A 144,179-nucleotide genomic window follows, 5' to 3' on the forward strand; every position below is an offset into this window, starting at 1 on the left:
TATGGAATTTACTGATATACCCCTAGGTGCAAAATTACCATTATACCCCTAGGGTTATTTTTGACTGAAAAGCATGATGATTTAATTCTGTATGATGTATGCCATGATTGTATATCTGCTACATGGGGACATGGGTTATATTATGGAGGAAGCGTCCTGGTGGCTATGCCACAATTATCTGATCTGGTGGCTCTGCCACATATATCTGTTCTAGTGGCTCTGCCACAATTATCTGTTCTGGTGACTCTGTCACATTATTCGCTCAGCACCATCTTTGCATATTTCGTGGCGTGTAGCGGTTGGGTGGGTCGAGTAGTCTCCCACATGGTGAAAGGTGGGTATGGGGTGCATGTGGTTGGATATGGGTTGGGTTTTGCATAAACATGTGATATACATTACGTTACATTATGGGCCTATGGGCTCTATTCTGACTTCTGTTCTCGGCTAAGGCCAACTTATTCTGTTCTCTGTGGTTTGAACCGATATCGGCTATGGTTGGGTTAATTTACACACTGAGTTTCCTCAAACTCACCCCTTTATTTTCATCCACGCAGGTAATCCCCAACCATAGTGGGCTTGGAGTTGTGAGGGATTCGGAGTGGCCACACATTCTGCAAGTTGATTTTCTTCTAGTGAACTGGACATCCTTTTTTATTTACGTTTAAGGTTTTGGGTTCTTAAATTGTAATAAGGTCGCTTAATTATTTTTATGGTTTTAATATGTTTTATTAAGATAGGTATTACTTATATTTAACTGTTGAAATTGAATAGCCTTTAGGGCGCATTTTCAAAAACAGTAATTGATTTCAAAATAACACGACAACAAGTAAAGCTTCCGCAATGAAAATATTTTCCAAAATTAATCACTTTTCCTAAAAAGGACTTAATCAAATTGGTTTCCTAGAAATATGCATGACGTTAAGGTTTGGCAATGGCGGTGTGCATGTCTAGGATTGGATCTGAAGGGAGCTTGGTACTTAAGCAGTCCGATGAACTTACCTCCTCTTTTTCGGTTTCCTACCTGGTGCACAGCTTCCATTCACTTTAACCTGCATTGAAATTATCTTTTAAAACACTAAGTAAGTTTTTCTAGAACAACAACCTAAAATGTTTTGAACGCTTCGATGTGGCATGTCGGACCTGGCCATAACGTCTAGGACGGGTTTAGGGTGTTACATTTAGTGGTATCAGAGCCTGGGTTGCAATAACTCGGCTATGGAATGGGTTTATGTGACAGCCCAAAATTGACCCTAGTCGGAATGTGGTTTCGGGACCACAAAACCGAGGCATAAAAATAATTAAAAATTTATTTTGATGCCTATAATATGTGTGTGCTCATGTATGACATTTTATGATGATTGATTTAGTGTTATAAAGGTGAATTCCACAAGAAAGGACTTAGTAGTGAACTTTGAAAGTACGATAGGGAAATGTGTGATGACTAATTAAAGCATGCATGCAAAATAATGGACTTGCATGTCAAATTCCCCTTTTTACAAGTGATGGCCGGCCATGACAAAGAGATATGGGCTAAACATGTCATGAAACATGATTTGTTGGGCATTAGGGAGAAATAATAAACAAATAAGCATGGGTAAGAAAAGAATGAAAAAAAAAATGTGTGTGAGAGAGTAACATTCCCCCATTGCCGTGCAACCAAGAAGAGAAAACAAAAAAATTTGTTCATCCTTGTTCTCTCCTTTTTGGCCAAATTTGCTTCATTTCCTTTGTTTAGAAGAGATCTAGAAGGATATTTGGCTAAACTTGCATCAAGATTGAGGTATGTATGAGGTTGTGTCATGAGATTCATGCATGTTTTAGTTGCCAACTTGATGTTCATGTTAGCCATGGTTCAAATCCTTGTTATGCCATGGAAGTGGTATTTGGTCAAGGTTGGTATTGTGATAAAGCCATTGCATGTTAAGTGTGAAGCTTGATGATGATGCATGCAATGATGGATTGTCTACTCTTCAAATTTCTTTGTAGCCATCTTGAGGAAGACTTTGAGTTTTCTTTTTGTTTAACCATGATTGAAGATAAAAGGGGCATGATTATGATGTATTCGGCCATGATGCATTTATGAGCATGGTTCATGCTTCTTGCATGTTAGTTAAAATTTGTGTTTTAGATGGCTATGGACACCTTGAAATTCGGCCATGCTCATATATGTATATATATGTTTGCACATGATGTTTTGGCTATGAAGTAAGTGATGAATATGTTTGTTTAAAAAAAAGAAGATGTTGAAGAATGCTTGTGAAATTGCAAGCACATTCGCCTAGCACACATATGAGTGCTTGATGCTATGTTATAAGTTTTGAGCTACAACATGCAAAGCATTAACTAGTAAAATGCATGCTGTTTTTGTGTGGTATTAAGTGCATAATTGGCCTCAACATGGACATGTATATTCGGCCTTAGGTAGCCTATTGAAGGCCTTAGCTTTTCCTTGATGCTAGAATGAATTGTATTGAATTGCTTGATGTAGTATAAAATGTGCATGACCATTGTGTATTCAAGCTAAAGGGTGGCCATATGACCATTTAAACTCCTTGTCATATTCGCCATAAGCTAGCACAATGAGGTTTTAATAAATTGAATTTGTTTGAATTAGCTCAAGAGCTTAGAGGGCCACAATTGGACAAGGGAAGGAAAAAGTGATCGAATAGCCGTAAAAGCCATTCGACAACATCCGAGGTAAGTCCTCAAGAAGTGACCCTACTTGAATTATGTGAAATGAAATATGGATGTGTATTGATTATTGATTTATGTGTGTATGAGTATTTGAATGATACCGGGCTAAGTCCCAAGGCGATTATGCTAGTGATTATAATGGTGTTTGAGCCTTAGTAATGTGAAAATGAAATATGTATGTCCAATGATTAGTGATGTATGTGTGCATGAGAAATTGAATGATACCGGGCTAAGCCCGAAGACAATTATGCTGGAAATTATATCCGGGTTAAGACCGAAGGCAATTGTGCTAGTGGCTACATCCGGGCTAAGACCGAAGGCATTCGATGCGAGTCATTCTATCGGGCTAAGACCAAGGCATTCGTGCACGTGGTTATATCCGGTTGTATTCCGAAGAAGCTTGGGCTGGAGGTGAGTGTTGGTTGCTGTAATAAATTCAATTAGTACGCTCGAAAAGCCCAAAGAGTAAGGTACGTTTATATGTGCATTGGAAAGTCGACATGTTTGAGCAACATTCGCTCAATCGACTAACGAATTTCAGCTATTGAATTGGTTGATACTTTGTGAAAGTATATAATGATGAAGTGTGAAGTAAGAATGATTATGTGAATGTGTATTAATGAAATGATGCATTTGGTTATGTGAATGTATGGCATTAATTAAAGCTGATTTTATTCCTTGAGACTTACTAAGCATAAAAATGCTTACCCCGTTGCTTTGGCTCTCTATTTTATAGATTGTGCTCGATAGCAATCGGATTCGGGATCATTAAAGTCGAAGTCATCCACACTATCAAGCCTCCATTTTGGTATAAATTTTTGGTTGAACTTTGAAATGGCATGTATAGGACTACCCCTTGTTGGTTTAAATATGTTGTGATGTATATGTGTACGGCCATGCGAAAATGGCTCGTAAAAGTGAAGTACCAACTTAGACTATTTGCGGTTTGTATATATATATATGGTGTCATGATGTGACTATGGATTGGAAATGGGAATGTTGGTCACATGATCAGCCATTGGTATGGTTAAAATGATCATATGTGAACCTATGTATGGCAAGACTAGTTGGTTCATGGAGACTACAAAATAGGTAAGACCTACCTTAAAAACAGATGCTGCCAGCTGCAGTGACGTGAATGTGAAAAATCACCAAAATTTGTAGGAATGGTATTAAATAGTGAATAAGCTATTTAAATGAACCTTGATGAGTCTATTTTCATATGGAAGAAACGAAATGGTCATAGGAGTTACATGTTATGAGATATTAAAGCTATTGTGAGACAGGGCCAGAACGGTTTCTGGGTCCCCTGTCGCAAATTTAAAAATTTACTATAAATTATCCAGAAAGAATTAGGAGTTATTCCTTATATTTACAGATTCCATTTTGAGTCTAGTTTCATTAGAAACAAACGGCACCAGTATTAAAGCCCTGTACAGAGAGATATTCAAGTTGTAACGCGCGATGGTCAGAGCTGTCGATCCCTGTAACATGGGTCACTTTAACTAATAAACTGTACCAATTTGCCTGACCAAAAATTCTAGAAATAAATCCATGGATGGATATATGAGTCTAAATTCAGGAAAAATTTACGAAACTAGTTTCCGAGTTTTGAAACTCGAGATATGATTTTTAAGGCAATGGTGACGCAGTTTTCCAGCCTGACTGGAAATGTCAAATTGGTGGGCAAAACATGTGAACTTGGCTTGTTAACCCTCGTGTCCGACACGGCGATGGTCTCGGGTTCGGGTGTTACAATTTTATTGGTATCGAGCCACGATTTAGTCGATTCTAGGACTACCGTGATGTGTTTGGGGTCTAGCTATACATGCCATTAAATGATGAATCGATAGTGTGGTGATTTCGACAATTTGACTTTGTGTTTGTTTATAGCAATGGATCCCGATCCCGGCCGAGCAATAGGCGATGATGTGGAGAGTGTGGCGCCTACTCCGCGCAAGGGACAGCGCCGCGGACTCTCAACCTATGGCCAGCAATCCGAATGATGAGGCTAGGCAAGCCTTTTATAGTGTGATGAGCGAATGGTTTAATCAATACATTCGAACTAACACTACTGTTCCACAACCTCCATTCCCGACAAATGCAACCCCGACCTACAATACCTCCGGTGATCGACCAAATAAGGTCAAGTAATCCCCGATCGATAGGATTCGAAAACATGGGGTCACTGAATTTAAGGCTACGGATGATGATGATGCGAAGCGAGCTGAATTTTGGTTGGATAACACTATCCGGTGCTCGATGAGCTATCCTGTACACCGATGAGTGCTTAAAGTGTACCATCTCCTTGCTACGTGATTACGCCTACTATTGGTGGAGTACTCGACTTACGTGGTACCTAGAGAGCAAGTGACTTGGGAATTCTTTCAAACCGAGTTCAAAAAAGTATATCATCGAGATTCATCGACCAAAAGCGAAGGAATTCCTTGATCTTAAGCAAGGTTCTATGTCGCCACCGACTATGAGCGAAAATTTGTGAGGCTTAGCCGACTCTGCGAGAATGCATTTCGTCCGAGGCTATTATGTGTAAACGCCGAGGATGGGCTGAATGATGATATAAGGATGTTCGTTGGCATTCTCGAGATACGAGAGTTCGTAGTACTTGTTGAGCGAGCTTGTAAAGCCGAAGAGCTTAGAAAAGAGAAACAAAAGTTGATGTGGGAACCGAGAGAATTCGAAGAGGTCCTCGGAAAGTCTCTTCAACAGCATCGAAGAGATTTCGAGATGATGTGAGCGGTCTAGAGGCGTTTGGGCTTTTCTAGACGAGGACGCGATCGACCCCTGCGACCCACGAGTCACTTCGATCGCTTGATGGTGGAAATGATCACGAGAGAGGCGAGTGTCCACATTGTGGCAAATGGCATTCGGGAGCTGTTGGTTTCGTGATCGCTCCTGCTATAAGTGTGGATTGGCCGACCACTTTATGAAGGATTGCCCGAGGTTGCTTGAACAAAATGTAAGTCAGAGTGGAAACTCGGGTGCTACCATTGCTCGAGGTAGGCCACCTAGAAATGTGGGCAATGTTAGTGGCGGTCAGAGAGGATCTAGAGATGCTACCATCAGATCCGAGGCTCGGGCTCCTGCTCGGACTTATGCCATACGCACACACGAGGATGCTGCCTCTCCAGATGTCATTACCGGTACTTTCACTCTTTTCAATACTAATGTGATTGCTTTGATTGACCCTAGTTCTACTCATTCTTATATATGTGAAACCTTAGCATCCAGTAAGACTTTGCCTATTGAGTCTACTGAGTTTGTAATTCGGGTGTCGAACCCCTTGGGTCATTACGTGCTTGTCAACAAAGTGTGCAAGAAAAGTCCCCTAGTGTTCCGAGGTTCTTGTTTTCCGGCGGACTTGATGCTTTTGCCGTTCGATGAATTCGACGTTATTCTTGGTTTGGATTGGTTGACCATGCACGATGCGGTTGTAAATTGCAAAAGCAAGACTATCGATTTGAGGTGCGCGAATAATGAGATAATTCGGGTTGAGTCTACGGACTTAAAGGGGTTGCCAGCTGTAATATCAGCAATGTTGGCCCGAAAATATGTAAGAAAAGGGTGCGGCGTACCTTTGCGACGTGCTTTCGATGACAAGGAATCGGAAAAGAAACCCGAATCTATGCCCGTGGTTTGTGAATACCGGATGTTTTCCTGAAGAATTGGGTTTACCACTGTTCGGAAATAGAGTTTGGCATCGAATTGGTACTGGTACCACTCCAATTTCGATAGCTCCGTATCGTATGGCACCAACGGAATTAAAGGAGTTGAAAGCTCAGTTGCAAGAATTGGTGGATAGAGGTTTTACTCGTCCGAGTTTTTCGCCTTGGGGTGCGCCAGTGTTGTTTGTGAAAAAGAAGGATGGAACCATGCGGCTGTGCATCGACTATCATCAGCTTAATAAAGCGACGATAAAGAACAAATATCCGTTGCCACGTATCGATGACTTGTTCGATCAACTGAAGGGAGCTTCAGTGTTCTCGAAAATAGATTTGAGATCGGGCTATTATCAATTGCGAATCCGAGATTGGACGTACCCAAGACCGCCTTGAGCGAGATATGGTCACTATGAGTTCCTAGTGATGCCGTTTGGGCTCACTAATGCCCTGCGGTATTTATGGATTTAATGAATCGGATCTTGGACCATATTTGGATCGATTAAGTAGTCGTGTTCATTGATGACATCTTGGTCTATTCAAGAAATGAGACCGAACATGCTTTGAACACTGCGGTTAGTCTTTGCAAATTTTACGGGATAAGCAATTATATGCTAAGTACAATGCAAGTGTGAGTTACGGTTAAGAGAGGTTAGCTTCTTGGGTCATGTGGTATCAGACGGGTATTCGAGTCGACCGAATAAAATTTCAGCCATACTTAATTGGAAACCTCGAGAAATATTCTTGAGGTTCGGAGCTTTTGGGGCTTGCGGTTATTACCGACGATTTGTAAAGGTTTCTCAACGATAGCCACGCCGATGACGGCTACTCCAAAAGGATGTTAAGTTCGAATGGACGGAGAAATGTCAGAAAAGTTTCGATCAACTGAAAACTTATTTGACTGAAGCCCCAATTCTAGTGCAACCCGAGTCCGGCAAAGAGTTTGTCATCTATAGCGACGCCTCCCTCCTTGGGTTAGGTTGCGTATTGATGCAAGAAGGTCGAGTTGTGGCCTATGCGTCGAGGCAATTAAAGCCACATGAGAAAAATTATCCGACCCATGATCTCGAATTGGCCGCCATCGTGTTCGCCTTAAAGATTTGGCGACATTACTTATTTGGTGAAAGGTGCCATGTGTACTCGGATCACAAAAGCCTCAAATATTTGATGACCCAAAGAGACTTAAATCTGCGACAAAGACGTTGGCTCGAACTGTTAAAGGATTATGAGCTGGTCATTGACTATCACCCGGGAAAGGCGAATGTGGTTGCGGATACCTTGAGTCGTAAATCATTATTCGCTTTACGAGCGATGAACGTGCACTTGTCTGTTCGATCCGATAGTGTGTTAGTAGCTGAATTGAAAGCCAAACCACTGTTGATACATCAAATTCGAGAAGCTCAGAAAGTCGACGACGAGTTGGCTGCAAAACGGGTTGAGTGTGTGCCGAACAAGGACTCGGAATTTCAAATCGATGATGACGATTGTTTGAGGTTCAAAAGTCGTCTGTGTGTTCCAAAGAATTGAACTCATTTCAATAATTTGAATGAAGCCCATTGTAGCCGAATGGCAATCCACCGGGAGTACGAAGATGTACAATGATTTGAAACGCGTCGGTTTTGGTGGCATGGTATGAAACGAGACATCTCCGACTTTGTTTCGAGATGTTTAATATGTCAACAAGTGAAAGCGGAACATCAAGTGCCTTCAGGATTACTTCAGCCAATCACGATACCCGAGTGGAAATGGGATCGAGTCACAATGGACTTTGTATCCGGATTGCCATTGTCAGCAAGTAAGAAGGATACGGTTTGGGTCGTGGTAGATCAATTGACTAAGTCCGCTCACTTTGTCCCGTGACGCACGGATTTTTCAATGGACAAATTAGCGAATTGTACGTTTCTCAGTTGTGAGATTACACGGGTACCTATTTCCATCGTGTCGGATAGAGATCCGAGATTTACCTCGCGATTTTGGAAAAAGTTGCAAGAAGCTTTGGGTACCAAGTTGCATTTCGAGACCGCTTTCACCCCCAAACCGATGGTCAATCCGGCGGATAATTCAGATACTTGAGGATATATTAAGATGTTGCATCCTCGAGTTTAGTGGTTCATGGGAACGGTATTTGCCGTTGATTGAATTCGCTTATAACAACAGCTTTCAATCAAGTATTAAGATGGCACCCTATGAGGCTTTGTACGGTCGTAAATGCCGTACACCATTGTTTTGGTGAGCTTGGTGAAAGCAAGATTTTCGGGTGGATTTGATTAGAGATGCTGAGCAGAAAGTGAAAGTAATCCGTGAAAGTCTGAAGATAGCCTCCGATCGTTAGAAGTCGTACGCGGATCCAAGCGTAAGGATATCGAGTATCGGTGGGTGATAAAGTGTTTCTCAAGGTATCGCCTTGGAAAAAGATACTCGATTCGGCCGTAAGGGCAAGTCGAGCCCGAGGCTCATTGGGCCATATGAGATATCCGAGCGAGTCGGTCCAGTGGCATATCGTTTGATTTTGCCCCCTGAACTCAAAAAGGTTCACGATGTCTTTCATGTTTCGATGCTTCGACGCTATAGATCCGATCCATCGCACGTGATTAGTCCGTCAGAAATTGAAATTCAAGCTAATATGAGTCATGAGGAAGAACCGATTCGTATCCTATCACTAGAAGTGAAAGAGTTGCGAAACAAGCGGGTTCCGCTAGTGAAAGTGTTATGGCTCAAGCACGGGATAGAAGAAGCTACTTGGGAGACCGAGAACTCTATGAAAGAGCGATATCCAAACCTATTTACCGGTAAGATTTTCGGGGACGAAAATTTCTTAAGTGGGGGAGAGTTGTGACAGCCCAAAATTGACCCTAGTCGGAATGTGGTTTCGGGACCACAAAACCGAGGCATAAAAATAATTAAAAATTTATTTTGATGCCTATAATATGTGTGTGCTCATGTATGACATTTTATGATGATTGATTTAGTGTTATAAAGGTGAATTCCACAAGAAAGGACTTAGTAGTGAACTTTGAAAGTACGATAGGGAAATGTGTGATGACTAATTAAAGCATGCATGCAAAATAATGGACTTGCATGTCAAATTCCCCTTTTTACAAGTGATGGCCGGCCATGACAAAGAGATATGGGCTAAACATGTCATGAAACATGATTTGTTGGGCATTAGGGAGAAATAACAAACAAATAAGCATGGGTAAGAAAAGAATGAAAAAAAAATGTGTGTGAGAGTAGCATTCCCCATTGCCGTGCAACCAAGAAGAGAAAACAAAAAATTTGTTCATCCTTGTTCTCTCCTTTTTGGCCAAAAATACTAAGAGGAAGAAGAGATTTTTGCTTCATTTCCTTTGTTTAGAAGAGATCTAGAAGGATATTTGGCTAAACTTGCATCAAGATTGAGGTATGTATGAGGTTGTGTCATGAGATTCATGCATGTTTTAGTTGCCAACTTGATGTTCATGTTAGCCATGGTTCAAATCCTTGTTATGCCATGGAAGTGGTATTTGGTCAAGGTTGGTATTGTGATAAAGCCATTGCATGTTAAGTGTGAAGCTTGATGTTGATGCATGTAATGATGGATTGTCTACTCTTGAAATTTCTTTGTAGCCATCTTGAGGAAGACTTTGAGTTTTCTTTTTGTTTAACCATGATTGAAGATAAAAGGGGCATGATTATGATGTATTCGGCCATGATGCATTCATGAGCATGGTTCATGCTTCTTGCATGTTAGTTAAAATTTGTGTTTTAGATGGCTATGGACACCTTGAAATTCGGCCATGCTCATATATGTATATATATGTTTGCACATGATGTTTTGGCTATGAAGTAAGTGATGAATATGTTTGTTTAAAAAAAAGAAGATGTTGAAGAATGCTTGTGAAATTGCAAGCACATTCGGCCTAGCACACATATGAGTGCTTGATGCTATGTTATAAGTTTTGAGCTACAACATGCAAAGCATTAACTAGTAAAATGCATGCTGTTTTTGTGTGGTATTAAGTGCATAATTGGCCTCAACATGGACATGTATATTCGGCCTTAGGTAGCCTATTGAAGGCCTTAGCTTTTCCTTGATGCCCGAATGAATTGTATTGAATTGCTTGATGTAGTATAAAATGTGCATGACCATTGTGTATTCAAGCTAAAGGGTGGCCATATGACCATTTAAACTCCTTGTCATATTCGGCCATAAGCTAGCACAATGAGGTTTTAATAAATTGAATTTGTTTGAATTAGCTCAAGAGCTTAGAGGGCCACAATTGGACAAGGGGAAGGAAAAAGTGATCGAATAGCCGTAAAAGCCGTTCGAAAACATCCGAGGTAAGTCCTCAAGAAGTGACCCTACTTGAATTATGTGAAATGAAATATGGATGTGTATTGATTATTGATTTATGTGTGTATGAGTATTTGAATGATACCCGGGCTAAGTCCCGAAGGCGATTATGCTAGTGATTATAATGGTGTTTGAGCCTTAGTAACGAAAATGAAATATGTATGTCCAATGATTATTGATGTATGTGTGCATGAGAAATTGAATGATACCCGGGCTAAGCCCCAAGACAATTATGCTGGAAATTATATCCGGTTAAGACCAAGGCAATTGTGCTAGTGGCTACATCGGGCTAAGACACGAAGGCATTCGTGCGAGTCATTCTATCCGGGCTAAGACCAAGGCATTCGTGCACGTGGTTATATCCGGTTGTATTCAAGAAGCTTGGGCTGGAGGTGAGTGTTGGTTGCTGTAATAAATTCAATTAAATGCGCTCGAAAAGCCCAAAGAGTAAGGTACGTTTATATGTGCATTGGAAAGTCGACATGTTTGAGCAACATTCGCTCAATCGACTAACAATTTCAGCTATTGAATTGGTTGATACTTTGTGAAAGTATATAATGATGAAGTGTGAAGTAAGAATGACTATGTGAATGTGTATTAATGAAATGATGCATTTGGTTATGTGAATGTATGGCTTTAATTAAAGCTGATTTTATTCCTTGAGACTTACTAAGCATAAAAATGCTTACCCCGTTGCTTTGGCTCTCTATTTTATAGATTGTGCTCGATAGCAATCGGATTCGGGATCATTAAAGTCGAAGTCATCCACACTATCAAGCCTCCATTTTGGTATAAATTTTTGGTTGAACTTTGAAATGGCATGTATAGAACTACCCCTTGTTGGTTTAAATATGTTGTGATGTATATGTGTACGGCCATGCGAAAATGGCTCGTAAAAGTGAAGTACCAACTTAGACTATTTGCGGTTTGTATATATATATATGGTGTCATGATGTGACTATGGATTGGAAATGGGAATGTTGGTCACATGATCAGCCATTGGTATGGTTAAAATGATCATATGTGAACCTATGTATGGCAAGACTAGTTGGTTCATGGAGACTACAAAATAGGTAAGACCTACCTTAAAAACAGATGCTGCCAGCTGCAGTGACGTGAATGTGAAAAATCACCAAAATTTGTAGGAATGGTATTAAATAGTGAATAAGCTATTTAAATGAACCTTGATGAGTCTATTTTCATATGGAAGAAACGAAATGGTCATAGGAGTTACATGTTATGAGATATTAAAGCTATTGTGAGACAGGGCCAGAACGGTTTCTGGGTCCCCTGTCGCAACTTTAAAAATTTACTATAAATTATCCAGAAAGAATTAGGAGTTATGCCTTATATTTACAGATTCCATTTTGAGTCTAGTTTCATTAGAAACAAACGGCACCAGTATTAAAGCCCTGTACAGAGAGATATTCAAGTTGTAACGCGCGAAGGTCAGAGCAGTCGATCACTGTAACATGGGTGATTTTAACTAATAAACTGTACCAATTGGCCCGACCAAAAATTCTATAAATAAATCCATGGATGGATATATGAGTCTAAATTCAGGGAAAATTTACGAAACCTGTTTCCGAGTTTTGAAACTCGAGATATGCTTTTTAAGGCGACGGTGACGCAGTTTTCCAGCCTGACTGGAAATGTCAAATTGGTGGGCAAAACATGTGAACTTGGCTTGTTAACCCCTCGTGTCCGACACCGGCGATGGTCTCGGGTCCGGGGTGTTATAGTTTACAAAACAAAGATTTTCAAAAATAAAAATTTTATTATAAAAAAAAACTCGATTTGCAAAATTTAGATCCTTCAAAGGTGGCATTCCGAATCTCCGGCCCAGGCCTGTAAGTATTACTCTGAACTTCTCTAAATATTTTCCTAAATTATCTGTCTGTACTGAAATCCTACTAGGATTGGATGATACTGAAACCATAGAAAAATTGATAAGAGACTGAAATTGTAGTTGGACTTCGATTTTGCAAAAATAAACTTTGAATTATTGTCTGAGTCATAAAATATCTGTAATAAACACTGAAATATTGAATTAATGCATAAAAATTCGTAATCAGATAATACGATATGAGTACAAGAGCCGCTCGTGGAAGAGGCCGTGGACAGGGCCGAGGAAGTGCTCGAGGGAGATCTTCGTCTCCGGGACATATGCCGACAGCGGATGCACCAGTACCTCCGGCAACAGAGGTGGAGTCTCATGACCGCGGTGTTGAGGATGATGCCCTGTCACAGGCAATGCTTCGGGTTATGGAAAGGGTTGCCAGGGAAAGTACGGGCAGTGGAATTAGGGGATCTATTTCTGAACGACTTCGGGCTAATGGAGCGGAGATCTTTAGGGGTGTGTCTGGTGTAGCCCCGAATGTGGCAGAATATTGGTTGGAGGCTACAGAACGGATTATAGACGACTAGGACTACTCTTTGGAGCAGAAGCTGAAGGGAGCCGTATCGTTGTTACGGGATGAGGCTTATCAGTGGTGGCTCACTGTGAGAGAAGGGACCCCAGCTGATAGGGTAACTTGGGAACTGTTTCAGACGACTTTTAAAGGGAAGTACGTTGGGGCGAGTTATGTGGACGCCCGCAGAAAGGAATTCTTGAATCTGGTGCAAGGAGGTAAAATAGTTTCTGAGTACGAGACCGAGTTTCTAAGGCTGAGCCAGTATGCCATGGGCATAGTCGCTACGAAATATGAGCGAAGTGTGCGCTTCGAGGATGGTCTGAGGGATGACCTTAGGGTGTTGATTGCTCTGCAGAGGGAGCGGGACTTTACGGTCTTGGTGGAGAAGGCAAAGATAGCTGAGGAGGTAAAGCGTTCTGAAAAGTAGAATCGGGAGAAGGATTGAAACCGTTCTCGGAGGGATTCAGGACCCTCGGGTGGTGCTAATAGAAATGTTAAGAGAACAAGAGTGGAGGAACCAGTTTGAGCAGTACCGATGAATGTGATTAGACCACCAATCTGTGGAGACTGTGGTAAGGTACATTTGAGCAAGTGTAGGAAACATTCTGGTGCTTGGTTCCGATGCAAATCCATGGAGCATAGAGTTAAGGGCTGTCCTTAGGAAGCTGATCAGGCTCAGGTTGCTATACAGAGGGTTGCTCAACCCATGAGAGGTGGACCACAACCACCGAGAGGATGTGGACAAGGTAGGGGTGGAAATGGAAATGGTCAAGGTCGAGGGGCACCTGGCAGAGGTACCGGCAATGCTGAAGCTCGACAACCAGCGTTGGTGTATGCAGCTCGTCGTCGAGAGGAGGGCGATGCACCTGATGTTATAACTGGTACGTTCTTTGTTTCTAGCATGCCGTATACTGCTTTGGTGGATATTGGATCTACTCATTCCTATATTGTATGTGCCATATTTGGGTCGTTGGTTGTGTACTCTGAGAAGATTGTGAGTGGGGTATCTGTGCTAAGTCCTTTGGGTCACTCGGTTAGGGTAGACAAACTGTATAGGGATGTACCATTAGAAACTCAATGTAGGATTTTCCTTGGAGATCTGATGGAGTTACCGTTCAGAGAGTTTGATCTTATTCTGGGAATGGACTGGCTTGTTAAGCATAAGGCGACTTTAGATTGTGCTGCTAAATGAATGGTGTTAAGGACCACGGAGGATAAGGAGGTTATGGTGATAGGTGAGTGAAGGGATTATTTGTCCAATGTGGTGTCGGCATTAAGATCCAAAAGTGGATTCGGAAAGGTTGTGAGGCCGATTTGGCATTTGTAAGTCAGTCGAAAGAGGAGGGACTAACGGTGGATAAGGTCAGGACCGTAAAAGAGTTCCAAGATGTTTTTCCGGAGGAGCTTCCAGGACTGCCTCTGAACTGAGAAGTTGAGTTTGGAATTGACTTGTTGCCTAGAACGGCACCCGTGTCCATCGCACCGTATAGGATGGCACCGAAGGAGTTAGTGGAGTTAAAGGCACAAATTTAGGAGTTGTTGGATAGGGGCTTCATTAGGCCAAGTGTGTCTCTATGGAGAGCACCGGTGCTATTCATGAAAAAGAAGGATGGTACGATGCGAATGTGCATCGATTATCGCCAGTTGAACAAACTAATGATTAAGAATAAGTATCCACTGCCAAGGATTGACGATCTGTTCGACCAGCTTAGAGGAGCTTCTGTATTTTCCAAGATCGACCTTCGATCTGGATATCATCAGTTAAGGGTCAAGGAGGCAGATATCCATAAGATGACATTCAAAACTCAATATGATCATTACGAGTTTCTAGTTATGCCATTTGGACTGACAAACGCTCCAGCAGCATTTATAGACCTGATGAATCATGTGTTCCAACCATTTTTGGATCAGTTCGTGGTCATCTTTATTGACGATATCCTGGTATATTTTGAAATGGAAGCGAAGCATGATGAGCATCTCCGTATAGTGCTGCAAGTGTTAAGGGAGAAGGAACTTTATGCGAAGTTCAGCAAGTGTGAATTTTGGTTGAAGGAAGTAACCTTCTTAGGACATGTGGTCTCTGCTGAGGGGATTAAGGAGGACCCTCGGAAGATTGACGCGATTTTGGAGTGGAAGCCGCCTAGGTCAGTGTCAAAAATACGGAGTTTTCTAGGATTGGCATGATACTATAGAAGGTTTGTGGAAGGTTTTTTCTGTGATGGCAGCACCTCTGACAAAACTCATAAGGAAAGGAGTACCGTTTGTATGGACTGAGAAGCAGCAGGAAGCTTTTGAGAAGTTGAAGAAAGTTCAATCAAGTACTGTGTTAATTCAAATGAGTGCAGGAAGGATTTTATGTGTCTGTGACACATCACATGTAGTTTTGGGCTGCGTGTTAATGCAAGAGGGTAAGGTGGTTGCATATGCATCACGACATCTTAAGCCTCACGAGGGGAACTATCCTACTTATGATTTGGAGTTGGTGGCAGTGATATTTGCACTTAAGATTTGGAGACATTACTTGTATGGAAAGAGGTGTATTATATACACAGACCACAAGAGTCTTAAGTATTTGTTGACTTAGAAGGAGCTGAACCTTAGGCAAGGGAGATGGATTGAGTTGCTTAAGGATTATGACTGTTTGATCGAGTATCACCCAGGCAAGGCTAATGTGGTAGCCGATGCTTTAAGTGGTAGAACTGCATCTGATCTGAGAGCAAAGTTTGCTTGTCTGAGTTTGTATGATGATGGAAGTCTGTTGGCGGAGTTGCAAGTAAGGCCAACCTGGGTGGATCAGATTAAGGAAAAACAGTTGAACAATGAGTCTTTGGTCGCTCGTTTTCAACAAGTTAAGGAAGGGGAAACTTCTGAGTTTAGGTTAAATGGCGAAGGAGTTCTTTGTTTCCGAGAAAGAATTTGTGTTCCGAAGGACTCTGACTTGAGGCAGACAATATTGAAGGAAGCTCATGGGGGACTTTGTGCCATTCATCCTGGATGGAATAAGTTGTATCACGACTTGCAAGAATTGTACTGGTGGCTTGGACTTAAATGAGAAGTAACGGAGTTTGTAGGGAAATGTCTGACATGCCAGCAAGTGAAAGCTGAGCATCAATTACCTTCTGGACTGTTACAGCCAGTGAAGATACCACTTTGGAAGTGGAAGAGGGTAGCCATGGACTTTGTGAGTGGGCTGCCCTTGTCACCATCGAAGAAAGACTCGGTGTGGGTGATTGTGGATAGATTGACCAAATCACCTGTACATACTGACTTCTCACTTCAAAGGTTAGCCAAGTTGTATGTGGCGGAGATTGTACGACTTCATGGAATCCCAGTTTCGATTATCTCTGACCAAGATCCCAGATTCACATCTCGATTTTGGAAAAAGTTGCATGAGGCGTTGGGGACGTGATTGAACTTTAGTACGGCTTTCCATCCCCAAACTGATGGTCAGTCGGAAAGGGTTATTCAGATTCTGGAGGACATGTTGAGGGGATGTGTGATTGAATTTCGAGGTAGTTGGGAGGATTACTTGTTGTTGGCAGAATTTGCGTACAATAATAGTTACCAGGCGAGTATTCGAATGGCATCGTATGAAGCACTGTATGGACGAAGGTGTCGTACCCCTAGTTGTTGGACTGAACTAGGAGAGCGACAAGTTCTTGGACTAAAGTTGGTAGCTGATATTGAGGATAAGGTCAGAATAATTAGGAACTGGTTAAAAGAAGCATTTGATAGGCAAAAGTCGTATGCAGATTTGAAGCGTAAGGAGATTGAGTACTCAGTAGGTGATATGGTCTTCTTAAAGGTTTCTCCTTGGAAGAAGATATTACGGTTTGGTAAGAAGGGCAAGTTGAGTACGCGGTTCATTGGGTCTTATCGGGTTTTGAAGCGAGTAGGCCCAGTAGCTTATCAATTGGAATTGCCTCCAGAGTTAGACAGGATTCACGATGTATTTCACATTTCCATGTTAAGGCGTTATCGTTCTGACCCTGCTCATGTCGTGCCAGTTGCAGAAATTGATGTTCAGACTGATTTGACCTTTGAGGAGGAGCCTATGCAGATATTGGCTCGAGACGTTAAGGTTCTCACAAGGACATCTGTCCCATTAGTGAAAGTGCTTTGGCGTAATCATGGCAGAGAGGAAGGTACGTGGGAGCCAGAAGAGGCGATGCAACAGCAATACCCTCATCTGTTTGGATCAGGTAAATTTTGAGGACGAAATTTCTTTAAGGAAGGTAGAGTTGTAACGCCCCAATTTTCGGGAATTCTGTGTATGTTGGAAAATTTCAAATTTCTGTGTTTTTTCTGTTTGGCGTGGGTTTAATTATGTTAGTGGGGCTCTAGAATACCCAAGTTTAAGTTAAAACTCGATAACTTTAGTTAATTTTAGTTCCATAGGAAAAAGGGGTTCTGGTTAGTTGGGCTTTTAAGTATTCATTGGGTAAAATAAAACACAAAGAAGCAGGTGGCAAAGTGGCATGTAACGCCACTGGGAAGGCTATTAAAGTGGCGTGTGGATGCTAGGGAGAGCTGAGGTTTAAGTCACAATGACAGCATATTAAGGGAATTATTTTTTTATGTTTAGAAAGGGTAAGCAATGGAACTCAAGTAAAAGACTGTCAGGAGGAGTTTGAGTTGCTCAGGTGATTGAGTAAGGAGGGGATAAGGGAGAAGATTTAGGAGCTGATAAGGGGAAAAAATCAAGGAATTTGAGTATGAAGTATGAGTTGGCCGTATAGGGGACTCTGCAAGTGCACATTTGGCTAGGGCACCTTATGTTCGGAATTTCGGCATTTGGTCTAGGGCTGCCGAATTCTTTTGTATTTCAGGACTAGGTTATTTAGTTTGTTCTGCCGAAAATTAGGTTTCTTTTCTCTTCCCTTTTATTTTTGCTAAAAATCGAAGACTTCACCTGTGCTGACTTCACAACCACAAAATCGAATTCTCTGCTCATCTTTTCTTTTTCTTTTAGCCGAACCTAGAAACCCCTCACTGTGCCGTTTTCTCCAAAAGCCGAATCTTGTGGTAGCCGAACTTCTCTTCTCTTACTTACTTATAAAAGCCGAAATCTATAAACTTGTGGTGGAGGAAGCCGAAACTTGGGTTGTTGGAATCTGTTTCTTCTCACGAGTACGGTAGATCGAGGTTAGGATCATTGATAGGCGCACTCTCTTAAGCCGAACAATGATAGGTAAGTTGTTGAAATAATTTACGTTAGTCATACATGTTTTAAGAAAAATCCGAAACCCTTAAGGGGGGCTAACGTTTGCACTAAGGGCATTATGTCTCTTTCTTTTTTTTGAATGTGTAAGCATTAGCGTGAACAAGGGAGCGTACAGCGAAGGACTTGAAGACTATTCAGTTGGATCCTTGGATCTAATCCATATTTCGGCAAGAAGGTAAGAGCAATAGGGTTTTAGGCATGGTTGGCCGAATATGGTAAGAGGTTAATACATAGTAGTTTTTGATAGTTAGATTAACGTGTTAGTAACCCAATTGTAGGCAGTTCGTGTGTGGATCTCGTCAGCATATCGTCGCAAACGGGTGTGTAACTGACACCCTCTTACAGACTAGATCGGCAAAAGTCGAAAAGCTGAAATGCCAAAAAGCCGGTATTTTGAGAACATGCGAGTGTGCGAATGCTCATGAGATTAATAGTTTGATGTATATAGTAGATTAAAGTGATAAGACTGTAGAGTGCACGACTCTGTGCATTTCAAAGTTTTTAAGCTTAATGGGCCAAAATCGGGATAGTGGGCCAATGGGCCCAATTCGGTAAGAAAACGCGGTAAGTGTTTCTTGTAACACCCCGTACCCGAGTCCGTTACCGGAGTCGAACACAAGGTGCACACAGACTTAATTATTTTCACAGTCCATTTAAAAAATTTTCTAGACTAGCTGGTTACTGCATCACTGTCGCCTTAAAAATCATATCTTGAGTTTCAAAACTCGAAAATCAGTTTCGTAATTTTTCCCTGAAACTAGATTCATATGTCCATCTACAGATTTGTTTCTAGAATTTTTGGTCAAGCCAATTAGTACAGTTTATTAGTTAAAGTCTCCCCTAATCCAGGGTTCGACTACACTGCCCTTCACGCATTACGAATTGGATATCTCCCTGTACAGGGCTTCAATACTGATACCGTTTGTTTCTATAGAAACTAGACTCAAGGAGGAATCTATACATATATGGCATGACTTCTAATTATCTCTGGTTAATTTAAAATGAATTTCCAAAGTCGGAATAGGGAATCCAGAAACCGTTCTGGCCCTGTTTCACGAAAACCTAAATATCTTTTAACATACAACTCATATGACCGTTTCGTTTCTTCCATATGAAAGTAGATTCATCAAGGTTCATTTAAATAATTTATTCACTGTTTAATACCATTCCTACTATTTTTAGTGATTTTTCACATCCACATCACTGCAGCTGTCAACCTCTGTCTTTAAGGTAGATTTTACCAACTTCATAATTTCCTTGATTCAACTAGCCCTTTTAACATACATGGCACAAAAGATGATCACGATTAACCATTCCAAGGGCTAATCGATTCCAAACATTTCCTCATCTCTTAATGAACAACATACAAAATGATTATGATACCATGCTAAAGTGTATATAAGCCATTTTCGCATGGCTATCCAAATTTATACAAAATCAAAGGGTCTATGACCAACAAACGAAAGAGTAGTCCTATACATGCCATTTCAAAGTTCAACCAAAATTGTACCAAAAGGGGGCTTTGATAGTGTGGGAGACTTCAACTTCCAAAATCCCGAGTCCGATGGTGACGAGCCAAAATCTATAAAACAGAGAACAAAGAAACGGAGTAAGCAATTTATGCTTAGTAAGTTTTGAGCAAGGATTCAAAGACAACAAAAGCATAGCATTCATATAGCTAAACGGATAATTTTATATGCACACATTCTCAATATCATACCTACTTCACATTACCAACCCTTATGTCCATACACAAAAGATCAACTTAGCTAAAGGCGGTAGCTCGTTTATCAAGCGGCGAATACTTATTTGTAAGGGCTCATCTAATTCAAAGCACATACTGAAACATACCTCATTGCTGGAATTTTGCAAGCGTATTAACTGAAATTTTTACAGCAAGATTGCTCATTCCCGAATCATGTACCTTCGAAAGTTAACCGGATATAGCGACTCGCTCGATTGTCTTCGGGACATAGCCCGGTTATAGTGATTCGCACAATTGCCTTCGGGAATTAGCCCGGATTTAGTAACTCGCACGAATGCCTTCGGGACTTTACTCGGTTTTGGTAACTCACACAAATGCCTTCGGGACTTAACCCGGTTTTGGTAACTCGCACAAATGCCTTCGGGAATTGACCCGGATTTAGTCACTTAGCACAAAAGCCTTCGGGACTTAGCCCGGACACCATTCGAATAAACACGCACATTTAACACTAAATCATGACACATTCGTATTTCATTTTCATTAGCAAAACTCAAATACAATACACTTATCACTCTTGCACATTTCGGTTCAATATCCACACACAAAGAGCATGATTTAGATTTACTTAAGACATGATCTAATCAAATCATAATTTAAGCTCTATTACTCAAGAACTTACCTCGGATGTTGTCGAATGATTCCGATGGCTATTCGACTACTTTTTCCTTCCCTTTATCGGATTTAGCTCCCCTTTGCTCTTGAGCTTAATTTAACAAATAAATTGATTTAATCATTTGAGCATCGAAAGAGGAATTCAAGGTACGTAGCCCACATATTTTCATTAGACATTAAAGTCACATATGTACGGAAATCATGAATCAAACTCAACACATTAGTTAGTACTCTCCTTAGCCGAATTTTCTAAGCCAAGAATAGGCATCAATATGCTTGCCTCTAACCGAATGCATGCACACCAATCCCCTCATGTGGCGAATATGCATGTCCATGTTGAGGCCAATTATACACTTAATACCACACATAAACGGCATACATTTTACTAACTAACGCATTCCATATTGTAACTCAATACGCATCAATCACTTACTTCATAACCGAAACATCATCATATGAAAATATATACCTTGAGATAGTATATATGTCATACCAATACATCATGTGCAAACATATATATATATATATGCTAGAGCCGAATCTCAAAGTGGATTATAACTAAACATGAACATAAATCCAAAACACAAATCTTACCTACCATGCAATAAGCATAAATTATACTTATGGATGTACCATGGCCGAATACATCACAACACCATACCATTTCAATTTTGGTCATGGTTAAACGAAGAACTTAATGTCTCACTCAAAAATGCTAAAAAGAAAGTCCAAGAGCCATCAATCCACCATCACATGTATCATTAGCAAGCTTCATACTTAACGTGCAATGGCATTAACACAAAATCCACCTTGGCCGAATACCATCCCCATGACATAGCAAGGATTTGAACCATGGGCTAATAAGAACATCAAGTTAGCAACCAAAAACATGCATGAATCTCATGGCGCAACATCAAACATACCTTAATCTTGATACAAGTATGGCCAAACCTCTTCCTAATCCTCTTCCAAACCAAACATGAAGAAAGAATTCCCTCCTCCTTCCTTAGAATTTTCGGCCAAGAGAGAATGAAAAGGATGAACAAATTTTTTTCTTTTCTTTTCTTCAACTCACGGCAATGGGGGGAATCACACACCTTCTTTCCTTTTTTTTTTTTTCATTTCTTTATTACCCATAACCATTAATTTATTTTTTCCTCCCATGATGCACCAACATAACATGTCTATGACATGTTTTGCCTATAATCCTTGTCATGGCGGCCACTAGCTATTAGGGGGGGAAATTTGACATGCAAGTCCTTCCCTTTGATTACATGCACTATTAGGTCCTTATAGATTAGCCTATCACATTTCAAAAGTGTCACACGAGTCCTAATAACTGAATTCACATGCAATCGACTAAATCAAGCTTGAAATTTTCACACATTCATAAATACATATTTTAGACAATAAATATTATGTTCAAACATTTGGTGACTCGGTTTAGCGGTCCGAAACCACTTCCCGACTAGGGTCAATTTTGGTGTCACAACTCTCCCCACTTAAGAAATTTTCGTCCCGAAAATCTTACCGGTAAATAGGTTTGGGTAACGCTCTTTCATAGAGTTCTCGGGTTCCCAAGTAGCTTCTTCCATCCCGTGTTTGAGCCATAACACTTTTACTAACAGAACCCTTTTGTTTCGCAACTCCTTCACTTCACGAGCTAGGATACAAATCGGTTCTTCTTCATAACTCATATCGGCTTGAATTTCGACCTCTGATGGACTAATTATGTGCGATGGATCAGATCTATAACGTCGAAGCATCGAAACATGAAAGACGCCGTGAATCCTTTTACAAACTGTCGGTAGTAACCGGCAAGTCCAAAAAAGCTCCGAACCTCAGTAATATTTCTCGGAGGCTTCCAGTTAAGTATGGCTGAAATTTTGCTCGGGTCGACTCGAATACCCGATGCAGATACCACATGACCCAAGAAGCTAACCTCTCTTAACCAGAACTCACACTTGCTGAATTTAGCATATAACTGCTTATCCCGTAAAATTTGCAACACTAATCTCAGGTGTTCAGCATGTTCGGTCTCATCTCTTGAATAGACCAAGATGTCATCAATGAACACAATTACGAACCGATCCAAATACTGTCTGAAGATCCGATTCATCAAATCCATAAATACCGCAGGGGCATTAGTGAGCCCGAACGGCATCACTAAGAACTTGTAGTGACCGTACCTCGTTTTGAAAGCAGTTTTGGGTACATCCGAATCTCGAATCCGCAACTGATAATAACCCGATCTCAAATCTATCTTTGAAAACATTGAGGCTCCCTTTAGTTGATCAAACAAATCATCAATACGCGGTAATGGATATTTATTCTTTATCGTCACTTTATTCAGCTGACGATAGTCAATGCACAACCTCATGGTTCCGTCCTTCTTTTTCACAAACAATACTGGTGCACCCCAAGGTGAGAAACTTGGTCGAGCGAAACCTCTATCCGTCAATTCTTGCAATTGAGCTTTCAACTCTTTTAACTCGGTTGGTGCCATACGATACAGAGCTATCGAAATCGGCGTAGTCCCGTGTACAAGCTCAATACCAAACTCTATCTCCGAACAGTGGCAAACCCGGTAATTCTTGGGAAAAACATCGGTATTCACAAACCACCCAAGCAGATTCGGTTTTATTTCTAACTCCTTATCATCAAGTACATACGCAAGGTATGCTTCGCACCCTTTCTTACATATTTCGGGCCAACATTGATGATATTACGGTGGCAACCCTTTAAGTCCGTAGACTCAACTCGGATCATCTCGTTATTTGCGCACCTCAAATCAATAGTCTTGCTTTTGCAATTCACAACCGCATCATGCACGGTCAACCAATCCAACCCAAGAATAACATCAAATTCATCGAACGGAAAAAGCATCAAGTCCACGGAAAGCGAGGAACCTCAATTACTATGGGACATTTCTTACACACTTTGTCGACCAAAGACGTAACGACCCAAGGGATTTGACACCAATTACGAACTCAAGAGACTCAATAGGTAAAGTCTTATTGGATGCTAAGGTTTCGCATATATAAGAGTGAGTAGAACCAGGGTCAATTAAAGCAATCACATTAGTATCAAAAAGAGTGAAAGTACCGGTAATAACATCTGGCGAGGAAGCATCCTCGCGTGCTCGTATAGCCTAAGCCCTAGCAGGAGCGCGAGTCTCGGATCTGGTCGTAGCATCTCTAGATCCTCTCTGACCACCACTAGTATTGCCCGTATTTCCAGATGGTCTACCTCGAGCAGTGGTAGCACCCGGTTTCCCACTCTGATTTATATTCTGTTCAGGCAACCTCGGGCAATCTTTAATAAAGTGGTCGACTGATCCGCACTTGTAACAGGAGCGGTCACAGAACCTACAGCTTCCAGAATGCCATTTGCCACAATACTGGCATTCCGTTCTATCTCGACGATCATTTCCAACACTGGCGATCGAAGTGACTCGTGTGCTCACAGGGGGTCGATCGCGATCTCCTCTAAAAAGGCCCGAAGTGCCTCTAGACCGGCCCACATCATCACGAAATTTCTTCGATGCCTGTTGAAGAGACTTTCCCGAGGATCTCTTACGAAACTCTCCAGTTCCCACATCAACTTTTTGTTTTTCTTTTCTAAGCTCTTCGGCTTTACAAGCTCGCTCGACAAGTACTACGAATTTTCGTATTTCAAGAATGCCAACGAACATTTTTATATCTTCATTCAGCCCATCCTCGAAGCGTTTACACATGATAGCCTCGGACGAAACACATTCCCGAGCGTATCTACTAAGTCTAACAAATTTTCGCTCGTAATCAGTAACTGACATAGAACCTTGCTTAAGCTCAAGAAATTCCTTCCGTTTTTGATCAACAAATCTCTGACTGATATACTTTTTCCGAAACTCAGTTTGGAAAAACTCCCAAGTTACTTGCTCTCGGGGCACAACAGAAGTCAGAGTACACCAATAGTAGGCAGAATCACGTAGCAAAGAGATAGTACACTTTAGGCATTCATCGGGTGTACAAGATAGCTCATCGAGTACCCGGATAGTGTTGTCCAACCAAAATTCAGCTTGCTCGGCATCGTTGCTATCCGTAGCTTTAAATTCAGTAGCCCCATGTTTTCGGATTCTGTCAACTGGGGGCTTATTTGACCTTATTTGGTCAGTTACCGGAGGTATTGTAGGTGCGGGGATGGTATTTGTCGGGAATGGAGGTTGTGGAACAGCCGTATTGGTTCGAATGTATTGGTTGAACCAATCATTCATCACGCTATAAAAAGCTTGCCTAGCCTCATCATTCGGATTACTAGCATTAGGTTGAGAGTCCGTCGGTGTTGTCCCTTGTGCGGGAGCAGGCGCCACACTCTCCACATCATCAGCTATCGCTCGGTTGGGATCGGGATCCATTACTATAAATAAACACAAATTCAAATGTCAGAAATCACCACACTATCAGTTAATCACATAAAATGGCATGTATAGCTAGACCCAAACGCATTACGGTAGTCCTAGAATCGACTAAACCGTAGCTCTGACACCAATAAAATTGTAACACCCCGTACCCGAGTCCATTACCGGAGTCGAACACAAGGTGCACACAGACTTAACTTAATTATTTTCACAGTCCATTTAAAAAATTTTCCAGACTAGCTGGTTACTGCATCACTGTCGCCTTAAAAATCATATCTTGAGTTTCAAAACTCGAAAATCAGTTTTGTAATTTTTCCCTGAAACTAGATTCATATTTCCATCTACAGATTGTTTTCTAGAATTTTTGGTCGAGCCAATTAGTACAGTTTATTTGTTAAATTCTCCCCTAATCCAGGGTTCGACTACACTGACCTTCACGCATTACGAATTGGATATCTCCCTGTACAGAGCTTCAATACTGATGCTGTTTGTTTCTATAGAAACTAGACTCAAGGAGGAATCTATACATATAAGGCATGACTCCTAATTATCTCTGGTTAATTTACAATGAATTTCCAAAGTCGGAACAGGGAATCCAGAAACCGTTCTGGCTCTGTTTCACGAAAACCTAAATATCTCTTAACATACAACTCATATGATAGTTTCGTTTCTTCCATGTGAAAGTAGATTCATCAAGGTTCATTTACATAATTTATTCACTATTTAATACCATTACTACTATTTTTAGTGATTTTTCACATCCACATCACTGCAGCTGTCAACCTCTATCTTTAAGGTAGATTTTACCAACTTCATAATTTCCTTGATTCAACTAGCCCTTTTAACATACATGGCACAAAAGATGATCACGATTAACCATTCCAAGGGCTAATCGATTCCAAACATTTCCTCATCTCTTAATGAACAACACACAAAATGATTATGATACCATGCCAAAGTGTATATAAGCCATTTTCGCATGGCTATCCAAATTTATACAAAATCAAAGGGTCTATGACCAACAAACGAAAGAGTAGTCTTATACATGCCATTTCAAAGTTCAACCGAAATTGTACCAAAAGGGGGACTTTGATAGTGTGGGAGACTTCGACTTCCAAAAATCCCGAGTCCGATAGCTGACGAGCCAAAATCTATAAAACAGAGAACAAAGAAACGGAGTAAGCAATTTATGCTTAGTAAGTTTTGAGCAAGGGATTCCAGCACAACAAAAGCATAGCATTCATATAGCTATACGGATAATTTCATATGCACACATTCTCAATATCATACCTACTTCACATTACCAACCCTTATGTCCATACACAAAAGATCAACTTAGCCAAAGGCCAGTAGCTCGTTTATCAACTGAGCGAATACTTATTTGTAAGGGCTCATCTAATTCAAAGCACATACGAAACATACCTCATTGCTGGAATTTTGCAAGCGTATTAACTGAAATTTTTACTGCAAGATTGCTCATTCCCGAATCATGTACCTTCGAAATTTAACCGGATATAGCGACTCGCTCGATTGTCTTCGGGACATAGCCCGGTTATAGTGATTCGCACAATTGCCTTCGGGAATTAGCCCGGATTTAGTAACTCGCACGAATGCCTTCGGGACTTTACCCGGTTTTGGTAACTCACACAAATGCCTTCGGGACTTAACCCGGTTTTGGTAACTCGCACAAATGCCTTCGGGAATTGACCCGGATTTAGTCACTTAGCACAAAAGCCTTCGGGACTTAGCCCGGACATCATTCGAATAAACACGCACATTTAACACTAAATCATGACACATTCAGTATTTCATTTTCATTAGCAAAACTCAAATACAATACACTTATCACTCTTGCACATTTCGGTTCAATATCCACACACAAAGAGCATGATTTCGATTTACTTGAGACATGATCTAATCAAATCATAATTTAAGCTCTATTACTCAAGAACTTACCTCGGATGTTGTCGAATGATTCCGATGGCTATTCGACTACTTTTTCCTTCCCTTTATCGGATTTAGCTCCCTTTGCTCTTGAGCTTAATTTAACAAATAAATTGATTTAATCATTTGAGCATCGAAGAGGAATTCAAGGCGTAGCCCACATATTTTCATTAGACATTAAAGTCACATATGTACGGAAATCATGAATCAAACTCAACACATTAGTTAGTACTCTCCTTAGCCGAATTTTCTAAGCCAAGAATAGGCATCAATATGCTTGCCTCTAACCGAATGCATGCACACCAATCCCCCTCATGTGGCCGAATATGCATGTCCATGTTGAGGCCAATTATACACTTAATACCACACATAAACGGCATACATTTTACTAACTAACGCATTCCATATTGTAACTCAATACGCATCAATCACTTACTTCATAACCGAAACATCATCATATGAAAATATATACCTTGAGATAGTATATATGTCATACCAATACATCATGTGCAAACATATATATATATATATATGCTAGAGCCGAATCTCAAAGTGGATTATAACTAAACATGAACATAAATCCAAAACACAAATCTTACCTACCATGCAATAAGCATAAATTATACTTATGGATGTACCATGGCCGAATACATCACAACACCAGACCATTTCAATTTTGGTCATGGTTAAATGAAGAACTTAATGTCTCACTCAAAAATGCTAAAAAGAAAGTCCAAGAGCCATCAATCCACCATCACATGTATCATTAGCAAGCTTCATACTTAACATGCAATGGCATTAACACAAAATCCACCTTGGCCGAATACCATCCCCATGACATAGCAAGGATTTGAACCATGGGCTAATAAGAACATCAAGTTAGCAACCAAAAACATGCATGAATCTCATGGCACAACATCAAACATACCTTAATCTTGATACAAGTATGGCCAAACCTCTTCCTAATCCTCTTCCAAACCAAACATGAAGCAAGAATTCCCTCCTCCTTCCTTAGAATTTTCGGCCAAGAGAGAATGAAAAGGATGAACAAATTTTTTTCTTTTCTTTTCTTCAACTCACGGCAATAGGGGGAATCACACACCTTCTTTCTTTTTTTTTTTTTTCATTTCTTTATTACCCATAACCATTAATTTATTTTTTCCTTCCATGATGCACCAACATAATATGTCTATGACATGTTTTGCCCATAATCCCTTGTCATGGCCAGCCACTAGCTATTAGGGGGGGAAATTTGACATGCAAGTCCTCCCCTTTGATTACATGCACTATTAGGTCCTTATAGATTAGCCTATCACATTTCAAAAGTGTCACACAAGTCCTAATAACTGAATTCACATGCAATCGACTAAATCGAAGCTTGAAATTTTCACACATTCATAAATACATATTCTAGACAATAAATATTACGTTCAAACATTTCGGTGACTCGGTTTAGCGGTCCCGAAACCACTTCCCGACTAGGGTCAATTTTGGGCTGTCACATTTCTGGTCGTAAGTAAAGGGCTATGTTATGCATGGAAACTTTAAGAATAGTGAAATTACTTGAATACCCTTATGTATAGAAATTACTGATATACCCCTAGGTGCAAAATTACCATTATACCCCTAGGGTTACTTTTGATAGAAAAGCATGATGATTTAATTCTGTATGATGTATGCCATGATTGTATATCTGCTGCATGGGGACATGGGTTATATTATGAAGGAAGCGTCCTGGTGGCTATGCCACAATTATCTGATCTGGTGGCTCTGCCACATATATCTGTTCTGGTGGCTCTGCCACAATTATCTGTTCTGGTGACTCTGTCACATTATCTGTTCTGGCAGCCATACTGCATATTTCTGTGGCGTGTAGCAGTTGGGTGGGTCGAGTAGTCTCCCCACATGGTGAAAAGTGGGTATGGGGGTGCATGTGGTTGGATATGGGTTGGGTTTTGCATAAACATGTGATATCTGTTCTGTTCTGTTATGGGCCTATGGGCTCTATTCTAACTTCTGTTCTCGGCTAAAGCCAACTTATTTTGTTCTCTGTGGTTTGAACCGATATAGGCTATGGTTGGGTTAATTTACACACTGAGTTTCCCCGAACTCACCCCTTTATTTTCATCCACGCAGGTAATCCCCAACCATAGTGGGCTTGGAGCTGTGACGGATTCGGAGTGGCCACACGTTCTGCAAGTTGATTTTCTTTTGGTGAACTGGACATCCTTTTTATTTACGTTTAAGGTTTTGGGTTCTTAAATTGTAATAAGGCCGCATAATTATTTTTATGGTTTTCATATGTTTTATTAAGATAGGTATTACTTATATTTAACTGTTGAAATTGAATAGCTTTTAGGGCGCGTTTTCAAAAACTGTAATTGATTTCAAAATAACACGACAACAAGTAAAGCTTCCGCAATGAAAATATTTTCCAAAATTAATCACTTTTCCTAAAAAGGACTTAATCAAATTGGTTTCCTGGAAATATGCATGACGTTAAGGTGTGGCAATGGCGGTGTGCATGTCTAGGATTGGATTCGATAGGAGCTTGGTACTTAAGCAGTCCGATGGACTCACCTCCTCTTTTCCGGTTTCCTACCTGGTGCACAGCTTCCATTCACTTTAACCTGCATTGAAATTATCTTTTAAAACACTAAGTAAGTTTTTCTAGAACAACAACCTGAAATGTTTTGAACGCTTCGATGTGGCACATCAGATCCGGCCATAACGTCAAGGCCGGGTTTGGGGTGTTACATTTTGAGTACAAATATCAACCAAAAATACACTTATTTTACATGCTTATGAACATTCGCATATCAAATAAAAAATAAGTCATATTATACAACTTATTAATTATCCATATAAGAGTCTTTATCAAATATCAACAAATGGTCAAATATAATTTTCATTATTACCAAGTTATGCGTATTGCACTATAGCAACATTAACATTTTTTATCACAAATAACAAATCAAAGAACATATAAATCGCATGCTAATTTTTCATACAAAAATACATATGCTCAACCAATCAATTACCCATATATATATTCGATCATCAAATTTAACCTCAATAGATCATAATATTATCAAAATGAAATCTCAAGAAAGTATATCATTTTGTAGTTGATTAACATTATTAAATAGATACATTATACTTTCTCAAATCACCAACTCATCATTCATAAAATAGTCCTATTTTTCTATCACAGACCGTACCAAAAAGACCAATTACACAAGCAATAATATATTCATAGTATAACTTACAAAAACTTGCCACAACCAAAACCACATCCATCACTACATTAACATCACACAAACCGATTCATAAGTATCCACAAATACAATTACCACTTCTTATTGCCGAATCATTTAACTAAACATCACAAACATATTTACCAAGAACATACTTACCAAAATATGCTTATCCTATGTCAAATTACTAAATCATCAATTAATCTAATAATCAAGCCAAACCACATAGCCAATTACCAACTCACATAGCAAAACCTTAACAAAGCATATTAATCAAGTTCACAAATATTTATCTATGTATAAACCATAACCGAATAATCAAAACCACAACCAAACATAATCATAATTTGATCAAGACATAAAATCCAAACTTAACAAATTAATAAGCCATTTTCGCATGGCTCATATTTACAAAACCCAAAATCAAGTATAAATGTAAGCTAGCTTATACATGCCATAGGTTTAAGTTCAACTTTATAAAAATACCGAAACAGTCGATAGTGTGATAAACTTCACTAACGATCCCCGAGCTCGTAACTAGTCTCCAAAATCTATAAAATAGAGACAAACATAAATACACACAGTAAGCTATCATATTTTAGTAAGTCAAAAGCAAATAAATATCTCAATGACAATATCAATTCAATTTAACTAAATCAATTTATGCTTTCATAGTCACATTTAATTTCAAATATACAATTTCATATATAACATATACTTCGATATATAATTTTTAAATTTGCTGAATATACATGTATCTATTATCAACGTAATATTAAATTTCTAAACCATAGTACCATTATATAACCGAATATACACACTCATAAGCATAGAGTATGAATCAAACTTTAATGTCTCATACTTATACATATCATGTGGCCAAATATACTTCACAAATACACATATATATTTACATTAGCATAATGTATAATTTGCATCACATTTCAAATAACCAACTTACCTTATTTTCAAATAAGTAATCAACTATTTCATACCTGATCACTTAGCCCGTTTTACACATTCGATCACTACTTATCATTGGTCGTTGAACTATTCGGAATTGAATAGGATACTCAGATAATCACACATATCGTACAATGTCAACATCCCAAACGTTGTCTTACATGTAATCACATATCGATGCCACTATCCCAGACAGGGTCTTACTTGCACACATAAATCAGAATCACATATCGATGCCAATGTATTAAACGTGGTCTTACTCGCACACATATATCAGAATCACATATCGATGATAATGTATTAAACGTGGTCTTACTCGCACATATATTGATGCCATTGTCTTATTCGCACATCACGTATTGGAATCCTATGTCATGACATATATATCCTATCTATTCCTAAGGCTCATAGGGGGCTTTCAGATGTCGTAACTCAATCGAATCGAACTCGTAACCATTGCTCTCAAACATATATCATTTCAGCACATTCTAAAAACAATTATAAGAATTCAATTCAGTATTTTTAATATACATATATTTAAATTTACAACATCTATTTGCCTATAAACTTATCTCGGACAACAGTAATCGAAACGAAACGACTATTCGACAACTTTGGTTTTCCCCCGATCCAAATATGATTTTTTTTAGTTCTTGATCTAAAAATATTCAGACTAAACTCATTCAAACATAATTCTCTTCAATTTAGTCCAAAAACACATAAATGGGAAAATTACCATTTTACCCCTGACATTTTACACTTTTTACAATTTAGTCCAAATTGCACAAAACACAAAACATGCAAAATTTTCACACACCATGCTTAGGTCGAATCTTCCTTATGCTCATATAAGTCCAAACATTTCATTTATTTCACATTTTAGTCCTTCAATTTATTATTTTTACAATTTAGTCCTAATTACTCAAAATTATCAAAAATTTAAATAGAAAACATATTAATCCAAAACATATCTTTCATAATTCATCAACTAACATCACAAAGATCAATTATTCATCAATGGCATAACTCAAAATATTCATCAAAATAAGAAATTCAAGCATACTACAATGATCTCAAAAACATAAAAATTATAAAAAAACTGAGCTAGTTATGTAACACCCTAAACCTGGCCTAGACTTTATGGCCAAATCTGGCATGTCACATCTAAGTGTTTTTCGAAAACTGATCTTTTTTGTAAAAATCCATTACTGAATCTAAATCATTTTATTATTATTTAACAAATGTTCTCATCAAAACATTTACCAATTTGTTTGCCTTTGGTATATTACCTCAATTTAAATCGCAGAAGCATTTTGAAAACTTTCTTGTTGAAAGCTCGTGTTCTTTAGAAAATCGTGACTATTTTAAAAACTCGTGATTTCTTAGACTAGCAGTTTAATATAAGAAATCAAAATCCCAATTAAAACATAAAACCCACAACTAGCCTTATTACATAAATTAAAACCTAAAACAAAATCTAATAGCAAATAAAAGAAATAGAAGTAGTAGTGTGGCCATCTCTGAGTCCCTCGTAGGACCGATCCGCCTAAGGATTACCTGAACAGTTAAAACAAATGGGTGAGTTTACCAAAAACTAAGTATGTAATCCCAATAACAAACAAACAGTGAATAACACAGTCTGGGCCTAAGCCCTATTCAATATCAGTATAGTCTGGGGCTAAGCCCTATTCAGTATCAGTACAGTCTGGGCCCTAGCCCTATATAGTAGCAGTGGGGCCTAAGCCCAATGCAGTAACAATACAGTACAGTGTAATGCAATTATGCATCCTACCCAAATCCAACCAGCACACCACCCGTACCAACCAACACACCATGTGGGGATATAAATCGACCCACCCAGCCAGCACACCAATATCGCAGCAAAGCTGTCAGTAATAATAATGCATCATAGCTACCAGAAACAGTAAATGTGGCAAAGCCACCAATATCAATAATTGTGGCATAGCCACCAGTAATAGTGAACGTGACATAGTCACCAGTACAGAACTTCCTCCATATCAAAATCCCAACCCCATGCAGTATGTCATGTCATAAATATTATGTGTATGCAAAGTCATACTCAGTACAATTATATATCTAAATCATAAGCAGATTAGTTATACAGAACAAAAGAGCATAATTGACATTTTACCACACAGGGGTATCATGGTCATTTTTCCCTACAGGGGCATTACGGTCATTTTACCCTACAGGGGCATTACAGTCATTTTACCCTACAGGGGCATTACAGTCATTTTACTCTACAGGGGCATTACGGTCATTTTACTCTACAAAGGCATGACGGTCATTTAGCGACCTCTTCGAAGGTCTACAGTTGCCTCAAATTTAAATATGGCTATGTGTACACCATAGCTCGGTTCATTAATAGTAACTTACCACAGATTTTATCCGTGTGGGCGCACACGACCCATTACGACCCATCGAGACCCAAAATAACCTAAGTCATGTGCACGACATGACAAGTGCAACTACTTCCCACTAAGTAGTGAAATTTACCCACAGATGCCCACAGGCCCATTGGGCCTATTCAGCCGATTTTGTGGCTCAAATGGCCCACCATGGCCTAAGCCCACGAATTCGTTCATGGAGGCCTTACTCGTCGTAAGCCCACATTCCGTGAGCTAGATTTACCACACGCACGATCGCACACTCGTGTGGCGTCATATGCCATATTTCTGGCTTTTCGGCATTTTGCCGATCTATAGTCTTAGCAGAGTAAACAACACACACATTTTCGGCTTTTTAACCGGTTATCAAAACAAGGCATACAGTTACACACCTACTTACGAAAACGTGCAAAGGATCCGCGAGTACTCCAACCTACATTCATCCCAAACATTCAATCAATCATTCACTTATTAGGGTTCATAGGCTCTTAATCCCCAAATTAATAATACTATCTACCTCAATTGAACAAAACACGGCCTGCTCTACTAAATCGCAGTAGACTAAAATCGATCCCACTTTACTTGCCGATAATCTGCAATATCAAAGGATCTTACTAGGGGAGATCACGACAGAAATCTCACAGAGATATAGGGGCATTTGGCCTATGCTCAAATAATAAGAAAGGTAATGCTCTTACCTCAATAGAAAAATGGAAGAAAGGGGTTTGATGACTTGAGTACTTCTGCACTTCACCACTCCTTAGGAATACCTAAAACCCCACGATCACATCTTGTCGAGAACTTTTGTAGAATTGGAAAAGAGAGGGAGAGATGGGACAAGGAATGTTCGGCCAACTCAAAACAAGAATGAATCAAAATATTGAGAGGAAAGGAGAATAGAAAATGGAGAAAAAGATGGGGAGAAAAGAGACTAAAATCGGTCAAGAAAATGAAAGGTAAGAAAGGTGAAAGAAGGAGAGCAGTCGACAGAGGTTAAGAGAGGTATTCGGCAATACTCATGACTTTACCCAAATGGTCAACTCGAGAGTGCCAGCAACCAAAATGCAAACCAAAACAAGAGACTACTTTCGACACTTCAGTTCATAACAAAATCGACAGAAAAGGAAGGATTCCCCTAAAACAAAAGTGACCAAAACTGAACAAAAGAGAGTGAAAAAACTAGCTTAGCCGAATTTCCACACTTGTAATGCCCATTTCGACACATTTCCCTCAAGTCATCAAACTCCTAACTATTTTCCACAAAACCCTCCCCAATATTCTCTTTGAATCTCTCCCCTTATCACTCCACAAATCACTCCAACCACTCCTCCATGACCATTTCAAGTTAGAGTCCCAAACCTACTCCAATACTTGCCGTCTATGTAGCAAAATAAATATCCATCATAATACTATGGCGACACTCGAACCCCTGACCACATGCACACTCCTAACGCCTCCTTGCCACTTGACCACATGCTTATTTGTGTCACCTTTTAACCTTAATTAATTAAAAGGCTTACTACTAACATTTAGGGTTTTATTCACTTAAAACTAAAAATTTTGCTAAAGCCCATGTTTGAACCCAAGACTTATCGAACACTTTTCAAGACCCTTAACCACTGAAGTAGGCCTTCATTTATGTCACTTCTTGCACAACAATTATTCACATGCCGACTTCCAAACACTCCCCAAGCCCAAATCTTATTTCTTCTAGGCCCAAAATTCTAGGTGTTATAATTCTACCCCCTTAAAGAAATGTCGTCCTCGAAATTTCCAACCATCAGAAGAGTCACACATCCTAGCCTACCACACTACACTCTAGATACGCACTCTGATCCTAATAACGCTAACACACTTTTCCTTGAACTTGGAACCTCTTACACACACCCAACACATACCCATTGGAGTAGATAAACATCACACGTATACAATTTCTATGTCCAAATCATCACACTTAAACAAAACATATCTGAATTAAAAGTGATTTGCAAATTCCGAGCCTAATGTTCTTTAGACCCACATATGAGACATGGTCCTGACTTCCGCCAACATTCGCCTGGATGACGTCTTCTGTAATGCTCACAAGTCAAAAAGTTTGGACGCGTTTTAACATGCTTCACAGAACGAGGCTCCAGCCCCAAAGAACAACTATCTCTCTTCTTCTTGTAGTCCACACACCTAGCCTGGAGTGTTTCACCAATCTCCTTAACTTCCTCCAGTACTTCCCTTACTAACTGAGTTAGTGCCTCAGTACCATGCTCTGGGTTATCGCTACTCGAAGTTGGCAGACTTATCCTAACTTTCGTCTCCTAAACCATCTCATGTTCCAGTGAAGCTGGTGCCTCCCTAGCAAGCATGTGACCTGATCCTGAAGACTCAGCCCCAGCGCTTCCACAGCCACTATTGCGGCCTCGTGTAGCCCTTCCGTGAGTAGCTCTAGTGCTTATTTCGATAACGAATTATCTGCTTAAAAGTCTTATGTATCAGTTTCTAATATCAGTAATTGCTAATGAATCTATTATGAACGACAGTAATTAGGGTTTGTTTTTGTAAAACAAGATCTTACTATAGTTTTTCGTCTTCTATAGTCTCAGTCTACTCTAACTAAAGAATTTTAGTATAGTCTACTACCTATAGTACTCCCTCAGTAATACCTTTTAGTTCAAACAATCTACAGTAAAAGAAAAACTTATAGATTTGGCGTCGAAGACTCGGTTTGCCACACTAGTAAACCTTCCAAAAATATTTCAAAAATTGTGTTCCAAAAATTCCTAATATCTTCAAAACCCATTCCACAGCTGAGTTTTGTAACCTGGCTCTAATACCACTAAATGTAACACCCCAAACTGGTCTAGACGTTATGGCTGAATTTGGCGTGTCGCATCAAAGTGTTTTTCAAAAATTGATATTTTCAGTAAAAATCTGTTACTGAATCTAAATCCTTTTATTATTATTTAAAAAAAGTTCTCGTAAAAATGTTTACCAATTTGATTACCTTTGGTATATTACCTCAATTTAAACCGCGAAAGCATTTTGAAAACTTTGTTGTTGAAACCTCACGTTATTTAAAAAATCGTGACTATTTTCAAAACTCATGTTTTCCTAGACTAGTAGTTTAATATAAGAAATCAAAATCCCAATTAAAACTTAAAACCCACAACCAGCCTTATTACATAAATTAAAACCCAAAACGAAATCTAATAGCAAATAAAAAAAACAGAAGCAGTAGTGTGGCCATCTTCGAGTTCCTCACAGCACCAATCCACCTAAGGATTACCTGAACAGTTAAAACAAATGGGTGAGTGTACCAAAAACTCAGTGTGTAATCCCAATAACAAACAAACAGTGAATAACACAGTCTGGGCCTAAGCCCTATTCAGTATTAGTACAATCTGGGCCTAAGCTCTATTCAGTATCAGTACAGTTTGGACCTAAGCCCTATTCAGTATCAGTACAGTTTGGGCCCTAGCCCTATACAGTAGCAGTGTGGGCCTAAGCCCAATGCAGTAACAATATAGTACAGTGTAATGCAATTATGCATCCCACCCAAATCTAACCAGCACACCACCCGTACCAACCGACACACCATGTGGGGATATAAATCGACCCACCTAGCCAGCACACTAATATCGCAACAAAGCTACCAATAATAATAATGCAGCATAGCTGCCAGAAACAATAAAAGTGGCAAAGCCACCAGTATCAATAACTGTGACATAGCCAACAGTAGCAGTGAATGTGACATAGTCACCAGTACAAAACTTCCTCCATATCAAAATCCCAACCCCATGGAGTATGTCATGTCATAAATATTATGTGTATGCAAAGTCAGGCTCAGTACAGTTATATATGTAAATCATAAGCACATCAGTCATATGGAACATAAGGGCATAATTGACATTTTACCATATAGGGGTATCACGGCCATTTTACCCTACAGGGACATTACGGTCATTTTACCCTACAAGGGCATTACGGTCATTTTACCTGCCAGGGGCATTATGGTCATTTTACCCTACTGGTGCATTACAATCATTTTACTCTACATGGGCATTACAGTCATTTTACCCTACAGGGGCATTATAGTGATTTTACTCTAAAGGGGCATTACGTCTATTTTGCTCTACAGGGGCATTACGATCATTTAATGATCTCTCCGAAGATCTACAATCGCCTCGAACGACGTAGACAACCTAAATGATCATATCAGTGCAAGTGGGCCTAAGTCCCAATACTCGGCCCAAGTGGGCCCACATGCTCGTGTCGCCCATTTAGACCAAATTTAGATATGGCTATGTGTACACCATAGCCCGGTTCATTAATAGTCACTCACCGTAGATTTTATCTGTGTGGGCCCCCGATCCCATTGGGCCCACATGGCCCATTTTAGCCCATAGAGGCCCAAAACATCCTAAGTTATGTGCGCGACATGACAAGTCCAACTACTTCTTGCTTAGCAGAAAAATTTACCCACACAGGCTTACGGGCCCATTGGGCCTGTTCAGCCCATTTTGTGGCTCAAGTGGCCCACCATGGCCTAAGCCCACGAATTCGTTCATGGTGCTCTTACTCGTCGTACGCCCATATTCCGTGAGTTCGGTTCACCACACGCGCGATCGCACACTCGTGTGGTGTCATATGCCATATTTTTGGCTTTTCGGCATTTTACCGAGCTACAGTCATAGCAGAGTAAACAACACACACATTTTTGGATTTTCAGCCGATTATCAAAACAAGGTATACGGTTACACACCTGCTTACGAAAATGTGCGAAGGATCTGCGAGTTCTCCAACCTACGTTCATCCCAAACATTCAATCAATCATTCACTTATTAGGGTTCATAGGCTTTTAATCCCCAAATCAATAATGCTATCTACTTCAATTAAACAAAGTATAGCCTAATCTACTAAATCGTAGTAGACTAAAACCGATCCCACTCTACTTGCTGATAATTTGTTATATCAAAAGATCTTACTAGGTGAGATTTCCTAGGATCACGACATAAATCTCACAAAGATATAGGGGTATTCGGTCTATGCTCAAATAATAAGAAAGGTAATGCTCTTACCTCAATAGAATAATGGAAGAAAGGGGTTTGACGACTTGAGTACTTCTGCACTTCACCACTCCTCAGGAATACCTAAAACCCCACGATCACGTCTTGTCGAGAACTCTTGTAGAACTGGAAAAGAGAGGGGGAGATGGGACAAGGAATGTTCAGCCAACTCAAAACAAGAAAAAATCAAAATATCGAGAAGAAAGAAGAATAGAAAATGGAGAAAAAGATAGGGAGAAAAGAGACTAAAATCGGTCAAGAAAATGAAAGGTAAGAAAGGTGAAAGAAGAAGAGTAGAGGTTAAGAGAGGTATTCGGCAATACACATGACTTTACCCAAATGGTCAACTCGACAATGCCAGCAACCAAAATGGAAACCAGAATAAGGAATACTTTTGGCACTTCAGTTCATAACAAAATCGGCAGAAAAGGAAGGATTCTCTCCCCAAAAAAAAGTGACCAAATCTGAACAAAAGAGAGTATGAAAACTAGCTTAGCCAAATTTCCACACCCGTAATGCCCATTTCGGTACATTTCCCTCAACTCATCAAACTCCTAACTTTTCTCCACAAAACCCTCCCAATATTCTCCTTGAATCTCTCCCCTTATCACTCTACAAATCACTCCAACCACTCCTCCATGACCATTTCAAGTTAGAGTCCCAAACCTACTCCAATACTAGCCGTCCATGTAACAAAATAAATATCCATCATAATACTATGGCGACACTTGAACCCCTGGCAACATGCAGACACCTAACACCTCCTTGCCAATTGACCACATGCTTATTTGTGTCACCTTTTAACCTTAATTAATTAAAAGGCTTACTGCTAACATTTAGGGTTTTATTCATTTAAAACCAAAAATTTTGCTAAGGCCCATGTTTGAACCCAAGACTTCTCGAACACTTTTCAAGACCCTTAACTACTGAAGCAGGCCTTCATTTATGTCACTTCTTGCACAACAATTATTCACATGCCGACTTCCAAACACTCCCCAAGCCCAAGGCCCATTTCTTCTAGGCCTAAAATCTGGGCGTTACAATTCTACCCTCTTAAAGAAATTTCATCCTCGAAATTTCCAACCATCAGAAGAGTCACACATCCTAGCCTACCATACTATGCTCTAGCTGCACTCTCTGATCCTAATAACACTAACACACTTTATCATGAACTTGGAACCTCTTACACACACCCAACACCTACCCACTAGAGCAGATAGACATCACACGTATACAATTTCTATGTCTAAATCATCACACTTAAACAAAACTTACCTGACTTAAAAGTGATTTGGCAATCCCGAGCCTAATGTTCTTTAGACCCACATTTGAGACATGCTCCTAACTTCCTCCAGCATTCGCCTGGATGATGTCTTCTGCAATGCTCACAAGTCAGAAAGTTCAGACGCGTTTTAACATGCTTCATAGAATGAAGCTATAGCCCAAGAGAATAATGATCTCTATTCTTCTTGCAGTCCATACACCTAGCCCGGAGTGTTTCACCAATCTCCTTAACTTCCTCCAGCACTTCCCTTACTAACTGGGTTAGCGCCTCAGTACCAAGCTCTGGGTTATCACTTCTTGCACAACAATTATTCACATGCTGACTTCCAATGTAACGCCCCGATTTTTATGCCTAGAAGAAATGGGCCTTGGGCTTGGGGAGCATTTGGAAGTTGGCACATGAGTAATTGTTGTGCAAGAAGTGACATAAATGAAGGCTTGCTTCAGTGGTTAAGGGTCTTAAGAAGTATTGGAGAAGTCCTGGGTTCAAACCTGGGCATTAGAAATTTTTTTTGTTTTAAGTGAATAAAACCTTGAATGTTAGGTGGTAATCCTTTTAAATAATTAAGGTTAAAAGGTGACGCAAAGAAACAGGTGGTCAAGTGGCAAGGAGTTGTTAGGAGTGTGCATGTGGTTAGGGGTTCGAGTGTCGCCATAGTATTATGTTGGATATTTATTTTGCTACATGGACGGCTAGTATTGGAATTGGTTTGGGACTCTAAGTTGAAATGGTTATAAAGGAGTTGTTGGAGTGATTTGTGGAGTGGTAAGGGGAGAGATTCAAGGAGAAGATTGGGGAAGGTTTTGTGGAGAAAAGTTAAGAGTTTGATGAGTTAAGGAAAGTATGCTGAAATGGGCATTAGGGGTGTGGAAATTTGGCTAAGCTAGTTTTCCACTATCTTTTGTTTAGTTTTGGTCAGTTTTGTTTTGGGGAAATCTTTCTTTTTCTGCCATTTTTGTTATGAACTAAAGTGCTGAAAGTAGTCTCTTATTTTGGTTTCCATTTTGGTTGCTGGCAGTGTTGAATTGACCATTTGGATAAAGTTATGTGTATTGTCGAATACCTCTCTTAACCTCTATCGACTGCTCTCCTTCTTTCACCTTTCTTACCTTTCATTTTCTTGACTTATTTTAGTCTCTTTTCTCCCCATCTTTTTCTCCATTTTCTGTTCTCTGTTCCTCTCGATATTTTGATTTCTTTCTGATTGAATATCCTTTGTCTCTTGCTTGCCAACCTTGTTTATCTTGTTTTGATTGGGTTGAACATTCCTTGTCCTATCTCTCCCTCTCTATTCTGGTTCTACAAGATTTCTCGACAAGAATTAATCATGGGGTTTTAGGTATTCCTGAGGAGTGGTGAAGAGCAAAAGTACTCAAGTTGTAACACCCCGTACCCAAGTCCGTTACCGGAGTCGAACACAAGGTGCACACAGACTTAACTTAATTATTTTCACAGTCCATAAAAAAAAATTTCCAGACAAGCTGGTTACTGCGTCACTGTCGCCTTAAAAATCATATCTTGAGTTTAAAAGCTCAAAAATCAGTTTAGTAATTTTTCCCTGAAACTAGACTCATATTTCCATCTACATATATTTTTCTAGAATTTTTGGTCTGGCCAATTAGTACAGTTTATTAGTTAAAGTCTCCCCTAATCCAGGGTTCCACTACACTGACCTTCACGCATTACGAATTCGATATCTCCCTGTACAGGGCTTCAATACTGATGCCGTTTGTTTCTATAGAAAATATACTCAAGGAGGAATCTATAAATATATGGTATGACTCCTAATTATCTCTGGTTAATTTACAATGAATTTTCAAAGTCGGAACAGGGAATCCAGAAACCGTTCTGGCCCTGTTTCACGAAAACCTAAATATCTCTTAACATACAACTCATATGACCGTTTCGTTTCTTTCATATGAAAGTAGATTCATCAAGGTTCATTTACATAATTTTTTCACTATTTAATTCCATTCCTGCTATTTTTAGTGATTTTTCATATACACACCACTGCTGCTGTCAGCATCTGTTTTCAAGGTAAACTTTACCTATTTCGTGGTTTCCATGGACCAACTAGAGTTTTGTCATACATAAACACAAATGGTCTAATGCCATACTTCACTTCTACGAGCCATTTTCGCATGGCCGTACACACATACATCACAAAAAATACTTGAAAAACAACAAAGGGTAGTCCTATACATGCCATATCCGAGTTCAACTAAAAGAGTACCAAAAGGGCTTTGATAGTGTGGATGACTTGACTTGATGATCCCGAATCCGATAGCTAACGAACAAAATCTAGAAAACAAAGAGCCAAAGCAAGCGGGTAAGCATTTTAATGCTTAGTAAGTTTCAAGTAATGAAATCAGCTTTGACTAAAGTATTACATTCACATAGCTAAATGAATCACTTTATTAATACACATTCTCATAATCATACTTACTTCACACTTAATCAACATATACACACAGGTATCAACCTATCTAAGAGCCAAAAGTTCGTTAGTCGATTGAGCGAATACTATTTCAAACGAATCGACTTTTCCGATGCACATGCAAACATACCTTATCGTTTGGGTTTTTGAGCGTATTAATTGAATTTATTACAGACAAAACGCCCACCTTCAAACCAAGTTTCTTGAATTTAACCGGATACAACCACAAGCACAATTGCCTTGGTCTTAACCCGGTATAGCAACTTCGCACAAATGCCTTGGTCTTAGCCGGATATAACAACTTCGCATAAATGCCTTGGTCTTAACCGGATATAATCACTAGCATAAATGCCTTGGGCTTAGCGGGTATCATTCAAATGCTCATGCACACATATATCAATAATCACGACACATCCATATTTCATTTTCGTTACTAAGGCTCAAACACAAAACATTTATCAACCTTTCCAATTTGGCTCAATAGCCACACACAAAAGCATGATTTCAATTGACTTTACAACGTAGTCCCTACGCACATTCGGCTATCCGCCATAATATGACAAATCATTTCAATATAATTCAAGTAGGGTCATTACTCAAGACTTACCTCGGATGTGGTCGAGCGATTTCGACTGACTATTCGATCACTTTTCCTTCCCTTATCCAACTGTGGTCCTCTAAGTTCTTGAGCTAATTCACACAAATTTAACTTATTAAAATCTCATTATGCTAGCTTATGGCCGAATATGACAAGGAGTTTAAATGGTCATATGGCCACCCTTTAGCTCAAATACACAATGGTCATGCACATTTTAATTACATCAAGCAATTCAACACAATTCATTCAAGCATCAAAGAGAAGCTCAAGGTACTTAGCCCATATATACATTAGACATTAGAGTCACATGTATGCGAAATCACGAATCGAATTCAACATACTAGCTAATATTTCCCTTAGCGAATTTTCTAAGTCAAGCTAAAGCCATCAATAGGCTACCTAAGGCCGAACATACACATCAACATATGTACTCATTCATGTGGCCGAACATACATGTCTATGTTGAGGCCTATTGCAACACTTGATACATTCTATAAGTATGGTCACTTGTATCAACTAAACACCATTTTGTTTCAAGTTCAAAACTAGGCTAATACACACATATACACTAGTAAATCAAACACTAACATTTGTACTTCACCTTACTACCATTTCTCATCCAAATAACATGAACAACGACCATAGTTTTCTTTTACTTCCTACCATGGCCGAATGCCTTACAACACCATACCATTTCAATTTTGGTCATGGTTGAACAAGGAACATAATGCCTCACTCAAAAATGCTAAAAAGAAGATTTAAGAGTCATCAATCCACCATCCCATGCATCATTACAAGCTTTACTTTTAGCATGCAAATGAAATCCACAACTCCACCTTAGCCAGAACATTATCACCATGACATAGTAAAGATTTGAACCATGAGCTAGTTAGAACTCAAGCTAATTACTAAGACATGCTTGAATCTCATGGCACAACATCAAACTTACCTTAATAGTGACCTAAGGTAGCAATGCTTCACTCCCTTCTTCCCTTTTCCTTCAATTTTGAGCCAAAGATGTTCAAAGATGAACACTTTTTTTTGTTTTCTTTCTTACCTTCACGGCAATGGGAGGGAGTAGCCTTCACACACATTTTTTCATTTTTTATTACCCATACACCTTATTTTATTTATTCCAACATAAAACACTTACACAACATGTTTCATGACATGTTTTGCCCATCCCCTTTGTCATGGCGCCACTAGTTCTTAAATGGGGAAATTGACATGCAAGTCCACCCTTTGATTACATGCAATAATAGGTCCTCATAGATTAACCTATCACATTTCAAACGTGTCACACCTAAGTCCTATTGACTAAATTCACATGCAATCGACTAAATCAAGCTTGAGATTTTCACACATTCATAATTTCATATTCTAGACAATAAATATTACATTCAAACATTTCGGTGACTTCGGTTTAGCGGTCCCGAAACCACTTCCGACTAGGGTCAATTTTGGCTGTCACAACTCTCCCCACTTAAGAAATTTTCATCCCCGAAAATCTTACCGGTAAATAGGTTTGGGTAACGCTCTTTCATAGAGTTCTCGGGTTCCCAAGTTGCTTCTTCCATCCCGTGTTTGAGCCATAACACTTTTACTAACGGAACCCTTTTGTTTCGTAACTCCTTCACTTCACGAGCTAGGATACGAATCGGTTCTTCTTCATAACTCATATCAGCTTGAATTTCGACCTCTGATGGACTAATTATGTGCGATGAATCAGATCTATAGCATCGAAGCATAGAAACATGAAAGACGTCGTGAATCTTCTCAAGTTCAGGAGGCAAAATCAATTGATACGCAACTGGACCGACTCGTTCGGATATTTCATATGGCCCGATGAACCTCGGACTCAATTTGCCCTTACGCCCAAATCTGAGTATCTTTTTCCAAGGCGAAACTTTAAGAAACACTTTATCTCCCACCTGATACTCAATGTCTTTTCGTTTCAAATCCGCGTACGATTTCTGACGATCTGCGGCTGTCTTTAGACTTTCACGGATTACTTTTACTTTCTGTTCAGCATCTTTAATTAAGTCCACTCCAAAAATTTTACTTTCACCGAGTTCGGTCCAAAACAATGGCGTACGGCATTTTTGACCGTACAAAGCCTCGTAAGGTGCCATCTTAATACTTGACTGAAAACTATTGTTGTAAGCGAATTCAATCAAAGGTAAATATCGTTCCCATGAACCATTAAACTCAAGGATGCAACATCTCAACATATCCTCAAGTATCTGAATTACCCACTCAGATTGACCATCGGTTTGTGGATGAAAAGCGGTGCTAAAATGTAGCTTGGTACCCAAAGCTTCTTGCAATTTCTTCCAAAATCGCGAGGTGAATCTCGGATCTCTATCCGACACAACAGAAATCGGTACCTCGTGTAATCTCACAATCTGAGAAACGTACAATTCAGCTAGTTTATCTAATGAAAAATCCGTACGCACGGGGATAAAGTGAGCCGACTTAGTCAGTCTATCAACAACAACCCAAATCGCATCCTTCTTACTTGCGGACAATGGCAATCCGGACACAAAGTCCATTGTGACTCGATCCCATTTCCACTCGGGTATCTTGATCGGCTGAAGTAATCCTAAAGGCACTTGATGTTCCGCTTTCACTTGTTGACATATTAAACATCTCGAAACAAAGTCGAAGATGTCTCGTTTCATACCATGCCACCAAAACCGACGTTTCAAATCGTTGTACATCTTCGTACTCCCCGGGTGAATTGACATTCGGCTACAATGGGCTTCGTTCAGAATCATCGAAATGAGTTCCGAATTCCTTGGAACACACAAATGACTTCTGAACCTCAAACAATCATCATCATCAATTTGAAACTCCGATTCCTTGTTCGGAACACACTCAGCCCGTTTTGCAACCAATTCATCATCGACTTTTTGAGCTTCACGAATTTGATGAATCAATAATGGTTTGGCTTTTAATTCAGCTACTAACACATTATCGGGTAGAACAGACAAGTGTACATTCATCGCTCGCAAAGCGAATTGTGATTTTCGGCTTAAGGCATCCGCAACCACATTAGCCTTTCCCGGGTGATAATCAATGACCAGCTCATAATCTTTCAACAATTCAAGCCAATGCCTTTGTCGTAGATTCAAGTCTCTTTGAGTCATCAAATATTTGAGACTTTTGTGATCCGAAAATACATGGCACTTCTCACCAAATAAATAATGTCGCCATATTTTCAAGGCGAATACGATGGCAGCTAATTCGAGATCATGGGTCGGATAATTTTTCTCATGTAGCTTTAATTGTCTCGACGCATAGACCACGACTCGACCTTCTTGCATCAATACGCAACCTAACCCAAGTAGGGAGGTGTCACTATAGATGACAAACTCTTTGCCTGATTCGGGCTGCACTAAAATTGCGACTTAGTCAAATAAGTTTTAGTTGATCAAAACTTTTCGACATTTTCCGTCCATTCGAACTTAACATCTTTTTGAAGTAGCCGTCATGGGTGTGGCTATCATCGAGAAACTTTTTACAAACCGTCGGTAGTAACCGGCAAGCCCCAAAAAGCTCCGAACCGTCATGGGTCGACTCGAATACCCGATGCAGATACCACATGACCCAAGAAGCTAACCTCTCTTAACCAGAACTCACACTTGCTGAACTTAGCATATAACTGCTTATCCCGTAGTATTTGCAACACTAATCTTAGGTGTTCAGCATGTTCGGTCTCATCTCTTGAATAGACCAAGATGTCATCAATGAACACAACTACGAACCGATCCAAATATTGTCTAAAGATCTGATTCATCAAATCCATAAATACCACAGGGGCATTAGTGAGCCCGAACGACATTACTAAGAACTCGTAGTGACCGTACCTCGTTCTGAAAGCAGTTTTGGGTACATCCGAATCTCGAATCCGTAACTGATAATAACCCGATCTCAAATCTATCTTTGAAAACACCGAGGCTCCTTTAGTTGATCAAACAAATCATCAATACGCTGTAACGGATATTTATTCTTTATCGTCACTTTATTCGGTGACGATAGTCAATGCACAACCTTATGGTTCCGTCCTTCTTTTCACAAACAATCTTGGTGCACCCCAAGGTGAGAAACTTGGTCGGCGAAACCTCTATCCGTCAATTCATGCAACTGAGCTTTCAACTCTTTTAACTCGGTTGGTGCCATACGACACTGAGCTATCGAAATCGGCATAGTCCCAGGTACAAGCTCAATACCAAACTCTATCTCCCGAATAGGTGGCAAAACCGGTAATTCTTCGGGAAAAACATTCGGGTATTCACAAACCACCGGCACCGATTCGGGTTTTATTTCTAACTCCTTATCATCAAGTACATATGCAAGGTATGCTTCGCACCCCTTTCTTACATATTTCTGGGCCAACATTGATGATATTACAGCTGGCAACCCCTTTAAGTCCGTAGACTCAACTCGGATCATCTCGTTATTTGCGCACCTCAAATCCAAAGTCTTGCTTTTGCAATTCACAACCGCATCATGCACGGTCAACCAATCCAACCCAAGAATAACATCAAATTCATCGAACGGCAAAAGCATCAAGTCTGCCGGAAAACAGAACCTCGAATTACTAGGGGCATTTTTACACTTTGTCAACAAGCACGTAACGACCCAAGGGATTTGACACCGAATTACGAACTCAATAGACTCAATAGGTAAAGTCTTCTTTGGATGCTAAGGTTTCGCATATATAAGAATGAGTAGAACCAGGGTTAATCAAAGCAATCACATTAGTATCAAAGAGAGTGAAAGTACCGGTAATAACATCTGGCGAGGAAGCATCCTCACTTGCGCGTATAGCATAAGCCCTAGCAGGAGCGCGAGCCTCAGATCTGGTCGTAGCATCTTTAGATCCTCTCTGACCACCACTAGCATTGCCCGTATTTCCAGATGGTCTACCTCGAGCAGTGGTAACACTCGGTTTCCCACTCTGATTTATATTCTATTCAGGCAACCTCGGGCAATCTTTAATGAAGTGGTCGACTGATCCGCACTTGTAACAGGAGCGATCACGGAACCTACAACTTCCAGAATGCCATTTGCCACAATGTTGACACTCCATTACGTCTCGACGTTCATTCCCAACTTTGGCATCGAGGTGCCTCGTAGCCAGCACAGGGGTCGATCACGATCTCGTCTAAAAGGCCCAAGTGCCTCTAGATCGCCCACATCATCACGAAATTTCTTCGATGCTGTTGAAGAGACTTTCTCGAGGATCTTTACTGAAACTCTCCGGTTCCCACATCAACTTTTTGTTTTTCTTTTCTAAGCTCCTCGGCTTTACAAGCTCGCTCGACAAGTACTACGAACTCTCGTATTTCAAGAATGCCAACGAACATTTTATATCTTCATTCAGCCCATCCTCAAGCGTTTACACATGATAGCCTCGGACGAAACACATTCCGGCGTATCTACTAAGTCTAACAAATTTTCGCTCGTAATCGATGGCGACATAGAACCTTGCTTAAGCTCAAGAAATTCCTTCCGTTTTTTATCAACAAATCTCTGACTGATATACTTTTTCCGAAACTCAGTTTGGAAAAACTCCCAAGTTACTTGCTCTCGGGGCACAACAAAAGTTAGAGTACTCCACCAATAGTAGGCAGAATCGCGTAGCAAGGAGATAGTACACTTTAGGCATTCATCGGGTGTACAAGATAGGTCATCGAGTACCCGGATAGTGTTGTCCAACCAAAATTTAGCTTGCTCGGCATCGTCGCTATCCGTAGCTTTAAATTCAGTAGCCCCATGTTTTCGAATTCTATCAACTGGGGGCTTATTTGACCTTATTTGGTCAGTTACTAGAGGTATTGTAGGTGCGGGGGTGGTATTTGTCGGGAATGGAGGTTGTGGAACAGCCATATTAGTTCGAATGTATTGGTTGAACCAATCATTCATCACGCTATAAAAAGCTTGCCTAGCCTCATTATTCGGATTGCTAGCAATAGGTTGAGAGCCCCTTGCATTTGTCCCTTGTCTTGATAGCAGCGCCACACTCTCCACATCATCAGCTATCACTCGGTTGGGATCGGGATCCATTACTATAAATAAACACAAATTCAAATGTCAGAAATCACCACACTATCAATTAATCACATAATGGCATGTATAGTTAGACCCAAACATATTACGGTAGTCCTAGGATCGACTAAACCGTGGCTCTGATACCAATAAAATTGTAACACCCCGTACCCGGGTCCGTTACCGGAGTCCAACACAAGGTGCACACAGACTTAACTTAATTATTTTCACAGTCCATAAAAAAAAATTTCCAGACAAGCTGGTTACTGCGTCACTGTCGCCTTAAAAATCATATCTTGAGTTTCAAAGCTCAAAAATCAGTTTAGTAATTTTTCCCTGAAACTAGACTCATATGTCCATCTACATATATTTTTCTAGAATTTTTGGTCTGGCCAATTAGTACAATTTATTAGTTAAAATCTCCCCTAATCCAGGCTTCGACTACACTGACCTTCACGCATTACGAATTAGATATCTCCCTGTACAGGGCTTCAATACTGATGCCGTTTGTTTGTATAGATACTAGACTCAAGGAGGAATCTATACATATATGGCATGACTCCTAATTATATCTGGTTAATTTAAAATGAATTTCCAAAGTCGGAACAGGGAATCCAGAAACCGTTCTGGCCCTGTTTCACGAAAACCTAAATATCTCTTAACATACAACTCATATGACCATTTCGTTTCTTCCATATGAAAGTAGATTCATCAAGGTTCATTTACATAATTTTTTCACTATTTAATTCCATTCCTGATATTTTTAGTGATTTTTCACATCCACACTACTGCTGCTATCAGCATCTGTTTTCAAGGTAAACTTTACCTATTTCATGGTTTCCATGGACCAACTAGAGTTTTGTCATACATAAACACAAATGGTCTAATGCCATACTTCACTTCTATGAGCCATTTTCTCATGGCCGTACACATATACATCACAAAAAATACTTGAAAAACAACAAAGGGTAGTCCTATACATGCCATATCCAGAGTTCAACCAAAAGAGTAGCAAAAAGGCTTTGATAGTATGGATGACTTCGACTTCGATGATCCCGAATCCGATAGCTAACGAACAAAATCTAGAAAACAAAGAGCCAAAGCAAACGGGGTAAGCATTTTAATGCTTAGTAAGTTTCAAGTAATGAAATCAACTTTGACTAAAGTATTACATTCACATAGCTAAATGAATCACTTTATTAATAGACATTCTCATAATCATACTTACTTCACACTTCATCAACATATACACACACAGGGTATCAACCTATCTAAGAGCCAAAAGTTCGTTAGTCGATTGAACGAATACTATTTCAAACGAATCGACTTTTCCGATGCACATGCAAACATACCTTATCGTTTGGGTTTTTTGAGCGTATTAATTGAATTTATTACAGCACAAAACGCCCACCTTCAAACCAAGTTTCTTCGGAATTTAACCGGATACAACCACAAGCACAATTGCCTTCGGGTCTTAACCCGGGTGTAGCAACTCACACAAATGCCTTTGGGTCTTAGCCCGGATATAACAACTCGCACAAATGCCTTCGGGTCTTAGCCCGGATATAATCACTAGCATAAATGCCTTCGGGTCTTAGCCCGGATATAATCACTAGCTTATGGCCGAATATGACAAGGAGTTTAAATGGTCATATGGCCACCCTTTAGCTCAAATACACAATGGTCATGCACATTTTTAATTACATCAAGCAATTCAACACAATTCATTCAAGCATCAAAGAGAAGCTCAAGGTACTTAGCCCATATATACATTAGACATTAGAGTCACATGTGTACGAAATCACGAATCGAATTCAACATACTAGCTAATATTTCCCCTTAGCCGAATTTTCTAAGTCAAGCTAAAGCCATCAATAGGCTACCTAAGGCCGAACATACACATCAACATATGTACTCATTCATGTGGCCGAACATACATGTCTATGTTGAGGCCGATTGCAACACTTGATACATTCTACAAGTATGGTCACTTGTATCGACTAAACACCATTTTGTTTCAAGTTCAAAACTAGGCTAATACACACATATACACTAGTAAATCAAACACTAACATTTGTACTTCACCTTACTACCATTTCTCATCCATATAACATGAACAACGACCATAGTTTTCTTTTACTTCCTACCATGGCCGAATGCCTTACAACACCATACCATTTCAATTTTGGTCATGGTTGAACAAGGAACATAATGCCTCACTCAAAAATGCTAAAAAGAAGATTTAAGAGTCATCAATCCACCATCCCATGCATCATTACAAGCTTTACTTTTAGCATGCAAATGACATCCACAACTCCACCTTAGCCGAACATTATCACCATGACATAGTAAAGATTTGAACCATGAGCTAGTTAGAACTCAAGCTAATTACTAAGACATGCTTGAATCTCATGGCACAACATCAAACTTACCTTAATAGTGACCTAGGGTAGCAGAATGCTTCACTCCCTTCTTCCCTTTTCCTTCAATTTTTCAGCCAAAGATGTTCAAAGATGAACACTTTTTTTTGTTTTCTTTCTTACCTTCACGGCAATGGGGAGGGAGAAGCCTTCACACACATTTTTTCATTTTTTATTACCCATACACCTTATTTTATTTATTCCAACATAAAACACTTACACAACATGTTTCATGACATGTTTTGCCCATCCCCTTGTCATGGCCGCCACTAGTTCTTAAATGGGGAAATTGACATGCAAGTCCACCCCTTTGATTACATGCAATAATAGGTCCTCATAGATTAACCTATCACATTTCAAACGTGTCACACCTAAGTCCTATTGACTAAATTCACATGCAATCGACTAAATCGAAGCTTGAGATTTTCACACATTCATAATTACATATTCTAGACAATAAATATTACATTCAAACATTTCGGTGACTCGGTTTAGCGGTCCCGAAACCACTTCCCGACTAGGGTCAATTTTGGGCTGTCACACAAGTCGTCAAACCCTTTCTTCCATTATTCTATTAAGGTAAGAGCATTACCTTTCTTATTATTTGAGCATGGGCTGAATGCCCTATATCTCTGTGAGATTTATGTCTTGATCTTAGGCAATCTCACCTAATAAGATCTTTTGTTAATGCAGATTATCGGCAAGTAAAGTAGGATCGGTTTTAGTCTACTACGATTTAGTATAACAGGCTTGGCTTGTTCAATTGAGGTAGATAGTTTTTCTGATTTTGGGATTAAGAGCCTGTGCACTCTAATAAGTGAATGATTGATTGAATGTTTTGGATGGCTGTTGGTTGATCGCACTTGGGTTAAGCTACTTCTCACTAAAAAGGTGTGTACCCATACTAATAGACCGTAGAACGGCGAAATGTCGAAATGCCAAAAAGCTAAAAATTTGAAACTTCGGCATTCGAGGCCTCACGAGCGTGTGAACACTCGTTTGGTGTACCGGGCCCAAAAAGTGTGGGTGATAGGCTATAGAGGCCACCAGGAGCATTCTCGTGGACTTGGGCCTCGATGGTCTCAATGGTCGTGGGCCCGCATGTGTAAATCTAACTGTAGGTGGGAAATAGTTGGGCTTGTCATGTCGTGTACATGGAATAGGCCGTTCTGGGCCACGTAGGGCCAGAATGGGCCGTGTGGGCACAATGGGCTCGTGGGCCCCATACAGATTTAATCTGCGATAAGTGATAAATATTGAACTGTGCTATGTGGGTCATATAGCTGTAACTGGATTTGGGCTAAATGGGCCACATGAGCGTGTGAGCCCACTTGGGTCGAGTAATGGGCCTTGGGCCCATTTACACCGTTATGATCGTTTAAGTTATCTGTGTCACTCGAAGTGACTGTAGACCTTCGGAGAGGTCGTTATCTAAGCTGGAACCCCAAAATGGGTAAAATGACTGTTATGCCCTCAAAGGGAAAAAATGACTAAAATGCCCCTACATGTTATATGATTGTTAATGTATGCCATTTACGATGTGTTTGCATTCATGTGATATTATGCTGTATAGGGGATGGGATCATTGATTTGGAGGATGTATATGGTTTGTTGGGGTCGCATGGTCGCTTGACGACTGTTGATCCACCGATAGCTTAAAGCCATTATGTGATTGGTAGCTCTGCTGCGAAATTGGTTAGTGCCACAACCGGTGCTACATCAAGAGTGTAGGGATGGGTGGGTCAATTAAATCCCCACAAGAGTGTAGGGGGCAGGGCTGGTTGGGTATTTGTGCATGCTTTATGATCGATGAGGGTTGTACACGCTGAGTTTTTTTAAACTCACCCCCTCTTTTAAATTATTCAGGTAATCCACAGTAGGCGGTTCGACGTATGGGAGGACTCGGAGGTGGCCACACTAAAAACAGCTTCAAATTTTCATATTACCTTTACATTACTTAAATTACTTTCTCTTTGGGTTTTTGATGTAATGTGACCTTTTCTCTAATTTTTTAGCTTTTAATTTGGAGGTTTTAACTATTATGATTTATTTTTATTAAAGGTAGAGCATAATTTTCCAAAATTATATTTGTTTTTAAAACATCAAGTTTTCGCAACATTGTTGAAATGCTTCCGCAACAAACATGTTTTTCTTCAAAGTAAGGCTGGCTTAAAATGGTTAACAAATAATAAGTTGACTTTAACAAAGCGGCTTTTATCTTTCAAGCGAGATTTATTAATAAGGTTAAGTTTTTCGAAAAAGCATTTAACGTGACACACCAGATTCGACCATAACGTCTAGGCCAGGTTTGGGGTGTTGCATCAAACGCTCCCCAAGCCCAAGGCCTATTTCTTTTAGGCCCAAAATTCGGGGCGTTAAAAGTTACATACCTTAATTATGCTACCAAATGGCCGAAACTTTCAAAGAATTTTTCATTTTTTGTTTTAGTATTCGATCATGCAAAATAAAAGATGGATGCATAATGTTTTTATTATATGCTTTATTATATCATATATATTATTTAACATTTTACATTTTTAACCTTTATTAATTAATAACTAAAACTTATAATGGTTGTCCACAACTGTCCATGCTATAATTAATTGGTCTAATCGCAACATAAATACCTCAAATTATAAAGACAACCACAATTCATCCATTACAAGTTAAACCATCAAATTTTTATTTTATGCGATTAAGCCCTTTTATTAAATCGGGCACTTAAACGATAAAATTAAAACATGAAAATTTCACGGATATTAATTCACACATAATAAACATAAAAAATAATTTTTAAAAATTTTTTTGACTAGGATTTGTAGTCTCGAAACCACCGTTTCAAATAAGGTCTAAATCGGGCTATTACAGTTAGGGGTGTTACATGCAAATCCCCAAAAATGGCGCCAAAAACTTGTCACTTGTGAATATGATATGCAAATTGTGCAAGTACACACATTGAAAAAGTAATAAAGTGATGAGTGAGATTGTCTCCACAAGGATTAGAATGGTATAATTTTGTCGAGTTATTATAATGAGTATGATTAATGTTATGACAAAAATAATGATAAGAATACAATGATAATTTGAAGGAATAATGACATGTGCAATATGTGTAATTGATAAATAATGGAAAATGCTATGAGAAGACAATAGTAAGAATGCAATGGCAAATTTGAGAATAATTGCATGACTAATATGCAAATGTGGAAGTAAAAAACTAAAAATGATACGGCGAAGATACTACGGCAAATAAAAAAGGGTCTATAATGTTTATATGGAAGGTTGAGATTACTAAGAATCTAACCTTACTGATAGTAATGCCTTGGCAAAGCCATACTCAATCAACTACTCAAAAGTGTTATAAAATGGTCAGCTTCTTTCAAGAACAAGACCTCAAGTTGCCTTGCCTTAAGTGATATATGTCTATAGGCCTTTTGCACGGTACCTTACACTATTTTGTTTTCTTTCCATATGAACATTGCTCTATGTTTAGAGGCTGCTACAAGTATTTCGTCACACTTGCTCATATCATAGAATTTGAATCTCATTAACCTAGCCTTGTCAAAATTAGATTAATTTAATGAACATGTTGTACATCCATCTATGTCTAAAGTTTGCAAACATGCAATTTTGTAAAAAATCATTGAATGAAATAGTGATTTAAAGCAGATTTATGCTTTAGTCTTTAAAGAAAATAAGAGTTTCATCAAGTAATCCAAATCCTATGAGATTTATCACATGGGTTGATAATTAAAATTCAAATCTAATGTATCATTCAACATTGTTTTCATAAAATTAATTCATGAATAGTAATCAAGAAATAACAGAAGAACTTCGAGAAGATAGCTTTTGCTTATTCAGACCACACTCGAGTGATGCAGTGTCCTGTGGTGGCTGGCAGGGATTGTTATCGTCTTCTTTTTCCCGTCTCTACTCTACTGCTACCCTTTATTTTTTTGCCTAAGAATCTTCCTTTTTTTTCTCTTTTGTTGTCCTCCCTTCTTTAGGGTGTCCTCTTTTGACTTTTATAATCATTTCCCCTAGGGTAAATTAGACAACCCATGATTTTTTCCCTATTTTTAGGTAGATATATCTGGTACAAGTTTAACTAGGCCTAATACTGGTACACTTTGAGTGCTAACTTGACCACTTCCTTGCATTACCACGACATTCGTGTTCACAAATTGTCTGACCCTTTACCCCAGCAAACTTTCATTCCTTTACTTCTTGGTCCTCATCCTGCAAATGCCAGTCCACCACCATACACAACCCATCCACAAGCAATTTAAAAAATAAGTAACATTTAAGTATAGTCCAAGCTCCTAATGTATTGATAAATTAGAAAAATACTAATGGAATGTCCTAAAATGGAACTAAATGTACCTAAGTATAGGAAATTAGTTAGATCTAAATGCATAAAATATAACTCTTTTCAAGATTTATTACTAGGAGGGATGACGCCAGGGCTATGCCAAAGAAGTGGCAAGGCAGGCTATTATGCATACAGAATGAGTTGGTAGCATAAATCTAGTCGTAGCATTATTTAAGTTTTACACATTAAGACAATGTAATTAAGTTATGAGGTTTGCCTAAAAGTCTTTGTAGTAGAAAGTCTTGTACGATAATAGGAATTGTCCAATGTATATATTTAATTGAATTTTGGTTGGGAGATTATTTTAATTAAGTTGTAATATTTATGAAAACCAGGTATGGGTATTTAAGCATAAGATTGTATTTGTGTTGTAACACCTGAGATCTGGATCTAGTGAATCAGATCAGGTTTAAGGGCATTACATTCGTATTCCCTGAGACTATAGTACCCTAGAATGCGCTGTGGAGTTGGCTAGGTTTTGGAGAGTACTGGCTCATCATGTCGTCGTCTAAGCTGTAGAAGATACGATGAGCCCGCCCTGCTCAATTGCCAAGGGAGGTTATGAATCAAGAATGAAAAATAGGCTTCAATTCAAAGGTGTCAAGGACCTCTTCAAAATTCTTATATGAAGGCGATACATTTCATGCAAAAATTGCTAATTTTTATTTTTTTTAGTTCTTATTTTGTTCTTATTTTTTTTATTGCATATTTTGTTTGTGTATGTTGTTTGTTTCTTGTTTAGTTATCTCTATCATAGTTTCACTATATTTGGAGCTTTAATGGTGCTTGAGGAAGCTTTCAACTTTTTTCTTGCTCTTTTATTGGATAAGGGGAGTCTCCTTAAACTATATCTTTAGTTGGGACATATGGGAACAATGTGTAATTTAAGTGCAGGGAGAATACATAGTCTTATGTTTTTTTTTTGTTGTATTTGTTTGTTTCATGTTTTTGCTAAAATTTTATATTTTGAAAAAAAAATATTTATCCTCTAGTTTTTTATTGATATTGCCTGGTTCTTGGATTATGTTGGCATTGTGATTATTGGTTGTTGATTTTAGATTGTGTATGGTTGACATTTGAGCATGTAAATTTTAATTAATATTAGATAACTTAGTTTTCTAAATGTAGATTAGTTGTTCAATAAGTTAAATTGTATAATAGACTAGATGTAATTATTTTTCATGTGAATATGTATTATTTGTGTCAAATGATATATAGATTGTATAGATACTTGTGGATAGATAATGCTTGAATTAATTGTTATTAAATTTTAAGCATGAAAGAAATTGTGTTGTAAAATGTTTAGAGATAATTTAAGGCATTGTTTGTTTAGTTTAGAGCCTAAAAAGACTTACCTTTAAGCATCCATAGTTCCCTATGTTTGAGTTTATTTCAATCTGTCTTGATGAAACTGAAGTGAGCCTAAACATAGTTAAAAACTCAACCCTAATTTTCCATGATCTTAAATTGCACTATGAAATAAATGTTGGGCATTATGGAATAGGTAGAGATAGTTTGGTGGTTTCAAATTGTTATTGACCGAAGAGGAAATTGTTTGATATTGTGTATATGGAATCTTGCTAAATGTAGTAAAAAAAATGTTAAGTTAAAAAAAGCATATTAGAAAAGTCTGGTTCAAAGATTTTTTTGCACGGCAAAAAATAAACATTTCAAAAACTGAGCTGGTTTGTGATATTCATAGCAACATATCATTTACTGAAATTGCATTTATGTTTTTGGCTATAAGAATATTTTCCATTCCTGGCTATCAACCGAATGACCTTCTCTGCTATTCTCAAATCACAAACTACTTCAAATGTGGGCTCGAACAATTCAAATCAAACATAAGACCAAAAATTGTTTTCTTAACTTTCAATGTGAAAGCAAAATCTCTTCTCAATAGAAATCAACAGAATTGCTATTCCATAAAATAGATTTACTACTGAGAGAATAAACTATCATTATTTTCCAGCAAAGTAACTATATCTTTAAGTTTTGTATTTAGCCCTACGAGTGCCATCTTTTTATAGGGGAAAAAGTAAAACACTACTTGAATTGTAAAAGTCTATTTTAAATAGAAAAATGAAGTCCTAGTTCGATTAGAAGTATAGGGGTCGACAACCCAAGTTAATAATACAAGGGTTTTTCATCCCACTTTTTAACATGAGGGGCTTTTGGGCCTTTCTCATATCGGGTCTATAACGCCTCCGTACCCGAAACCGTCGCCGGAGTCGAGCACGAGGTGTTAACGGACTTAATTCATTAATTAAACAACTCAAACAATTTATTTTAGAATTTCCAGACAAGCTGGCTAACTGCGTCACAGTCACTAAAAAATCCATATCTCGAGGTACGAAACTTGAAATCCAATTCCGTAAATTTTCCCTAAAACTAAACTCATATATCTACTTACTAATTTTTTTTTGGAATTTTTGGTTGGGCCAATTAGTACAGTTTATTAGTTAAAGTTTCCCCTATTTCAGGGTTTGGCTACTTTGACCCTTGCGTATTACGAATTAGATATCTCCCTATATAGAGTTTCAATGACTATTCCATTTGTTACAACTCCTAATTGTTTTTTTTACAATTTATGGTGAATTTTTAAAGTCAGAACAAGGGATTCAGAGATCGCTCTGACCCTGTTCCACCAAAACTTAAATATCTCATAAAATATAACTTATTTATTTGTTTCATTTATTCCATATTAAAATAGACTCATCAAGCTTCTATTCCATAACTTATTCATCATTTAATTCCATTTCTACTATTTTTAGTGATTTTTCAAATTCATGTAACTGTTGCTGTCTGATTCTATTTTGTGGCCAATTTTACCTTTCCAAGGATTTTCATGGTTTAGTTAAGACATAAAGCATACATGTTATCATATATAAACTTGATTAGCCATTCCAATAGCTAATCATTCTCAAACATTTTCATTCTATCCATGGGCCATATCATAAGATTATACACACAAAATGATCGGACTACATGCCATATTTCCAAAAATTTCAAGTCATTATACCACGATTGTCCAGTGATAGTGTGAGCGTGCCTCCGACCGTCCCGATCTCCAAATTGACTTGTCAAAACTACAAAGAATGAAAAGGAGGGAGTAAGCATAGATGCTTAGTAAGTCCACATGCAAATAACAAATAACTTAACAAAGCAATTATACCAACCAACATTAGCATAATATCACCAAAACATAAATTACATTTCTATACATCATTCATCGTCTTACCATATTATTGTTGTCGTATCAAGTCTCAACCCGAGGGTTAAGTACATACCTGTCCAAAGTGCCCATTCCACAACACTTACCAATACGTCACTTGCATCTTGAGTATTCTTCCATTTCACTAGAATTTTACCCATTGAACACATCGGAATATAACTCGAATACATGGAAAGTTTGCACATAAGTGCCACATATGTAGCCAAGCTACCATGTAACCCACCCATAAGCGAACTCGGACTCAACTCAACGAGCTCGGCCGTTCGCATCCATAAGCGAACTCAGACTCAACTCAATGAGTTCGGATGCCTAGTTACATTTCACAAACTCAGACTCAACTCAACGAGTTCGGACGTTCGCATCCATAAGTGAACTCGGACTCAACTCAATGAATTCGGATGCCTAGTTACATTTCACGAACTCGGACTCAACTCAACGAGTTTAGACGTTTGCATCCATAAGTGAACTTGGACTCAACTCAACGAGCTCGTATGCCCAAATATTCTAGTCTATTCCTAAGGTTCAACGGGACTTTCCTTGTTCGTACTCCTTTACCATTCTCCTTGGAATACCAATGACGATACTTCGGTAGTCTTTCACATTTTTCACATAATTCATAAAATTTTTGCATGTTGTCCAACAATGACCACAAAGCATAGAATTGCATGATAACAATCATAATATTGTGTAAATAGCATTAAATGATTTAAAATAACGGTTATATTACAATATATACATATGAACTTACCTCAATACAAAATGAGAATAGTCGAGCCTATTCCTCATAAACTTTATTTTCCCCCCGATCCCGACTCGAATCTCTTTTCTCTTAATCTATAATACCAAATTAATTTATTTAATACACACATTCATCAAAACAGCCCCTAGTACGAACTTTGGCAAAATTACCATTTTGCCCCTAAACTTTCACATATTTACACTTTTGACCCAAGGCTCGTAAATTAAACCTCATCCTATTTTCTTATTTTTATGACATGCTGATCATTTTTCCCTTCTATAGCAACATCAAATTCACACTCTAACATGTACTTATGAATATTTGGTATTTTTACCGATAATGTCATTTTACTCGTTTTTACGAAAAATCACTTAGCAAAAGTTGTTTAACACAATCTCAAACTTCATATTCTACCGTAAAAAAACAAAATTCATACATATCATCCATGGGTAAAATTTTAAATATAAACCCTAGCTCAAAATATTGGTAGAAATAGGTAAACCGAGCTACGATGATTTCAAAATTGTAAATAACATTAAAAACGGGCATAGAAATCACTTACAATCAAGGCTTAAAAGTGTTGAAACCCTAGCTATGGTGGAGAGCAAAATTTGGCAGCAACTTATGGAGAAGATGATCATTTTTGTGTTATTTTTCCCATTTTATTTCATTTAATATCCAAATAACCAAAATGCCCTTCCTTACTAAACTTTCAAAAATTCCATCCATGTCCAATTTTTGTCCATAAACTTAGAAATTGGTCAAATTTCTATTTAAGACCTTCTAATTAATGTTTCAAAGCAATTTCATACTAGAAACTTCTAGAATGCAAGTTTTGCAACTTATTCAATTTAGTCCCTAATTCAAATTAAGCACTTTATGCATAAAATTTCTTCACGAAATTTTCACGCAATCATGCAATCAAATCATAGAGCTCAAAATAATCATAAAATAATTATTTCTATCTCGAATTTTGTGGTCCCAAAACCACTATTCCGATTAGGCCCTAATTCGGGTTATCATAAGGTCCAATTGCAAGTACTGCTTGAACTCTTAGCCCAATACTTTTTAATTCAATCTAACCTGATATTTTTTTCTATGTCCCAAAATAAACATCTCAATTAAATAATTTTCTCAATCCAATTCTAATTCTATTAAAATCGTGATGGCTTTACCAAAAAAGAATCTATGAGAAATTATATTTAAAATTGCTACATTCAATGGGTTCATTATGACCAAATGATTTATTTCTATTTTCGAATTTTATTTAATTCGAATACTGTAATTCATTGCTAGGTCATTTTCGTTTTCATTTTGGATAAAACCATACTATTTTCCAAATGTCTCCCAGTTCTCCATTTTCACCATTTCTTTTCACTTCTGTTCATTTGATTTAGCATGCAATTCATTTCTGGTCTCAACTAGCTATTTGACGGATCGATTGGACATTTAGATTAGGGCTTCAATGATTTATAATTAAATTTAATCTTTTTTCTATTAACTATAAACTCATCCAGCCAGGAAGTCATTCCACTATAGTATCGTGACACGTTAACAACATACCAGTACGAAAGCAACTTGATCAGTGCTCGTTCAATGTCCTTGTCATAAGTGTGTTACCCTCATAGGATATCTTTAATATCTTTTGGATAAATTCCATCTCCCAATATGATTGTTGTTTATCTCATGGTAACCATTATATCTTCCTTCATGAAAAGTCAATAACCATGAAATAATTATCAAGTTATTCATCTCAAAGAGGAACGACCCATGGCCGCATTTACTTTTCATTAACCATATAATGCCAATGAGAGGATATCATTTACCCATGCCTCGAGCTATGAATTTTGCTATTGTGAATGATGCTACATACTGCAAGTGTTGCATACCCAATGCACCATGTCACACCCCAAGTCTTAGAATTCGCATTTTGATTGGATGATGCGGTGGTGTTGTAATGCCCCGTACCCGAGACCGTCGCCGTAGTCGAACACGAGGTGTTAACAGACTTAATTCATTACTTAAACAGCTCAAACAATTTATTTTTAAAATTTTTAGTCAAGCTAGCAATCTGCGTCACAGTCGCTTAAAAATTCATATCTCGAGTTCCAAAACTCAAAATCCAATTCTATAAATTTTACCTAAAACTAGACTCATATATCTATTTACCAATTTTTTTCTAGAATTTTTGGTCTCGCAAATTAGTACAGTTTATTAGTTAAAGTCTCCCCTATTTCAGGGTTCGACTGCTCTGACATCTGTGTATTACGAATCCGATATCTCCTTGTACAGAGTTTCAATGACTATGCCGTTTGTTTCTAATAAAACTAGACTCAATAAGGAATCTGTATATATAAATCATGACTTATAATTATCTTTGAACAATTTATGGTGAATTTCCAAAGTCAGAACAGGGGATCCAGAAATCGCTCTGGACCTATTTCACAAAAATTTAAACATCTCATAAAATATAACTCATATACCTGTTTTGTTTCATCCATATGAAAATAGACTCATAATTCTTAAACTCAATATTTTATTCATCATCTAATTGTATCTCTATTATTGTTAATGATTTTTCAAACTCACATCACTGTTGCTGTCTGAATCTATTTTATGGTAAATTTTACCTATTTCATGGTTTCCATGGATTAGCTAGCAATTTAGTATACATAACACCAAATATGATCATGATTAGCCATTCCAATGGCTAATCATTACCAAGCATTTCCATACAACTCAATAACCATATCATAAGACCATATATACAAAATGATTATAATGCTATACATGCCATACTCAAAATATACAAGCCATTATGCCAAGATGGCATATGGATAGTGTGAGTGTGCCTCAGACCGCTTCCGATTTACGAAAGTGGCTTGTCAACACTACAAGGAATGAAAAGGAGGAGTAAGCATAAATGCTTAGTAAGCTCACATGCAAATAGCAAGTAACACAACTATATGCGCAAACATAAAACATCATTTGCATAATCACCAAGAGACATTCATATCACATTTTCATTTATCATCTTACCATATTGTTGTTATATCGAGTTTTCAACCCGAGGGTTAAGTACATACTGTTCAAAGTATTCATTTCACAACACTTACCAATACGTCCCTTTCATCTCGAGTATTCCTCCATTTGAGTAGAATTTTACCCGTTGAACACATCGGAATATAATTCGGATACATGGAAAGTTTGCACATAAGTGCCACATATGTAGCCAAGCTACCATGTAACCCGCCCATAAGTGAACTCGGACTCAACTCAACGAGCTCGGATGCCTAGTTACATCTCTCGAACTCGGACTCAACTCAACGAGTTCGGACATTTGCATCCATAAGTGAACTCGGACTCAACTCAACGAGTTCAGATGCCCAAACATCCTTGTGACATGTCACTTGTATCCTAATCTATTCCTAAGGTTCAAACGGGCGTTTTCCTCGATCAGACATCTTTGCCATCTTCCACGGAATATCAAAATTGATACTTCGGTGATAGTTCATACTCATCAAGTAATTCACATAATTACATATTATTCAACAATAACCACAAAGCATAATATTTCATGATAATAATCAGCATCATATCATATAAACAACATTAAATTGCTTAAAATGACAATTATGTTACTACATTTACACATGAACTTACCTTGTATGCGAAAATGGCTACTTTTACCATTTCGTCCACAACTTGGTATTTTCCCTATTTTAGCCCGAATTTTAGTTTTCCTTGCTCTATCATTTAAAATATAGTCTAATTAGGACTCACATTATACAAATTGACCCAAAATCATACTTTGGCAAAATTACAGTTTTGCCCCTAAACTTTTGCATATTTACACTTTTTCCCCAAAGCTCGTAAGTTAAACTTCAGCCTATTTTCTTATGTTTTATGACATGTTGATCATTTTTCCCTTCTATGGTAACATCGAATTCTCACTCTAACATGTACTTATGACTATTAGGTATTTCTACCGATTAAGCCCTTTCGCTAGTTTCCGCTTAAAACTGAGTAGTACAAGTTGTCTAACATAATTTAAAACCTTATATTCTATCATAAAACACCAAAATACACAAATTTCACCTATGGGTATTTTTCCAAATATGAACCCTAGGTTGAATTATTGCTAGCATAAGCTTAATCGAGCTACCAGGACTCCAAAAACGTAAAAATCATTAAAAACGAGGCTAGAACAGACTTACAATCGAGCTTGGAAGCTTGAAAAACCCTAACCATGGTTTCTCCTTGCTATATTCGGCCATGGGGTTGAATATGAGCAAAATTGGCTTTTAATTTTGTATTTTAATTCATTTTACCCCTAAATGACCAAAATGCCCTTACTACTAAACTTTCCAAAAATTCCATCCAAGTCCAATTTTTGTCCATAGACTTAGAAATTTGTAAATTTTCTATTTAAGACCTCCTAATTAATATTTCAAAACAATTTCATACTAGAAGCTTCTAGAATGCAAGTTTTACAAATTATTCGATTTAGTCCCTAATTTCAATTTAAGCAATTTATGCATAAAATTTCTTCACGAAATTTTCACACAATCATGAAATCATATCATAGACCTCAAAATAATCATAAAATAATTATTTCTATCTCAAATTTTGTGGTCACGAAACCACTATTCCGACTAGGCCCAAAATCAGGATATTACAAGTGTACTCTTGAAATTTAGTCTGTCTAATAAGCAAGATCAGACTGGGTTTTGAGTGAAATCATTTCATGAATTATTTCGCTATAATTCACCCTCTAGCGGAATTTCTCTTCTCTAGTATTGGTTAACTCCTACGTTGGCAAGTTCTCCCGTGCGTGAACATGCTAGTGGTGGGTTATTTTATAGTTGAGTAAATTGTTCAATATTTTAATCTGGGGTAGTTGGAACACGTATTGGTTATGTGTCAAGATCTTAGTATAGAACGTGTCATTTAGCATGACACCTATAGAGCCTCGTTAATGGTATTTGATTAGTGGAACCACGTGTGATTAGTGGAATAGTGTATGCATGATAAGTGATTAGGTAACCCATTATAGTAGGATTGTAAGCTGATATCTATATAAATAGGATGAAAATAAATAAGATAAAAGCTTAAAGGAGAATGAATTTACATTTTGTTTCTCTACTCATCCCTTATTCTTTCAAAAAGAAAGCTAATGTGTTCTTATTGTGTAAATAAGGTACTAGGCTTCAGCTTGATAAGTAATTGAATTTCTCAAGCCAACTACTGGTAAATTCTTGATTCATTCTTTAGTTTAATACTAAGGAATTATAGGGTTGTAGGAACCGTTTTATCTAGGTTTCTACTAGAGTTCAAAGGGAAGGAAACTTCTTTTGGCTTACCATTTACATGTTTTCAATTCTTGTATTTACATTAAAACTTTAGTTGTTTATTTTTTACTTAAAGAGTGTTTAATCTTATTTAGCTAAAGAAATAGGAGAGAGCCCGAGTGAAAAGGGAAAAGAACTTGTAGATTAGGAAAAGGTTTTCTAGTAATCTCTGGTAAGTTATTTACAATCAGTTGTGCATATTGTTTTTAATAAACTAAAATGATAAAGAAAATATATGCTTGAATGTTTGTGAAAGGATACTCTTCCTTAGTGCACAAGCTCCGTATCTGGATTGATAGAAGGGGATATGGTGGAAACTGTTGAGATATAATGGGTGATATATATGGATATTATGATATGAAATGCAAATCGAGATTGGTGGATGCCCTAACCTTGCGAGGGAACACGTAAGTTTTTGAATTAACAAAGAGGATTTGTGAAGGTTCAATTGGATATGAAATACTGGTTCAATGGAGAATTACTATGAATATGAAATTGTGACTCTTCAAACTGATATGTGGATTAGAAGCTAACGCAAGGAAAGGGGTCCATAAATTGCCCAGGCAAAGTATGCAAGTGTAACTCAAATTTTTATCTTTCTCGGGTAACTCAGGACAATCCCGAATAAAATGATGTTGCGAGCCACATCTGAAACAAGCTTTGTTATTCATCCAGCAGCCTCCAAAATGTCGTTTTCTACACTGTTGACACTTAGGTTTGTTGATTCTGACACTACCAACACTCAATACTGAGGTGGCTTGAGTTTTGGGATTCGCGTATTGCTTTCCACGATCTCTATTAAAATACCCCACTAAAGCATTCAAATGATTATGCGAATCACGTGATTTCTTTGATGAGGAGTGATAGGGTTTACTCATCAATCTCTTTCTCGAATCTCTAGCCTCAAAATCAGCTTTTCTCTTTTCTATGCCATGTTCCTCAGCTTTTCAAGCTCTGTCGACCAAAACAACAAATTCTTTCAATTCCAGAATCTCGACTATAAGTCTAATGTCTTCGTTCAACCTGTCTTTGAATCCCTTACACATAATTGCTTCAGTAGAGACACGTTCTCGAGCATATTTTTTGAGTCTCACAAATTCTCTTTCGTACTCGGTCACAAACATACAACCCTGTTTCAACTCCAGAAATTCTTAGCACTTTTCATCGATAAACCACTGACTTATGTATTTCTTTCTAAACTCGGCCTGAAAGAATTCCCACGTGACTCTTTCTCTCAAACCACGGATATCAAAGTGTTCTGCCACTGAAATGCAGTATCTCTCAGAATTGATACAACGCATTTAACACATTTAGCTGACGTGTAAGATAACTCATCAAATACTCAGATCGTATTCTCAAGCCAAAACTCAGCTCTCTCAAGATCATCATCAATTGTAGCTCTAAACTGTTCAGCCCCATACTTTCAAATTTTATCAATAAGTGGCTTACTCAATTGTAAAGGTTCCAAACCTTGAGGAGCTACGAGAACCGGTTAAGGAATAGATGGGGGTAGAGGTTGTTGAGCAGCCAAATTCATTCGAACAAACTCAGTAAACCATTTGTTCATTATTTGGTAGAAGGCTTCCTTGGCCTCTCCTCTATAACTCCCAGATACAGGTCTAGATTCAGACTACGCTACTCCATGAATAGAACCTGGCGTATTACTTTCAACATCATCAACTACTGCTCGATTAAGATCCACAGCTATATGAAAACACGATTTAAAACTATCAGGAGATATCACACTATCACAGGTTATATATGGCATGTATAGCTAGACTTACACACGCTACGTTAGTCCTAGAATCAACTAAACCTTAGCTCTGATACCAATAAATGTAACACCCCTAACCCGTATCCATCGTTGAAATAGGGTTATGGAGCATTACCAGACTTATTTCATAAACAATTATACATTTCACATACATTTTTCATTCCCAAATAAATTTATTCACAATCAATCATACAGCCCCTAATACGAGCCTACAAGGTCCAAATCATGCATTAAAGGTGTTTCGAGAGTAAACCAATAACTTAGGAAATTTTTAGAAAACACAGAAAATTTTTAAAAATACAGGAGACAAACACTCGTGTGTCTCACACGGCCAAAGACACGTTTGTGCCATAGGCCGTGTGGACATTCGAAATGGAATCATATGGCCGTGTCCCAGCCCGTGTTCAACCCCATATAACTATCTGACTTGGGTCATACATCCAACTGCACGCCCGTGTTACTAGCCCATGTATCCTTCAAAATGGCCTCACACGCCCGTGTGCTAGGCCATGTGCTAGGTCGTGCCAAAACTATAGGGTATACTAACTTATGTCACACTAGCAAGTCACACGCCTATATGCTGAGCCGTGTGGAGCATACTGACTTGGTTTCTAATTATGTACCAATGGACACACGGCCGTGTCACCAAACCATGTGTCACAACGGCTGAGACACACGCCTGTGTCTCTGCCCGTGTGTACAAAAATAGGCTATTTACCAAGCCATCTTTCTCACCCAAACTTGCATCAACCTAAACATTTTAAATGAAAAATAACATAGGATCAATAGGCATTCAAACCAATCTCATTCAAGCCTAAAATCATGCTATACCAATATCAACAACTATAATGCTCATAAGATCATGTTTTCCAAATTCAAAACATACCAATTTCGCATTCACAAATCACCTAAATTGTCACTCTCAAACATGCATTATTTTGCCTAAAACTACAACCATACCATATCTTACAATTCAACTATTTGGTTCTCAAAATACCAATCCACAACAAGCATTCACATGGCAAGTAACAACCACATAACAAAAGGCCATTTGCACATATATCTATACATAACCAAATATACCAAAATAAGCCAAATCACATGGCTAAATCCATTATCAACATATAGATCATATTAACTACAACTCCTATACATGCCATATAACACAAATACATAAGTTCAAAAATACCAAAACGATAACTGGATAGTGTGACGAAAGTATTAGTGGTGAGTGTTTAGAATCACTACTCGTAGACACGAGTCATGTGTCATTTGGGAATTTAGTAGTAGCCTAAACCCCTACTCTAATTTTTTAGTGTAAGTTTCCTTGTATCTATTTTTGTTTTGTGTTTTTTTGCTTATATGATTATGAAGCTGTGCACAGGATTATTTATGGCATGACTTGCTTGTAACATTGATAACTAACTACTATAATTGACATAAAACCTATACGAATACTAAAATAGAATACACTTCTTTTAAAATGAACACTTGTTGTATATGACATGAGACGATGGTGTGGCACCTCGTATTCGGGCTTGGTGTCTTGGCTGGGTATAGGGTGTTACATTTGGTGGTTTCACAACCCTAGGTTTAGTAACACTTGAACCTAGGTGATTGTTGTGTGTTGTAGGGTTGTGAAACCCAAGTGATTAAATTATTTCGGTTATTTATATTGCATGAGATAACTTTTATTTGTTATGCATATGGGGTATGAATGGGAACACATTGCCTTAAATCCTAAATTTAATTGCATGAACGTGACTTGGATCATTCCCTACCACTCACACAATTTATTTGTTTGTTATGTGCTAGATTATTAGAATATGCCTTCTAAACGTGTTGATGTAACAACTAGTGCTCAAAAGGATGGTACAACCTTTGCACCTCCTGTGTCATCGCGTAGAGCGAACATACCTGATGAGGGTGTAGGCCCTCTAATGGAAGCTATGATAGGACTGTTTCAGTGGAATGCTGGTGCTAATTCTACTCTTGCACCTACCAATCCTGCATCTGTTAATCAAGGGTTGCCGCTAGAAAGTCTTCAGCCGTTGGGTGGTAAACAATTTTCTGGTGTGAAAGGTAATGATCCAACCGTAGTTGAGTACTGGTTGGAAGGAGTTGAAAGGATTCTTGAGTGGATGTCCTGTTCTGATGAGGAAGAGCTGGGCTGTGATGTGTCCTTACTCGATAACGAGGCTTATCACAGGTGGAATACAGTTATAAGAGGTATTGTTATTGATAGATTGACTTGGAGTTACTTTCTCGAGGTTTTTAAGAGGAAGTTTATAGGAGTGTGGTATATCGAGGCTTGTAAGCATAAGTTTTTAAATCTGGTTCAGAGTGATCTGTTAGTAGCTAATTATGAGGCTAAGTTTATACGACTTAGTTAGTATGCTATTGATATGATATTTTCTGAGAGGGACCATTGTAAAAGGTTTCGATTTGGGCTTAATTGTGAGATTTAAGTTTATTTGGTAGCTCATAATGTGGAGATGTTTGATGAGTTGGATGAGAGAGCTAAGGAAATTGAGGAGACCTTAGCTGAGCCGCCTCATTCAATGGTTACTGATTCTAGTAAGAGAACTTTTGATGGTGCATCGGGTAGATTGCCTAAGGGAGGACGTGGTAGTCATAGTTCTGGTAGGGTGCAAGACGTGGGTCTGGACCGAGTTAGTCCAAGCAGTAGAGTAGCATTGTGGTTAGTGCTAGCGAGTAGAAGGTTCGATGTTTGGAAGGACTCTGGGTGGCCAGCTAGCAAGACAACATGAACTTGCGTTTTTTTTTTCAAAAGCATACGAGATTCTATTTTATTAGGTATTTTTCAGTCCAGATTGTAATAAGGCTTCCTTTTTATTATTATTGGGTTATTATTTTTAAGCGATGTAATTATGAGAGGTTAAACATGGTTTCTTAAATTATAGTATGTTATTCTACGTTTCCGCAACTAAATTTTTAAATGATAAGTTTTTTTAAATCAAACGTTTTAAATAAAGCTTTCGCAAATGAAAAGAGAGTTTTCATAAGTTAACTAAGGTTTCATATCTTGAAGAAGGGTTTTCAATGAAAACAAGGTTTTTGCTAAAACACTTCAATGTGGCGTGCCAGATTCAGTCATAACATCTGGGTCGATTTTAGGGTGTTACATTTAGTGGTATCAGAGCCCAGGTTGCAAAACACGGGCTGTGAAGTATGCCTTATTATTTGGTTTTAATATATATATAATTTTTTTACAATGTCTTGGAAAAAGGAAAGTCTTGCTGAGTGGCACACCGAGTCTCCGACGTCAAACCAAATAAGTTTTTTGGATATTAAGCCTGTTTAAATTGTTATACAGCAGATAGTTAGAGGGCTACTTTAGTTGATTTTGTTAGAATAGAACTGAAGCCAGTAGGATCTTGAAACTATAGAGGATTTTCAAAAACAATCTTCTCTTTAAATATTTCCATAAAACATTGGTTTAATTATTAAATTAACAAAAACTTCATAAAAATTTCTAATCCAGATAATACTTGAATCAACGATGAGTGCTAGAAGAGGTCCAAGAGGCCGTGGCCGAGGGTGCTGAAGAAATAGGGTTGAATCGTTGGCATCGGGCCATATGCCCGATGTGAGAGTAAAAGAGGCTCTGGCCTCACCTGTAGCCGAGAATGGACCGTATGAATGGGCCGCAAGAGAAGATGCATGGTCGCAAGCAATGTTGAGAATTTTGGAAAGGGTCATTGGGCCCAATAATGGCACTGGAAGTCGGGGGTCCATTCCAGAGTGACTTCGATCGAACGGGGCTGAGATCTTTAAGGGCGTAGCTGGCGTGGCTCGTAGCGTGGTAGAATATTGGTTGAATGCCACTGAAAGGATAATGGAGGACCTGGACTATTTACTGGAGCAAAAGTTAAAAGGAGTAGTGTCACTGCTTAGGGAAGAAGCCTATCAGTGGTGGTTGACAGTGAAAGAGGGCACCCAACCAGAGCGGGTCACTTGGGAGTTTTTCAAGGCTGCATTCCAAGGGAAATATGTGGGTGCAAGCTCTGTGGATGCTAGAAGAAAGGAATTCCTAAACTTGACCCAAGGGAACAAATCGGTGGCGGAGTATGAAGCGGAGTTTCTACGCCTTAGTAGGTATGCAAGAGCAATGGTGGCAACAGACTATGGGCATTGCGTTAGGTTTGAGGATGGACTTAGAGATAGCCTCAGAGTACTGATAGCTCCACAAAGGGAGCGAGTTTTCTCAGAGTTGGTGGAGAAGGTAAAGATAACGGAGGAGGTTAAGCGCACTGAGCGCTTAAATCGAGAAAAGGAAAGGGGTAAGAATAAGAGGGAGGCTAAGACTCCTGGTGTTGGAAAGAGGCCTAGGGTTAAGGCCAGAGTTAATGGGCCAGTTAGGGCAGGGCCTCCTACTGCTAATCTAGGGGTGCCACCTTGTGCTGATTGTGGGAGAAGCCATAGAGGCGAGTGTTGGAAGAGAATGGGAGCTTGTTTCGCTTGTGGGTCTCTAGAGCATAGGATTAAGGATTGCCCCTGAATGCTAGGTCGAGTGCCAGTTGTGGGTCAAGGTGGTGCTCAGCCACCAAGGGGTTGTCAGCTACCGCCAAAGGGTCATGGGCAGGCCAGGGGCAGTAATGGCAATGGACGTAGACGTGGAGCACCAGGTGAAACTACAGGCCATGCTGAAGCGAAATAGCCAAATTTGGTTTATGCTGCTCGTTGCCGAGAAGACGGGGATGCCCCAAATGTGATAACGGGTACATTCTAAATTTATGAGTTACCTTACACTGAATTGATTGACATTGGATCAACACATTCGTATGTTGCATGCAATATAACTGAACCTTTAGGTGATATGTTTGAAATTACTACGAATGAGATGACTGTGATAAGTCCGTTAGGTTAGTCGGTGGGAGTGAGTAAGCTATTTAGGGAGGTACCCTTAGTATTTCAAGGATTTACCTTTTTAGCAGACTTGATGGAGTTGTCGTTTAGTGAGTTTGATTTAATATTAGGTATGGACTGGCTGGTGAAACACCGAGCCACCTTGGATTGCACTGCAAAGCGAATGGTGTTAAGAACCATGGAGGACAAGGAGGTGGTGGTGATTGGTGAACGCCGGAATTATCCGTTGAATGTGATTACGGCGTTAAAGGCTGAAAAGTTGGTGCGAAATGGATGCGAAGCCTATTTGTCTTACATTAGTGATATGGAAGTTAAGAGCGCTACTGTTGAAGAGTTGAGAACAGTTAGGGAATTCCCTAATGTTTTCCCCAAGGAGCTACCAGGGTTGTCGCCCAACTGAGAGGTGGAATTTGGAATCGAATTGTTACCTGGTACGGCTCCGGTGTCCATCACCCCTTATCGGATGGCACCAAAGGAGTTGGTGGAGCTTAAGGCACAGATTCAGGAATTTTTGGATCGAGGATTCCTCCGACCAAGTGTGTCTCCGTGGGGAGACTGGTGTTATACGTAAAGAAGAAGGATGGGACGTTGTGAATGTGCATTGACTTCCGGCAGTTAAACAAGTTAACTATTAAAAACAAGTACCCTTTGCCGAGAATCGATGATCTTTTTGATCAGTTTAGGGGATCTTCCATTTTCTCGAAGATTGACCTGCGTTTGAGATATCACCAATTGAGGGTTAAGGAGGCAGATGTTCATAAGACAACTTTCAGGACTCGTTATGGGCACTACGAGTTCTTAGTGATGCCATTCAGACAGACGAATGCATCTGCCGCTTTTATGGATCTTATGAATTGGGTTTTCTAACCCTACTTGGATCAGTTCGTGGTGGTCTTTATAGATGCATTTTGGTGTACTCAAAAGATGAGGATGAGCATGATGCACACTTAAGGATTGTGTTACAGACTATGAGGGAGAAATAGTTGTATGCCAAATTTAGTAAGTGTGAATTTTGGCTAAGGGAGGTTACTTTTCTAGGACATGTGGTGTTAGCTGTGGATCCCCGAAAAATTGAAGCGGTGTTAGACTGGAAAACACCTAAGTCAATATCAAAAATCTAAAGTTTTCTGGGCTTGGCAGGATACTATAGGCCATTTGTTAAGGGCTTTTCAGTAATTACTGCACCCTTAACTAAGTTGTTTAGGAAGGGGGTACCGTTTGTTTGGACGGACAACCAGCAGGACAGTTTTGGAAAACTTAAAAAGGTTTTAAGTGACATCCCTGTGTTGATTCAGCTAGAGCCTGGGAAGGAGTTTATGGTTTATAGTGATGCGTCGCATGTGGGCTTGGGCTGTGTGTTGATGCAGGAAGGAAAGGTGGTTGCGTTTGCATCACGGCAACTTAAGACTTATGAGGTGAATTACCCAACCCATGATTTGGAGCTAGCTGCGGTGGTTTTTGCACTAAAGATATGGAGGCATTACTTATACGGGGAAAAGTGTATAATTTATTCGGACCACAAGAGTTTGAAGTACCTCCTTACCCAAAAGGAGCTAAACCTTAGGGAACGTAGGTAGGTGGAATTGTTGAAGGATTATAATTGTACTTTTGAATACCACCCTGGCAAGGCGAATGTGGTAGCTGGCGTGTTAAGTCATAGGGCTAAGTCAGACTTGAGGGCTATGCTTGCCCGTTTAAGCTTGTTGGATAATGGTAGCTTGTTAGCTGAGCTTCAAGTAACGCCAGTGTGGGTCGAGTAGATAAGGAGTAAGCAATTGATGGATGAGACCTTGGGTGCTCATCTTAGACAATTAGAGATGGGGAGACATCGGACTTTGGGATAAATAGTGAAGTAGTATTGTGTTTTCATGGGAGAATGTGTATACCAAAGGATGATGATCTAAGGCAGTCTATTCTGCGGGAAGCACATGGAAGTCTCTAGCAATGCATCCTGGTGGAAACAAGATGTATCAAAATTTGCGTGAGCTTTATTGGTGGCCTGGACTTAAACGCGAGGTTATGGAGTTCGTAAGCAAATGTTTGGTTAGTCAAAAGGTGAAGGCGGAAAATCAGCTGCCTTCGGGATTGCTTCAGCTAGTGAAGATTCCACTCTGGAAGTGGGAAAGGATCACTATGGACTTTGTTAGTGGGCTACCCTTGACGCCTACTAAGAAAGACTTGGTATGGGTTATAGTGGATCGGTTAACCAAGTCTACCCATTTCGTACTAGTTCTGTGACAGCCCAAAATTGACCCTAGTCGGAAGGTGGTCTCGGGACCACAAAACCGAGGCATAAAAATAATTAAAAATTTATTTTGATGCCTATAATATGTGTGTGCTCATGTATGACATTTTATGATGATTGATTTAGTGTTATAAGGGTGAATTCCACAAGAAAGGACTTAGTAATGAACTTTGAAAGTATGATAGGAAATGTGTGATGACTAATTAAAGCATGCATGCAAAATAATGGACTTGCATGTCAAATTCCCCTTTATAGGTGGTGGCCGGCCATGACAAGGGAGGATGGGCTAAACATGTCATGAAACATGTTTTGTTGGTGCATTAGGGTGAAATAATAAACAAAGGTGTATGGGTGATAAAAAATGAAAAAAAAAATGTGTGTGAGTGTGGTAATCCCCCATTGCCGTGAGTTGTAGAGAAGGAAAGAAAAAATTTTGTTCATCCTTTCTTTGAGCCAAAACTAAGGAAGAAGGAGGATTTTGCTTCATGCTTGGTTTGGAAGAGATCTAGAAGGAGATTTGGCTAAGTTTGCATCAAGATTAAGGTATGTATGAGGTTGTGTTAGGAGTTTCATGCATGCTTTGGTTGCTAACTTGATGTGCATGTTAGCCATGGCTCAAATCTTTGTTAAGCCATGGAAATGGTATTTGGCCAAAGTTGTTATGGTGAAAAGCCATTGCATGCTAAGTGTGAAGCTTGATGATGATGCATGCAATGATGGATTGTCTACTCTTGAGTAAGATTTTGAGTTTTCTTTGTTTTATCATGATTGAAATTGAAAAGGAGCATGATTGTCATATTCGCCATGATGCATTCTTGAGCATGATTCATGCTTCTTGCATGTTAGTTAAAATTTGTGTTTTGGATGGCTATGGACACCTTGAAAATTCGCCATGCTCATATATGCATATATATGATTGCACATTATGTTTGGTTATGAACTAAGTGATGAATATATTGGTTTAAAGAAGAAAATGTGGAAGAATGCTTGTGAAATTGCAAGCACAATTCGCCTAGCACACATATAAGTGCTTGATGCTATATTATAAGTTTTGAGCCACAATGTGCAAAGCATTAATTAGTAAATTGCATGCTGTTTTGTGAGGTATTAAGTGCAAAATTGACCTCAACATGTACATGAATATTCGCCTTGGGTAGCCTATTGAAGGCCTTAGCATTTCCTTGATGCTCAAATAAATTGTATTGAATTGCTTGATGTAGTATAAAATGTGCATGACCATTGTGTATTCAAGCTAAAGAGTGGCCATATGACCATTTAAAATCCTTGTCATATTCGCCATAAGCAAGCACAATGAGGTTTTAATAAATTGAATTTGTTTGAATTAGCTCAAGAGCTAAGAGGGCCACAATTGGACAAGGGAAGGAAAAGGTGATCGAATAGCCGAAAAAGCCGTTCGACAACATCCGAGGTAAGTCCTCAAGAAGTGACCTTACTTGAATTATGTGAGATGAAATATGGTTGTGTATGATTATTGATTATGCGTATGAGTATTTGAATTCCACCGGGCTAAGTCCCAAGGCGAATATGCTAATGATTATAATTGTGTTTGAGCCTTAGTAACGAAAATGAAATATGTATGTCCAATGATTATTGATGTATGTGTGCATGAGAAATTGAATGATATCCGGGCTAAGCCTCAAGACAATTATGCTGAAATTTATATCCGGTTAAGACCAAGGCAATTGTGCTAGTAGCTATATCCGGGCTAAGACCCAAGGCATTCGTGCAAGTTGTTAAATCCGGGCTAAGACCAAGGCATTTGTGCAAATCGTGATATCCGGGTAAAGTCCCGTAGGCCTTGGTGCGGGTTACCATAACGGGCTATGTCCCAAGGCGATTGAACGAGTACCGACATCCGGATAAACTCAAGGTATGTGATTTGAAAATTATGAGCTTGCTGGAAAATTTCAGCTAATGCACTTGTGAAATTTCCCAATGATAAGGTAAGTACGGTGTGTGCTTTGCGCTAGAGTAAGAGCGATGAATATCCGCTCCTATGATGGAGCGAGTTATCGGCCTTAATGAAGCCGTTATTTGTGTATGAACATAAGAGTTGGGATGGTGAAGTAAGTATGATTATGTGAATGTGCATTAATGAAATGATGCATTTAACTATGTGAATGTATTGCTGTAATTAGAGTTGATTATATTCCTTGAGACTTACTAAGCATAAAATGCTTACTCCATTGCTTTGGCTCTCGGTTTTCTAGATTTCGCTCGATAGCAATCGGATTCGGGATCGTTGAAGTCGAAGTCATCCACACTATCAAGCCTCCATTTTGGTATAAATTTTGGTTGAACTTGAGATGGCATGTATAGGACTACCTCTTGTTTGTTAAATATGTTGTAATGTAAGTATGTACGGCCATGCGAAAATGGCTCGAAAAGGGAAGCATGAACTTAGACTAATTGTGGTTTGTATGTATATATTTGGTGTCATGATGTGGCTATGGATTGGAAATGGGAATGTTGGTCATATGATCAGCCATTGGCATGGTTAAAATGATCATATATGAACCTATGTATGGCAAGACTAGTTGGTTCATGGAGACTACCAAATAGGTAAGACCTACCTTAAAACAGATGCTGCCAGCTGCAGTGGCGTGAATGTGAAAAATCACCAAAATTCATAGGAATGGAATTAAATAGTGAATAAGCTATGTAAATGAACCTTGATGAGTCTATTTTCTTATGGAAGAAACGAAATGGTCATAGGAGTTACAGGTTAAGAGATATTAAAGCTATTGTGAGACAGGGCCAGAATGGTTTCTGGGTTCCCTGTCGCAACTTTAAAATTTACTATAAATTATCCAGAAAGAATTAGGCGACATACCTTATATGTACAAATTCCATTTTGAGTCTAGTTTCATTTGAAACAAACGGCACCAGCATTAAAGGCCTGTACAGAGAGATATTCAAGTTATACCGTGCGAAGGTCAGAGCAGTCGATCCCTGTAACATGGGTGACTTTAACTAATAAACTGTACTAGTTGGCCCGACCAAAATTCTAGAAATAAATCCATGGATGGATATATGAGTCTAAATTCAGGAAAATTTACGAAACCAGTTTCCGAGTTGTGAAACTCGAGATATGATTTTAAGGCGACGGTGATGCAGTCTTCCAGCCTGACTGGAAATGTCAAATTGGTGGGCAAACCATGTGAACTTGGCTTGTTAACCCTCGTGTCCGATAACCGCAATGGTCTCGGGTTCGGGTGTTACAATTTTATTGGTATCGAGCCACGGTTTAGTCGATTCTAGGACTACCGTGATGTGTTTGGGGTCTAGCTATACATGCCATTAAATGATGAATCGATAGTGTGGGGATTTCGACAATTTGATTTTGTGTTTGTTATTAGCAATGGATCCCGATCCCAACCGAAAGCGATAGCTGATGGTGTGGAGAGTGTGGCGCTGCTCCCACGCAAGGGACAGCGCGGCGGACTCTCAACCTATGGCCAGCAATCTTAATGACGAGGCTAGGCAAGCCTTTTATAGTGTGATGAACGAATGGTTCAATCAATACATTTGAACCAACACGGCTGTTCCACAACCTCCGTTCCGACAAATGCAACCCCAAGACCTACAATACCTCCGTGACTGACCAAATAAGGTCAAGTAAGCCCCAATCGATAGGATTCAAAACACGGGCCACCGAATTTAAGGCTACGGATGATGATGATGCCGAGCGAGCTGAATTTTTGGTTAGATAACACTATCCGGTGCTTGATGAGCTATCCTGTACACCCGATGAGTGCTTAAAGTGTACCATCTCCTTGCTACGCGAGTCCGCCTACTATTGGTGGAGTACTCGACTTGTGGTGCCTAGAGAGCAAGTGACTTGGGAATTCTTTCAAACCGAAGTTCGAAAAAAGTATATCATCGAGATTTATCGACCAAAAGTGGAGGAATTTCTTGATCTTAAGCAAGGTTCTATGTCCGATTACCGACTACGAACGAAAGTTTGTGAGGCTTAGCCAGACGCTGCGAGAATGCATTTCGTCCAAGCTATTATGTGTAAACGCTTGAGGATGGGCTGAATGATGATATAAGGATGTTTGTTGGCATTCTCGAGATACGAGAGTTCGAGTACTCGTTGAGCAAGCTTGTAAAGTCAAGAGCTTAGAAAGGAGAAACAAAAAGTGATGTGGAACTGGAGAATTCGAAAGAGGTCCTCGGAAAGTCTCTTCAACAAGCATCGAAGGATTTCGAGATGATGTGAGCCGGTCTAGAGGCGTTTGGGCTTTTCTAGACGAGGACGCGATCGACCCCTGTGACCACACGAGTCACTTCGATCGCCGATGGTGGAAATGATCGCCGAGAGAGGGCGGAGTGTCAACATTGTGGCAAATGGCATTCGGGAGCTGTTGGTTTCGTGATCACTCGCTATAAGTGTGGATCGGCCGACCACTTTAGGAAGGATTGCCCGAGGATGCTTGAGCAGAATGTGAGTCGAGTGGAAACTCGGGTACTACCATTGCTCGAGGTAGGCCACCTAGAAATATGGGCAATGTCGTTGGCGGTCGAGAGGATCTAGAGATGCTACCATCGATCCGAGGCTCGTGCTCTGCGAGGACTTATGCCATACGCACGCCGAGGATGCCTCTCCGGATGTCATTACCGGTACTTTCACTCTTTTCAATACAAATGTGATTGCTTTGATTGACCCGGTTCTACTCATTCATATATATGTGAAACCTTAGCATCCAAAGAAGACTTGCCTATCGAGTTTCTTGAGTTTGTAATTCGGGTATCAAACCCTTGGGTCATTACGTGCTTGTCAACAAAGTGTGCAAGAAAAGTCCCCTAGTGTTCCGAGGTTCTTGTTTTCCGCGAACTTGATGCTTTTGTCGTTCGATGAGTTCGACGTTATTCTTGGTCCGGATTGGTTGACCATGCACGATGCGGTTGTAAATTGAAAGAGCAAGACTATCGATTTGAGGAGCTCGAATAACAAGATAATACGGGTTGAGTCTACGGACTTAAAGGAGTTGCCACCGTAATATCGCGATGTTGGCCCGTAAATATGTAAGAAAAGGGGCGAAGCGTACCTTGCGACGTGCTTTCGATGACAAGGAATCGAAAAGAAACCCGAATCTGCGTGCGTGGTTTGTGAATACCGGATGTTTTCCCCAAGAATTGTCGGGCTTACCACTGTTCGGAAGTAGAATTTGGCATTGAATTGGTACCGTACCATTCCAATTTCGATAGCTCCGTATCGTATGGCATTAACGGAGTTAAAGGAATTGAAGGTCCAATTGCAAGAATTGACGGATAGAGGTTTCGCTCGACCGAAGTTTTTTTTTCTCCATGGGGCGCACCAAGATTGTTTGTGAAAAGAAGGACGGAAGCATGAGGTTGTGCATCGACTATCGTCAACTCAATAAAGTGACGATAAAGAATAAATATCTGTTACCACGAATTGACGATTTGTTTGATCAATTAAAGGAGCCTCGGTGTTTTCAAAGATAGATTTAAGGTCGGGTACTATCGGTTGAGGGTCCGAGAATCGGACATACCCAAAACCGCTTTTAGAAGCGCAATACGGTCACTACTGAATTCTTGGTGATGCCGTTGGGGCTCACTAATGCCCTGCGGTGTTTATGGATTTAATGAATAGAATTTTCAGACCATACTTGGATCGGTTCGTAGTTGTATTTATCGATGACAATTAGGTCAATTCGAGAGATGAAACCGAACACCGAGGCTAGTGTTGCAAATCTTACGAGATAAGCGATTATACGCAAAGTTCGGTAAATGTGAATTTTGGTGAAAGAGGTTAGTTTTTTGGGGCACGTGGTGTCCGCATCGGTGTCGAGGTGGACCCGAACAAAATTTCGACCATAGTCAATTGAAACCTCCAAGGAATGTTACCAAGTTTGGAGCTTTTGGGGCTTGCGGATACTATCGACGATTTGTGAAAGGTTTTTCGATGATAGCTGCGTCGATGACGAAACTACTCTAAAAGATGTTGAGTTCGAGTGGTGAACATTTGTCAAGAAAGTTTCGATCGACTAAAAACTTGTTTAACCGAGGCCCAGTGCTAGTACAAAGTGAGTCCGGTAAAGAGTTTGTCATATCTGATGGACGCATCCTTGCTTGGGTTAGGTTGTGTGTTGATGCAAGAAGGTCGAGTTGTGGCTTACGCGTCGAGACAACTAAAGCCGCATGAGAGAAACTATCCGACCCATAACCTTGAACTGGCGACCATAGTGTTCGCCTTGAAGATATGGCGGCATTACTTGTTTGGAGAAAGGTGTCATATTTATTCGGACCACAAGAGTCTAAAATATTTGATGACTCGAACGATTTAAACTGCGACAAAGACGTTGGCTTGAGTTGTTGAAAGACTATGAACTCGGCATTGATTATCACCGGGAAAGGCCAACGTGGTGGCCGATGCTTTAAGTCGCAAGGCACCATGCGCTTTGAGAGCGATGGATGCTCATTTATCCGTTTCACCCGAGGAGGTGCTAGTAGTCGAATTAGAGGCCAAACCATTATTGATTCATCAAATACTTGAATCTCAAAAGGTCGACGCTGAATTGGTCGCTAAGCGAGCCGAATGTGTTTCGGATGAAGAATCGGAAGTTGATTGACGACAATGACCGCTGACGTTCAAGGGTCGATTATGTATTCCAAGGGATTGAACTTGTTTCGATGATTTTGAGCGAGGCTCACAGTAGTCGAATGTCAATCCACCCGGGTAGTACTAAAATGTACAATGACCTGAAACGCCAATTTTGGTGGCCCGGTATGAAATAAGACATTTCTGAATTTGTTTCAAGGTGTCTGATATGTCAACAAGTGAAAGCGGAACATCAAGTGCCATCGGGATTACTTTAGCCAATCATGATACCTGAATAGAAATGGGATCGAGTGACAATGGATTTTATATCTGGATTACCAGTGTCGGCAAGTAAGAAAGATGCGATTTGGGTCATTGTTGATAGATGACCAAGTCGCTCATTTTATCCTGTCCGACAGATTTTTCGCTCGATAAATTGGCGTAATTATCGTCTCCCAAATTATTCGATTGAATGGGGTGCCTATTTCTATCGTGTCGGATAGAGACCCAAGATTACGTCGCGATTTTGGAAAAAAATTGCAAGAGGCTTTGGGTACCAAGTTGCATTTCAGACCGCCTTTCACCCCCAAACCGATGGTCAATCCGAAGCGGATAATTTAGATACTTGAGGATATGTTAAGATGTTGCGTCCTCGAGTTTAGTGGTTCATGGGAGCGGTAATTGCCGTTGATTGAATTTGCTTACAACAATGACTTTCAATCAAGTATTAAGATGGCACCCTACGAGGCCTTATACGGTCGTAAATGCCGTGACGCCATTGTTTTGACCGAGCTCGGTGAAAGCAAGATTTTCGGTGGATTTGATTAGGGATGCTGAGCGAAAGTGAAAGTAATCCGTGAAAGTCGAAGATAGCCTCCGATCGTCGAAGTCGTCGCGGACCTAAAGCGTAAGGATATCGAGTATCGTGGGTGATAAAGTGTTTCTCAAGGTATCGCCTTGGAAAAAGATACTCGATTCTACCGTAAGGGCAAGTTGAGCCCGAGGTTCGTTGGGCCATATGAGATATCCGAGTGAGTCGATCCGGTGACATATCGTTTGATTTTGCCCCGAACTCGAAAAGGTTCACGATGTCTTTCACGCTTCGATGCTTCGACGCTATAGATCCGATCCATCGCACGTGATTAGTCCATCGAAATTGAAATTCAAGCTAATATGAGTTATGAGGAAGAACCGATTCGTATCCTATCACGAGAAGTGAAAGAGTTGTGAAACAAGCGGGTTCCGCTAGTAAAAGTGTTATGGCTCAAGCACGGGATAGAAGAAGCTACTTGGGAGACCGAGAACTCTATGAAAGAGCGATATCCAAACCTATTTACGGTAAGATTTTCGGGACGAAAATTTCTTAAGTGGGGAGAGTTGTGACAGCCCAAAATTGACCCTAGTCGGAAGGTGGTCTCGGGACCACAAAACCGAGGCATAAAAATAATTAAAATTTATTTTGATGCCTATAATATGTGTGTGCTCATGTATGACATTTTATGATGATTGATTTAGTGTTATAAGGGTGAATTCCACAAGAAAGGACTTAGTAATGAACTTTGAAAGTATGATAGGAAATGTGTGATGACTAATTAAAGCATGCATGCAAAATAATGGACTTGCATGTCAAATTCCCCTTTATAGGTGGTGGCGGCCATGACAAGGAGGATGGGCTAAACATGTCATGAAACATGTTTTGTTGGTGCATTAGGGTGAAATAATAAACAAAGGTGTATGGGTGATAAAAAATGAAAAAAAATGTGTGTGAGTGTGGTAATCCCCCCATTGCCGTGAGTTGTAGAGAAGGAAAGAAAAAATTTTGTTCATCCTTTCTTTGAGCCAAAACTAAGGAAGAAGGAGGATTTTTGCTTCATGCTTGGTTTGGAAGAGATCTAGAAGGAGATTTGGCTAAGTTTGCATCAAGATTAAGGTATGTATGAGGTTGTGTTAGGAGTTTCATGCATGCTTTGGTTGCTAACTTGATGTGCATGTTAGCCATGGCTCAAATCTTTGTTAAGCCATGGAAATGGTATTTGGCCAAAGTTGTTATGGTGAAAAAGCCATTGCATGCTAAGTGTGAAGCTTGATGATGATGCATGCAATGATGGATTGTCTACTCTTGAGTAAGATTTTGAGTTTTCTCTTTGTTTTATCATGATTGAAATTGAAAAGGAGCATGATTGTCATATTCGCCATGATGCATTCTTGAGCATGATTCATGCTTCTTGCATGTTAGTTAAAATTTGTGTTTTGGATGGCTATGGACACCTTGAAAATTCGCCATGCTCATATATGCATATATATGATTGCACATTATGTTTGGTTATGAACTAAGTGATGAATATATTGGTTTAAAGAAGAAAATGTGGAAGAATGCTTGTGAAATTGCAAGCACAATTCGCCTAGCACACATATAAGTGCTTGATGCTATATTATAAGTTTTGAGCCACAATGTGCAAAGCATTAATTAGTAAATTGCATGCTGTTTTGTGAGGTATTAAGTGCAAAATTGACCTCAACATGTACATGAATATTCGGCCTTGGGTAGCCTATTGAAGGCCTTAGCATTTCCTTGATGCTCAAATAAATTGTATTGAATTGCTTGATGTAGTATAAAATGTGCATGACCATTGTGTATTCAAGCTAAAGAGTGGCCATATGACCATTTAAAATCCTTGTCATATTCGCCATAAGCAAGCACAATGAGGTTTTAATAAATTGAATTTGTTTGAATTAGCTCAAGAGCTAAGAGGGCCACAATTGGACAAGGGAAGGAAAAGGTGATCGAATAGCCGAAAAAGCCGTTCGACAACATCCGAGGTAAGTCCTCAAGAAGTGACCTTACTTGAATTATGTGAGATGAAATATGGTTGTGTATGATTATTGATTATGCGTGTATGAGTATTTGAATTCCACCGGGCTAAGTCCCGGCGAATATGCTAATGATTATAATTGTGTTTGAGCCTTAGTAACGAAAATGAAATATGTATGTCCAATGATTATTGATGTATGTGTGCATGAGAAATTGAATGATATCCGGGCTAAGCCCCAAGACAATTATGCTGAAATTTATATCCGGTTAAGACCAAGGCAATTGTGCTAGTAGCTATATCCGGCTAAGACCGAAGGCATTCGTGCAAGTTGTTAAATCCGGGCTAAGACCAAGGCATTTGTGCAAATCGTGATATCCGGGTAAAGTCCGTAGGCCTTGGTGCGGGTTACCATAACCGGCTATGTCCCAAGGCGATTGAACGAGTACCGACATCCGGATAAACTCGAAGGTATGTGATTTGAAAATTATGAGCTTGCTGGAAAATTTCAGCTAATGCACTTGTGAAATTTCCCAATGATAAGGTAAGTACGGTGTGTGCTTTTGCGCTAGGAGTAAGAGCGATGAATATCCGCTCCTATGATGGAGCGAGTTATCGGCCTTAATGAAGCCGTTATTTGTGTATGAACATAAGAGTTGGGATGGTGAAGTAAGTATGATTATGTGAATGTGCATTAATGAAATGATGCATTTAACTATGTGAATGTATTGCTGTAATTAGAGTTGATTATATTCCTTGAGACTTACTAAGCATAAAAATGCTTACTCATTGCTTTGGCTCTCGGTTTTCTAGATTTCGCTCGATAGCAATCGGATTCGGGATCGTTGAAGTCAAGTCATCCACACTATCAAGCCTCCATTTTGGTATAAATTTTGGTTGAACTTGAGATGGCATGTATAGGACTACCTCTTGTTTGTTAAATATGTTGTAATGTAAGTATGTACGGCCATGCGAAAATGGCTCGAAAAGGGAAGCATGAACTTAGACTAATTGTGGTTTGTATGTATATATTTGGTGTCATGATGTGGCTATGGATTGGAAATGGGAATGTTGGTCATATGATCAGCCATTGGCATGGTTAAAATGATCATATATGAACCTATGTATGGCAAGACTAGTTGGTTCATGGAGACTACCAAATAGGTAAGACCTACCTTAAAACAGATGCTGCCAGCTGCAGTGGCGTGAATGTGAAAAATCACCAAAATTCATAGGAATGGAATTAAATAGTGAATAAGCTATGTAAATGAACCTTGATGAGTCTATTTTCTTATGGAAGAAACGAAATGGTCATAGGAGTTACAGGTTAAGAGATATTAAAGCTATTGTGAGACAGGGCCAGAATGGTTTCTGGGTTCCCTGTCGCAACTTTAAAATTTACTATAAATTATCCAGAAAGAATTAGGCGACATACCTTATATGTACAAATTCCATTTTGAGTCTAGTTTCATTTGAAACAAACGGCACCAGCATTAAAGGCCTGTACAGAGAGATATTCAAGTTATACCGCGCGAAGGTCAGAGCAGTCGATCCCTGTAACATGGGTGACTTTAACTAATAAACTGTACTAGTTGGCCCGACCAAAAATTCTAGAAATAAATCCATGGATGGATATATGAGTCTAAATTCAGGGAAAATTTACGAAACCAGTTTCCGAGTTGTGAAACTCGAGATATGATTTTTAAGGCGACGGTGATGCAGTCTTCCAGCCTGACTGGAAATGTCAAATTGGTGGGCAAACCATGTGAACTTGGCTTGTTAACCCCTCGTGTCCGACACCGGCAATGGTCTCGGGTTCGGGGTGTTACAAGTTCGTACTGATTACTCATTGCAAAAGCTGGCAAGGTTGTATGTGGCGGAGACTGTAAGGTTGCATGGAGTGCCAGTGTCCATAATATCCGATAGGGACCCATGTTTCACTTCGCGATTTTGGAAGAAGCTGCATGAGGCGTTGGGTACTAGGTTGAACTTCATTACGGCATTCCACCCTCAAACTGATAGACAGTCAGAAAGGGTGATCCAAGTATTAGAAGATATGTTGAGGGGATGTGTGGTTGAGTTCCGAGGTTGTAACACCCTGTACCCGAGACCGTTGCCGGAGTCGAACACGAGGTGCTAACAGACATAATACATTTATTTTCACAGTCCATTTGAAAATTTTCCAGACAAGCTGGTTACTGCATCACTGTTGCCTTAAAAATCATATCTTGAGTTTCAAAACTCAAAAACCAGTTTTGTAAATTTTTCCTGAAACTAGACTCATATGTTCATCTACAAATGTTTTTTCTATAATTTTTGGTCTAGCCAATTAGTAGAGTTTATTAGTTAAATTCCCCCCTATTTCAGGGTTTGACTACACTGACCTTTGCGTATTACAACTTGGATATCTCCCTGTACAGGGATTCAATACTGATTCCGTTTATTTCTAATGAAACTAGACTCAACAATGAATCTATACATGTAAGGAATGACTTCTAATTATCTCTGGTTAATTTATAATGAATTTCCAAAGTCGGAACAGGGAATCCAGAAACTGTTCTAGCTCTGTTTCACGAAAACTTTAACATCTCATAATATAATGTTCATATGACCGTTCCGTTACTTTCCTATGAAAACAGATTCATCAAGGTTCAATTAAATAATTTATTCGCTATTTAATTCCATTCCTACTATTATTAGTGATTTTTCACATCCACATCACTGCTGCTGCCAGCATCAGCCTTTAGGGTAAACTTTACCTATTACATAGTTTCCATGATTCAACTAGCCCTTTAGCATATATAGCACAAAATGTGATCATGATTAACCATTCCAATGGATAATCGTTCCCAAACTTTTCCATACCTCTTAATGAATATCATACAAGACGATTATAATATTAAGCTCAAAGTGTATATAAGCCATTTTCGCATGGCTATCCAAATTTATACAAAACCAAAGGGTCCATGACCAACAACAAAACGGGTAGTCCTATACATGCCATTTCAAAGTTCAACCAAAAGTGTACCAAAAAGGGGCTTTGATAGTGTGGGAGACTTCGACTTCAATAATCCCGAGTCCGATAGCTGACGAACCCAAAATCTATAAAACAGAGAATCAAAGAAACGGAGTAAGCATTTAATGCTTAGTAAGTTTGAGCCATGAAATTAGACACAACCAAAGTATAGCAATCGTATGGTTAAACGGATAATCTCATATGCACAAATTCTCAATATCATACTTACTTCACATTACCAACCCTTATATTCATACACAAAAGATCAACTTAGCCAAGTAGGAAGCTCATTAATTTCTTGGCGAATATTATTTAAACGGAATCACCACCCTAATGCATATCTGAAACGTACCTCATCGTTGGGTTTTACGAGCATATCAATTTAAATTATTACAGCAAGATCACTCGTTCCCAAACCAAGTACCTTGAGTTTAGCCGGATATAGCCACTAGCTCAAATGCCTTGGGACTTAGCCGGTTATAGTAACTTGCACAAATGCCTTGGGACTTAGCCCAGTATAATAACTCGCACAAATGCCTTCGGGACTTAGCCCGGATATAGTAGCTCACACGAATGCCTTCGGGACTTAGCCCGGAATTAGCCACTAGCTCAAATGCTCTCGGGACTTAGCCCGGTTATCATCCGAACATTTATGCACATATTAATAAATCATGACGCATCTAATTTCATTTTCTTAATTAGAGTTCAAACACAAGTCACGTATTAAGCATTCCCATTTCGGCTCACTAGCCACATACAAACAGCATGGTTTAGTTTGCTTTATAACACGATCTCTATGCACATACATTATGACTTAATCAAATCATAAACTAAGTCTCATTGCTAGAAAACTTACCTCGGATGTGGTCGAACGTTTTCGGCTGCTATTCGATAACTTTTTCCTTTCCCTTATCCAATGGTGGTCCTCTAAGCTCTTGAGCTAATTCAAACAAATTTAACTTATTAAAGTCTCATTATGCTAGCTTATGGCCGAATATGACAAGGAGCTTGATAGGTCATATGGCCACCTTTTAGCTCGAATACACAATGGTCATGCGCATTTTTAATCACATTAAGCAATTTAACACAATTCATTTGAACATCGAAAGAGAACCTCAAGGTACTTAGCCCATATATACATTAGGCATTGAAGTCACATATATATATGGAAATCATGAATCAAACTCAACATTTTAGCCCACATTCTCTTTTAGCCGATTATCTAAGCCAAGATAAAAGCATCAATATGCTTGCCTCTAACCGAACACATGCAACACCAACCTATCTCATGTGGCCGAATATACATGTCTAGGTTGAGGCCGAGTATATGCTTAATACTTCCTACAAATATGGTTACTTGTATTGACTACATACCATTTTGTTTCAAATTCAAAACTCGGCTAATACACATATACACACTAGTAAATCAAACACTAACATTTGCACTTCACCTTACTACCATTTCTCATCTAAATAACGTGAACAACAACCACATTCCTCTTCTACTTCCTACCATGGCCGAATGCATCACAACACCATACCATTTCAATTTTGGTCATGGTTAAACAAAGAACTTAATGTCTCACTCAAAAATGCTAAAAAGAATATTCAAGAGTCATCAATCCACCATCACATGCATCATTACAAAGCTTCACTTTTAGCATGGAAATGACATCAACACCAATCCACCTTAGCCGAATATCATCTCCATGACATAGCAAAGATTTGAACCATGGGCTAGTTAGAACTCAAGCTAACAACTAAAAACATGCATGAGTCTCATGGCACAACATCAAACATACCTTATCCTAGACACAAGTATGGCCGAACCTCCTCCTAATCCTCTTCCAAGCCAAACATGAAGCAAGAGCTCCTTCCTTCTTCCTTAGAACTTTCGGCCAAAAGAAATGAAAAGGATGGACACTTTTTTTTCTTTGTTTTCATCATATTCCCTTTCATTATTTTATTACCATGCTCCTTATTTTATTTTTCCTAACATACATCAAGTAACATAACATGTTTGTGACATGTTTCCACCCATAGCATGGCCGCCACTATGCTTTAATTTGGCTAATTTGACATGCAAGGACAAGCACTTTCCCACATATATTAATAGGCCTCTTTAACACTTGCCTAGCATATTTCTAAATTGTCTCACATAAGTCCCTACTAATAAATTTCACATACACTGACCAAATTAAAGTATGGAACTATCACACAAGCATTTACGCACATCATAAACACAGAATATAACCTTTAATTATTTATAAGACTTGGTTTCGTGGTCCCGAAACCACTTTCCGACTAGGGTCAATTTAGGGCTTTCACAGAGGTAGTTGGGAGGACTATTTACCACTAGCCGAATTCGTGTATAATAATATCTATCAAGCAAGTATTGGGATGGCTCCATATAAAGCACTATATTGGTGAAGATGTCGAACTCCAACATGTTGGACGGAGTTGGATGAACGAAGAGTTTTGGGCCTTGAGTTAGTAGCAGATACTGAGAATAAGGTGAAGTTGATTCGAGATAAGTTGAAGGAGGCCTCAGATAGACAGAAATTATATGCTGACCTTAAGTGTCATGAGATAGAGTATGCAGTGGGGGACTTAGTTTTCCTTAAGGTGTCTCTGTGGAAGAAGGTGTTAAGGTTTGGAAGGAAGAGGAAGCTAAGCCCAAGGTTCATTGGGCCATATCGGGTTGTAAGGTGGATTGGGCCAGTCGGTTATCAACTGTAGTTACCTCCTCAACTGAGCCAGATCCACGACGTGTTTCATGTTTCCATGCTAAGGTGGTATAGCTCAGATCCTTCACATGTCGTAATGGTTGAGGAAATCGAGGTCAGGCCAGACCTAACTTTCGAGGAAGAGCCCATATAAATAATTGGACGTGATGTTAAGGTACTAAGAAGGAAGTCCATTTCATTAGTCAAAGTGCTTTGGCGTAATCCCGAGGCTGAAGAGGCTACTTGGGAACCTCAATAAGCGATGCAACGTCAATATCCTCAACTGTTTGAATCAGGTAACATTTCAAGGATGAAATTTCTTTTAGGGGGTAGAGTTGTAACGTCCCAAAATCCCGAAACCCAAAAATCTCAAAATCTCAAAATTTTCTTTTTTTTCGGTTTTGATAAAAAAATGTGCTAGGTTTTTCGGTTAAGTAGGCAATAGTAGGTCTTGGCTAAGGTTTAAGTTCGAACTTAAGGGAAAAGAAATTTATGCGATAATAGTTAAAAGGACCTTGTTGGCAAGTAGTTGGGCTTTTAAATAAAGATAGGGGAAAATGGCATCAAAAAGCCTTCAGGAAGAGCGGTTAAGTGATGCCACTTACGGTGTAGGGAGGTGGCATTAGTGGCTAGCAAGGGATCCAAGGTTCGAATCGTAGCTTAGTATTTTTAGAAATTTAATTTTGGACCTTCTAGAAGGTTGGAAGTGGCGTGAAGATGGACTCCAATAGGAGTGTTCAGTAGAGAAATTTGAGGAAAGGATCAAGGGGTTATCAGGGAGAAAAACAAGGAGATGAGAAGTGAGGAGCAAGTGGAGTCGAATTGGGAACTTGGGCTTGAGGAATTCGGCTATAGGGACTATATATAGGTGCCGAGTAGGAGGTTGTCAGGCTAATGCCGAATTTCCCTTCACCCTGTTGCCGGAAACCCTCTTCCCTAAAAGCCAAAAATCCTCTGTTTCTCTTTTTTCTTCCTTGTGCCGATTTCCATTCTTCCTATACTTCATTGCCGACTTTTCTTTCTTTTTCCTTGGAGCCGAATAACCCTCTTTTTCCATACAAAATCGCAAAGGGTCGTACACCTCTTCGGCCGAATACCCTTGGTGCAATTACTACTCCTTCTACTTCGGTCAAATCTAGTGTAAGTGTTTGTTCTCCCTATCGATTTTGCTAAGAATCTATTACGCTGTTTTTCCCTCACTCTTTGTAAACAACTTTGGTAGGGAATTACTATCGGATCTAGGGTTTTAGCACTCTGCCAAATTGCTCCTTAGGTGTTTTACGGTTTGGTAAGTATTTCTCCCTTATTGACTAAGGTTGGCCGAATGATCTTAAGTGAGATAAGGGGGTGAATTATGTTGGATGCTAGTCCTCTAGTATTTGGTTTTAATAAGTAAGATTAATGCAGATCTTGGGAGTATGTGATCAAGGAAAAGCTATTAGGGATTGGTGTTCAAGGTAAGGTTAAGGTGAGGTTTCGATTTTTGGGAAAAATAAGTATTAAGCATACGATTAATGGAAGGGTGATATTGTTTGTAGGTTGGTGACTAAGGGAATCGCAACACGCATGCTTAACAGGTGTGTACTTACACTGTAAACACAAGTAGATCGACAAAAGCCGAAATGCCGAAAAGCCGAAATGCCAAAAAGCTGAAAGTGTTGCTAAGGTAGTCTTGCGAGTGCGCGAACACCCACAAGGGGGAGACCAATAGGTTGCCTGAGGCCCATGGGCGATTCCATGGACTTGGGTTTTGAATAAGCCAAATGGGCCAGAATGGGCTAAATGGGCCCAATGGGCTGTTGGGCCCACAATAGGCAAAATTTGATAAGTGATGCTATGTGATAGGAAATTTGCGTGTGAGCATCAATATAATGTGATTTGGGCCAGATGGGCTATGTGAATGAGATGGGCCTAGTGGGCCATATGAATGTGAATTTGGCCTAATGGGTCATATGAACGTAAATTGGGCCAGATGGGCCATATAAATGATATTGGGCCTAGTGGGCCATATGCATGTATGTAGGGGTTTTGGGCGAGTATATGATGACTGTATAAAACTTAATTAATTTATTAAGGACCATGGACAAGTCATAGGGTTATGGTGTGGCAACGGGTATGTGCATGTCTAAGATTGGATCTAGGGAGAGCTTGGTACTTAAGCAGTCTTAATAGCCTACCTCTTCTTCTCTAGAATCCTACCTAGTGCATAGTATTTGTTCATCTTAGCTCATGGGATTTGTTAACAGGCCAAGGTAAGTAAGACCCGTAATAAAAGAAAATTACCAGAATGCCCCTAAGGTCAAAAATGACCAAAATACCCCTAAGTATTGAATGTAAGATTTATGGATGTTACATGTATAATTGCTGCATACATACGATATTCTGTTTAGGTTGCATAGGGGTTGGGAATTATGGAACGGAGGAAGTATATGAGTGTCGCATGGTTGCTTGACAACCATGGATCCATCGACGGCTTTTAAACCCAATATGTGATTGGCAGCCTGCTGCAATAAAGGTAGTTCCGCAACTGGGCTACCATTGGAGTGTATTGGATGGGTGGGTCAATATTTATATCCCCACATGGTGTGAACCGGGGGACAGAGTTGGTGTGTAGCGGATGGATTATTGCGGTGGGTTGCACTATATTGCATGTGTGATTTTATGGTGAACGATGTTTTCTTGTTACTTGTCGAGGGTTGTTCACACTCAGTTTCTGAAAACTCACCCCCTCTTTTATCTTTCTCAAGGGATGCTCAGTAGAAGGTTAGATATTTGGAAGGACTCTGGGAGGCCAGCTAGTAAGACAACATGAACTTTTGTTTTGTTTTTTTAAAAAAGCATACGAGATTCTATTTTATTAAGTACTTTTCAGTCTAGATTGTAATAAGGCTTCCTTTTTATTATTATTGGGTTATTATTTTTATGCGATGTACTTATGAGAGGTTAAACAAGGTTTCCTAAATTATAGCATGTTAATCTACATTTCAACAACTAAATTTTTAAATGATAAGTTTTCTTAAATCAAATGTTTTAAACAAAGCTTTCGCAACTAAAAATAGAGTTTTCATAAGTTAACTAAGGTTTCATATCTTGAGGAAGGGTTTTTGTAACACCCCGAGCCCGAGACCATCGCCGGTGTCGGACGCGAGGGGTTGACGAGCTAAATCCTCTTAAAGTACCGACCAATTTGGCATTTCCAGACAGGCTGGAAAACTGCGTCACTGTCGCCTTAAAAATCATATCTCGAGTTTCAAAACTCGGAAACTGATTCCGTAAATTTTCCCTGAATTTAGACTCATATATCCTTCCATGGATTTATTTCTAGAATTTTTTGTCGGGCCAATTGGTACAGTTTATTAGTTAAAGTCACCCATGTTACAGGGATCGACTGCTCTGACCTTCCCGCGTTACAACTTGAATATCTCTCTGTACAGGGCTTTAATACTGGTGCCGTTTATTTCTAATGAAACTAGACTCAAAATGGAATCTGCACATATAAGGCATGACTTCTAATTCTTTCTGGATAATTTATAGAATATTTTTAAAGTCGTAACAGGGGACCCAGAAACCGTTCTGGCCCTGTCTCACAATAACTTTAATATCTCTTAACAAGTAACTCCTATGACCGTTTCGTTTCTTCCATATGAAAGTAGACTCATCAAAGTTCATTTACATAACTTATTCACTATTTAATACCATTCCTACAAATTTTGGTGATTTTTCAAAACCACACCACTGCTGCTGCCAGCATCTGTTTTCAAGGTAACCTTTACCTATTTCATGATTTCCACGATTCAATTGGCCCTTTTGCATACATAGCACAAGTGTGATCATGATTAACCATTCCAATGGCTAATCTTTTCAAGACCATTCCATACCCCATAATGATCATCATACAAACGATTATAGAATCATACTAACAACGTATCTAAGCCATTTTCGCATGGCTATTCAAGCTTACATAAAACCGAAAGGTACATGACCTTCTACAATAGGGTAGTCCTATACATGCCATTTCAAAGTTCAACCAAAATTATACCCAAAATGGAGGCTTTGATAGTGTAGATGACTTGACTTTAATGATCCCGAATCCGATCGCTAACGAGCAAAATCTATAAAACAGAGAGCCAAAGCAACGGAGTAAGCATTTTTATGCTTAGTAAGTCTCAAGCAATAAAATCAGCTTTAACAAAAGCATTACATTCACATAGCCAAATGAATCATTTCATTAATACACATTCACATAATCATACTTACTTCACACTTCATCATTGTATACTTTCACAAGATATCAACCAATTCAATAGCTGAAAATTCGTTAGTCGATTGAACGAATGTTACTCAAACATATCGACTTTTCCAATGCACATATAAACATACCTTTTCCTTTGGGATTTTCGAGCGTACTAATTAAATTTATTACAGCAACCAACGCTCACCTTCAGCCCAAGCTTCTTCGGAATACAACCGGATATAACCACATGCACGAATGCCTTCGGGTCTTAGCCCGGATAGAACGACTTGCACAAATGCCTTCGGTTATTAGCCCGGATTTAACAACTTGCACGAATGCCTTCGGGTCTTAGCCCGGATGTGGTCACTAGCACAATGGCCTTCAGGTCTTAACCCGGATGTGGTCACTAGCACAATGGCCTTCGGCTCTTAACCCGGATATAATTATTAGCATAAATGTCTTCGGGACTTAGCCCGGATGTCATTCAATTGTTCATGCACACATACATCGATAATCATTACACATCCATGTTTCATTTTCGTTACTAAGGCTCAAACATATCACTAGCATAATCGCCCGGGACTTAGCCGGGTATCATTCAAATACTCATACACATATATCAATAATCATTACACATCCATATTTCATTTCACATAATTGAGTAGGGTCATTTCTTGAGGACTTACCTCGGATGTTGTCGAACGGCTTCGACGGCTAATCGATCACTTTTTCCTTCCCCTTATCCAATTGTGGCCCTCTAAGCTCTTAAGCTAATTCAAACAAATTCAATTCATTAAAGTCTCGCTTGCTAGCCTTGGCGAATACACATATCATTGACTCAACATCACATAACTAAGCACTTTAGTCAATTTTCTTTAATTACGCACACATTCGGCCTTAGCTCACAACAAGGTAGCCGATTACCTAAGTCAAGAATAGGCATCATTAAGCTTGCCTCTAACCGAATGCATGCACAATAATTCCCCTCATGTGGCCGATTATACTTAGTCATACTTGCACAAAATCAACAATAAATTGCAAGATTTTCACATCATATGTGTACTAGGCCGATTGTACATGCAAATTTCACAACATTCTTCAACAAATTTCTTCTTTAAACAACATATTTATCACTTTCTTCATAATCAAAATATCATGTGCAATCATATATACACATATAGGTGCAAGGTCAATTTCAAGGTGTCCATAGCCATCCAAAACACAAATTTTAACTAACATGCAAGAAGCATGAACCATGCTCATGAATGCATCATGGCCGAATACATCACAACCATGCCCCTTTCAACTTCAATCATGGTTAAAGAAAAAGAAAACTCAATGTCTTACTCAAGATGGCTACAAAGAAATTTCAAGAGTAGACAATCCATCATTGCATGCATCATTAGCAAGCTTCACATTTAGCATGCAATGGCAATAACACAATAACAACTTTGGCCAAATACCATTCCCATGGCATAACAAGGATTTGAACCATGGCTAACATGAACATCAAGTTAGCAACTAAAACATGCATGAAACTCATAACACAACCTCATACATACCTTACTCTTGATGCAAGTTTAGCCAAATTTCCTTCTAGATCTCTTCTAAACAAAGAAAATGAAGCAAAAATCTCTTCTTCCTCTTAGTATTTTCGGCCAAAAGGCAGAGAACAAGGATGAACAAAATTTTTTGTTTTCTTTCTTAGTTGCACTAAGCAATGGGGGCATCCATGCTCATCTTTTTTTTTGTTCATTTCTTTAATGCTAATTCTTATTTTATTTCTTCATACATAACTCACTAACCAAACATGTTGGAAACATGTTTCCCTTGCCCATCAACACCTACCTTGGCCGGCCACTATGCTTCTTTTGGGGAAATTTGACATGCAAATCCCTTATTTTTGCATGCATGATTAACTAGTCATCCCACATCTTCCCATCATACTTTCAAAGTTTACTACTAGGCCCTTTCTAGGGAAATTCACATTTATAACACCAAATCAAATCATCAAAAATGTCACACACAATTTAACACATATCATAGGCATCAAAATAAATTTTAAATTAGTTTTATGCCTCGGTTTTGTGGTCCCGAAACCACATTCCGACTAGGGTCAATTTTGGGTGTCACAACTCTCCCCACTTAAGAAATTTTCGTCCCGAAAATCTTACCGTAAATAGGGTTGGGTATCGCTCTTTCATAGAGTTCTCGGTTTCCCAAGTAGCTTCTTCTATCCGTGTTTGAGCCATAACACTTCCACTAGCGGAACCCGCTTGTTTCGCAACTCTTTCACTTCACGTGATAGGATACGAATCGGTTCTTCCTCATAACTCATATTGGCTTGAATTTCAACCTCCGATGGACTAATCACGTGCGATGGATCGGATCTATAGCGTCGAAGCATCGAAACATGAAAGACATCGTGAATCTTTTCGAGTTCGGGGCAAAATCGACGATATGCCACTTGGACCGACTCGCTTCGGATATCTCATATGGTCTAATGAACCTCGGGCTCAACTTGCCCTTACGGTAGAATCGAGTATCTTTTTCCAAGGCGAAACCTTGAGAAACACTTTATCTCCCACGATACTCGATGTCCTTACGCTTGGATCCGCGTCACGACTTCGACGATCGGAGGCTATCTTCGACTTTCACGGATTACTTTCACTTTACATTCAGCATCTCTAATCAAATCCACCGAAAATTTTGCTTTCACCGAGCTCAGTCCAAAACAATGGTGTACGGCATTTACGACCGTACAAAGCCTCGTAAGGTGCCATCCTAATACTTGATTGAAAACTATTGTTATAAGCGAATTCAATCAAAGGCAAATACCGTTCCCATGAACCATCGAACTCGGGATGCAACATCTCAACATATCCTCAAGTATCTCGAATTATCCGCTCGGATTGACCATCGGTTTGGGGGTGAAAGGCGGTGCTGAAATGCAACTTGGTACCCAAAGCTTCTTGCAACTTCTTCCAAAATCGCGAGGTAAATCTCGGATCTCTATCCGACACGATAGAAATAGGCACCCCGTGTAATCTCACATCGAGAAAACGTACAATTTGGCTAATTTGTCCATTGAAAAATCCGTACGTACGGGGACAAAGTGAGCCGACTTAGTCAATCTATCTACAACGACCCAAATCGCATCCTTCTTACTCACTGACAATGGCAGTCCGGATACGAAGTCCATTGTGACTCGATCCCATTTCCACTCGGGTATCGTGATCGGCTGAAGTAATCCTGAAGGCACTTGATGTTCCGCTTTCACTTGTTGACATATTAAACACCTCGAAACAAAGTCGGAGATGTCTCGTTTCATACCATGCCACCAAAACCGACGTTTCAAATCGTTGTACATCTTCGTACTCCCCGGGTGGATTGCCATTTGGCTACAATGGGCTTCGTTCAGAATTATCGAAATAAGTTCCGAATTCTTTGGAACACACAGACGACTTCTGAACCTCAAACAATCGTCATCATCGATCTGAAACTCCGATTCCTTGTTCGGAACACACTCGGCCCGTTTTGCAACTAACTCATCGTCGACCTTCTGAGCCTCACAAATTTGATGTATCAATAATGGTTTGGCTTTCAATTCAGCTACTAACACGTTGTCGGATCGAGCGGACAAGTGCACATTCATCGTCGTAAAAGCGAATAATGATTTACGACTCAAGGCATCCGCAACCACATTCGCCTTTCGGGTGATAGTCAATGACCAGCTCATAATCCTTTAACACTCGAGCCAACGTCTTTGTCGTAGATTTAAGTCTCTTTGGGTCATCAAATATTTGAGACTTTTGTGATCCGAGTACACATGGCACCTCTCACCAAATAAGTAATGTCGCCAAATCTTTAAAGGCGAATACGATGGCGACCAATTCGAGATCATGGGTGGGATAATTTTTCTCATGTGGCTTTAATTGCCTCGACGCATAGGCCACAACTCGACCTTCTTGCATCAATACACAACCTAACCCAAGTAGGGAGGCGTCACTATAGATGACAAACTCTTTGCCGATTCGGGTTGCACTAGAATTGGGGCTTCATCAAATAAGTTTTCAGTTGATCGAAACTCTTCGACATTTCTCCGTTCATTCGAACTTAACATCCTTTTGGAGTAAGCCGTCATTGGCGTGGCTATCGTTGAGAAACCTTTACAAATCGTCGGTAATAACCAAGCAAGCCCCAAAAGCTCGAACCTCGGTAATATTTCTCGGAGGCTTCAGTTAAGTATGGCTGAAATTTTGTTCGGGTCGACTCGAATGCCCGATGCAGATATCACATGCCCCAAGAAGCTAACCTCTCTTAACCAGAACTCACACTTGCTGAACTTAGCATATAATTGCTTATCCCGTAGAATTTGCAGCACTAACCTCAGGTGTTTAGCATGTTCGGTCTCATTTCTTGAATAGACCAAGATGTCATCAATGAATACGACTACGAACCGATCTAAATATGGTCTGAAGATCCGATTCATCAAATCCATAAATACCGCAGGGCATTAGTAAGTCCAAAGCGGCATCACTAGAAACTCGTAGTGACCATATCTCGATTCAAGCGGTCTTGGGTACGTCCGAATCTCGAATTATGGCGATAATAGCCCGATCTCAAATCTATTTTCGAGAACACCGAGGCTCCCTTCAGTTGATCGAACAAGTCATCAATCTGTGATAACGAATATTTGTTCTTTATCGTCGCTTTATTAAGTCGACGATAGTCGATGCACAACCTCATGGTCCCATCCTTCTTTTCACAAACAACACTTTGGCGTACCCCAAGGCGAAAAACTCGGGCGGGCAAAACCTCTATCCACCAATTCTTGCAAATGAGCTTTCAACTCCTTTAATTCCGTCGATTGCCATACGATACGGAGCTATCGAAATTGGAGTGGTACCGGTACCAATTCGATGCCAAACTCTATTTCCGAGCAGTGGTAAACCGGCAATTCTTGTGGAAAACATCCGGTATTCACAAACCAGCAGCGATTCGGGTTTCTTTTCTAACTCCTTGTCATCGAGCACATACGCAAGGTACGCGCCGCACCCTTTTCTTACATATTTCGGGCCAACATTGCGATATTACGGTGGCAACCCTTTAAGTCCGTAGACTCAACCCGAATTATCTCGTTATTCGCGCACCTCGGATCGATAGTCTTGCTTTTGCAATTTACAACCGCATCGTGCATGGTCAACCAATCCAAACCAAGAATAACGTCAATTCATCGAGCGGCAAAAGCATCAAGTCCGCCGGAAAACAAGAACTTGAATACTAGGGACTTTTCTTGCACACTTTGTTGACAAGCACGTAATGACCCAAGGGTTTGACACCGAATTATAAACTCGATGAGACTCAATAGGCAAAGTCTTCTTGGATGCTAAGGTTTCACATATATAAGAATGAGTAGAACCGGGGTCAATCAAAGCAATCACATTAGTATCGAAAAGAGTGAAAGTACCGGTAATAACATCCGGTGAGGCAACATCCTCGGCGTGCGGCGTATGGCATAAGTCCTAGCAGAGTACGAGCCTCGGGTCTCGTTGTAGCATCTCTCGACCCTCTCGACCGCCACTAGCATTGCCCGCATTTACGGATGGCCTACCTCGGCGATGGTAGCACCCGGTTTCCACTTTGACTTACATTTTGTTCAAGCAACCTCGGGCGGTCCTTGATAAAGTGGTCACCGATCCACACTTATAGCAGAGCGATCACGGAACCTCTGACTCCCGAATGCCATTTGCCACAATGCGAAACTCCGCTCTCTCACGATCATTTCCACCATGGCGATATAAGTGACTCGTGTGGTCACAGGAGGTCGACCGCGATCTCGTCTAGAAAAGCCCAAGCGCCTCTAGACCGGCTCACATCATCTCGAAATCTCTTGATGCTGTTGAAGAGACTTTCCGAGGACCTTTTCGAATTCTCCGGTTCCCACATCAACTTTTTGTTTCTCCTTCCTAAGCTCTTGACTTTACAAGCTCGCTCAACAAGTACTACTGAACTCTCGTATTTCGAGAATGCCAACGAACATCCTTATATCATCATTTAGCCCATCCTCGAAGCGTTTACACATAATAGCTTTGGACGAAATGCATTCTCGGCGTCTGGCTAAGCCTCACAAATTTTCGTCAGTAGTCGATGGCGACATAGAGCCTTGCTTAAGATCAAGAAATTCCTTTCGCTTCGGTCGATGAATCTCTCGATCGATATACTTTTTTCGGAACTCGGTTTGAAAGAACTCCCAAGTCACTTGCTCTCTAGGCACCACAGAAGTCAGAGTACTCCACCAATAGTAGGCGGAATCACAAAACAAGGAGATGGTACACTTTAAGCACTCATCGGGTGTACAAGATAGCTCATCGAGCACCCGGATAGTGTTGTCCAACCAAAATTCAGCTTGCTCGGCATCGTCATCATCCGTAGCTTTAAATTCAGTGGCCCCATGTTTTCGAATCCTATCGATTTGGGGCTTACTTGACCTTATTTGGTCGATTCTGGAGGTATTGTAGGTCTTGGGGTTGCATTTGTCGGGAATGGAGGTTGTGGAACAGTAGTGTTAGTTCGAATGTATTGGTTAAACCAATCATTCATCACACTATTAAAGGCTTGCCTAGCCTCATCATTCGGATTGATGGCCATAGGTTGAGAGTCCATGGCGCTGTCCCTTGCGCGGAGCAAGCGCCACACTCTCCACATCATCAGCTATTGCTCGGTTGGGATCGGGATCCATTGCTATAACAAAACACAAAGTCAAATTGTCAGAAATCACCACACTATCAATTCATCATTTAATGGCATGTATAGCTAGACCCCAAACATATCACGGTAGTCCTAGAACCGACTAAACCGTAGCTCTGATACCAATAAAATTGTAACACCCCGAGCCCGAGACCATCGCCGGTGTCGGACGCGAGGGGTTGACGAGCTAAATCCTCTTAAAGTACCGACCAATTTGGCATTTCCAGACAGGCTGGAAAATTGCGTCACTGTCGCCTTAAAAATCATATCTCGAGTTTCAAAACTCGGAAACTGATTCCGTAAATTTTCCCTGAATTTAGACTCATATATCCTTCCATGGATTTATTTCTAGAATTTTTTGTCGGGCCAATTGGTACAGTTTATTAGTTAAAGTCACCCATGTTACAGGGATCGACTGCTCTGACCTTCGCGTGTTACAACTTGAATATCTCTCTGTACAGAGCTTTAATACTGGTGCCGTTTGTTTCTAATGAAACTAGACTCAAAATGGAATCTTTACATATAAGGCATGACTTCTAATTCTTTCTGGATAATTTATAGAAAAATTTTAAATTCGCGACAGGGGACCCAGAAACCGTTCTGGCCCTGTCTCACAATAACTTTAATATCTCTTAACAAGTAACTCCTATGACCGTTTCGTTTCTTCCATATGAAAGTAGACTCATCAAGGTTCATTTACATAACTTATTCACTATTTAATACCATTCCTAAAAATTTTTGTGATTTTTCAAAACCACACCACTGCTGCTGCCAGCATCTGTTTTCAAGGTAACCTTTACCTATTTCATGATTTCCACGATTCAATTGGCCCTTTTTGCATACATAGCACAAGTGTGATCATGATTAACCATTCCAATGGCTAATCTTTTCAAGACTATTCCATACCCCATAATGATCATCATACAAACGATTATAGAATCATACTAACAACGTATCTAAGCCATTTTCGCATGGCTATTCAAGCTTACATAAAACCGAAGGTACATGACCTTCTACAATAGGGTAGTCCTATACATGCCATTTCAAAGTTCAACCAAAATTATACCCAAAATGGAGGCTTTGATAGTGTAGATGACTTGACTTTAATGATCCCGAATCCGATCGCTAACGAGCAAAATCTATAAAACAGAGAGCCAAAGCAACGGAGTAAGCATTTTTATGCTTAGTAAGTCTCAAGCAATAAAATCAGCTTTAACTAAAGCATTACATTCACATAGCCAAATGAATCATTTCATTAATACACATTCACATAATCATACTTACTTCACACTTCATCATTGTATACTTTCACGAGATATCAACCAATTCAATAGCTGAAAATTCGTTAGTCGATTGAACGAATGTTACTCAAACATATCGACTTTTCCAATGCACATATAAACATACCTTTTCCTTTGGGCTTTTCGGCGTACTAATTAAATTTATTACAGCAACCAACGCTCACCTTCAGCCCAAGCTTCTTGAATACAACCGGATATAACCACATGCACGAATGCCTTGGTCTTAGCCCGGATAGAACGACTTGCACAAATGCCTTGGTATTAGCCGGATTTAACAACTTGCACGAATGCCTTGGTCTTAGCCGGATGTGGTCACTAGCACAATGGCCTTGGTCTTAACCGGATGTGGTCACTAGCACAATGGCCTTGGTCTTAACCGGATATAATTATTAGCATAAATGTCTTGGGACTTAGCCGGATGTCATTCAATTGTTCATGCACACATACATCGATAATCATTACACATCCATGTTTCATTTTCGTTACTAAGGCTCAAACATATCACTAGCATAATCGCCTTCGGGACTTAGCCCGGGTATCATTCAAATACTCATACACACATATATCAATAATCATTACACATCCATATTTCATTTCACATAATTCGAGTAGGGTCATTTCTTGAGGACTTACCTCGGATGTTGTCGAACGGCTTCGACGGCTAATCGATCACTTTTTCCTTCCCCTTATCCAATTGTGGCCCTCTAAGCTCTTGAGCTAATTCAAACAAATTCAATTCATTAAAGTCTCGCTTGCTAGCCTTGGCCGAATACACATATCATTGACTCAACATCACATAACTAAGCACTTTAGTCAATTTTCTTTAATTACGCACACATTCGGCCTTAGCTCACAACAAGGTAGCCAATTACCTAAGTCAAGAATAGGCATCATTAAGCTTGCCTCTAACCGAATGCATGCACAATAATTCCCCTCATGTGGCCGATTATACTTAGTCATTCTTGCACAAAATCAACAATAAATTGCAAGATTTTCACATCATATGTGTACTAGGCCGATTGTACATGCAAATTTCACAACATTCTTCAACAAATTTCTTCTTTAAACAACATAGTTATCACTTTCTTCATAATCAAAATATCATGTGCAATCATATATACACATATAGGTGCAAGGTCAATTTCAAGGTGTCCATAGCCATCCAAAACACAAATTTTAACTAACATGCAAGAAGCATGAACCATGCTCATGAATGCATCATGGCGAATACATCACAATCATGCCCTTTCAACTTCAATCATGGTTAAACAAAAGAAAACTCAATGTCTTACTCAAGATGGCTACAAAGAAATTTCAAGAGTAGACAATCCATCATTGCATGCATCATTAGCAAGCTTCACATTTAGCATGCAATGGCTTTAACACAATAACAACTTTGGCCAAATACCATTCCCATGGCATAACAAGGATTTGAACCATGGCTAACATGAACATCAAGTTAGCAACTAAAACATGCATGAAACTCATAACACAACCTCATACATACCTTACTCTTGATGCAAGTTTAGCCAAATTTCCTTCTAGATCTCTTCTAAACAAAGAAAATGAAGCAAAATCTCTTCTTCCTCTTAGTATTTTCGGCCAAAAGGAGAGAACAAGGATGAACAAAATTTTTTTGTTTTCTTTCTTAGTTGCACGGCAATGGGGGGGGCATCTATGCTCATCTTTTTTTTTTTGTTCATTTCTTTAATGCTAATTCTTATTTTATTTCTTCATACATAACTCACTAACCAAACATGTTGGAAACATGTTTCCCTTGCCCATCAACACCTACCTTGGCCGCCACTATGCTTCTTTTGGGGAAATTTGACATGCAAATCCCTTATTTTTGCATGCATGATCAACTAGTCATCCCACATCTTCCCATCATACTTTCAAAGTTTACTACTAAGCCCTTTCTAGTGAAATTCACATTTATAACACCAAATCAAATCATCAAAAATGTCACACACAATTTAACACATATCATAGGCATCAAAATAAATTTTAAATTATTTTTATGCCTCGGTTTTGTGGTCCCGAAACCACATTCCGACTAGGGTCAATTTTGGGCTGTCACAGTTTTCAATGAAAATAAGGTTTTTGTTAAAACACTTCAATGTGATGCGCCAGATTCAGCAATAACGCTGGGCCGGGTTTGGGGTGTTACACCTTGGCACTGTCTCAATACCAAACTCTACTTCTCAGATAAGTGGTAAACCTGGCAATTCTTCAGGAAATACATCTGGATACTCGCACACAACTGGTATTGATTCAATCTTTCTTCGATCACTTTACTATCAAATGCAAACACAAAGTAAGCTTCACAACCCTTTCTCACATATTTCTAAGCTAACATCAAAGATATCACTGCCAGTAAAGCATTAAGATCATTAAACTCAATCCGATTAATCTCATCATTTTGGCATCTCAAATCAATAGTCTTTTATTTGCGATTTACAATAGCATTATGCAAAGTCAACCAATTCATACTCTGAACTCATTGCATGATAACATCATCAAATCACAGGCCCAGGGGGTTCAATATTCTAATAACAAACTCAGCAGCCTCTATAGGCAAATTTTTACTGGATATTAAGGTCTCACATACATAAGAATGAGTCAAATCAGAATTAATCAATGCAATTACACTATTATCATAAAAAGTGAATATACCAGTAATAACATCTGGGTTTGATACCTCCTCACAAGCGTGGATAGCATAAGCTCTGACAGGTGCACGTGCCTTAAATCGAATTGATGTGTCTTTAGTTCCTCTCTAACTGCTACTCACATTTCTCGTATTTCTAGGAGATCTACTCTTGGCTGAAGTGTTACTCGATCTCAGCTTTTGCACAATCTATTGCTCAACCGACTCGGGACAATCTCGGATAAAGTGATTTAAGGATTCACATTCGAAAAAGCTTGATTATTCAATCTACAAGTACCTGAATGTCTTTTACCACAACATTTGTACTCAGGTCATCAGATCTGACATTTTCAACACTAACGACAGAAGTAGTTGGAGCTCTGAAGCTCAAATGTGATCTAGCATGATCTCTACTCGAGTGTTCCACATTAGCCTTTGAACGACTATAATCATCCCAAAATTTCTTTGATGTATACTGAAATGATTTACCCGATAATCTCTCAAGGAAATCTCTGGCTTCAAAATCAGTTTTTCTTTTCTTTTCTTTTTGTATAACTTGGGAAGTTACAGGAACTTGAGGGGATGGAGGTTGTTGAGCAGCCAGATTCGTTCGAACGAACTTCGTAAACCACTCATTTATTAACTGGAAGAAGGCTTGCTTAGCCTCTCCCTTTATATTCCTCAAAATTGGTCTTGAATCAGCCGGCGCTGCCCCATGAGTAAGAGCAGGCATATTATCTTCTACGTCATCCGTTACGGCTTGATTAGGATCCATTTACTATACGAAAACACATTTTCAAATGTCAGGAGTCATCACACTATCACAGTATCAAATGTAACACCCCTAACCCATATCCGTCACCAGAATGGGGTTTCGAGGCATTACCAATCATAATACAATTCAGAACAGACTTTCATTACAAGTTAATCATCTAATAAAAATTTTAAAACTAAACTAACATGTTCCGATTATACCATTTATCTAATTATTCAAATTTCTGTTAACTTAATACAAATAAATAATCATAGAAATCAAATGCTTAACTTATAGCCCAATATGCTTCATTTCATATTCAAATCATATATGCAAACTTAACATTTAAAGCATTTGAATGAATTATATATGAAATAATCTATCAACTTACAAATTATATGCACCTACTTTAATTAGTATATATATCTAAGCATATTTGTATATATATATCAATATAACCAAACTAATAAGTTACTCACAAAACCAATTAAACATAATCACATCTTTTTATCGCATAAATGCATTATATATAATTATGTTACCTATTTGTTTACTAATACAAAATTCACTATTCATTTGGTCATTTATTTCATTGCATAAAACACATCAAATGATTTAATAACATAATCAATTTACGTTATAACTAACATAACTTCTTTGTCGATTTATGAAACAAACATATCAAATACATATATTCTTTATATTGAGTTCATTAACCTAATCTATTTATAATGCAAATCATATCTTCTCAATACATCAATATAAAACCACAACTGAAATTTTTTGTCTCTATTTAATCATCATTCAACTCACTACCAAAACACATGACCAATCACCTTAATATATATACTTTGAATTTATGTATATGTCAAACTAATGCATCATATGCTAGAATGTAAATATATATACAAATGTCGAACTATTAATCAAATATATTCATTATATCATTTCAACATTTATTCAAATATACTCATTAACTAATTTTAAACCATTACTAACATATATAAAACATAATCAAATCATTTTAACCGAAGGTAGCATAACAAACATAATTCATACTATTATATATATCATAGCCGATTCATTCATACCACATCCAAAATCATCAACCAACTTCTATGTACAAAACAAATATCACAAGCACCATTCATCCATGGCACATAACATTATAACCAAAAATGAACCTAAACCATAATAAAAAAAAATCGAATTCAAGCATAGAAGTTAAGCCATTTTCGCATGGCTTAAATTATACAAAAACCAAAATCCAACATTTCAAACTATAATTTAGCCTATACATGTCATAAGTTTGAAAATTCAACTTATATAATACCGAAGACAGTCGATAGTGTGATAGACTTTGTCGATGATCCCCGAGCTCGTAACTTGACTCCAAAATCTATAAAACAAGGCAAACAAACACATACAGTAAGCTATCATAGCTTAGTAAGTCATAAGCAAATAAATAACTCAATGTTAACATCAACTCAACTTAATCAAACTAATTTATGCTATCATATTCACATTTATTTTCAAGATCATAATTTCATATATAACATATACTTCCATATACAATTTCACAATGGCCGAATATACATAATCTTATATACACATATTCAAGAATCATTTCAAAAACATTCATGTTATATATTAAAAAGGTCGAATACACTTTCCATATTCACATACAATTTTCATTTACATCAAACATGATTTGTACCAAATATTAAGTAAAATACTTACCCTATTTCAAGTAGGTAATAGGTTAACTCATACCTGGTCCTTTTAGTTCATTTTACACATTCGATCACAACTTATCGTTGCCTGATGAACCGTTCGGAATTGGATAAAACATTCGAATAATCACATATATCGTACAATGCCAACGTCCAAGACGTGGTCTTACATGTAATCACATGTCAATGCCATGGTCCCAGACAGGGACTTACACACATATATCGGAGTCACATATTGATGCCAACGTATAAAACGTGGTCTTACTTGCATATATATATCCAAGTCACATATCGATGCCAACGTATAAAAAATGGTCTTACTCTCACACATATATCGATGCCATGGTCTTACTCGCACATCATATATCGGAATCCTATGTCATGACATATGTATCCTAGCTATTCCTAAGGTTCATACGGGGCATTCAGACGTCGTAACTCAATCGAATGAAACTTGTATACTTAATTCCCTTGCACATATACATTCGGCTCTCACATATAAAATTTCTCATAATTTAATTTCTTCATAAACTCATACATAATTAGAATTAACTATATCTATTTGCTTATAAACATACCTTAGACAATAAATATCGGAATCGAACGACTAGTCGACAACTTTAATTTTCCCCCGATCCAAATCCAATTTCTTTGGTTCTTGATCTAAACATATTCAAATTAAACTCTTTCAAACATATTTTTACTCAATTTAGTCCAAAACACATAAATGAGCAAATTGCTATTTTACCCCTGACATTTTACACTATTTACAATTTAGTCCAAATTGTACAAAACACAAAACATGCAAAATTTGTACATGCCATGCTTAGGCTGAATATTACCCATGTTGAACAAGTCCATATATTTCATTTATTTCACATTTTAGTCCCTCAAATTATCATTTTTACAATTAAGCCCTAATTACTCAAAATCATCAAAAATTCCAATACAAAACATGTTAATCTAAAACATATATTTCATATTTCATCAACTAACGTCACAAAACTCAATTATTCATCAATGGCATAACTCAAAATATTCATCAAAATAAAAAATTCAAGCATGGGCTTTCTAGATAACATAGCAAGGATCTCAAAAATGTAAAAATTATCAAAAACTGAGCTAGTTACATACCTTAATTAAGCAAAACCATTTCTGAAACTTTCAAACTTTGTTCTTCTTTCTTTCTTTTTGATATTTGATCTTATAAAAGATGAATGCATGTCATTTTTGGTTTATTTTTTATATTATATAACATATTTATCATTTTACAATTTTAACCTTTATTAAATAAATGGAAAATCATTATAACAAATGGTCATAATCGTCCAGCACATTAAATATGGTCAAATTACAACTTAAACACCTCAAATTATAAAGACAACCAAAATTCGGCCATTACACATTTAACCATCAAATTTTCATTTTACATGATTAAACCCTTTTTATTAAATCAGCATCTAAACGGTAAAATTAAAATACAAAAATTTAACACATGTATTGTAACATCCTGATTTTTCGGATTTATTCGTGGTTTTCAATATTTTATAAAGACTTTAAATTATTGTATTTGGATGTGAAATTAATATTTTGAGTAAGTAAATGGGCTTATGGAAGGCCCATGAGTTGGCCAAAACCCAGTTGAATTTTTGGAATTTTAGACTTAGGAGTTAGGGGTTCTGGCTAAGTGGCCCTTAAGTAGAGTTGTGGGTAAATTGCATCACAAAAAGAGCCTTGGTAAAGTGGCAAGGGTGACGCCACTAGGCTCTTAGGAAAGTGGCGTGTGGAGCGGTGGGAAGGCATGGGATCGATTCCTGTGTTGACAAATAGATGCATTTATTTTTAAGTGCGGGAGGGTAAGTGTTGGAGTTCAGGTGGATTCTGCTAGAAGAGAGTTGGATCGGTTTAAAAGCTTGGATTAAGGAGGGATAAGGGGAGAGATTTAAGGGATTTGGATGAGGCTAGGAGTTGGCCGAATTATGGGAATTGAAGAGGGAAAATTGGCAGGGGGTATTAGGTTGGTATTTCGGCACTTAGGGTATTGAGTGGTGCCGTTTTTCTTCTGCTTTAACACCTTAGGGTTGTTTTTCCTCTCTTTTTCCTCTCTAGCCGAAACTACCACCTCCCCTATTCTTCTTCTTCTATTTTTCTACTTCAAAACTATTCATCATACCTGCTATTCATCAATACTTTTGCCGAATCTATAGAAGCCGAAATCCTGTGATCACTACTTGTGCCGATTTCTTCAAAGCCAGGTCCTTCTATGTTCTTTGTTTTTATTAATCTACGATTATCTTTTCTTAATCCTAGATACCTGACAGCAATTCTACTTCAAGGTTATAGTTCCACATTATCATCTTCTTTACCACTCAAAAGCCGAAAGTACCACTGGTTTAGGGGCTTATAGCCGAAACTTCTTCAAAGTCCTGGATTCGGGTTTTACCATTGTTCTAAGGATAAATCTGCACTAGATTGCGTGGAAATCAAGTAGGAGTAAGGGGTAAGTACTTATCATCTCAGATCTGTTCTTATTTTGTGATGTTAGGAAAAGCCGAAATCCCTAAAAATTAGGGAGGCTGTCGATTTGAGCATAAGGCTTTAAGGGTTTGTAACTAATGTTTTCTCTCAGTGATTAGAGTCTTCTTAAGTGTTGGATTGAAAGCGTGAATCATTGGAGCAATCGGATTCGGAGCTAGCTATCGATTTTGACAAAAAGGTAAGGTTTCAAAGGCTTTTAGGGACATGGTTCTATCATGGGTGAGTAAGTTTTGGAATTTAGTGATTATAGTTTGTAAATAAGCACTTGTGCTAATCAATTGTAGGATATTGAAAGAGATCTCATAGCGATTATCGTCATGAATCGGTGTGTACCGAACACCTTTTCTTAGTTCAATTGACAAAAAAGCGAAATGCCAAATTCGGCATTTCATAGGCTTGTGAGTATGCGAATGCTCTCAAGACATAGAGTAATTGTTAGATCTAGCACCACAAAGTGGTAAGTAAGTTTGTGTGACATTTCAACGTACTTTGGAAATAGGGCCTCGATGGGCCAAAAACTGGGCCCAATGGGCTTACGGCCCAATATGGGCAAGAGGTAGGCAAAGTAGCCTGTCAATTAGATGGGAGAATCAAATTGCATATGATTGTTAAGAATTACTGGAATAACGTGTGTAGTTGCGTAAGTACTGAAATTACCCCTAAAGAGCATAATTAGAAATACCCCTAGGGTTTAAATTGGTTAAACGCATGATTGATTAATACTATATTTTACATGATATGCATTTATTAATATCTGTTGCATGGGATTGGGGTATCTGATGGAGGAAATCTTGAATGTGGTTCATCCACGTACTAGAGGCTTTGCCTCAATCGACTAATAATTGAGGCGTTCTTTGCCACTTTGTGGAGTGTAAATTTGGGTGGGTTGAGATATTCCCACATGGAGTGTAGGGCTGGTGCAGGCGGTGTAGCGGTTGGTGGGTTGAGTAGTCTCCCAGTTGGGCTTGCATTCATTCTTGATATTGTTACATATGTTCTTGAATTGGGCCTATGGGCCATCTTGTTATGTTAAAAAGGCTAAGGCCTTGCTCTTGTGATTCGAAAAGGGCTTTGTTCTCTGTGTAATCGTTATCTCAGATAGGGCTTAGGCCCAATGGGCTCGAGCTGATTTGGGCTTTGGATGGGTTTCAGTATACATCGAGTTTTCCCAAACTCACCCCTTCCTCTTCCATCCTTGCGGTGAGCCCTAGTTGGTGGACTTGGAGTGGCGAGGATTTGAGTGGCCATGAAGCTTGATTGCCGATTTTAAATAAGTTTAGCATTTAATTTGGATTATTTTATTGTGCTTGAAGTTGTAATAAGTCCGCTCTTTTTATTAATTTTATTTTGGGGATTATTAAACTGGTTAGCACTAGGGTTCGTTTTATAAAAACTACTTGTTTTTAAAAGATCACAATGACGTACAAAGTTTTCGCAAAGTAAATGTTTTCCAAGAGAATAAATATTTTAAGCAAACATTTTTCAACCTTAATCATTTTCTTAAGATGGGCATAATCACACGGTTTTCGCAAAAATTATACGAGATGTTAGAGTGTGGCAATGGCGGTGTGCATGTCTAGGATTGGATCCGAAGGGAGCTTGGTACTTAAGCGATCCGACGGACTAACCTCCTCTTCTTCTGGTTTCCTACGGTGCATGACTTAGTTCACTTTAACCTACTTTTAAAAGTACCTTTTACAACACCAACTAAGTTTTTTCCAAACTAAGTAATACGGAATGTTTTGAACGCTTCGATATGGCGCATCAGATCCGGTCATATCGTCTAGGCCGGGTTTGGGGTGTTACATGTAAATTTACACATAATAAACACAAAAAATAATTTTTAAAAATTTTTCTGACTCGGATTCATGGTCCCAAAACCACCGTCCCAAATAGGGTCTAAATCGGGCTGTTACAATATTCACATGATGAAACCAAACATGCCGAGCATTTGAGAATAGTGTTACAAGCTTTGCGTGATAAGAAATTATTTGTAAAGTTCAGTAAATATGAGTTCTAGTTATGCGAAGTTGGTTTTCTGGGTCATATAGTATCAGAATTAGGTATCCGAGTTGATCCGAGCAAGATTTCAACTATTTTGGATTGGAAGCCTTCAAAAAATGTTTCTGAAGTCCGTAGTTTTCTAGGACTTGCTGGTTATTATTGAATTCGTAAAAGAATTTTCTATGATTGCAACTCCGTTGACGAAACTACTTTAGAAAGGTGTGAAATTTGAATGGCCTGAAAAGTGTCATAAAAGCTTTAATCAGTAGAAAGCCCTACTGACTGAAGTTTCAGTGTTAGTACAGCCAGAATTGGTAAATAATTTGTGATCTATAGTGATGCATCGCTGAATGGTTTGGGTTGTGTTTTGATGCAGGAAGGTAAAGTCATTACACCTCGAGACAGTTAAAGTCGCATGAAAAGAATTATCTGACCCATGACCTTAAGTTGGCTGCGATTGTATTCGCGTTGAAAATTTGGCGCCACTATCTGTTTGGAGAGAAATGTCACGTTTATTCCTATTAGAAAAGCTTGAAATATTTGATGACTCGGAAAGATTTGAATCTACGATAGAGAAGATGGCTAGAGTTGCTAAAAGATTATAAGCTTGTTATATATTATCATCAGGGAAAAGAAAATGTTGTGGCTGATGCTTTGAGTCAGAAATAATTATTTGCATTACGTGCTATGAATGTTCAATTGTGTATATCTGATGATGGTTCAGTTTTAGCTGAATTGAAAGCGAGACTGTTGTTTTTACAACAGCTTATTGATGCTCAAGAAGTTGATAATGAGATTATAGCAAAATGGGCTTAGTGTGAATTGAATTCTAATTCGGAATTTATAGTTGATGATAATGATTGTTTGAAATTTCGAGATCGGATGTGTGTTCCAAGAAATTCAGAGTTAATTCAGATGATTTTGAATGAAGCTCACAACAGTCGTTTATCTGGTCATCCGGGTAGTACTAAAATGTATAATTATTTGAAACCACATTATCGGTGGTCTGGAATGAAAAGAGATACCTTCGACTTTGTTTTAAAATGTTTGATCTGTCAGCAAGTTAAAGCTGAACATCAAGTGCCATCTGGGTTGTTACATCCGATTATGATTCCTAAGTGGAAATGGGATAGAATAATGATGGATTTTTTTTTGGGTTTGCCCCTATCTTTGAGAAAGAAAGAAGTGATTTGGGTTGTGGTTGACCGATTGATGAAATCAACTCATTTTATTCTGGTACGATTTGATTACTCACTTGATAATTTAGTTGAGTTATACATTTCTGATATTGTGAGATTGCACGGTGTGCCATTATCTATTGTGTCAGATAGATATCCGAGATTCACATCACGGTTTTGGAGGAAACTACAAGAGGCATTAGGTACAAAATTGCATTTTAGTACTGCTTTTCAGCCGTAAATGGATGGTCAATCTGAGTGGATTATTCAGATTCTCGAGGATATGTTGAGATGTTGCATTCTTGAGTTTGAAGGTACGTGGGAACAATATTTTCCATTGACTAAATTCGAGTATAATAATAGTTTTCAATCGAGCAATAAAATGGCACCGTACGAAGCCTTATATGGTAGAAAATGTTGTACACCTTTGTATTGGACTAAGCTCAGTGAGAATAAGATTCATGGGGTTTATTTGGTAAAAGATACTGAACAGAAAGTAAAAGTGATCTGAGAAAATTTGAAAGCAGTTTTCAATCGACAGAAATCTTACGCGGATTTGAAACGAAAAGATATTGAATTTGAGATCAGTGGCAAAGTGTTTTTGAAAGTATCTCAGTGGAAGAAAGTACTCGATTTGGCAGAAAAGGAAAATTGAGCCCGAGGTTTATCGGGCCGTATGTGATTATCGAACGTATCGAGTCGGTTGCATATAGATTATTGTTGCCACCAGAATAAGAAAAGATTCATAATGTGTTTCACGTATTGATGCTTCGGCAATATAGATATGATCCCTCACATGTTATTTCTATGTTCGAGATTGAAATTCAATTAGATATGACCTATGAAGAAGAACCGATCCGTATCTTAGCTCGTGAGGTTAAAGAATTACGAAATAAGAAAATTTCGTTAGTTAAAGTATTGTGGCATCGACACGATGTTGAAGAGGCTAGGTGGGAGCCCGAAGATGCTATGAGAAAGCAATATCTGAATTTGTTCAATGGTAAGATTTTTGGGGACGAAAATCCTTAAGGGGGGAGAGTTGTAACAGCCCGGTTTAGACCACAGTCATAATAGTGGTCTCGAGACCACAAATCTGAGTTAAAAAATATTTTAATATTATTTTTCGTGCTTATTATATGTGAATTAGTATGTGTGAAAATTTCATATAAAAATTTGATTGTTTGTGTGCTTAATTTGCAAAAAGGACCTAATCGCGTAAAATGTAATAGTTGCTTGCTAATTGTTAAAGTGCTTAATTGCTATGTCTTCTTAAATGAGAGGTCCTTATGTTATTAATATTTCATTTACATGGTAAGTGGACAATAATGACCTTTTATGTTATGTTTTGAATGTTTATTAAAGATGGACAAAATGGTAAATGACATATTAATGTTAATTTAATAAACAAAACATGAAATTAGCCATTATGTTCATCATCCTGGCCGAAATTATCAAAGTAAAAGAAGAAAAACTTATGCTAGGGTTTGGCTAAGGAAATTTATGATTAAGGTATGTGTTTTGATTCGTTTTTGATAATTTCTACGTTTTTGTGATCGTTGCTCTGTATACTATCAAGCCCATGTCTGAATTTTGGAAGTTGTTGATGAATTTAAGTTGAGCCATTGATGAAATTATGAGTTTTCTGAAGTTTGATGATAGTAAACAAAAGATATGTTTTTGTCTTTGAATTTTTGATGAATTTGGGTAATTTGGGTTAAATTGTGAAAATGAGAAATTGAAGGACTAAAATGTAAAATAAATGAAATATGTGGGCTTATATGAATACTATGAAAATTCAGCTAAGCATGAGTATATGAAAATTTTGTATATTTTGTGATTTTGTGATTAGGGATTAAAGTGTTAAAATGTGAAAATATGAGGGCTAATTTGTAAAATGCCATAAATGCGTATTTATGGATTGATTTGAATGATTTTTTGAATAAAAGAGTTAAATTTGAATTTATATAGATCAAGAACAAAAGAAAACGAAATTAGATCGGGTAAATCAAAAGTCGTCGAGTAGTCGACTCTGTTCGTTCGAATCTGTACGAAGTAAGTCAATATACAAATAAACGTGTTTGAGATTGATTTATTTATGTTTATATGACACTAAATTGTGATGAATGGCTATATGAGAGCTCAATATGTGATGTTCGGGAAAGTTTTGATGATGTAACGACGTCCGAATAGACCCATACGAACCATAGGAATAGTTAGGATACATATGTCATGACATAGGATCCGATATCTATTTTTGTGTAACACCACATCTGGGACATTAGCATCGACTTATGATTTACATGTAAGACCCTGTCTAGGACATCGGCATCATATTTGATTTCGTGTAAGACCGTATTTGGGATAGTGGCATCGATATTTGATTACATATAAGACCAGGCCTGGGACGTTGGCATTGTACGAGCTTTTCGAGCCATCCGAGTATCCTTTTTTATTCCGAACGGTTCAACGGGTAATCCTAGAAAAGAATGAATATATGAAATGTGTATTCGAATCAGGTACGTTTGAATTGCATACCATGTTTAAGAATGAAAGGTAAGTACATGTACCTTTGTGAACATATGATATAAGTATGAGTTGCTATGAGAATGAGATTTGATATATATATGTGAATCGTGATCAAATGAACTATAATAGACATATGACTATGTGAATGTATTTTGTCTTGTGTTGTATGAATGAATTGATCTAGATTGATGTTATGTGTTAAAAATTTTTTTATATGGCTTACTAAGCTTTTGAAAGCTTACTTTGTGTGTGTTTTCAATTGTTTTATAGATATCGTAGCTATCAGGAGCTAGGGAATTGTCGAGGATCATCACCATACTATCAAACTCTATTTTGGTATATTTTGAAAGTGTAAATATTGGAGTATGGCATGTATAGGCTAGATGTATCTGAATATGTTTTGTGAAGTGTAGATTTAGCCATGTGATATGGCTTGATTATGGTTGAACTTATAGTTTGACTTGGTATATGATATGTGATGCAAATTATGCCTATGTAATGTGCTCATGGTTCACCAAAGAAAATTGGTCAATTTGGTAAGTTTTTGTAACACCCCACGCCCGTATCCAACGCCGGGATAGGATTTGAGGTGTTATCGAACTTAAACTCAACCAACTACATAAAACTAGGCCGTAAAATTTTGATCAATTTAAAACTTTTCATTTCACATACATTTTGTCCCTTAAACGGGCTCACGAGGCTCAAAACATGCATTAGAGATGGTTTGAGACTAAACTGAGAACTTAAGAAAAACTTGGAAAATTTTCATGCTTTAAGGCTCCACACGCCCGTGTGAGTATAGAGAACACACCCGTGTGCATACTACCATGAATACTGACTTGAAAAACTTAAGTGCAGGGGACACACGGCTGGACAACATGCCCATGGGGGGCCTAGATACACGCCCGTGCGTCTACCCGTGTGGACAAATACAAGGCTATTTTCCAAGCCATTTTATCACCCTCACAACACATGCACGCATACTTATACAATAGCATACAACATGGCAAAATTAGGCACTTAAACATTCCTAACATGTCATGACCATGGCAATTTCACATGCAACCTATATCATAGATTTTACCTTCATCTTTACCACATTAATGCTATAGCTATCAACATGTCATCAAACTTCATTTTCATCACTAAGCATTCATGATCACATCCACATACCATTCATACCAAGCCATCAAAGACTCTTCATAAATAAATACGTTTACCAACCCCATAAACAAAATAAGCCAAGACATTTGGCTAAAGAAATATCACATACTCAAATATTTAAACTCCTATACATGTCATAGACTCAAAGTACTTGAAATCACTTACACCAATAGCGATAGCTTGACAGTGTGATAATATCTCTGACGGACTCCAACCCGAGCTAACCTGGCAACACTAGAGAACATGGGAAAGGAAGGGGGGTAAGCTTTACGCTTAGTATGTTCATATGAAAACAATAAGCAACTCATTAACATGCTTTTATCAATGTTCCCAACATATTCTCAAGTTCATGATAAGCTATCTTCTTGTACAATAGTCGATAAAATATTTATATCTAGAGATAAAACAACTCTAAATTAAGTTCTGTTAATTTTCCTTGAAACCAGACTCATGTAACTTTCTTCCATAAAATTTTCAGAATTTTTTGTTTAGCCAAATAGTATATTTTATTCTTCAATTTTACCCCTGATTCACTATCTGACAGTTCTGACCCTTCTGCACTAAAGTTCAATTATCTCATAGCACAACATTCGAATAATGTTTTTGTCTATTTCTCTTGAAATTAGACTCATTAAAGATTCTAAAAATACAAATTATAACTCATAAATATTTTTGTATAATTTATAATGATTTTCTCAAATAAGAATAGTGGATTTCGAAGTCATTCTGAATTTGTCTTACACAACTTCAAATATCTCATTATAGAAAATTCTTTTGCTTACACGGTTTCTTTTATAATAAACAAGACTCGATAAGCTTTAATCTCATATTTTATTCAGCCTCTAACTCATTTTCCACTATTTTTAGTGTATTTTCAAATTTACACCACTGCAGTAGCCCGAAACTGTCCAAGCTAATTTGCTCATTCACAATTATTGTTCAAAAAATTAATACAACATCATATCATCTATCATGGTAAGAACACATAGCTATGCATCATAAGCGTGGGCCCATAATCTCAATGTCATCAAGCATCAAAGACTTATTCCAAATTATGCCATTTTCCTAATATTCACCAATTACTATATACATCATGAACATAGACCCATAACAATAAGGTCATTACATAATGTAACGCCCCGAATTTGGGCCTAGAAGTATTGGGCCTTTAGTATGGGTCTGTAAGAATTGTACAAGGAAATGACACAATTAAATGCTTGCTTTAGTGGTTAATGACCTTAAGAAATGTTGGAGAAATCTTGGGTTCAAACTTGGGCTTTAGCAAAAATTTTGGTAATAAGTGAATAAAACCCTGGGTGCTTGGATGAAGGCCTTTTAAATTATTGTGGTAAATAAATGGCACAAGGAAGCTTGTGGTCTATTGGTTGTGGCATCATTAAGGTTGCAAGGGAGCCTGGGTTTAATTCTTGGCACTTGCAAGTTATTTAAGTTTTTCTTTTAAAGGAACCTGGATTTTGGCCTATAGACCTCATATTTAATTGAGGATAAAATATGACATAGAAACAGCCAGTGGTGGAGTGGCAAGGTGGCGTGTTGTGTAACTATGAGGTCTAAGGTTCAAGTCTTGGGATGTGTAATGAAGTATCTATTTTTCTATTTGAGCTGTGTAGGAGGTGGAGTTGGACTGGAACTCTGTGGTTGAGGTGGTCATAAGAAAATAAGGAATTTTCCTAATGGTTGAAAGTAATCCCACATTGGGAAGCTAACATGGGAATTGGTGAGAAGCTGGATTTAAATAGAGCGAACCAGATGAGTTGGTGAAAAAGAAAAAGGTGATTAAGACCCAATGCAGGATGTGCCAAGGCTAGAGATCGTGGACTTCAGTGCATTCTCATAAACAGGTGTGTATTCACGCCCTTCTTTGTTAGAAATCGGGAAAAGCTGAAAGCCGCCACAAGCGTTCTCATGCGCTAGGGCTGTTCTGGGCCTCGATGGGTCGAATGGACCCATGGGCCCGCTTGTGTAAATCTAACTATTAGGTGGGAAGTAGTTGGGCCTGATGGGCCATATAAATGTGATTAGGCCTGATGGGCCATAAAATGTGATTGGGCCTGATGGGCCATATGAATGTGATTAGCCTTGATAGGCCATGTGAACGAGACTGGGCCTAAAGGGGCCAAATGAATAAGTGTGGATCTGTTAGTGTTTAGTAAAGGGGTTGTGGACCTACTTTTTGGTAACTACTCAAGCAGACATAAAACTTAAATAATTAATTAATCGCGACCGTGGACGAGTCATAAGGTTTAACTATGGCAATAGGTATATGCATGTCTAGGATTGGATCTAGGGAGAGCTTGGTACGTAAGCGATCTTAATGACTCACCTCCTCTTCTCTACAATCCTACTTGTTGCATAGTATCTATTCACTTTAGCCAACGAGGACTTGTTAACGAGCCAAGGTAAGTAATAAACCCATAACAAAGAGAAATTATTGAAATGTCCTCGATTTATAAAATTATCGAAATACCCCCGATTTCTAACATTATCGAAATACCCTCGATTGTGAATTACTGAAATACCCTCGATTTGTAAAATTATCAAAATACCCCCGATTTGTAAAATTACAGAAATACCCTCAATTATGAAATTACTAAAATACCCTCGATTTGTGAAATTACCGAAATACCCTTGATTTATAAAATTACCAAAACACCCTTGATTTTTAAAATTATCGAAACACCCTCGATTTTCAAAATTACCAAAATACACTCGATTTGTATAATTATCGAAACGCGCTCGATTTGTAAAATTACCGAAACACCCTTATTTGTAAAATTACCGAAATACCCTCGATTTGTAAAATTATTGAAACACCCCCGATTTGTAAAATTACCGAAATACCATTGTAGTGTAAAATTACCGAAATACCCTTGTAGTGTAAACTGGCCTACATGCCCCTGTAGGGTAAAATGACTATTTTGCCCTTGAGGGCAAATGACCGACTTAGACTTCGAATTTGACTGATTTGATTATGAATGTATGACTACGTTTTAATTGACTTGACTGTGGTTGTATGACTAATATGCTCTTAATATATGTTTAAAAGACTGTGTGATGATTGAGCATGACATACACGACATATTGCATGGGTTTGGAATTATGGAACGGAGGAAGTATATGAGGATCGCATGGTTGCTTGATTACTGTGGATCCACTGATGGCTATTAAGCCTAACATTTGATTAGCAGCTTGCTGCAATAAAGGTAGTATCGCAATCGGGCTACCATTGATGTGTATCGGATAGGTGGGTTGATATTTATATCCCCACATGATGTGTACCAGGGGACGGAGTTGGTGTGTAGCAGTTGGATTATTGGGGTGGGTTGCATAGCATTGCATGTATGACATTATTGTGATATTATTGCGATATGGGCTTCAGCCCAACTAAGGCTAAGATGGGCTAAGCCCAATTGATTCTGTTATGGGGTGTGACCCAAATGATATTGCAATGGGCTTTGGCCCACGTATGCTCTAAACTGGACTATACTATTACTGTAATGGGCTCCGGCCCAGACTGATTCTAAATTCTGTCTATTTACTAACTGTTACTCTAGTAAGGGGATTACACACTGAGTTTTTGTAAACTCACCCTATTTATTAACTGTGCAGGTAATCCCCAATGTTAGGTGGATCAGTGTCGTAGAGTGATTCGAAGACGACCACACAGCTGCACATATTTTTCTATTTAGTTTATTTAGTTAAGCACTTTTGTTTTTGATTTGGGTTGTATTAAGGCCTCTTTATTTTCTTAACCTTTTTATTTGGGAAATTTATTTAGTATGCTTAATATCTATTAAAAGTAAGCCACAGTTTTCCAAAACAACAACTGGTTTTCAAAATATCTTATTTCCGCAACTGTTGAAATGTAAGCTTTCGCAGCAAGTAAGGTTTTAAGCGGATTAACTTTTTAGAAGTTTTAAAATGGCCAGAAGTTTTGAGTAGTAAGAAGGGTTTTCGATGAAAACATGGTTTTCGATAAAAACACTTCAATGTGACACGCCAGATTCGGACATAACTTCTATGTCAGGTTTGGGATATTTCATTTAGTGGTATCAGAGCCAAGTTGCAAAACTCATCTGTGGAGTGGGTTTTAAAATTGGATTTTTGAAAGAATTGTTTCAAAAAGGTTTGAAAAGATTTGAAGAATTTGAAATGATTTTCTAAATATTTTCCCGAAAGTGTGGTTACCGAGTCTCCGGCACCGAATCCGTAAGTTTTCTGTTAAACTGTACTTAAAGTTAGATTTTGTATTTATTCAACGTATGTTCTGGAAATTAGTTTTTTTTTTTAGTTAGCAACAATACTATGATGGATTTCGAAGGGAAGCAATGTCGCGAGGAGTTGTCCGTCTCCCCGGAACATGAGATGGTTCAGGATACTGTTGTCAAGGTAAGCTCGCTAACTTCGAGTAACAATAACCTGAAGCTTGGTACGGAGGTACTGATCCAATTGGTAACGGAAGTGCTAGAAGAAGTGTTCGAGGCAAGAGTTCAGGCGTATGGTGAAACACTTCAAGTTAGGCAGTTGGAGTGCAGCAGAAAGAAGGATCACAATTCCTTTTAAGTCAAGTGTGTTTTCTTTGGATATGATGTTTGAATATAGAAATCGTAGGCATGTGTGGTTAATATCTGTTTGCTTATGTGGTTAGATGTTTTGGTTCGGTATGAGAGATTTTGAGATTAAATTAAAAGTGTATTCATGTAGTTTGGAACTAGAGTGCGCAGCGGGAGCATAGTGGTGTAGATTGAGATAAGCGCTTGTTCAGATAGTTGGAAATTTCAAGGACAAAATTTCTTTAAGGGGGTAGAATTGAAACACTCCGAATTTGGGCCTTTAGTATGGGTCCGTGAGGAGGTTGTATATAAGCATTTAATTGTACAAGGAAATGAAACAATTAAATGTTTGCTTTAGTGGTTACTGGCCTTGAGAAGTGTTGGAAAAATCTTGAGTTCAAACCTGGGCTTTAGCAAAAATTTTAGTAATAAGTGAATAAAACCCTGCGTGCTTGGATGAAGGCATTTTAAATTATTATGGTAAATAAATGACACAAGGAAGCTTGTGGTCTAGTGGTTGTGGCATCATTAAGGTTGCAAGAGAGCCTGGGTTCAAGTTTTGGCTTTTGTAATTTATTTTGGTTTTTCTTTTAAAGGAACCTTGACTTTGGCCTATAGACCTTATATTTAATTGAGGATAAAATAGAACACAGAAAGAGCCTGTGGTGGAGTGGCAAGGTGGCTTGTTGTGTAACTGTAAGGTCTAAGGTTCAAGTCTTAGGATGCGCAATGGAGTATTTATTTTGCTGTTTCAGCTGTGTAGAAGGTGGAGTTGGACTGGAACTCTGTGTTTGAGGTGGTCATAAGAAAATATGGAATTTTCCTAATGGTTGAAGGTAATCCCACATCGGGAAGCTAACATGGGAATTAGAAAGAAGTTGGCTTTAAATGGAGCGAACTAGATGAGTTGGTGAATGTAATAGCCCAAAATTGGGTCTAGTTGGAACAGAGGTTTCGGGACCACAAAATCTGAGATAGAAATAATTATTTTATATTATTTTGAGGTCTATGATATGATTGCATGATTGTGTAAAAATTTCGTGAAGAAATTCTATGCATAAAGTGCTCAATTTGAAGTTAGGAACTAAATTGAATAAGTTGCAATTAGGAACTAAATTGAATAAGTTGCAAAACTTGCATTCTAGAAGTTTCTAGTATGAAATTGCTTTGAAATATTAATTAGGAGGTCTTAAATAGAAATTTGACCAATTTCTAAGTGATGGACAAAAATTGGACATAGATGGAATTTTTGAAAGTTTAGTAAGGAATGGCATTTTGGTCATTTGGTAATTAAAAGAAATAAAAAGGGAAAATAAAGCCAAAATTGACTCATCTTTCTCATGGAGGCCGAAATTAGCATGGGGGAAGCCATGGCTAGGGTTTTCAAGCTTTCCAAGCTCAATAGTAAGTCTGTTATAACCTCGTTTTTCAAGTTCTTTACGTTTTTGGAATCCAGGTAATTTGATTAAGCTTATTCTAGCAATAATTTAAGCTAGGGTTCATATTTGGAAAAACACCCATAGGTGAAATGTGTTTATTTTTCTGTTTTATAATAGAATATGAGGTTTTAAATTCTGTCAGACAACCTGTGCTACTTGGTTTTGAGTGAAAACGAGTAAAAGGGTTTAATCGATAAAAATACCTAATAGCCATAAGTATATGTTAGAGTGAGAATTTGACGTTCCCATAGAAGGGAAAAGTGATCAGCATGTCATAAAATATAAGAATAAGGGATGAATTTTAATTCCCGAGCCTAGGGTCAAAAGTGTAAATATGCAAAAGTTTAGGGGCAAAATTATAATTTTGTCAAATTTTGAGTTAAGGACTGTTTTGAATAGTACATTAATTAAATAAGTAAAATATGATGTTTTAGATCCCGAAAAACGAGATTTGAACCTAGAATGAGAGAAAAATCAAAAATTGGGAAAGTTGGTAAAATGGCTGTTTTAGTATCGAGGTAAGTTCATATGTATAATAAGCATTAATTTTTTCATGTTTCAATGCAAATTTGATATATTCATTATGATTTCCGAGGTGTTGAATGTATGTAAGTTGCTATGATAATAATACAGCAATAATGTTGTAATTTATATTTGAAAGTTAAATTTAGTGAATTAATTGAATTATATTAAATTAAATGATTATGGTGCGAAGTTTATGAATTGATTTAAAAATATGTCTATGGTACATGAAGTGCATTGAATTATCATACATAAATGTGATTTTTATGATTATGGATATTATGGGAAATTGTAAGTTCGTATGATTTTTAATAAGGTAATGTGTAATTTAATGTTATTGCCTTGATATTAAATGAGATGTAAGTTTATATGTAAGTAATACATCAATATTACTTGTATTATGATATTTTATAATAATATTGGAAATATGTTTCTTGATAATTACTTGATTGGTGAAATTGTTAGAAAAGAGAGAGAAAACCCGGTTGAACCTTGGGAAAGATTGGATGATACAGATAGTATGTAGCTAGGTCACATGTATGGTGCTGGGTGCACATCATGTGTACAGGAGAGCTACAAGACATTATGATGTAGCTAGGCTGCATGGGTGATACTATGTGTACACCATGTAGACAAGAGAGCTATGGGATATATGTAGCTAGGTCGCATGCGTGGTTCCAGGTGAAGGACACCATGTAGACAAGAGAGCTACGAGATAAATTGGCTAGGTCACATGGGTGATACTGAGTGTTCACCATGTGGACAAGAGAGCCGAACTATATGATGGGTGGAGCTATGTGTTGAAACCACCAAGTATCGAGGATTGATCCGAAGTGTTCAACGGGAGACTCTCTACGTATTGTTTTGTTAGTTTTGTGATGAAAAAGTGCAGGAACTTGATTATGTGAATGATGTGTTCATTAAGTAACCAGGATGTGGTGAGGTTATAAACAAGTAAGTTATACATGAGGATGATTTTCTGGTGACCTTGTGATCATGGGCTTATACTTGTGATGTATGAAATATGCTGAAAATGATTTGTGATATGTATGTTAAAATGAGGTTAATACAAAGAAAGTGTGAAAGAGTGAATTAGCAATAAAACTGTTTTGGACAGTAGCAGTGATGTGATTTTGAAAAATCACCAAAAATAGTATAAATTGAATCGTAGACTGAATGAGATATAAAATTAAAGCTTAATGAGTCTATTTTCTTATAAAAGAAACAGAACAAGAAAAAGAGTTCTATATTTTGATATATTTATGTTTTTGTGAGACTAGTTTAGAATGAGTACGTAATCCCCTGTTTTGAATTTGGAAAATCACAAAATTTTGGATAACAATAATTAGAGGCTTACACTTATATTTTTAAAATCCCTAATGAGTCTATTTTCATGATAAATCAACAAGAATATTATCCGAGTTCATCTTTGTGAGATAATTAATTTTTAGTGAAGAGAGGTCGAAGCGCCGAGAAAGTGAAACAGGGAAATTTTAATGAATAAATCTGTACTAATTGGCTAAACCAAAAATTATGAAAATTTTATGGTAGAAAGATATGTGAGTCTAGTTTTAGGGGAAATTTACGTATATGAAATATTGATATAATGAAATAAATGATATGTTTTTATAAGAAAATAGAAAGAGAATGATATGTATCATGACATGTATATATATATATATATATATATGACTAGTCTCAATGTAATGCTTGTTGGGTATGGAGTTGAATTGAAATGTTTCAGGCAAACATGCTATTTTGCGTATCTGAATTATGGTATTTTATAAAGATATGATCTAGTTTTAAATATGAATGCTTGATGATTAAGCTGAAGATATTTTGTAAGATGATAATCTTGATATAAATGTATAAGTGGTACTATAATAAACAAGGTAAAATGAGTATGAGAGACACATGTATGATGACATACAAATGCTATGCTTGTGGTTTAATAGAGAATATTTAATCATTAAATGAATACCATGTTATATGCTTTTGATTTTGTATAAGTGTGTAAGAGATTAAGGTTGACCAAAGCTTGGAAAATAGCCTAGGTATATTCCACACAGGCAGAGACACGACCATGTGTCTCAGCCGTGTAAGGAACACGACTTTGGGACACGGGCGTGTGGAGCCTTAAAGCATGAAATTTCGAAGATTTTCGTAAGTTCTTGGTTTAGTCCTGAGCCCTTTCTAAAGTATGTTTTGGGCTTCGTAGACTCAAATAAGGGACTATGTGTAAGTGAATGAACGTTTTGAAATATGAATGAAATTTTATGGCCCGTATTTTAGTTTAATGTTTGTATGTTTGTTCGGTAACGCCTCGTACCTTATCTCGGCCTCGGGTACGGGTAAGTGGTGTTACATTTAGTGGATCAGAGCAGGTTTAGTCGATTCTCGGACTAACATAGCAAGTGTGAGAGTTTAGTTATACATGCCACAAATATGTGATAGTTTGATGTCTCCCGACACTAATGAGGACCATTTTGTTTAAAATGAAGAATTCACCAACCAAGCTACATCTGACCATTTAATAGTAATATTGAAGTATTTGAATAAAGTGTAGCTATGATGTGTTAAACTCGGGAAGGTATGAATAAGAATTCGTGATATATGTATATGTGATAATATGTGAGATGAAAGTTTATATTGTGATATATTTATTCATATTTGTTTGGCCTACATATGCTGTTACATGCTTGACTAAATTAATTAGTAAATGTGATGACTAAAGTTATTCAAAATTGATAGAATGTATGAGTGAGTGCAGTTGTTTGAAATGAGATAATTGGAAATTTTATGTAAGACAGATATGAATAATAAATTGTTTGAAGTGGATAGTATGATTATAATGACATATGTGGATAATGAAAAAAATGTGTCGTATAGATATATGTCAGAATCGAGTTAGAGACTGTACGACCTCACCCCCTTACCGATGAGGTGTATATAAAGGAAATTCATGAGAATCATGTTGACATGAGAATCATGTTGACTAAGTTCCTAAGTGTGGAATCAAAGAGTTCAGTGATAAAATAATTATAGATATCACCAGAGACTGAGAATGGTAAACAAGTGAAGGATAGAGTTAGAGAAATATCAGAGTTGACTGAGTTATCTTGGTATTCAAATTGATGACAGAGTGTTTCTGAAAGTATCATCTTGAAAATAATTAGTTAGTAATGCTGGAAATTATGAGAAAGATACTAAACTTCACTCCGGTAAGATTTTCGAGGACGAAAATCTCTAAAGGGGGGAGAGTTGTAATAGCCCAAAATTGGGTCTAGTTGGAACAGAGGTTTCGGGACCACAACATCTGAGATAGAAATAATTATTTTATGATTATTTTGAGGTCTATGATATGATTGCATGTTTGTGTAAAAATTTCGTGAAGAAATTCTATGCATAAAGTGCTCAATTTGAAGTTAGGGACTAAATTGAATAAGTTCCAAAACTTGCATTCTAGAAGTTTCTAGTATGAAATTGCTTTGAAATATTAATTAGGAGGTCTTAAATATAAACTTTACCAATTTCTAACTGATGTAAAAAAATTGGACATAGATGGAATTTTTGAAAGTTTAGTATGGAAGGGCATTTTGGTCATTTGGTAATTAAAAGAAATAAAAAGTGAAAATAAAGCCAAAATTGACTCATCTTTCTCATGGAGGCCGAAATTAGCATGGGGGAAGCCATGGCTAGGCTTTTCAAGCTTTCCAAGCTTAATAGTAAGTCCGTTATAGCCCCGTTTTTCAAGTTCTTTACGTTTTTGGAATCCCGGTAATTTGATTAACCTTATTTTAGCAATAATTTAAGCTAGGGTTCATATTTGGAAAAATACCCATAGGTGAAATGTGTTTATTTTTCTGTTTTATAATAGAATATGAGGTTTTAAATTCTGTTAGACAACTTGTGCTACTTGGTTTTGAGTGAAAACGAGTAAAAGGGCTTAATCGGTAAAAATACCTAATAGTCATAAGTATATGTTAGAGTGAGAATTTAATATTTCAATAGAAGGGAAAAGTGATCAGCATGTCATTAAACATAAGAATAAGGGATGAATTTTAATTCCCAAGCCTAGGGGCAAAAGTGTAAATATGCAAAAGTTTAGGGGCAAAATTGTAATTTTGCCAAAGTTTGAGTTAAGGACTGTTTTGAATAGTACATTAATTAAATAAGTAAAATATGATGTTTTAGATCCCGAAAAACGAGATTTGAACCTAGAATGAGAGAAAAATCGAAAATTGGGAAAGTTGGTAAAATGGTCGTTTTAGTATCGAGATAAGTTTATATGTATAATAAGCATTAATTTATGCATGTTTTAATGTAAAATTGATATATTCATTATGATTTCGAGGTGTTGAAAGTATGTAAGTTAGTATGATAATAATACAACAATAATCTTGTAATTTATATTTGAAAGTTAAATTTAGTGAATTAATTGAATTATATTAAATTAAATGATTATGGTGCGAAGTTTATGAATTGATTTAAAATATGTCTATGGTACATGAAGTGCATTGAATTATCATACATAAATGTGATTTCTATGATTATGGATATTATGGGAAATTGTAAGTTCATATGATTTTTAATAAGGCAATGTGTAATTTAATGTTATTGCCTTGATATTAAATGAGATGTAAGTTTATATGTAAGTAATACATTAGTATTACTTGTATTATGATATTTTATAATAATATTGGAAATATGTTTGTGGATAATTACTTGATTGGTGAAATTGTTAGAAAAGAGAGAGAAATCCCGATTGAACCTTCGGAAATATTGGATGATACAGATAGTATGTAGCTAGGTCACATGTATGGTGTTGAGAGCACATCATGTGTACAAGAGAGCTACAAGACATTATGATGTAGCTAAGTCGCATGGGTGATACTATGTGTACACCATGTAGACAAGAGAGCTACGAGATATATGTAGCTAGGTCGCATGCGTGGTTCCAGGTGAAGGACACCATGTAGACAAGAGAGATGAACTATATGATGGGTGGAGCTATGTACTGAAACCACCAAGTATTTAGGATTGATCCTAAGTGTTCAACGGGAGACTCTCTGCGTATTGCTTTGTGAGTTTTGTGATGAATAAGTGCAGGAACTTGATTATGTGAATGATGTGTTCATTAAGTGACCAGGATGTGGTGAGGTTATAAACAAGTAAGTTATACATAAAGATGATTTTATGGTGACCTTGTGATCATGGGCCTATACTTGTGATGTATGAAATATGCTGAAAATGATTTGTGATATGTATGTTAAAATGAGGTTAATACACAGAAAGTGTGAAAGAGGGAATTAGCAATAAAACTGCTTTGGATAGTAGCGGTGATTTGATTTTGAAAAATCACGAAAAATAGTAGAAATTGAATCAGAGACTGAATAAGATATAAAATTAAATCTTAATGAGTCTATTTTCATATAAAAGAAACAGAGCAAGAAAAGGAGTCCTATATTTTGAGATATTTATGTTTTTGTGAGACTGGTTCAGAATGATTACATGATCCCCTATTCTGACTTTGGAAAATCACAAAATTTTGGATAAAAATAATTATAGGCTTAAACTTATATTTTTAAAATCCCTAATGAGTCTATTTTCAAGATAAATCAACAAGAACATTATCCGAGTTCTGTACTGTGAGATAATTAATTTTTAGTGAAGAGAAGTCAGAACTGTCTAGTTTTAGAGGAAATTTATTATCATAATTTGGAGCTCTGTAGCTCGAATTATAAATAAGTAAGTGACTGACTCGTGTGGACAGTTTGATGTGATCATTTATTAGTAAATTGTGAAATCGTACTTACAAGAATGCTATATACATTAAGGATGTGGAATGGAGAGGAGGAGGAGGAAAATAAATATATGTGGAATACATGGAAACTATGGTATATAATATAATGAAATAAATGATATGTGTTTATAAGAAAACAGAAAGAGAATGATATGTATCATGACATGTATATATATATATATATATATGACTAGTCTCAATGTAATGCATGTTGGGTATGGAGTTGAATTGAAATGTTTCGAGCAAACATGCTATTTTATGTATTTCAATTATGGTATTTTATAAAGATATGATCTAGTTTTAGATGTGAATGCTTGATGATTAAGCTGAAGATAATTTTTAAGATGATAATCGTGATATAAATGTATAAGTGGTACTATAATAAACAAGGTAAAATGAGTATGAGAGACACATGTATGATGACATACAAATGCTATGTTTGTGGTTTAATTGAGAATATTTAATCATTAAATGAATACCATGTTATATGCTTTTGATTTTGTATAAGTGTGTAAGAGATTAATGTTGACCAAAGCTTGGAAAATAGCCTAGGTATATTCCACACAAGCAGAGACACGACCATGTGTCTTAGCCGTGTAAGGAACACGACTTTGGGACAGGCGTGTGGACCCTTAAAGCATGAAATTTCCACGATTTTTGTAAGTTCTCGGTTTAGTCTGAACCCTTTCTAAAGTATGTTTTGGGCTTCGAGACTCAAGCGAGGGAGTATGTGTAAGTGAATGAACAATTTGAAATATGAATGAAATTTTACGGCCCGTATTTTAGTTTAATGTTTGTATGTTTATTCGGTAACACCTCGTACCTTATCCCTCCTCTGCATGCGGGTAGGGGTGTTCTGATGAAAAGAAAAAGGTGATTATGACCCAATGCAGGATGTGCCAAGGTTGGCGATCGTGGACTTCAGCGTGTTCTCATAAATAGGTCTGTATTCACGCCTTTCTTTGTTAGAAATAAGCAAAAGCTGAAAGCTGCCACGAGTGTTCTCGTGTGCTGGGGCTATTTTGGGCCTCGATGGGTCGAATGGGCCTGTGGGCCCGCTTGTGTAAATCTAACTATTAGGTGGGAAGTAGTTGGGCCTGATGGGCCATATGAATGTGATTAGGCCTGATGGGCCATGTGAACGAGATTGGGCCTAAAGGGGCCAAATGAATAAGTGTGGATCTGTTAGTGTTTAGTTAAGGGGTTGTGGACCTAGTTTTTGGTAACCACTCAAGCAGACATAAAACTTAAATAATTAATTAATCGCGACCATGGACGAGTCCTAAGGTTAAGGTGTGGCAATAGGTATATGCATGTCTACGATTGGATCTTGGAAGAGCTTCGTACTTAAGCGGTCTTAATAACTCACGTCCTCTTCTCTGGAATCCTACCTGGTGCACTGTACCTGTTCACTTTAGCGAAGGAGAACTTGTTAACGGGCCAAGGTAAGTAATAAACCCATAATAAAGAGAAATTATTGAAATACCCTCGATTTGTAAAATTATCGAAATACCCTCGATTTGTAAAAATACTAAAATACCCTTAATTATGAAATTTCTGAAATACCCTCAACTTGTAAAATTATCGAAACACCCTCTATTTTCAAGATAAATCAACAAGAACATTATCCGAGTTCTGTACTGTGAGATAATTAATTTTTAGTGAAGAGAAGTCAGAACTGTCTAGTTTTAGAGGAAATTTATTATCATAATTTGGAGCTCTGTAGCTCGAATTATAAATAAGTAAGTGACTGACTCGTGTGGACAGTTTGATGTGAGCATTTATTAGTAAATTGTGAAATCGTACTTACAAGAATGCTATATACATTAAGGATGTGGAATGGAGAGGAGGAGGAGGAAAATAAATATATGTGGAATACATGGAAACTATGGTATATAATATAATGAAATAAATGATATGTGTTTATAAGAAAACAGAAAGAGAATGATATGTATCATGACATGTATATATATATATATATATATGACTAGTCTCAATGTAATGCATGTTGGGTATGGAGTTGAATTGAAATGTTTCAGGCAAACATGCTATTTTGCGTATTTCAATTATGGTATTTTATAAAGATATGATCTAGTTTTAGATGTGAATGCTTGATGATTAAGCTGAAGATAATTTTTAAGATGATAATCGTGATATAAATGTATAAGTGGTACTATAATAAACAAGGTAAAATGAGTATGAGAGACACATGTATGATGACATACAAATGCTATGTTTGTGGTTTAATTGAGAATATTTAATCATTAAATGAATACCATGTTATATGCTTTTGATTTTGTATAAGTGTGTAAGAGATTAATGTTGACCAAAGCTTGGAAAATAGCCTAGGTATATTCCACACAAGCAGAGACACGACCATGTGTCTTAGCCGTGTAAGGAACACGACTTTGGGACACGGGCGTGTGGACCCTTAAAGCATGAAATTTCCACGATTTTTGTAAGTTCTCGGTTTAGTCCTGAACCCTTTCTAAAGTATGTTTTGGGCTTCGTAGACTCAAACGAGGGAGTATGTGTAAGTGAATGAACAATTTGAAATATGAATGAAATTTTACGGCCCGTATTTTAGTTTAATGTTTGTATGTTTATTCGGTAACACCTCGTACCTTATCCCGGCCTCGGGTACGGGTAGGGGGTGTTACAGTGAAAAAGAAAAAGGTGATTATGACCCAATGCAGGATGTGCCAAGGTTGGCGATCGTGGACTTCAGCGTGTTCTCATAAATAGGTCTGTATTCACGCCTTTCTTTGTTAGAAATAAGCAAAGTCGAAAGTCGCCACGAGTGTTCTCGTGTCTTTGGGGCTATTTTGGGCCTCGATGGGTCGAATGGGCTGTGGGCCCGCTTGTGTAAATCTAACTATTAGGTGGGAAGTAGTTGGGCACGATGGGCCATATGAATGTGATTAGGCACGATGGGCCATGTGAGCAGATTGGGCCTAAAGGGCCAAATGAATAAGTGTGGATCTGTTAGTGTTTAGTTAAGGGGTTGTGGACCTAGTTTTTGGTAACCACTCAAGCAGACATAAAACTTAAATAATTAATTAATCGCGACCATGGACGAGTCCTAAGGTTAAGGTGTGGCAATAGGTATATGCATGTCTACGATTGGATCTTGGAAGAGCTTCGTACTTAAGCGGTCTTAATAACTCACGTCCTCTTCTCGAATCCTACAGTGCAATCGCACTGTTCACTTTAGCGAAGGAGAACTTGTTAACGGGCCAAGGTAAGTAATAAACCCATAATAAAGAGAAATTATTGAAATACCCTCGATTTGTAAAATTATCGAAATACCCTCGATTTGTAAAAATACTAAAATACCCTTAATTATGAAATTTCTGAAATACCCTCAACTTGTAAAATTATCGAAACACCCTCTATTTTCAAGATAAATCAACAAGAACATTATCCGAGTTCTGTACTGTGAGATAATTAATTTTTAGTGAAGAGAAGTCAGAACTGTCTAGTTTTAGAGGAAATTTATTATCATAATTTGGAGCTCAGAGCTTCTAATTATAAATAAGTAAGTGATGACTCGTGTGGACAGTTTGATGTGAGCATTTATTAGTAAATTGTGAAATCGTACTTACAAGAATGCTATATACATTAAGGATGTGGAATGGAGAGGAGGAGGAGGAAAATAAATATATGTGGAATACATGGAAACTATGGTATATAATATAATGAAATAAATGATATGTGTTTATAAGAAAGCAGAAAGAGAATGATATGTATCATGACATGTATATATATATATATATATATGACTAGTCTCAATGTAATGCATGTTGGGTATGGAGTTGAATTGAAATGTTTCGAGCAAACATGCTATTTTATGTATTTCAATTATGGTATTTTATAAAGATATGATCTAGTTTTAGATGTGAATGCTTGATGATTAAGTGAAGATATTTTTAAGATGATAATCGTGATATAAATGTATAAGTGGTACTATAATAAACAAGGTAAAATGAGTATGAGAGACACATGTATGATGACATACAAATGCTATGTTTGTGGTTTAATTGAGAATATTTAATCATTAAATGAATACCATGTTATATGCTTTTGATTTTGTATAAGTGTGTAAGAGATTAATGTTGACCAAAGCTTGGAAAATAGCCTAGGTATATTCCACACAAGCAGAGACACGACCATGTGTCTTAGCCGTGTAAGGAACACGACTTTGGGACACGGGCGTGTGGACCCTTAAAGCATGAAATTTCCACGATTTTTGTAAGTTCTCGGTTTAGTCCTGAACCCTTTCTAAAGTATGTTTTGGGCTTCGTAGACTCAAACGAGGGAGTATGTGTAAGTGAATGAACAATTTGAAATATGAATGAAATTTTACGGCCCGTATTTTAGTTTAATGTTTGTATGTTTATTCGGTAACACCTCGTACCTTATCCCGGCCTCGGGTACGGGTAGGGGGTGTTACAGTGAAAAAGAAAAAGGTGATTATGACCCAATGCAGGATGTGCCAAGGTTGGCGATCGTGGACTTCAGCGTGTTCTCATAAATAGGTCTGTATTCACGCCTTTCTTTGTTAGAAATAAGCAAAAGCTGAAAGCTGCCACGAGTGTTCTCGTGTGCTGGGGCTATTTTGGGCCTCGATGGGTCGAATGGGCCTGTGGGCCCGCTTGTGTAAATCTAACTATTAGGTGGGAAGTAGTTGGGCACGATGGGCCATATGAATGTGATTAGGCACGATGGGCCATGTGAGCGAGATTGGGCCTAAAGGGGCCAAATGAATAAGTGTGGATCTGTTAGTGTTTAGTTAAGGGGTTGTGGACCTAGTTTTTGGTAACCACTCAAGCAGACATAAAACTTAAATAATTAATTAATCGCGACCATGGACGAGTCCTAAGGTTAAGGTGTGGCAATAGGTATATGCATGTCTACGATTGGATCTTGGAAGAGCTTCGTACTTAAGCGGTCTTAATAACTCACGTCCTCTTCTCTGGAATCCTACCTGGTGCACTGTACCTGTTCACTTTAGCGAAGGAGAACTTGTTAACGGGCCAAGGTAAGTAATAAACCCATAATAAAGAGAAATTATTGAAATACCCTCGATTTGTAAAATTATCGAAATACCCTCGATTTGTAAAAATACTAAAATACCCTTAATTATGAAATTTCTGAAATACCCTCAACTTGTAAAATTATCGAAACACCCTCTATTTGTGAAATTACCAAAATACCCTCGATTTGTAAAATTATCAAAACACCCTCTATTTGTGAAATTACCGAAACACCCTCGATTTGTAAAATTATCGAAACACCCTCGATTTGTAAAATTACCATAACACCCTCGATTTCTAAAATTACCGAACAACCTTGATTTGTAAAATTACCAAAATACCCTCGATTTGTAAAATTATCCAAACACCCCCGATTTGTAAAATTATCAAAATACCCTTGTAGTGTAAAATTACCGAAATAACCTTGTACTGTAAAATGACCGACATACCCCTATAGGGTAAAATGATTATTTTGCCCTTGAGCGTAAACGTCCAACTTAGACTTCGAATTTGACTAATTTGATTATGAATGTATGACTGCATTTTCATTGACTTGACGTGGTTGTATGACTGACATGCTCTTAATATATGTTTAAAAGAATGTTACTGAGTATGGTCATTCTGCATATACGTGTGATGATTGAGCATGACATAAACGACATATTGCATGGGTTGGGAATTATGGAACGGAGGAAGTATATGAGGATCGCATGGTTGCTTGGCGACTATGGATCCACCGATGGCTATTAAGCCTAATATTTGATTAGCAGCTTGCTGCAATGGAGGTAGTACCGTAACCAGGCTACCATTGATGTGTATTGGATGGGTGGGTTGATATTTATATCCCTACATGATGTGTACCGGGGACGGAGTTGGTGTGTAGCGGTTAGATTATTGGGGTGGGTTGCACAGCATTGCATGATTGATATTATTGTGATATTAGTGCGATATGAGCTTCGGCCCAACTGAGGCTAAGATGGGCTAGGCCCAATTGATTCTGTTATGGGCTGTGACCCAAATGCTATTGCAACGGGTTTTGGTCCACTTATGTATGAACAAGACTATACTATTACTGTAATGGGCTCCGGCCCAGACTGATTTTGAATTTTGTCTGTTTACCAACTGTTACTCTAGTAAGGGGATTACACACTGAGTTTTCATAAACTCACCCCGTTTATTAACTGTGCAGGTAATCCCCAGCATTAGGTGGATCGGTGTCACCGAGGGATTCAGAGACGACCACACAACTGGACATATTTTTCTATTTCATTTATTTAGTTAAGCGCTTTGGTTTTTGATTTGGGTTGTATTAAGGCCTCTTTATTTTCTTAACCTTTTATTTGGGAAATTTATTTAGTATGCTTAATATCTGTTAGAAGTCGGGCATGGTTTTCCAAAACAATAACTAGGTTTCAAAATATCTCATTTCCGCAACTGTTTAAAAGTAAGCTTCCGCAGCAAGTAAGGTTTTAAGCAAATTAATGTTTCACAAGTTTTAAAATGGCCAGAAGTTTTTAGTAGTACGAAGGACTTTCAATGAAAACATGGTTTTCGATAAAACACTTCAATATGACACGCTAGATTCGGGCCTAACTTCTAGGCCGTGTTTGGGGTGTTACATTTAGTGGTATCAGAGTCGAGTTGCAAAACTTGGCGGTGGAATGGGTTTTAAAATTTAATTTTCAAAAGAATTGTTTCAAAAAGTTTGAAAAGATTTGAAGTATTTGAAATGTTTTTCTAAATATTTTCCTGAAAGTGTGGTTACCGAGTCTCCGGCGCTGAATCTGTAAGTTTTCTGTTGTACTGTACTTAAAGTTAGATTTTGTATTTATTGAATGTATGTTCTATAAATCAGATTTTTTTTAGTTAGCAACAATACTGTGATGGATTTCGAAGGCAGGTAAGGTCGCGAGAGTTGCCTGTCTCCCCGGAACATGAGATGGTTCAGGATACTGTAGTTAAGGTAAGTCCACTAACTTCGAGTAACAATAACCCAGAGCTTGGTACGGAGGCACTGATCCAGTTGGTAAGGGAAGTGCTGAAAGAAATGTTCGAGGCAAGAGTTAAGGCGTATGGTAAAACACTTCAGGCTAGGCACTTGGAGTGTAGCAGGAAGAGGGATCCCAGTTCCTGTTAAGTCAGATGTGTTTTGTTTGGATGTGATGTTTGAATATAGAAATCGTAGGCATGTGTGGTAAATATCTGTTTGCTTCTGTGGTTAGATGTTTTAGTTGGGTGTCAGAGGTTTTGAGATTAAGTTAAAAGCGTATTCGTGTAGTTTGGAACTAGAGTACGAAGCGAGAGTGTAGTGGTGTAGATTGAGCTACGTGCTTGTTCAGATAGTTGGAAATTTCAATGACGAAATTTCTTTAAGGGGGTAGAATTGCAACGCCCCTAATTTGGGCCTAGAAGTATTGGGCCTTTAGTATGGGTACGTAAGGAGGTTATATATAAGCATTTAATTGTACAAGGAAATAACACAATTAAATGTCTACTTTAATGGTTAAAGGCCCTGAGAAGTGTTGGAGAAATCTTGGGTTCAAACCAGGGCTTTAGCAAAAATTTTGGTAATAAGTGAATAAAACCCTGGGTGCTTGGATGAAGGCCTTTTAAATTATTGTGGTAAATAAATGACACAATGAAGCTTGTGGTCTAGTGGTTGTGGCGTCATTAAGGTTGCAAGGGAGCCTGGGTTCAAGTCTTGTCTCTTGCAATTTATTTTAGTTTTTATTTTAAAGGAACCTGAACTTTGGCTTATAGACCTTATAGTTAATTGAGGATAAAATATGACACAGAAAGAGCCTGTGGTGGAGTGGCAAGGTGGCGTGTTGTGTAACTCTGAGGTCTAAGGTTCAAGTCTTAGGATGTGCAATGGGGTATTTATTTTGCTGTTTGAGCTGTGTAGGAGATGGAGTTGGACTGGAACTCTGTGGTTGAGGTGGTCATAAGAAAATAAGGAATTTTCCTAATGGTTGAATGTAATCCCACATCGGGAAGCTAATATGGGAATTGGTGAGAATCTGGCTTTAAACAGAGCGAACCAGATGAGTTGGTGAAAAAGAAAAAGATGATTAAGACCCAATGCAGGATGTGCCAAGGTTGGTGATCGCGGACTTCGGCGCGTTCTCATAAACAGGTGTGTATTCACGCCCTTCTTTGTTAGAAATCGACAAAAGCTAAAAGCCGCCATGAGCGCTCTCATGTGCAGGGGCTGTTCTGGGCATTGATGGGCCGAATGGGCTTGTGGGCCCGCTTGTGTAAATCTAACTATTAGGTGGGAAGTAGTTGGGCCTGATGGGCCATATGAATGTGATTGGGCCTGATAGGCCATGTGAACGAGATTGGGCCTTAAGGGGTCAAATGAATAAGTGTGGATCTGTTAGTGTTTAGTAAAGGGGTTGTGGACCTAGTTTTTGGTAACCACTCAAGCAGACATAAAATTTAAATTATTAATTAATCGCAATCGTGGACGAGTCAGAAGGTTAAGGTGTGGCAATGGGTATATGCATGTCTAAGATTAGATCTAGGGAGAGCTTGGTACTTAAGCGGTCTTAATAACTTACCTCCTCTTCTCTAGAATCCTACCTGGTGCATAGTATCTATTCACTTTAGCCAACAAGAACTTGTTAATGGGCCAATGTAAGTAATAAACTCATAATAAAGAGAAATTACTGTAATACCCTCACTTTTTAAAATTACCAAAATACCCCCAATTTGTAAAATTACCGAAATACCCTCAATTTTGAAATTACTGAAATACCCTCGATTTGTAAAATTACTGAAATACTCCTGGTTTGTAAAAGTACCGAAATAGCCTCGATTGTGAAATTACTGAAATACCCTCGATTTTTAAAATTATCGAAATACCCTCGATTTTTGAAATTATTAAAACACCCTCGATCTGTAAAATTACTGAAACACCCTCGATTTGTGAAATTACTGAAACACCCTCGATTTGTAAAATTATCGAAACACCCTCGATTTATAAAATTATCGAAACACCCTCAAATTGTAAAATTACCAAAACACCCCTGATTTATAAAATTATTGAAATACCCTTGTGTAAAATTACCAAAATACCCTTGTAGTGTAAAATGCCCGTCATACCCTTGTAGGGTAAAATGTCTGTTTTGCCCTTGAGGGTAAATGACCGACTTAGACTTCGAATTTGACTGATTTGATTATGAATGTATGATTGCGTTTTAATTGACTTGACTGTGGTTGTATTACTAATATGCTCTTAATATATGTTTAAAAGACTGTTACTGAGTATGGTCATTCTGCATATTGTGATGATTGAGCATGACATACACGACATATTGCATGGGTTGGGAATTATGGAACGTATAAAGTATATGAGGATCGCATGGTTGCTTGACGACTGTGGATCCACCGATGGCTATTAAGCCTAATATTTGATTAGCAGCTTGCTGCAATGAAGGTAGTACTGCAACTGGGCTACCATTGATGTGTACCGGATGGGTGGGTCGATATTTATATCCCCACATAATGTGTACCGGGGGACGGAGTTGGTGTGTAGTAGTTGGATTATTGGGGTGGGTTGCACAGCACTCTATGTATGATATTATTGTGCTATTATTGCAATTTGGACTTCGGCCCAACTGAGGCTAAGATGGGCTAGGCCCTATTGATTCTGTTATGGGTTGTGAGCCAAATGATATTGTAACGGGCTTTGGCCCACGTATGCTCTGAACTGGACTGTACTATTACTGTAATGGGCTCTGGCCCAAACTAATTCTGAATTCTATCATTTCTCGATCGTTACTCTAGTAAGGGATTACACACCGAGTTTTGTAAACTCATACATTTATTAACTGTGCAGGTAATCCCCAGCGTTAGGTGGATTGGTGTCACAGAGGGACTCAGAGATGACCACACAACTGCACATATTTTTTTTATTTCGTTTATTTAGTTAAGCACTTTGGTTTTTTATTTGAGTTGTATTAAGGCCTCTTTATTTTTTTAAGATTTTATTTGGGAAATTTATTTAGTATGCTTAATATCTGTTAGAAGTAGGGAACGATTTTCCAAAGCAATAACTTGTTTTCAAAATATCTCATTTTCGTAAATGTTTAAAAGTAAGCTTCCACAGCGAGTAAAGTTTTCAGCGAATTAACGTTTCATAAGTTTTAAAATGGGTAGAAGTTTTGAGTGGTAAGAAAGGTTTTCAATAAAAATATGGTTTTTGATAAAAGACTTCTATGTGACACGCCAGATTTGAGCCTAACTTCTAGGTCGGGTTTGGGGTGTTACACAAAATCATTCTTATAAACATGACTTACTTCTTTTCATCCTTACCAAAGGTTCATTATAGATTGAATCATTTCTCACGAGTTTTGCATACATACCTGTACTACTTCATAACATAATCATTCCTTATCACAGCTTTGTTAAAATCTTTGAATTTTCTGTTGAACCACTTGGAATACAAAAGGGCATTCGAGGAAATTCGTACACATAGTAAGATGCCAATGCCATAACCCAGATATGGTCTTACATGGGTTCACACACATCGGTGCCAATGCCATGTCCCAGACAAGGTCTTACATGGAATCTCATAGCGAAACTTTATCGAATGTCATCGAGACATCATGAATCCATTTCATGAAGAAAATTACATGTACATATACATTTCATGCACTATTTAAACATTAGACATATAATAATAACAACACGTTGCATTATTTTCATACAACTTACCTCGACACCAAATTGGTAAAAGAGGCCTAAACATCAATTTCTCGTTTTTCCTCGTTCTAAGCCCGAATCTCATTTTTCATCATCTATAACATCACATTTAACTTATTAAAATAATATACTAATAAAATTAGTCCAATGACACATATTGGCAAAATTTATGATTTTGCCCCTATACTTTGCCAAAATTACCAAATTTCCTCTAGGCTCGAAAAATGATTTTTATCACATTTTCTTACTCATTAAGCCTAGAAAAACCATTTTCATAACTATAGCAACTCACGAATTCAATTATTTCACATATTTACACTTATTTTACAAACTTTACAAAATAGCCCATTTAGGTGCTTTCATGCAAATTTCTTTCATGAAAGTTGTTTATAACACTACCAAGGCTCATATTCTTCCATAAAAACTTAGAAAACAACACATATGCTTTCATGGAAAAACCCTAGACTCTTAATCATTTTGCAAAATAGTCCTCTCATTTGAAAGCTCATGCTTTAGGGGATCCAAAAATGTAAAAATCATCAAGAAAGACATTAAAAATCACTTACTAGCATGGGTGTTTCTTTGCTGAAATTTTCCACCTTATAAACCCTTTCTTTGCTGCCATTTTGGATGGAGAGAAGATGAAGAAAAGATGATATCTTTCTTTTCTTTATTTTATTCTATTTTTTAGTCAATTTAGTCACCTAAAAGCCACAAATATTGGCTTTTTGACCAATTTGTCTCCCTTGGCCGGCCATCATACTTTCCATGGCCAAATTTCACTTTAAAGACCCCCAATTTGAGATACAAAGCAATTTAACACCTTTAGGCATCAAAACAAAACTTTTACCTTTTACGCGATTTAGTCATTTTTTTCGAAATTGAACTAGAAATCGCTAAAATTAATATACCAAAATTTTTATGCACCTTTATAAACATGCTATATCACACAAAATAACATCAAAATAATTTTCTCTAGCCTCGGAATAGTAGTTCTGAAACCACTGTTCTGGCCAGGCCCAAAATCGAGTTGTTACAGTTTTGGTATTGCTTAGTTGAGAAATTGGTAAGATTGTGGAATGTGATTGAATGAATTAAATTAAGGTTATGAATCATATGTTTTGGTATGATTTTGGCTTATGAATTGGCATGATTTGATATCTAACAATCCAGTTTAGACCTTAGTCAGAATAGTGGTTTCGAGACCACAAATCTGAGTCAAAAAATATTTTAATATTATTTTTTATGCTTATAATATGTGAATTTACATGTGTGAAAGTTTCGTATGAAAATTTAATCGTTTGTGTTCCCAATTTGATAAAAGGACCTAATCACGTAAAATGTAAAAGTTGCCTATTGTTTGTTAAAGTGCTTAATTGATTTGTCTTATTAAAAGAGAGGTCCTTATGAAGAAATTAGACCATTGATAGCATGAGTGGACATTTATGGCATTAATGCTAATGTTTTAAATGTTATTTATTAAGGGCAAAATTTGTATTTAGTTATTAATGTTATTATTAATAAAACAAAACATAATTTTAGTCATATTATTTTCTCAAAATCACAAAGAAAGAAGACGCCATATTGTTGTTTTAAGGTTTCGTCACTTTGAGTTTGGAATTAGATCAAGAATTAAAGAAAACGAAATTAGACCAGGGAAAGTCAAAAGTTGTCGAGTAGCCGATTCCATCTATCCGAATCCGTGCGAGGTAAGTCTATATACAAATAAATGTGTTTGTAATGGTTCACTTATGTTTAAATGCTATTGAACAATGATGAATGGATTTTTAATTGAATATGAGATATCTGAGAAAGTATTGAAAAAGTTTAGACGTCAGAAAGTCCCATACGAACCACAGGAATAGTTAGAATACATATGTCGTGACATAGGATCCGATATGTGTTATCGTGTTAGACCACATCTAGGACGTTGGCATCGTATTTGATTTCATGTAAGGCTCTGTCTGGGATAGAGGCATTGATGTTCGATTACATGTAAGACCACGTTTGGGACGTTGGCATTGTACAAGCTTTCCAAGCTATCCTCGTATGCTTATGATTCCGAATGGTTCAACGGGCATTCTCAGAAATTGAATGGTTATGTAAACATGTATTCGATTCAGGTATATTTGAAATATATATCATATTTGATGTTGAGAGGTAAGTATAAGTATCTTAGTGAACAATTGATGATATGTGGAAAATGTATGAGAAAATATGCAATATGTGCAAAAGAATTGGAAATATGTGACATATATATGAATTAGGTGGTTGGCGATAGTATTTAGCTATGGAATATATACAAATTGTTGATGTTTATATGATTAAGAATGATAAGTTTATTTGTATATGGCTTACTAAGCTTTTGAAAGCTTACTTTGTGTGTTTTCAACTGTCCTCTAGATATCGAAGCTACTAGGAGCTCGGGGATCTTCAAGGATCATCACCATACTATCGAACCTTATTTTGGTACCTTTTGAAAATTTGGTTATTGAAGTATGGCATGTATAGGCTAGAAAAATATGAATATGTTTGGCAATGTATATATCTAACCATGTGATTTGGCTTGGTTTTGGTTGTGTATATGTATGAGTTTTGGTATATGAAATGTGATGCAATATGATCAATATGATATGTTCATGAATGGCCAAAGGTATTGGTCAAATTGGTAAGTTTTGATTATGCCTATTAAGGAATTTGGTAAGGATTTGTATGTGATTAACTGTGAGATTAGAGATTATAAAACCTAAGTTTTGGTATGATTTTGGCTTATGGTTTGGTATGTTTTGGTATGGATATTAAGTGTGGAATTTATTGATAATGAAATGGGATGAATGGTGTATGTTTTGGTTGTGAAATGGTTGAGAATTTGATATAAAATGATGTGGTTTTGATGCTTGTAGGGAGGACCCTTAATGGGTGGTAAATTAGCCTTGTAAATGGCCTATTTTTGCACACACGGGCAAGGACATAGGCTTGTGTCTCAGCCGTGTTGCTAGAGGGCCACTTTGAAATGAGCCTAGGCAGACACACGGTCGCACACACAGGCGTGTTATAGGCTGTTTGGCCAAGTCAGTTTCGAACACGGGCTAGATACACTGGCATGTGACTGGCTGTGTGACCAAGTCATTAGCCTCCCTAATTTTCACACAGCCTGGCACACAGGCGTGTTTTGTGGCCGTGTGAACAAGTCAGTATGTATGCCCTATTTTGACACAGCGTGTTCACATGGGCGTGTGACCTGTATAACTTTGAAAAATGTTTAAGTTTCAAGAAATTTTACATGAGCTCGGTTTAGTCCCAACCCCTTTCTCAAGCACGATTAAGGTATTGATGACCTATATAAGAGAATCTATAATGATGTTTGACTATTTTTGTGGATGATGTTATTGAATTGTACATAAAATGTTCTTGTAACACCCCAAACCCGGCCTAGACGATATGACCGGATCCGATGCGCCACATTGATGCGTTCAAACTGTAACACCCCGTACCCGAGACCGTTGCCGGAGTCGAACACGAGGTGCTAACCGACTTAATTCATTTACTCTCACAGTCCATTTAAAAATTTTCCAGACGACTGGCTAACTGCATCACTGTCACCTTAAAAATCATAACTTGAGTTCCACAACTCAAAAATCAGTTTTGTAATTTTTCCCCGAAACTAGACTCATATATCCATCAAAATATTTTTTTCTAGAATTTTTTGTCTAGCCAATTAGTACAGTTTATTAGTTAAAGCCTCCCCTATTACAGGGTGCGACTACACTGACCTTCATGCATTACGATTTGGATATCTCCTTGTACAGGGCTTCAATACTGATGCTGTTTGTTTCTGTAGAAACTAGACCCAAAAAGGAATCTATACATATATGGGATGACTTCTAAATGTCTCTGGTTAATTTATAATTAATTTCCAAAGTCAGATCAGCGGATCCAGAAACCGTTCTGGCCCTGTCTCACGAAAACTTTAACATCTCATAATATACTATTCATATGAAAGTTTCGTTACTTTTCTATGAAAATAGATTCATTAAGGTTCGATTACATAATTTATTTGCTATTTAATTCCATTCCTAATATTTTTAGAGATTTTTCACATCCACATCACTGCTGCTGCCAGCATCTATTTTTAAGGTAAACTTTACCTATTTCATGATCCTCCATGGATCAACTAGAGTTTGTCATACATATACCAAAAGTGATTATGAATAACCATTCCCATGACTAACCGTTACCAACATTTCCATACCTCTCGACGGACGACATACAAAACGATTATAATGCTATGATCAAAGTATACTTAAGCCATTTTCGCATGGCTATTCAAATTTACACAAAACCGAAAGGTACATGACCTACAACAAAAGGGTAGTCCTATACATTAACCAAAATATCCGCTCACTACTAGTCTATTCTATACATGCCATAAGATATTCCAAAACGTAGCAGTACCAAACAGTGGATGGTGATAATGTGACTAGTTGCTAACGATCCCCGAGCCTATAGCTTCCAAATGAGATCTATAAAACAGAGGAAACAAAGTACACGGAGTAAGGATTACAATGCTTAGTAAGTTTTAAGCCGTGTCAACAGATAACAATCAAATTATAACATAGTTGTTCGTATTTTTATTTCACTCTTCCTTGGGCATACCATCCCTTTTCCGAATATGCACGTCTCATCATATGTAATAGGCGATAAATTCTCACTTGATGGTGACCTCTTATGATCATAGGTACATTACATATTTTTTACGACTTTCCACATTGACCAAATGCACAATAATCATAGAACAGTCTTATTGCTTTACTCACATGTGCATCACATAACGACCTTGTGATTTAGTCTAAATCAAACTTAAATATAATCTCAAAATACATACGACCAACTTAACGCATTGAACGTATTTATTACTAATTGTCACTGTGAAGTCGCATAATCTTATGCTTTACTTGAATCCTCAGCAAAACCTT

Source organism: Gossypium arboreum, chromosome 11 (genome assembly GCF_025698485.1).
Source record: "Gossypium arboreum isolate Shixiya-1 chromosome 11, ASM2569848v2, whole genome shotgun sequence".
NCBI lineage: Eukaryota > Viridiplantae > Streptophyta > Magnoliopsida > Malvales > Malvaceae > Gossypium > Gossypium arboreum.